At 42.5% G+C, this 140842-nt stretch overlaps 11 protein-coding genes, 1 long non-coding RNA gene, 1 other non-coding gene and 1 pseudogene across 18 annotated transcripts; 5 read left to right on the forward strand and 9 right to left on the reverse strand.

Annotated features, from left to right (window-relative positions):
- Window positions 1–22701: 22701 nt before the first annotated feature.
- LOC133928933 (uncharacterized) lies at window positions 22702–26300 on the forward strand. Its single transcript, XM_062375466.1, has 5 exons — window positions 22702–23169; window positions 24169–24627; window positions 24733–25110; window positions 25506–25573; window positions 25795–26300. The coding sequence occupies exons 1-5, from the start codon at window positions 22795–22797 to the stop codon at window positions 26003–26005; spliced, it is 1491 nt and encodes a 496-aa protein (XP_062231450.1). The 5' UTR covers window positions 22702–22794; the 3' UTR covers window positions 26006–26300.
- A 3120-nt stretch (window positions 26301–29420) lies between these two features.
- Window positions 29421–36112, forward strand: LOC133928934 (protein PSK SIMULATOR 1-like). The gene is made up of 12 exons (XM_062375467.1): window positions 29421–30102; window positions 30744–31069; window positions 31217–31309; window positions 31391–31481; window positions 32118–32205; window positions 32647–32744; window positions 32921–32990; window positions 34387–34487; window positions 34790–34906; window positions 35014–35090; window positions 35187–35231; window positions 35348–36112. The coding sequence occupies exons 1-12, from the start codon at window positions 29785–29787 to the stop codon at window positions 35865–35867; spliced, it is 1944 nt and encodes a 647-aa protein (XP_062231451.1). The 5' UTR covers window positions 29421–29784; the 3' UTR covers window positions 35868–36112.
- A 247-nt stretch (window positions 36113–36359) lies between these two features.
- Window positions 36360–40097, reverse strand: LOC133928935 (DAR GTPase 3, chloroplastic-like). Of its 2 annotated transcripts, none has more exons than XM_062375468.1 (9): window positions 39914–40097; window positions 38471–38617; window positions 38236–38352; window positions 38010–38153; window positions 37816–37902; window positions 37365–37480; window positions 37068–37249; window positions 36845–36895; window positions 36360–36759 (listed from the first exon to the last, which is right to left on the reverse strand). In XM_062375468.1, the coding sequence occupies exons 1-9, from the start codon at window positions 40043–40045 to the stop codon at window positions 36617–36619; spliced, it is 1119 nt and encodes a 372-aa protein (XP_062231452.1). In that variant the 5' UTR covers window positions 40046–40097; the 3' UTR covers window positions 36360–36616. The 2 variants fall into 2 exon arrangements, with proteins under 2 accessions (XP_062231452.1, XP_062231453.1); XM_062375469.1 differs by having other exon boundaries at window positions 36838–36895.
- Window positions 40098–43910: 3813 nt separating this feature from the next.
- Window positions 43911–45786, forward strand: LOC133928936 (amidophosphoribosyltransferase, chloroplastic-like). Its single transcript, XM_062375471.1, has one exon. It carries the CDS (start codon window positions 43984–43986, stop codon window positions 45607–45609), a length of 1626 nt encoding a protein of 541 aa, XP_062231455.1. The 5' UTR covers window positions 43911–43983; the 3' UTR covers window positions 45610–45786.
- A 1634-nt stretch (window positions 45787–47420) lies between these two features.
- On the reverse strand, window positions 47421–50295 carry LOC133928938 (protein NRT1/ PTR FAMILY 5.10-like). Its single transcript, XM_062375474.1, has 3 exons — window positions 50002–50295; window positions 49706–49923; window positions 47421–49037 (listed from the first exon to the last, which is right to left on the reverse strand). Exons 1-3 carry the CDS (start codon window positions 50093–50095, stop codon window positions 47745–47747), a joined length of 1605 nt encoding a protein of 534 aa, XP_062231458.1. The 5' UTR covers window positions 50096–50295; the 3' UTR covers window positions 47421–47744.
- Window positions 50296–64680: 14385 nt separating this feature from the next.
- On the reverse strand, window positions 64681–71341 carry LOC133928937 (protein NRT1/ PTR FAMILY 5.10-like). 2 transcript variants are annotated; one of them, XM_062375473.1, is made up of 4 exons: window positions 71040–71341; window positions 70715–70932; window positions 65781–66316; window positions 64681–65691 (listed from the first exon to the last, which is right to left on the reverse strand). In XM_062375473.1, exons 1-4 carry the CDS (start codon window positions 71158–71160, stop codon window positions 64881–64883), a joined length of 1686 nt encoding a protein of 561 aa, XP_062231457.1. In that variant the 5' UTR covers window positions 71161–71341; the 3' UTR covers window positions 64681–64880. The 2 variants fall into 2 exon arrangements, with proteins under 2 accessions (XP_062231457.1, XP_062231456.1); XM_062375472.1 differs by lacking the exons at window positions 70715–70932; window positions 71040–71341 and adding exons at window positions 67276–67493; window positions 67588–67979.
- A 15756-nt stretch (window positions 71342–87097) lies between these two features.
- Window positions 87098–87237, forward strand: LOC133929964 (small nucleolar RNA Z247). Its single transcript, XR_009911685.1, has one exon. It is a non-coding gene; the product is annotated as a small nucleolar RNA Z247 (small nucleolar RNA).
- Window positions 87238–96771: 9534 nt separating this feature from the next.
- On the reverse strand, window positions 96772–100856 carry LOC133928939 (bifunctional aspartate aminotransferase and glutamate/aspartate-prephenate aminotransferase-like). 2 transcript variants are annotated; one of them, XM_062375476.1, is made up of 10 exons: window positions 100565–100856; window positions 100242–100452; window positions 99871–99964; window positions 99679–99782; window positions 98710–98958; window positions 98491–98604; window positions 98113–98196; window positions 97447–97621; window positions 97267–97376; window positions 96772–97185 (listed from the first exon to the last, which is right to left on the reverse strand). In XM_062375476.1, exons 1-10 carry the CDS (start codon window positions 100669–100671, stop codon window positions 97042–97044), a joined length of 1392 nt encoding a protein of 463 aa, XP_062231460.1. In that variant the 5' UTR covers window positions 100672–100856; the 3' UTR covers window positions 96772–97041. The 2 variants fall into 2 exon arrangements, with proteins under 2 accessions (XP_062231460.1, XP_062231459.1); XM_062375475.1 differs by having other exon boundaries at window positions 97267–97380; window positions 97451–97621; window positions 100565–100849.
- Window positions 100857–102047: 1191 nt separating this feature from the next.
- On the reverse strand, window positions 102048–105546 carry LOC133928940 (uncharacterized protein At5g49945-like). Its single transcript, XM_062375477.1, has 3 exons — window positions 104434–105546; window positions 102751–102954; window positions 102048–102672 (listed from the first exon to the last, which is right to left on the reverse strand). The coding sequence occupies exons 1-3, from the start codon at window positions 105445–105447 to the stop codon at window positions 102445–102447; spliced, it is 1446 nt and encodes a 481-aa protein (XP_062231461.1). The 5' UTR covers window positions 105448–105546; the 3' UTR covers window positions 102048–102444.
- Window positions 105547–106999: 1453 nt separating this feature from the next.
- LOC133929806 (uncharacterized) lies at window positions 107000–110371 on the reverse strand. The gene is made up of 5 exons (XM_062376574.1): window positions 109798–110371; window positions 109475–109705; window positions 109107–109397; window positions 108936–109019; window positions 107000–108833 (listed from the first exon to the last, which is right to left on the reverse strand). The coding sequence occupies exons 1-5, from the start codon at window positions 109907–109909 to the stop codon at window positions 107545–107547; spliced, it is 2007 nt and encodes a 668-aa protein (XP_062232558.1). The 5' UTR covers window positions 109910–110371; the 3' UTR covers window positions 107000–107544.
- A 926-nt stretch (window positions 110372–111297) lies between these two features.
- LOC133929934 (uncharacterized) lies at window positions 111298–115332 on the forward strand. Its single transcript, XM_062376692.1, has 4 exons — window positions 111298–111438; window positions 111561–111666; window positions 114766–114914; window positions 115028–115332. The coding sequence occupies exons 1-4, from the start codon at window positions 111298–111300 to the stop codon at window positions 115121–115123; spliced, it is 492 nt and encodes a 163-aa protein (XP_062232676.1). The 3' UTR covers window positions 115124–115332.
- A 656-nt stretch (window positions 115333–115988) lies between these two features.
- LOC133928104 (uncharacterized) lies at window positions 115989–127139 on the reverse strand (annotated as a pseudogene).
- Window positions 127140–127729: 590 nt separating this feature from the next.
- On the reverse strand, window positions 127730–131502 carry LOC133929807 (uncharacterized). Of its 2 annotated transcripts, none has more exons than XR_009911658.1 (2): window positions 131344–131502; window positions 127730–127998 (listed from the first exon to the last, which is right to left on the reverse strand). It is a non-coding gene; the product is annotated as an uncharacterized LOC133929807 (long non-coding RNA). The 2 variants fall into 2 exon arrangements; XR_009911659.1 differs by having other exon boundaries at window positions 130507–131502.
- Window positions 131503–134212: 2710 nt separating this feature from the next.
- Window positions 134213–139825, reverse strand: LOC133928941 (serine/threonine-protein kinase SAPK4-like). 2 transcript variants are annotated; one of them, XM_062375480.1, is made up of 9 exons: window positions 139558–139825; window positions 139365–139439; window positions 138600–138701; window positions 138427–138480; window positions 138187–138279; window positions 138002–138094; window positions 135082–135186; window positions 134871–134969; window positions 134213–134788 (listed from the first exon to the last, which is right to left on the reverse strand). In XM_062375480.1, the coding sequence occupies exons 1-9, from the start codon at window positions 139708–139710 to the stop codon at window positions 134450–134452; spliced, it is 1113 nt and encodes a 370-aa protein (XP_062231464.1). In that variant the 5' UTR covers window positions 139711–139825; the 3' UTR covers window positions 134213–134449. The 2 variants fall into 2 exon arrangements, with proteins under 2 accessions (XP_062231464.1, XP_062231463.1); XM_062375479.1 differs by having other exon boundaries at window positions 139549–139825.
- Window positions 139826–140842: the final 1017 nt, after the last annotated feature.

Consider the following 140842-nt stretch of genomic DNA (forward strand, 5'->3'; position numbering starts at 1 on the left):
CGCGCAAAAAATGAAATGGCTGGGTGCACATTTTTTAGCCGAAAGGCCGGATTTTTGGGCTATTCTTTTAAGTTATGTGATTTCTAGTGCAACTCACATTATGCTTTACTTCTTAATTATGTTTTATGCACTCTTAATTAATGTTTATTGCCCAAATAATGATGTTTTGACTTATGTAAATTTTTGTTTGTAAAGTTTAGGAATGCACAAATTTAGTTAATGTTGGTTGACTTTAAGTGATAATTTCTGCCTCTTATGATTAAGTTTATCTCAAATCAAAATAGAACCAACGGGAAATTTTGATTTAGGACTATAACAAAGTTTTGGGCATTAATATATACTTAGTGTTGACTTTTCATGGTTGTATTCCAACCAAAGTTATTTATAATCATGAATTGTCAGAATTTATTGTCCACTAATGAAATATTTATGTCTCTAAGCCATGCATATTTAATGGGTCCAATTTTGGGCATAAGATTTGGCTGGCCTTTTGGATAGTTCTTAGCTGGGTCATAAATAATGTTTAAGTGCATTTCAACGATAAGCTAAGATTGGATCGATTATTATGATTCTCTTGAGATATTTAATTAACTCATTTATGTTATCAAGAATTTTCTTATGCTTTAATTTTGCCCTAAAATTACGAGCTTAAGTTTTTCTCTTGTTTTAATCTTAGGATTTATTTACTACTTATTAATTATGATATTGTTTAATATTTACGATTCCGCAATTAAGTAATATTTAATGCACAGATATTTTGATCGTATGATTAAGTTTGTCTCTAATTTATATATTTTTCTTTGAGACAATGAGATTATGATTAATTTTATGACTCATGGCCATATATTGACAATGTCATTACGGTCATGTGTCATTTAATTGATTCTTAAATTAATTAAGTTATTAAATCATCTTATCTCAAGCACTTACGTGATCATGATTGTGTAACAATTAAGTTTTCTCTGATTAAGATAGAACCAATGAGAAGTCTTAATTAGAGATTTGATGATATTTGGGGATTATGTTGTGGCATACGATTACATTCTGACCAACGTTGATTATAATCATGTGTCATTCTCATAGTTTCTCTAATCAAAATGGAACCAATGAGAAGTTTTGGTCAGAGATTTCATGTTAATTTAAGGATTATGTTTTATGGCTCATGGTTACATACTGACCAATGTTGTTTGTGACCATTTTCTATATCCATTAGTGAATCCAATTATTCTTCATTTTCTGCCAAAAGGTAATGCGAAGTTGGACTGTTGATTCTTTCCTCAAGTTAGGTTCTTCTTCGATTCTGCCCAACGGTGAAGTGAATTGGAATTATTAAAGTTTGTCATCAGTGTATTATTAATCTGACCAGAGCATGGTTAATTTTATGGCAGACAATTATTCATAGCTTTTTATGGATATTAAAGCAATGATCAGTGATATGTCCCTATTATCAATTCAGGCATAAGTTCTTTGGCTGTTTCAAGTACTCTAATAAGGAATTGAGTAATTTATTAGTATATTATTCTTGAGATTATGTATATTGATTATGCACATAAACATAATGATAGTGATTAGCTCCCATTAGAGAAGCAATTAATGGTTAAGGCATTTATGTAAATTCAATAAATTTGTAGTTTGTTAAAAACTTGTGGGAGCAAGTCAAGCAAATGTCCCTTATGATCATGAAATTTAGGATATGGGGGAGCAATCCTCCGTTTAAATTATGATTATCTGGTAATAAGGAAAAGCATTATAAAGTTCGTCAAAAGTTGTTGCGAGTACACTGATTATAAGAGTTCTCAAAGAATATTGAGCTCGGACATAAAGAATTATTGGAGCCTTTCTAAGTCACTCCATTACGTCATTCTTTTCTACGACAACAACGAAGAATGAGAAGTGAAATATGATTGTGCACTGAATTAGTGCATTCATAAGGAAAGCTGGCGATATACTAAGATAAAATATTATATTAATGCTACCAACATTACCTCAAGAATATAAAATATTTTAAAGCAAAGTCTTAGAGAAGGGATATGAGGCTAATGTTTGAAGCTGTCGGAAGTGTGATTTATGTCCTCATTATGAGAAGTAATTTTCTTGCGTTTCTCAACGTTACAATCTTATGAAGTATTTAGGGAGCATTAAGTATGTTGCCAACTCTATTGACTTCACTTAGAGTTCATCAAAATTGTGGCATTGATGGTTATGCCACATTTCGAGTGGAGAATGGAACGTCTCATTAAGAAAGTAAATACTTCATTATGGATATAAACCCCACGAATAAATTTCTTACTCCATTAAGTATATAGAAGGATTAAAGATAATCACATATACGTTGGTATCCTAGAAATAAGTTACATTTCTAGTGGGATTGTCAAACTTCCTACTATTTGTAGAGTTGTCGATTCTAGTGGGAGCTTCGAGGCAGGGTAAACTATACATGAAAACAATTGGAGTTATGTTCCAATACCAAAAGTCCAAGAGACCCTAAACCCTTCGTCTCCAAAAGTTTTTCCTCCAGTTGATTCTAGAGTTTATGAATAATGTGAGCCTCATGTATAGATACTTTAAGTTTTAACCTTAACACTATATTAAGATTAGTGCTCATATAGACGATGTCTTGTTGACTATCAACAATAGGGACATTAATGTTTAAGACCCGAAGATTCCTTTTCTTCTAGGTATTAAGATTGTCTTGGTGATGCTTCTCATGTTTTGACTATTAAGATTCACCAAGATAGGTCCAATATTAAGGGAGTTTACTCCGATTATTGAGGGTAATAAAAGTTTTTCTTACGTTACCGCTGTCATGAACATTATACTTAAGTTTTTTATGTGCCCTCATTAATTGATGTAACTGGGATACTTGACAGATATTGATCCAGGACTGGACCACTGAAAAACTACTAAAGACAACTCTGCGTTAAAAGTAGGGTGCTAATGATTATATGCTCACATATGAGAAGTCTCATAATCATAAAGTTATGCGTTATTCAGAAGAAAATTGTGCAAGGTGTGTTGATATTTAAAAAATTCACATCAAGTCGAATCTTCACCCTTGCAGGAGGAGCCATATTGTGGAATGGCTCTAACCAATCTTTTAAGGTATCATTAATGTGCAAAATGACTTGTGGCATGTTATAAAGCTATTGGATAATAAGAAATCCATATTAGGATGTTGTGGTATAAGAATAAGAATTTTTTATTTTGACTTAAGTTTCTATCCCAGAACTAATGATGTTAGAGTGCAACTTTGCTTCGAGTAACAACATGTCAAGTGGTTCTACCAAACACATGACGTTGTGAAAGACGTAATCTAGAATCAAATTATTGATGTTTAGCCTATAAGAGTTAAGTATTATGCTCCGCATATAAGTGTAATGTACCATGTTTAGCCTAATGATTCCCTGTTAAAGGCTTGTCTCAAAATTAGCGCCGACATAATACTTATTGACAGCCTATACTTCTGGGACAAATTGAGATCTCAAACTTCGATTCTGGAACTGTAAGTTTGTTTTCCTTTGAATAGTGCACATAATGACAAATGAAAATAAACTGCACAAAAGGACCATAAGTGTATAAGTTATCTCCCAAATAAGTATATGTGACTATCTTATCGAGATGGAGTAGTACACTATAGATGCTAAGGTTTCAGTGGTGTCTCATTAACTATTGTAACACTGTATTTTGGTATGTTATTCTGTTAAGAGTAGACCCTATGTTATTAGCCTTTCGATCAAGTGGGAGAATATTGGATGTGATCAAGGCTAACGCCATCCTTATGAATAGGTCAGCAGTTGACCATATGGTGCCATGTCGGTAGACAAAAACTAACTCCTACTAGCTTGGTCCCAACTCATGCCACACCTATAAGAGAGGGTTCCCGACGTCCTAATTGAAGGGGTTAAGGCAACTAATGATCGGGATGATAAGGCCCTTTTACCCTTACCGATCAAGGAGGTGTGGCAGTGAGTTGAAGAGCAACGCACGCTGGACATCGCTACAAGATGACGCCGGTGGCCACACTGCCATGGAGAAGGACACACGCACAACATGTACATCGACAATACACGTCTACATCAAGCAGGCACGAGGTCTTTGCGGCCCATCGAGGCATCTTCCAATCAGGTTAGTAATTATCCAATTAGGTGTTCATGTCAATTAGGCTAGAATTTCCTACGAGATCCTTACTGTTTTAATGTTGATTAATTCTAATTAGATCTTACACACTGAACACTGTCGAGCACTGCCTAGGCAAGAGCACCAAACTGGCTAGCGAGCTAGGAGTACCACTAGCAATGTCGACTGGTTGGCACAGTAGGATGTTGCTCTCAGCTCCAGGCAGAGGAGGGGGATCTAGTGCACGTCGAATAAATGGCCCAAAACGAACCGAGACGGACAAATCAACCGGCGAGCGATATAGCTAGGTCGGCACGGCTGGTTCGCGCACGATAAATTAGCTGTTGGCGACTTGGTGCTGAGTAAAGTTGCCTGATGGGTTAATGAACCGGTTTAGCTGAGGCTGGCGAAGCCCGTCGTCCCACTTGTAGCCGGTAGGTTCAAGCTCTCATCGATCATAAATATATATTATTTTAGATAAGATATAGTCTTCAATGTATAGTTGTGATCACTATTTTTTATTATAATTTGTTTAAAAAATCTGATGGATTTGTGATATTTTGAAAACATTATTCAAGACAAATATAAATATATGATTTTAAAGTTATCAAACTAAATATTTTGAAAACTATTGTTAGTCAAAGTTTTAAAATTTTAAGCGAATCTTTTCTAAAATAACATGTATTTATGACCGTATGGAGTACGTACTTTGGTGAAACAGTGTAGCTAGCTTTGATTGCTTCACTCTTAAAGGTGGCAGTGGACTGACATCGAAATCCAAATAGCAGAGTCCAACTCAAGTCCAACTAAAAGAAAGTCCCAATCCAATTCAAACTCATATGAAGTATGTGGCAACCAATCCAATCTAACTACACTTAAGTCCAAATTCATCCAGTGTATCAAATAATCATGCATTTCAATCTCAGTTACAGAGAGAAATAGGAGTTCTATGCGCGTAGCAGGCAACCAGTTGTACGCACCTCTGGCTTCTTAGCCGTGCCTCCGAGGCGCGCTTTCAGTTGTCTGGTGCGACCACTCCATCTTGTTCATTGTCCAATTCATCTCCTCCACAGCTCATTTTGTCCTCCTCCCCTACCACCACAGACAGTTGTGTCATTGCGTGTCGTGCATGGGCCTCGCTAGTCTCACTCTCACTATTGCTTCTACTGCCACCACTGAATCCGTGGGGAGCCACCATGAGCAATGGAGAGAAAGCCCGCCTATGTGAATCAATCAGTTGGGGGCTATCACACCCGGTTTTAGCAAACAAAATCAAGTGTGGCTTATGTGTACCCAAGAAGTTCATCACACATAAGGACATCATAGGTGAAGTAAAAAAACAATACTTTAACTTATAACTGTTAAACTTTTACATTAAAGACTTCACCTAAACAACTCTATTAGCTAAACGACAGCACACTAAATGACGACAGCAGGATAAAAGCATCGGTGAACAAGCACTCCACAGGCACCGACCGGAAGACACAATCCTAGAACACCAGGTCGTCGTCTTGGGAATCTTGAAAGCCCTCCACTAAGCAGCATATGTATTGAGGGAGATAACAAGGGTGAGCACATGGAATACTCAATAAGTGTGGTAAAGTAATGACATGCAGGCTTTTGATAAGAATATCCTGACACATGGTATATTTGTGTAAATGCGAGTTAAGAAAATAGTAATGTAATTGAAAATCATTAAACAGTTGTTAAGTGAATGTATCCCATATAACCAACCAACCAACATACAAGGCTCCCCACTTTATAAACCATAACCACCTAGTACTTCCTGTACTATAACCAAAACCATAACTATAATCACAACCATTCCCATACCCAAAACCAACTAATCATGTGAGGATCCAAGTCTCTCAGAACCGCGAGCATGGCTGATATATCAGATTTTACACTCTACATAGGTTGTACAACTTTTTCACGAGTCATGATATCATCACCTGCAAGCAAATGACTAAAGTCTCCATGTTGCAATACTAGCCAAGCACTATACATATGCCAGTGGTGTGTTGGCAGGAGATCACTACGAAGCCTTTACAAAGAATCCTCCCAGTATGTATCACCAACACTCCAGGTTTCACCGCCAGGTGCTGCCACCTAGAAGCCCCTTATTGTGCCATGTGGTTTCTGAGAATTAACTTCCCTCATCCACGCCTCCCATCTGGCACACACAACACTGGAAAAATCTTAATTAATCGGCTAAGCCTACCCATATCAATCTCGTGTTTGTACGGAACTTTTCGGGTTTTCGCTCCATGAACCGGTCCTTAATTAAGTCACTTGAGCAAACACTAAACCAACCACATAACCATGACCACTATCACCAACATCCCTATGCTCAAAGCCTAAGGTTCCATGTTGCTAAACCATTAACAAGTTAATCACCATTGTTGCATATGTTCATTAGTGAAGATTATGACACTTCCCAGTATCCCAAAAGCATGGCTAAGCAATTTACCCGTCAAAGATACCTAACCATAAACCATCTGGGTTCCAAGGGATGATAATGAAAAATCTAGAGGAAACCCTAACATAGGTAGCTACCCATTATATTAACAGACATTGCATGCAATTTTGTAAAACAAAACAGTTTAAATCATAGGTTCAAGATGATCAAGAACACTTGCTATCTCCTTGCTGTTGCTCAGTGTATCCTAGCTCTTGATCTTGACGTTCCTCAAATTGATCCAGGACGTTGTCGACTAATCACACAATTACCAGCAGCACACAAATAAAATACACTAAGAACAGAGAACAAAATAAAAGGACAACAAGACAAAACCTATCTACAAAGATAGAGCTCGGAGAAACGATTCTAACGGCGCAAGAATCGCTTAAAACGGAGCTATGGTGAAAAAGAAACACTAAAAACAGTTTTAGGGTTTCATTTGAAAAGGAAAAGGACTAATTTGTAATTAACAAAAACTTTTAGGGACCTTTTTGTAAAAATAAAGGGACATATATGTAATTTTGAAAAAGTTCATGGGCATAATGTAAATAGACATTGCTCTTTTTATAATTATAGAAAAGTTCAGGGGCTAAACTGCAAAATTACCAATTCCCAGGAATATTTGGAATTATTTTTTATTGAAAAAATCCTATTTATTGCGTGGCTGTTGACTGGGTATGACTGGGCTGACACATCAGCGAGATCTACTGGGGTGGCACACACGTGGCGATGACATGGCTGACTAACATGGCATGGAGGCTGACTAGGATTAGTGGACACATGGCGTGCTCTGGTTGGCTGCCAAACCGATACATTTTAGATCTAATCTAGGTCGTAGGATCTAGATCTAGTGGCGCAAGGTGAACGGCGGCCGGGGAGGAGCGGGGAAACAGCGGCATCGAGGGATCCGCAGCGGCGGACTTGCCGGAATATCGCCGGAACAGCACTCCGACGTGCGGTGAAACACGACAAGACGCATACGGGGAATGCGATGGAGGGCTTGCCGGGGGTAGAAAAACACCGAAAGGCGGTCGGTGACAAAGAGGGGCGGCAGAGCTCATAGGATCTCTTCGGCGCTGGAGCTCTGGTGGTCTTTCGACACGGCGAGCAGCGGGGAAGCCTCAGTGTGAACATGCGATCTGCTGGAGACCTTGGACGGCGGTGATAGGCTTCAAATCGGCGCGGCGGCGAGCTTCACCGATTGGCAGTGGCGGCGGCGGCGGCAAAGAGCTGTGGATCTCGGCGATTCGCTCAGAATTTGGCGAGATTGAGTTGGGGGAAAGATCGAGGGGTCACGGGCTTTATATAGGCGGGCTCAAGGAAGGCTAGGGCACAAGGTGGCGGCGGATTTCCAATTCGGACGTGGCGGCGCGACCGAATCTGGCTCAGGGACGACAAAGCTGACAGGCGGGCCTCACTGGACAGCGGCACGGCGCGAAGGCGGGGTTCGGTCGGGCGTCTTCATAGGCGGTGGGTGCGCACGGCTGCCAGCTGGCTCGGCGCGAATGCGTGGCCCGGAAGAAGGCGCGAGAGCAGGGGAAAGAGTGAGCCGGCGTGGGAGAACGGGCCAAAAATATGGGAGGGCAGCCCCGCTGGGTTTTAACCTATTCTTTTTGCTAATCCTATTCTAAAGCAAACAATTCAAACAAAACCAAACAAAAATCCTAAATGCCTAACTCCAGCATGAATATATCCAACCAATAATAATCTTAATTCAAATTTGAATTTGAATTTAGAAAATAGGCTTTTTTTTATTCTAATTATTCAATCTAGCTTCTAATCTTAAAAAAAATTAGAAAATTGAGAAAAGTGAAAATCGGGGTGTGACAGGTAGAGTCCATCGGGTCGGGGAGGTGTTGTCCAAGGCACGTGCCTCCGCTAGGTCAACCGCCGCGCGACGTCGCCGAGTTTCAGAGGTTCCGAAATCAAGGGTGTGTAGTCATAGGCTTCATCGTAGACAACTACACACGTAACGAAGAGTACCAGTGTGCCCGACTGTCACTCCCAAATTCCTAGCTCGGCAGATCCTTGACATGGCGCTGACGCATCCGGAGCAGGGCGTGCTCGGTGTGGCGCTGCGCGAGGTTCGCTACCTCATCCTGCTCTGTGTCACACACTGGGAGAGCCCCCGTTGCTCCACGCACTTCGTGGCTGGCAACCATGGCCAGTGACATGGGGAGCCACTGATCTCGAGGTCGTTGTCACGGGGCTTAACATTGACCAGTTCATGTAGGCGCCCTCGTCGGTGGCCACTGATCTCGAGGTCGTTGTCATGGACTGCCTCGGCAAGGCTTCGCACCTTGTTTTCTGGAGGCGGTGGTGGCATGCTGCGGGGATGTCTTGCAAGGCCATGCATAGTACCATAGTCACCGCCCGTCACTCCAAACTCGATTGATTTTGCTATATTATATGAGTGAGTCCAACTGATGTCAAATGATCCAAATTTTAGCGTCATGTACAATCCAATGTTCATATTAATTTGAGTGAATTGCACAAAACTATAAGTATTATATTATTTATAACATAAAACTACAAGTATTGTGAATAATAACATAAAACTACAAGTGTTATGCAGTAATTTTACATAAAACCTAATTTTAATTAGATTCACCCAAAAAATAATCTTATAAAAGGTAACTTTTATAACACCTAACTTCTTCTATGATGGAGAGATTTTTAAAATTATTTAAGCCCTAGTTTACATGGTGAAAAAGTGATTTCCTTTGTAAGTATATAAGTGGAGCATATAAATAGAGTATTATAAAGGAACTCATTTTTTCACCATATAACCTAGGGCTGGAAATAATTTAATAATTATTCCGTCATATAAGAACAATATTAGTGAATTTTTCTATATTTTTAGTATATTATTTGAGATCCTAATAATTTTTAGAGTTATAAAAGTAGCATTTTTAGAGAATTTTAGTTTAAATTCTACACATGTTTTTTTGTCAGCCTAATTAAATTGGTTGTACATGAATTATGGAATACGTACAAAAAGGTTTATGAGTTTTGGAGAAACATAAGACCCTTTTTGGGTGAATCTAATTAAAATCGGATTTTGTGTGAAATTAATATACAATACTTGTAGATTTGTGTTACTATTCATGATACTTATAGTTTTATGTTACATATGGCATAATACTTGTAATTTTGTTCTATTCACTCTATTAATTTTGGATCCTCTTATCCATATAATAAATCAAGTTAAAATGTGCCTTGATTTACTTGTACTAAGTGACTAACATTGGTATTTATTTGGTTTGATGGTCTTCTGTTTTGCATGAGTTTTGATGTGATTTATATTGATTTGGGATTTCATTTAAGCATATTGATTATGGACTAACTGGAATTGGAGTTGAAGATATGTATTTACTTGTCTCATGGTGTACAGGTGATAGATGCAACTTGGCGGTCGACGTCGGGATGATCGGAGCCAAGCGTAGTGCTAGGTGCTGGACAACCAAGGAAGTCGGGCGGAGTCATGGGTGATCTTAGCTGAACACGTGGAGGTCAAGCAAAGCATTGAAGACGGATGGAAACAGTATGTTGACAAAGTCGAGCGAAAGGATGCCGGCGCAAGTGACAAGTCGACCTGAGGGATTGGGAGTGGGATAGACTTGCTGACGGTTAGGATCGCATGACAGAGTACATATGTCAACATCGAAGTGCTTACTTAAGGTGTAAGCAAGGCGGCAAGTCACGCTTTGAGAAGCGTGCATGTAGTTTCACGGTTTTGCCTCAAAACCATGGAAGGACTGGAGGAGAATGTGGCACCATCGCGAAGCTTGCATCGAGGCGAAGCTAAGTCGTGAATACACCGCGGCCGTCCAATGAATGGAGAAGAAAATGGACCAAAATACTCTCAGTTGTAGGTACAAAAGTACTATAAGAGAGGGGTATTTTAGTAAAAAGCTAGAAAATTTAAGAGTCAAGTTTCCTAAGCCTGTAAATAGAGGGGTAGAGCTATGAGAGAGTTTGAACCAGCCACTTGAGCCCCGTTGTACCACCCATTTTAGAGCTTAGAGCTAGTATTCTAGAGGAGAGGAAGATGAGTACTTAGCCTATGTATTAGGCGACATGAGTACATCAATTTCAGGGATGATCGGAAAGGAAGCGTGAAAACCAAAGGTATAGTAAGGGTGAATGAGAGTTTTACTGTCAAAGATGCTGCTTTGGTGGAGTATTTGGGATACAATTTATTTTTTTATCTCAGTTGCTGGATGAGGATTTGTAAGTGTTTCAAACACGATACTTCTTGAGTTCTTGATTTTCAGGCGCTTTGATTTGCCGGATTTCTAGAGTTGGGAGAGTTTTTGGAACTGATTTTTCTAAGTCCCTTGATTCTTCTCGGTGTTTGATTACTCAACCTTCTTCTGAGCTTTGGATGTGGCATAGGAGACTAGGGCATATGAGCTTTGACTTGCTTACTCATTTTAGTACCCTAGGCTTGATCCAAGAATTTCTCAAGCTCAAGTTTGAGAAGAACCTCATTTGTGCTCCTTGTCGGCATGGCAATATGGTTGTCGTCTCTCACCCACCAGTCAATCTGGTGATGACTAAACGACCGATAGAACTTCTCCGTATGAACATTGTTGGTCCTTTCCGGATTCATTCGACGTGTGGAAAGTGGTATGTGCTTGTCATTGTTGATGATTTATCTCGCTACTCTTGGGTTTTGTTTCTTGTGAGCAAGGATGAAGTGTTTTCACACTTTCGAAGCTTGGCTTTGAGATTGTTCAAAGAATACCCTGGTGCATTGAAAGCAATTCATAGTGATAATAGCACCGAGTTCAAAAAACTATCTCTTTGATGCTTTCTGTCTTGAGCATGGCATTGAGTATCAATTTTTTGCCCCACGCGTTCCTCAGTGGAATGACGTGATTGAAAGAAAGAATCGCACTTTGGTGGAGATGGCTAGGACGATGCTCGATGAGCATAGGACTCCTATGAAGTTTTGGGCTGAGACCATTAGCATGGCGTGCTACATCTCCAATCGAATTTTCTTGCGCACGATCTTGAATTTGACTTCGTATGAGTTGCGTTTTGGGAGGAAGCCAAAGGTTTCGTATTTGAGAGTTTTTTGGGTGCTGGTGCTTCATCCTAAAGCGTGGCAATCTTGACAAGTTCGAGTTGTGCTCTTCCGATGATATTTTCTTAGGGTATTCTCTTCATGGTCATTCTTACAAGGTCTTCAATTTTGACACCAACACCATCATAGAGTCCTATGATGTGACCTTTAATGAATTAACCCCTTTGTGCTAGCCTTGTCTTTGAGTGTGCAGGTGATCAGGAGATGAGCGAAAGTATTTTTGTAGACAGTGACCTTCCAGCTTTCGGGGATGACGAGGATGATCCACTACTTTCTATTACTACACTCACTTCCGACCTAGTTCCTACCTCCTCGACACCGACAGAGTGTCCTGTAGCCTCTACTTCTACTTCAGCTGCTTTCGAGCATGCACCAGTAGTGTTTGAGGGGGAGGTCATCTTGCAACGCGAAGCCCCTCAACACATTCAGCGATGACATCCCCTACAGCTAATGATCGGCGACCTTGGTGAGAGGGTAACGAGGTCTAAATCTGTTTCTCATGCTCATTTCACTGATTCTGCATTTGTTGCTTCTTTTGAATCCCATGATGCTGGACATGCTTTATTGATTCGAGTTAGGTCAATGCCATGTATGAAGAGCTTGAAAATTTTGAGAGAAACTGAGTCTGGGTCCTAGTAGAGTTACCCCAAAATGTTCACACCATAGACACCAAATGGGTTTTTAAAAACAAATAGGGGGATGGGTCTATAGTAAGAAGCAAGGCTAGACTAGTAGCTCAGGGTTTCACTCAAGTAGAGAGGATAGACTTTGGAGAGACATTTGTACAAGTAACTAAGCTAGAAGCTCTTAGGATCCTCCTTGGATTTGTAGCATCCTAAGGTTTAAAGTTATATTAAATGGATGTCAAGAGTGCTTTCCTAAATGGTTTCATAGATGAAAAGGTCTATATCAAGCAACCCCCAAGCATTGAGCATCCCAAATACCCTCATAAAGTATACAAGCTTTAGAAAGCGTTGTATGGACTTAAGGAGACACCTAGAGTTTGGTATGATAGGCTTAGGTCTTTCTTGCTATGGTATGGGTGTGTGATGGGGTCAGCTAATAAAACTTTGTTCACTCTCAAGCATGGCAATGATTTATTACTTGTTCAGATTTACGTGGATGATATCATTTATTGTGGCTCTTCTCACGCACTTGTGGCCAAGTTTGCAGAAACTATCAGCAGGGAGTTCGAGATATCGATGATGGGTGAGCTCAACTTCTTTCTTGGGCTGCAAATCAAGTAATACAAGCAAGGTACATTCATCCACCAAACGAAGTACACCAAGGATTTACTGAAGAAGTTCGACATGAGCGATGCAAAGCCATTGGAGACACATATGGCTACCTCAACCATGCTTGATCCGGATAAAGATGGCAAGAAGGTGGACCAGTGGGAGTACAGGAGCATGATCGGCTCCCTCCTATACCTGACGGCGATAAGACCCGACATCCACTTTACTGTCTGCTTGCTCGCTTCCAGGCTTCACTGAGGACGTCTCACCGCCAAGCGGTGAAACGCATTCTGAGGTATCTCAAGTACACTCTCGAGTATGGCTTTTGGTTTTCTGCATCCTCTTCGCTTTCTCTTTGTGGCTTTTTAGATGCGGATTTTGTTGGTTGTAGAATTGGCTGGAAGAGTACCTCTGATACTTGTCATTTCTTGGGTACTTCTCTTATGTGTTGGTCTTCTCACAAGCAGTCTAGCATTGCATAGTCTACTGCTGAAACTGAATATGTAGCTGCTGCTAGCTGTTGCTCATAGATTTTGTGGATAGTTGCTACTTTGAGGGATTTTGGATTAGATTTCAGGAGTGTGCCACTTTTGTGTGACAACACCAGCGCCATAAGCTTAGTCAATAACCCAGTTTAACACTTAAGAGCCAAACACATAGGTGTGAGATTCCACTTTCTGAGAGACCACGATGAGAAGGGAGACATTGAGTTGAGCTACATAGATACCTAACCAGCTAGCCGATATTTTTACCAAACCTATAGATGCAACAAGGTTTACCTTTCTAAGAAAAGATCTTGGTGTATGCCATCCCTATGACATTGTATGAGAGGGAGTTATCTTTTTACATACTCTATCTTATTTTATTGCATTTGCATTGTATATCATTTTTTAAGATAATCATGTTAACAAGCTTCACTTATATGTTTTTTGTACTTTCTTGTATTAGTTATGAATTCGTACTGAGTGTAATGGATATATAACAATTTGTGCAAGCTTTTACTCTTATTGAAATATGGCATAAAATATGTTCAGAAAGCTTGTCTTTTCTATGAATGAACTTAAAATATGAACACAATCTCTTATCACCTTTGTATTTGCTTTAGCTTGATCAGTGCTTAAATTAGGGTTAGTTTTGTGAAAAGCTTGTGCTAGGCTGTTTTGTTCAGTTCAGTGGATTGGAGGTCTTTAACCTTTGTCTATGTAAATATTTAGCCCATGATTAACCTTTGGGAGAGCATGTGCTCTTTTGTGTTGTAAAGGCGTAACTTTTTTTGGCTTTGTAAAAAATTGCATATCTTGAATCCTATGTTGAGTTAATAAAATGAATGATCAAATTTTGAGCTAAAATTGAATCCAATACGATAGCTTAAGGCTTCATGTGGTTTGCCAAAGAAGTGAACCCATAGTTACTTAAAACTCACTTAATGATAGTTAAATAATCAAATGAGAAAGTTAACTTGTGTTTTTTTAATGTGCTAAGAATTTTCTTTTTCATGTTATGAAACTAAGGCTTGGATTGATATGTGGGTGTATTCAGGTTAAACTTGATTGCTTAGTTTGAACTTGACATAGCACTAATTTCTCTAATCTTTGCACTGATAATGAAATTGTTGATGCTTTTATAGTGACATCTTTTGGATAATTAAACAACATGATCAAAACTTGCTTTACTCCCGGTGCTTGTGATATGAACTCACTTTGAGACTTTGTGTAACTTTGAGTTATATTGTTTACTCCTCATAGTGCTTTGACATCTCTATTTCTTACAAGTGCTTTGCGATCTATATGTGAAACTTTGTAGGCTTGTATTTCATTTGCATATATTTTGTATAGTCTTGTATCCTTGATGTTTGTATTGTCAAAGGGGGAAAAAATATGCACAAAGATATTATGCACAAATATTCAACAAGAGGGAATTCATTTATCTAGAAATGAAAGGGGAAAATGGAAAATATGCAATCATCAAGGAGGAGCATGTGTTTTTTGGGGGTTTTGAGCTTTTGTTACTCTTTTGAGGTTTTTGACTCATCTTTTCCTCTCTTAGGGCTTTTGCAATTTTTCTTATGCCAAATGACATATTTTGCTCTTATTCGAGTTTTTAGTCACTTGGATGAGTTTATCTTATTTTAATTTCTTCAAAATAAAATCTTTGTGGTTTGAGGGTTATCAATGCACTTATCAAGGGGGAGATTAATAAACCAATTTGAAATGTACCTTGGTTTACCTGTGATGAGTGATTAACCTTGGTATTTATTTGGCATGATGATCTTTGATTTTGCATGAGCTTTGATGTGATTTGAATTGATTTGGGATTTTATTTGAGCATATTGATTATGCACTAATTGGCATTGGAGTTAGAGATATGTGTTTACTTGTGTCATGGTGTGTAGGTGATGGATGCAATTTGGCGGTCGACGGCGGATGATCGGGGCCAAGCGGAGTGTTTGGTGCCGAATGATCAAGGAGGCCAGACAGAGTCAAGGGTGATCTTAGCTGAACACGTGGAGGTCAAGCAAAACATGAAAGGCGGATGAAAGACGGCGTGTTGCCAAAGTCGAGCGAAGGAGATAAGGATGCAAGTGACGAGGCGACCTGAGGGATCAGGAGCAGGAGAGACTTGCCTGTGGATCGCATGATGGAGTACACGTGTCAACATCGAAACGCTTGCTTAAGATGTAAGCAACGTGGAGAGTCACGTTTTGAGAAGCGTGCAGGCAGTTTCACGGTTTAGCCTCAAAACTATGGGAGGATTGGAGGAGTACGTGGCACAATCGTGAAGCTTGCGTCGAGATGAAGCTAAGTCGTGAAGGCTTCACGGTCGTCCGATGAATAGAGAATAGACCAAAATACCTTCGATGGTAGATAGAAGTGTACTATAAGATAGGGGTATTTTAGAAAAAAGTTAAGAAACTTATGGGACAAGTTTACTAGGCTTATAATAGAGAGGTAGTGTTATGAGAGAGTTTGAACCAGCCACTTGAACCATTTTGTACCACCCATTTGAGAGCTTAAAGTTAGGGTTTTAGATGAGAAAAAAAATGCTTAGTCTATTTATTAGATGAGAGTTTTATGAGAAAAATTTTTGTAATCTGTATAAAATAGAGCTGACATCTACTGCAATAAAGTTTATTTTTCTTCATGTTATTGTGCTCATCTCCTTTTAGTTTCCCTCTATTGATTCCCTTACAAGTTTGCAAGTTTTTTTTTCTAGATTTAATTTTCTTTTTAGTTTTTTGGTTAAAATTTCAGCACATTGTGAGGTCATTCTTCTTGTTGCTAGAGGCATAAAATTCACATACACATGCTTATATAATATGGTCTTGAATTTTCTTGCCTCTAGACAATCAATTTATAGAGTTTCGTTACTCGATGTTTATTTTTCTTATTTCTTTGCAAATTATGATCTTTTGAGTGCTAAGACACATGTATTGATCTTAAATTAAATATACAGTTTAATATATTATCCGTAAAGTCGTGTTACCTCAATTTTCTCTCGTTAAAACTTATCTCTATTTTACTTTCGTTTGAGTTTTAAGTTACATTAGTGATCCAAATATAAAAGACGATTAATTTCGTAAGAAATTTACTGAGACGACTATTCATCCTACCTCTGGTCGCCGTTTTCGGTCCTACACCGTATATATCTAAAGTCCAAATAGATCCAATCCAATAAAGTCAAGGAGGAAATATCCGATTAGACTTCGGACATTTCAAATCCAATTCCACCTATAGTCACCCTGGCCTCCTGTGTACGTATTCTCGAAAAACTAAAATAAAACGGAGAGCGGGCAAGAGGGATTCGAGCTCGGGGTCGTTGAGAAACGTCGTAGGGACTTTGTAGCAAGTGACAAACTGACATGCAATTAATTAGTTGTGATTGCACATTGCATCCATTTGTCATAACCATACGTGTGTCAGTCGGTATCTGCTACAAGCAACAATTACGGGAGAGCTGAAGGACGGCGAGTGCGTACGTAGACGCGCGTACAGTGCGATGTCCAGGCGTACCAACCGTGGTAGGTAAGTAGCTCGCGGCAGCAATATACTGTTGGAATGTGGTGTATGAGTACCAGGCCTATTCAGGAATTTTAGGGCCTATTTGGTTTGAAACCCTAGCTGTCCAAATATTGATCATAGTTAAAGTTAGAGTTATATCAAATTGGAGTTGAAAGGATGATCTTTGATTTGTGATTAAACTAAATTTAAGGTAGTGCCAAAATTAGAGGGGGAAATAGTGTTAGGATTGTAGCCATGCCAAAGTCCCACAAAACTCTTACTATGTGATTTGTAGGTCCCACTTGTCAATAAAATTTTCTTTCACCAAAATATAGTCATTTGAGATCTTGTTTTGTAGATCTAATTATAAGAAATATTATGGTGTAAAAATATCATATATGGTTTAGAAGATAAAATTGTTTGAAATTTGTTAATCCTAAAATTTTGGAACCCATGTGACCTATGAAGAGCTAACGCCTAGCCCAATTACTGTTTAGGCTACCAAGCCAATTCGTGGGCGAGCAATTCGGCCGCCCTTTGCTCGGCCAACAATTTGGTTCGGTGGACAACTGAGCAAGGCCAAATTCATTTCGGCCGGCTAACTTTGGGCTCTAAAACAAACGGCTGCCAAATCATCCTGGCAAAGCCAAAAATTGGCTTGGCACGTTGGGTACAGATCCAAACAGCCCCCTAAAGCAAAAAGTGCCGATGGTTTTGTTTAGTCGTGCTCAGGGTTCCATTTACCGACCGGAGCTCGGTTACCGAGCTCCGGCGGTAACCGAAAATGCGCGATAACCGTGGTTACCGGTTAAAATTCAAAAAAATTCGGAGAAAATTCATTTGGCAAATTTTAAATTTTTGCGAAAAAATCATGTTTTTGCCCTCTCGGTAACCGAGCGGTTTGGGTCGGTTACCAAGCGGTTTGGGGCGATTACCGAGCGATTTTCTCGCATTTTTTGTTCGGTCGGTTACCGAGCGGTTTGGGTCAGTAACCGCTCGGTTTTCTCGATTTATCGAGCGGTTTTATCGAATTTCAGCGCAGTTCAACAAAAAACCTAAAAAAAGGTTTAATCTTGTAAAATCAATAACTAATTCATCCGAGCTTCAAATCAAGTGAAACAAATTTTGTTGGCTTCCTTGTAACATGATCTACATGATAAAAGTATTTATACTCATAAAAAAGTTCAAAAGTTTCTGTGAGAAATTTTATTTGTTAAACCAAGGTAAATGCATAGTTTACTCTTTGCTAATCCAAAAATCATGAAACTAATTTTGTTAGTCTTCTTACATGATCCTATATCTTTTAAAAATATGTGAACTCATGAATTAGTTATTGTAACATGCATGATTGTGTAAATATGTTGTGACTAGATTAATTTATAACTGACCCATCACACCTTAAAAATTAGTGAAACCACTTTCATTAGCTTATTTATATTATGATTTACGTAGAAAAAATAATAGTAGACATGAAAAAATTAATTACAGTGATGTTTCTTAACATATTCACTTTATGCTTGTGAACTTTGTAAAAATCATAGAGAATTTAATAAAACTCTAAATAAAGTGAAATCAATTTTAAAGATTCTCTTAAAATACGTTTTATACAAGAAAAATATGTGTTTGCATGTTACACTTTTCCTTAACGTGAGTTAATAATTGAGCCGCACGCTTCAATTTTTTTCATTTTTTTCAAACTTTCTCCCTATAGAATATGATGCAAACGATATTATTTTTGAAAAAAAAAATTCACAGAAGTTCTTAGAATTATGTCTAGTTTTTTTTAAGATTTTTTTTGAATTTTTTTTGAATTTTTTTTTGAATTTTTTTATTTTTTCGAATTTTTTGAATTCAAATTTCGGTTACCGAGCGGTTTTTGAAACCGGACCGGACCGGGAAGGTCGGTAACCGCGATTTTTGAGCGGTTACCGACGGTTTTTTGAACCCTGGTCGTGCTACATGCGCTTAGTAAGATACACCACTATAAATAGTGGAGTTCCCTCTATTGTCATAAGTAAACAAGAGAGAGAGAGAGAGAGTATTTTCACATGTAAAATAATTTGTGACCGTGGCTTGACTCTAAGTTCACAATATTACTACAAGATAGCCATGAAATTGTGAGTTATTTATAAGTAAGGAAATAAATTGACAAAAGTAGTCATGTTACCAAAACATAAGAAATAACTGATTTGTAATTCTTTCAGACAAAAAAGATATTACTAAGTACAGAGCCAGACGAGATAATTATGCATTTCAATTTTCTTACACAGATTTTATTTTATTGCGCCCTAAAAATTATGAAAAAGTTGTGCATGAACCATTTCTAAAGGTATACGTGTTGCACATGATTAATGGAGCACATAAACTAAAAGTATGACTTGGAGTGAATCTTCTACTTCATCGTCATTCGACCCGACCACCACGCAGCGGCGGCAACAACCAAGCAAGTTAGTCTTTGCTCTTCATCATTGTGGCATCGCAGCCAGGAGCCTAGGAGCTTCTTTGCACAAGGAGGCGCGAGAGCAGAAGGGGATCTTGACAGAGATGCCTAGTGAAGAGTAGCCATAGTTGGGGGAGAAAGCAGCTAGAGTGGGGGCAAATTTGTCTTTCCACATCCAAATTCACCGAATAAATTGTCAAAAGTAGTCATGTTACCAAACCATAAGAAATAACTTATGTGTAATTCTTTCAAACAAAAAAGATATTATTAAGTACAGATCCACACGATATGACTATGCATTTCAGTTTTCTTACACAGATTTTATTTTGTTGCGCCCAAAAAATTATGAAAAGGTTGTGCATGAACCATTCCTAAAGGGATACGTGGTTGCACATGATTGATGGAGCACATAAACTAAAAGGATGACTTGGAGTGAATCTTCTACTTCATTGTCATTCGGCCCGACCACCACATAGCGACGGCAGCAAGAAGCAAGCTAGTATCTGCTCTTCATCATCGTGACATCGCAGTCAGGAGCCTAGGAGCTCCTTTGCATGAGGAGGAGTGACAGTAGAAGGGGATCTTGACATAGGCGCCTAGTGAAGAGTAGCCACAGTTGGGAGAGAAAGCAGCCAGAGGGGGGCAAATTTGTCTTTGCACACCCCGAATTCACGGAATAAATTGACAAAAGTAGTCATGTTACCAAACCATAAGAAATAACTGATGTGTAATTCTTTCAGACAAAAAAAGATATTACTAAGTACAGAGCCAGACGAGATGATTATGCATGTCAGTTTTCTTACACAAATTTTATTTTATTGCGCCCCAAAAATTATGAAAAAGTTATTCATGAACCATTTCTAAAGGGATACGTGGGTGCACATGATTGATGGAGCACATAAACTAAAAGGATGATTTGGAATGAATCTTCTACTTCATCGTCATTCGGCCCGACCATCATTGTCGGAGGGTAAACTCCTAAAGCAGGGATCCGGAGGGACCTCCTTTGAGATTTGGCCGGAGGATGATTCTGAATCTATTTGCGGGAGAAATAAATGGGCGTAAATGTGATGGCAGGTGGGATGGAATGATCGGATGCAGAATGCAGTAAATGCACTGGAGGTTTTTAGACAGGTTCAGGCCGCAATGAGCGTAATACCCTACTCCTGTGTGGATGCTATAAATGCATTGAGAATGTCTCTCAGGGATGTAGCTGGTTACAAGAATGTCTGTCTATCCTAGAGCTTCGGACTCCTTGTTCTTCGGTGATCTCAACTTCCGTGCTTGTACTGAACCTTTTTCTTGGATCTTCCTCCGAAAATCCGAGAGTGTGTCCTCCTTTCTGTGTCCATCGGCTTCTCTTAAATACCCGCTGGCGGTAGCGTACCCCGAAAGGGATGGAACAAGTTCCAAGGTTTCATAAATGGAAAAGCAACCATCATTGGCTGCTGCGCGAAGTGACGGGGGGTTGAAAACACGCCCCCCGCCCGGTCTCAATCGTCATAATGGCGTTCTGCAATGGGCGCCGCGAAGAGGGCCCACCGGGCAGCCACAGAGCAGCCCGACGTGCCCGCCCGGTCTTGTACGCCTGACACAGCAGGGCGGCAGGCGGGGTGTTTTGGGCCTCGCGATGCTATCCCGAGGCGCGTCGGATGACGCGGGATGGGACCCGTGCATTAAATGTCCCCACGCCCTCCTGCCAGGATGTGGCAGGGACTGACACCGAGCGTGGCTGGAGTAGTTGGAAGTGACAGGCCACGCGCCCTCTTAAATGGGGCATCGGGCCTTTCACTAGCTGACACCTCACCGCTGGACCTCTGTGGGGGCTATCGGCGAAGGACTTCTTATGCCGTCGGGGAACCGAGTGCTCGGGGGTCACTGTTCACATCCCCGAGTACTCTCTCCCGGAAACACCCTTTCTTGGTCCTCGGGGAACTGAGTACTCATGGCCGGCCCCGAGCACTCTCTCCCGGGATTGACTGTTCAGATTCTCGGGGAACCGAGTGCTCGGGGGCCACTGTTCGCAGCCCCGAGCACTCTCTCCCAGAACTACCTTCCTTGGGTCCTCGGGGTACTCGGGTGCTCGAGGGCCACTGTTCGCAGCCCCGAACACACCCTTCCCGATACTCGGCTTTTCTGGTCGTCGGGGGACTTGGGTGCTTGGGGGCCACTGTTCATGACCCCGAGCACCCCCTCTCGGGACTTAGTCTTCTCATACCTCGTGGAGATGATCCCCACGAGAGAGCGCCACGTGGTAAATTGCTGATCTGACCTCGAGATTCGAGAACCCCTGATTCCTGATTCACCGATAACTATGCAGTGGCGGCAACAACCAAGCAAGCTAGTCTTTGCAATGACATCCTCCAACTCCACTTCTTTGGAATGGTATTTTCCAATTCCTCTGTCTTTGTGATGGCACTCGGCAAATTGACTCGTAAAAATATCCCTTTATTCCAAAGGAGCATATGGGAAAATTCCTGCGGGATTGCAATCCTACAGGATTCTTTTGGTTTTCCTACGTTCCAAATTGAAATTTAAGAATTTTTTGTGAAACCCAGTAATTTCAGCCTGTTTGGAACACCTGAACTCCAAAAGAGCTTCCCAGTAAACATGCAATACTCACAGAAGAAATCTTCACGCGTATAGGCGACTGAGCCAGGATCAGCCGGCCCATGTAAATGAGGCCTTGAGCCCAGGAGGTACTGTGCAAGCGTCCATGCGACGATTCCACAGTAAGGTCCCGAAACCGAACGTTTTTATTTTTTACTCTTACTTGCACATACTTCGCACTAACTCGGATACACGACCGCGTGCGGAAAGTAGGCTCACGCAGAGCATGCGCAGCAGGCGGGTTCATGCGGGAGCAAGCGCGAGAACGTGTGCGGCAAGTGGGCCTACATAAGAGCATGCGGTAGCGCGCGGGAGTGGGACGTGAACCCACGTGGGAAGTTGAGGGAAACACAGCACCAGAAATACGGAAAGCGAAACACATACAAGTAAAATAGAAACCACTATATATTTTTAAATAGTAAATATATTTTTACTTAAATCAAAATATGGTAAAAATATATGTCCGTTTTAAAAAATCATATATTTTTCAAAACAGATACATATTTTTATAATTTAAGAAAAATAAAAAAATAAAAAAATTCCCCGAAACGAGGGCGGCGAAACAGCGACAAGCCCATCGCTCCCGTATAAAGAAAGTGTAAACAATTCGATTGCCCATTTGCCTGTGCCCCACTGCCGCGTGGTACACGGGGGCCCACTGCCCAGCCACCCGTGCACGGCTCTCCGCAGACCACAGGCCTCCTCGGGCCTCCTCCGCTCCCGCTTCCCGCTTCCCAACGACACAGCTCACGAGGGATAACACCAAACCAAACCAAACCAAACCAAAAACCCAAACCCTAGCCCGGTATCCCCGCTGATGACCTCCGCCGTCGTCGCCGTAGATGCACAGGCTCTCCCTCGTCCCCGCCATCATGCCCGCGCTCCGCCTCGGCTCCCCCGCGCTCCTCCTCGCGGCGCGCCGCCGGGGCCCCCGCCCCCCGCCCTGGCTGCGCTGCGGTGGCGGGGGTGGTGCGCGGAGGGGGCTGCTCTGCTCCGCCGAGGCCGCGGCTCGGGGTGGCGACGATGAGGCGGAGGAGGAGAGGCGGAGCGGAGGCGGGAGCCGCGCGGCGGCGGAGAGGAGGCTGAGAGGCGGGAATGCGGCGGCGGGGAGCGTCGAGCTCCTCGCCATTCCCGGTGTCGGGCCGCAAAACCTGAGGAAGCTCGTGGACAACGGGTTCGGGGGCGTCGGGCAGCTTAAGCAGCTCTATAGGGATAAGGTTTGCGTGCTTGTGTATCCCTATCTACTGTCTTGTGAGTCAGATGTAGGATTTTGTTCTTGCCATTCCTATCAGTACGTCAGATATGGGAGTATCACTATTGGATGGCGGCATTTCTGCGCAAATTTTTATTAATAAAAGCACACATCTTAACTCCCTAATGCTAGCATACTGCCATTTGTTCATCCACATTGAACCAATTAGTTATCAACCAGCTTAAGATGGTCACATTTCGTTCATGTCCCTACCTTGGCTGTCAATAACTCCCATGCAAGGCTTATTGTCCATGCTATGGCTTACATTGAACCTATGCGGCTATGCTTTGTGTCTATAAGCCAAAAAGTTTAATATCATGTTGTGCATATATACATACACAGTATGCTGAACTGTTGATGGGTGTTATGGTGAAAGATACACTTCCTTTCTGCACTAAACTAATAGTGGGAAAATATTCAAGCAATACATGTTTAGTGTTACACAGGGGGTCTAGCTTTTGAGTAACTGAAGCATATGTGAAACTTAAAAGCACATTAAAGGAATGCGGTATGATAATTGGAAAATGTTCTTATCTACAGTTTTAGATTTGTTGTCCTTTTCGGAACTTAAGTAAGGCCATGGTATCCCTTTGTGCTTCAACTATCTTAAGAAACCAGATTGATTTTGAATATTTCAAACAGGATCAGCCAAAATTATGACTGTTTAATGTCCATTGTGCTGGAAGTAATCAATCATGATGCTCTTTTGCTCTATCATCTATGCTTGATAGTTGATACATCTCATGCTATTAAGATTGCAATTTTGGATAGGCCTTTCAGCGCCCACTTGGTGTGCGAGGTTAACAAATGATATGGTGGTACTTTGACTTTCTGCTACTTTGTTCTTTTGTTTGCTGTTGCTTGTATTACTGTGTAAATTTTACGGACTTCTCCATTTGAATATGCTGTTCTTTCAATCTAACACCATTGCATCATTTCTTAACAATTTTGCATGCACGTGCAGTTCTTTGGCAAGTCTAGTGGGCAGATGGTTGAGTTCTTACAGAGTTCTGTTGGCATTGTACATAAGAACCATGCTCAGAGTATAACTTCATTCATTAAAGAGAGTGTCGATGATGATCTGAAGGATATAGATTCATCTAAGCCCTCTCAGAAGAAGAGGCTGACCTTTTGTGTGGAAGGGAATATTAGCGTTGGGAAGAGCACCTTCCTCCAAAGAATAGCTAATGAGACTATTGAACTGCGTGATCTTGTAGAGATAGTTCCTGAGCCTATCAATAAGTGGCAGGATATTGGCCCTGATCACTTCAATATATTGGATGCATTCTACGCTGAGCCACATAGGTATGCATACACTTTTCAAAACTATGTTTTTGTGACGAGGGTCATGCAAGAAAGGGAATCGCAAGGTGGAATAAAACCTCTCAGACTGATGGAAAGAAGTGTATTCAGTGATAGGATGGTAGGTCAATCTTTCTTGCAAATGCTAGTTCAGTCACGCTTCAGTTTCATTCTGATACAATTGTTGACTGTTAAGTAAACTAATTGTTCTATTCACATTCACCAGGTATTTGTCCGTGCTGTTCATGAAGCTAACTGGATGAATGAGATGGAGATCAGCATCTACGATTCCTGGTTTGATCCGGTTGTGTCTTCACTCCCAGGTCTCATCCCTGATGGTTTTATCTATCTAAGAGCTAGTCCAGATACTTGCCACAAAAGAATGATGCACCGGAAAAGATCAGAGGAAGGTGGTGTTACGCTTGACTACTTGCAAGGTTTGCATGAGAAACATGAGAGCTGGTTGCTTCCTTTGAAAGGAACAGGTCCTGGTGTATTATCAGTCAGTCAGCTGCCCATACATATGGAGGGCTCCTTGCCTCCAGAAATACGGGATCGTGTATTTTACCTGGAAGGAAATCACATGCATTCTGGTATCCAGAAGGTACTTGCTCCAAGGGCTCCAAATTTGGGATTTGGAAAAAAAAAACACCAGACCTCCGGTGACTGGTATTTCTGGGATAGTTAGGGTTATCCAATTTTTTGAATAAAAATGGTTAAACCCTAATTCATTTCTCACAAGTTGTATATCTATTGTTGCAGTTTTTTGTTAGTGCACACCTTATCCGATATTCTGAATTTAAACGCAAATTCATTTGAGAAATACAAATTTGAATTTAAATATTCGTTCAGTATATATTCTCACCACTAGGAATGGGAAACCAATTCCTGGCGGTAACCAGCCGATTACCACTGAGATTTCCTCAGTGCTTACTCCTCCCTTGCTCTCAAAGCTTTAGTACTAGCGTTTCAGTTGAATTGAGGCCTTTTTCTGTGTAGGTCCCAGCTCTCATCTTGGATTGTGAACCTGACATTGATTTCAACAAAGACATAGAAGCTAAACGACAGTAAGTTTGCAGATCTTCCTTTTATTAACTGTATTACTATTTGTTCATAGTGTTTATTTTTAGCTGTTAATGACTGTGAGTTTTAGCTCTAGTTTTGCTCTCTAGTCACTGTTTGCTGAACTTTAACAGAAAAAAAAAGCACCTGTGAGGACCTTGACATACTTGTAACTTATTATAAATTCCGCATTCTCATTTAAGGGTTAAATCTTTTGCCTGTATAGATATGCTCGCCAAGTTGCAGAATTCTTTGAATTCGTGAAGAAAAAGAAGGAAGCTCCATCTGAGCAAACAGGCACAGGCAAGGACCGCATGAACCCACAGATTATGCTTCCTAACAGAGGCAGTTTGTGTGTCCCTGAAGGCAACCCTTTCTCAGGTTCCCCTATGAATCTGGATTTCATAAGAGCCATGTCCTCGTGTCCCTCAACTTAGGATTTCAGCTGCAGAAAGAATCTAGGGTCGCAATTGACGTCCTCGCTCACTGACCTCACAAAATGCTTATTCCTTAAGTTAAACCTAGGTTGCCAGATGCTAGCCACTGATGTAAAATAGCCCGGCTGTATCTCCGTCTTGTAAATGATGATCGTAGAGCTAGTTCCAGGTTTTGCAGCACTAGCATCAGCTTCAGTTTATCTGAATTAGTCTGATGACGGAACCAATCTGTACTTTACGTTTGCTTGCTGGAAGCTTTCTGTTGAAAAGATTTGGAACGAGCACATGTGCTGCCTGTACCTGTGTACCGTGTCATGCGTTTGTTCTCCTGTGTACGGCCCAATGCCTGTACCTGTTTATCACCTGGAAAGTTCCTGGGCGTCATGCGTTTGTTTTCCTGCTGTTACCAAACGCATGGTTCATTGGCACGTTTCAGAAAGACGGCATTGGGCCGCCCTTGAGGATTGACTGGCGAAGCCTGTCGTTGAAAAGCTGGCGTTAGTCCATGGAAAACAAAACGTTCACTGGCAGTTCAACCTCCAACCTTTGTGGTCCGTGGCATCTGATGCCTGTTCCATGGGGCAGAGCAGAACCTCCTGAACGCGTCCAACAATTTAGTCAAGGCAGTCCGCAGGGCGAGGGGCACAGCGTGTCAGGCAGGGAGGGTTAGCTATGGAGTTCCCGAAACAAAGTGGTAGTCAGACTGGCCATTACTGCACATACATCCTCCAGAGAAAGGATACTGGTCTGTCTCACGCGCTTAGAATGGCTTGGTTGTTGCACACATTATTTCCTGCAGAACTTTAGTCCCAGTCTGCGGAATTTATTGAATCAGCGCCATTTCCTCCAAAATCCATACGGAATTCGTCCATTCCTCAAAACATGGACGGTCCAGCTCCCGGGTCCAGATGGTGCTAGGTTCATGTAATCCTTACTATTACCTCCGTTCTCTTTTACTTATCGTTTAGAATATCGACACGCTCTCCAATAAACACGTTTAACCATTACTTTTAGCAAGTATCTTTTAGTAAAAATTGATAAAAAAAAATTAGATGATATTAAAATATTTTTCATGACAAATTCACTACTATCATTTTCATATGTCAAATCTTAATAGTTTTGTGTATATTAGTAGTCAGAGTTTTTAAATTTTAATTATACGCATTCTAGGACGACATCTATTTAAGAACGGAGGTAGTACGAAGGTAAGGACACCTTAGCCCGATGGTATTGTCGAGGGAGAAATGAAATGTTGATCATGGTACGTAACACGGTCCTTTCAGGCATTTAGATTTAGAAACATCATGTGGACCGCTCAACATCGTGAGCCACACCACATGCCTTCGGCCAGGCACGCAACGCAAATGATGTGCTGGCGCCTATAGCGGCCGAAGCAGAAAGCAGTCAGGGAAAACGACCGATCGTGAGGTGGCAATTGCCAGCGACGGATGCAAACCGGTCGATAGAAGCTCTTTTTTCTTCCTACTCCACCTCCACCTCCTCTTTCTCTTTTTCTCCTCCTTTATCCTCTTCCTTCACCTTTAATCTTCAATGGAGTTTCAACCGGTAAACGGCCTGAGCCCTCCAGCCCCCTGTAGATCTGCCCTGGCAACGGCAACGGCAATATGCCCGCGGGTAGGAGCTAGGAGCCAAGGGGGGTGTGGGCAGCAACGCGGCACCAAGGCTAGGGTTAGGGTTAAGTGAGATAGGCTGGGACGTTGGTCGATGGGTTGGGCTGGGTACCTGAGCCGCCGACTATGCAATTCTTTTCAAATGCCTATGAATGCCCATAGATGAATATCTACCCACTTCCAATCCAAACATAAATTGGATCCCAACCCATAAATCCCACATAGCAAAATTTACTTCTACCCCTGCCAGATGTAAAACCTGTGGGACTCAACCCGTCCCGGTACCAGCCCTACCAGCTAAGCTAGCATTGCAGAATTGTTCCCATCTGTCAAGGGGCAAAAAGGTAAAAAAGAAAAGTGAAGGAAAGAAAAGATTGATGAAAGACGGGAGTGGAGTCACTCACCATGTGACGTGTTCAGATCACGGGAGGACGCGTCGTGACAAGAAGGGTAGTGTTTTCTACCCTTTTCACCTTGAAAGGTGAATATCCATCTACGATGTTGCTGCTTTCTACGGACACAAAAAGTAGCCACTAGCCGGTCTGTGTCCAGATCTCCACCTGCAAAGCGTTTGCTGTTCTGCACTACCCTGAGGAGTGATGTGCATTCTCTTCTTCACAATGTTATCCCCCCCCCCCCCCCCTGGAAAACTCTCTTCTTCACAGTGTTGGCACATTCTAAAGTCACGTGGTTTCTGGAAGAGAGAGCATCTAATCCAAATGTTAGGGTGAGGAATCATTTGAGTTAAGAGGCGAGAGCCACGGTGGCTTTGGGGACGAGAGAAAGTGTGGCATATATTGGAAGCAGGTAGTCCTTGCCAATGTTAGAGCATTTTAACTATATTTTCTTCGTTTTGTTTTTTTTTTCTATTCTCATTCATTTTATTTATTCTTATTTACAATAAATTTGTTTGAAAAGATTTATAGAGTGAAAGAGAGAGAATTCTATCTTACAGGTAATTGTTTTAAGAATCTCTTCACGGTTCAACTGTTGGAGCACTGAAAGAAACGAAAATCTTTTTTAAGTAATTCTCATTCGCAAAAGGAATCCCTCAAAGATGCTCTTAGAACGCTGGTTTGCAACATAAGTAGGATTGCTGTGATTAGAATGCCTGTATGTTCTGAAAGGTATGGACTTAGGCTCTCATACGATTTTGTCACGAATTTGAGTGATGTCTCTCTCTCTCTCTTTCATAAGAGTGTTGTAAAGACACCGAATAAAAAAAGGAAACTCTTCTTTCCTGTATATCTTTCCAATTTTCACTCATCAACACCGTAAGTTAGTTGGACGTAGAATTTCTTAATAACACGTTTGGGCAAGGGAATTTCTAATTCGTAAAATGGTCCGAACCGTCAACCATGATGACATACTTGGGTATGCTTGCATGCGCTCGTTGACATCGTCAATCTATTAAACATTACAATTGAAGTAGTAACGTCAACCTTGTGGCTACAGTGATGACATCAGAAGTTGAATGAATCCTTAGCGGCATTAGTGTATCTGCCCATTGCGTTTGTGATGTCTTATTGTGGTGAGGGTTTGAAAATACGATGGTAACCACGAGCGATTACCGGCCAATTCGATCTGCACCGTATTTAGAAACTAAATGGTTATCGATCAAACTCAAATTTAAAATTAAAAAAAATTAAAAAATTGATCTATTTCTATCGAATTTTATCAAATTACTGTACAGTAGAAATTGCCACCGTAAAGACCTTGTTTGGATCTAGGGAAATTTCTTACGATATTGCTGGAAGCCCTTTGTCAAATAGTCAATTTTCTCTCCCAAATTCACCTCACCGGCATCCGTGGCGTCGCAGCCTCCTCCGCCCTCCCGCCATCGTTAGAAAAAGAGGGGGAGAAAAATTCACTTCGCTTGACCGTAGTCGCCGCGCCGCCGACGCATCTCTAGCCTCTTCCACCGAAGCACGCCACCTCGAATTCTTCTCGCACAGCCGTCGCCGCCCCCCCCCCCTCCTCCCTTCTACTGGTATTGGAAGCGCAGATCCATCCGGGCTTGGACCGATTCCTCTTTTTCTTGCCAAAGAAGCCCTACCTTGCTTGGATGGATCCCGTCCCTGGGTGCGTTGGAGGCCAGTGATCGGATTAGGACAAGGTGGGGATCAAGGTTTCTGTCTAGGAAAGGGGATGGGAGGTCTCTGCTCGAAGGTTTCAGCCGTAGGCAAGTCGCCGAGCGACACCACGCTTGGCCGGAACCAGGTTGTCGATCATGAGCCCGGGGCGCTCGAGGGGGAGAAGCCGCCAGCGTCCGGAGAAGCTGCGGCGGCGAAGCGGCTGGAAGAGCAACAGCAGTATTCTTTCTCGTTCCTGGAGAGTGTCGTGCCTGGGCTTGCCTTTCATGGTGGGGCTAGCGCCGGCGACGCGGTGTCTAGGACCTCGCCGCAGCTTGCCCGTTCGCTGTCACAGAAGGCTAACTTGGGCAAGGCGAAAGCTGGCGCTGCCAAGGTTGGATGAATTCTTGCTCCCCTAGTTTGTTCCACAATGAATTAGACTGCAGTATGGCATGTTCATTAACTACCATTTGTTCTAGTTATTTCTCTAGCCCTTTGTTAGATTGCAGTGATATACAATGTTCCTGTGCTACATAACCACCGAATAATTCTAATCATGATATTGGTATACGAAGACATGTCACTATTTCTGCAGTCTCTATATTCTTCTTTAATTGGATTTGGAGATACTAGTTTGAGAAATTCTTTTAGCAGGAGATTATGCCATTCTGGATATTATCTATAATATGCTTATATAATATATATTGGCATCCTGACAAAAGGTTTTGAGTCATTAATGTTCTCCAAAAGTCCCATTATTAAACGCTTCACACTTATTTAGTGCTTGTGTCCTAAAAAAAAAGATTTGTGCTAGTCATTGAACGTAATTACTTATACTCCATTAACGTTTTGCACCCAAGTCCACAGTAGCGTATTTTGGCAGTTGCATTCACTTCAATTATCCTTGTATTTTTACACCTATGATTCTATACATCTAATTCTAGCTTAGACGTTGTGTTTATGGGAAAGATTGTCATTTAGACTTCTTTATGTCATTTGATTCATTCCCAATATTTCCTTTTTGTACTGAAACAGGTTTCGGAAGTGAGCTCAATTTTTGGTAGAGCTAGCACTGTTGGGCTTGAGAAAGCAGTGGAGGTTCTAGACACACTAGGCAGTAGCATGACAAGTTTAAATGCTAGTAGCGCTTTTGTGTCAAGTGCTACAGCAAAGGAAAACAAAATATCTATGTTGGCTTTTGAGGTGGCAAATACCATAGTTAAAGGCTCCAATCTGATGCGTTCTCTTTCGAAGACAAGCATAAAGCATTTGAAAGAAGTGGTGCTTCATTCAGAAGGTGTTCAACACCTTATATCCAAAGATATGGATGAATTACTCAAGATTGCAGCTGCTGACAAAAGGTTAGTGCTGATCTTGCACTTCATATCATGTAATCGAATCCATTCGTGCTTGCTGTACACATTTCCCTGCAAGAAATATATTGAAAGAACTTTACTGCGACTGTTTTTTATCTTCAATTCAAGTCCTTAATTGGTTAATTCCAACAGGGAAGAGTTAGAAGTATTCTCAAAAGAGGTTGTTCGCTTTGGAAATCGTTGCAAGGATCCTCAGTGGCACAACTTGGACCGCTATTTTGAAAAGTGTGTTTTTTTTCAACCCCTGCATTTATAAATGTGTATACTTTAAGCTACTAACTTGTATTTCCGTTTGAATTCCCTTAGGTTGGCATCAGAACGAACACCGCAACATCACCTGAAAGAAGATGCAGAAACAGTAATGAAGAAACTGATCACTTGCGTTCAATATACAGTTGTAAGGATGCTCATATAATTTAGCAGAATTTCTTATTTGCATGATATACATTACATTTTGTCTACCTCTGTTTTTCAGCTCTAACCAATAATTAATTTAAGACTCTATCTTGGCTAGACAATTGATAAAATATAGCTTTCTCTTTGGGCTGTTGTAGTAGTCAATACTTCGTTTTGGTGTCATTTGACCAAATTTGTTTGGTACCTCAAAATTCTGTATCAAGCTTTTATTTACTGCCAGCGGCAGCATCTATGCTATGTATTCCCTGTAATTCCAAAATTTAAGTCAACCTATAATGTAGAGTCAAACAGTAAAGTTTTTTTGGTCATCAATATACAAAGTATCTTCTTTTCCCAGATAAAGCTAGTATCATTATATTCATCATGAAAACTTTCATAATATACAGCTTTTGTGATTTGGAGCAATATATTACAACAGAAATTAGCAGTCAAAATGGTATCGTGGATATATATGCACCGGAAGGGACCAGGGAGTAGTATAGTTTTATTCATAAGGAATCCTTAGCATCCTTGATGAAGTTGATATTTTTTTGGCATTTTCCAATTTGCCCTTATTCTGGTTATTGACCTCACATTACTGACCAGTCTTCTCTTTCTACTTTTTTTTTTATCTCAGGAGTTATATCATGAATTGCATGCTTTGGATAGATTTGAACATGATTATCATCTTAAACTGAAAGAACAGGATGCCTTGAGTTCAAGAGGTCAGTTTTTGTTTGTGACCTGTAATACTGTATTAAATGTTTAGCCTGGCTGCAGTTACAAACAACTTGTGTCTTATGAAGACGTCTTCTCAATTTCCACATGCATTTAAGAAGTAGAATATAAGTGTCCCCAATTTTCTGAATATACATCAATATTTTACTTCTACAGTTCAGTCCATTCTATGAATAGAGTCATTGCATCTTTCACAAAAATGTGTCCCTATCCATATTATGTAAGGATGGATAATATGGGAGGAGCCTCCCGGGGTCAGTTGGCTAGCACCACGGGTGGTGGCCTAGCCAACCTGGGTTCAACTCCTTTCTTTAAAATGTTGAATGGGACGTCTCTCCCTTCCAATCACATTTTTTATGGTGGACAAATAATACGATCTTTTGACATAGTTTTAACAAATTAGAAAACAACTTCTGATTCATTTGCAGGAGATGGTCTGCATATACTGAAGCAGGAAATCAAGGGTCAGACTAAGCATGTTAAAAGTTTGAAAAAGAGGTCACTTTGGTCCAAGAATTTGGAAGAGGTTGGTATCAGGTGCCTTTGCTACAAATATATTATATGATCAAATGCTGGCAAGGGAAGGCATTCTTTATGATATTGGTTACCACTTCAAAGATTTAGGGCACCACTCACACTACATGCATCCTTTTCTATCATCTCATTCTTCAATGTTTGAATAATATTACGTTTTCTTCCCAGGTGATGGAAAAGCTCATAGACATTGTCCACTTCTTACATTTGGAGATATATAATGCCTTTGGTCGTGCTGGTATAATCCTTATGGCTCCTGTCTTACTTGTAGCACAGTTTGAACTGCTGTTGACTGATAGTGTTTCTTGATTGTGGTGCTTTAAGGAGTAACATATTTGCTTTGTCAAGAGTAATATTTATTATGTTTACTTCGTCATAACAGACCTACTCCAGTAATCCCTCATATGTTACGACTTATGAGTATTCATTCTGATGTATTTGGTTTAGTCTATCATGCCTGCAAGTTCTTTTCTATTGACTGCCTCAGAAATCATAAAGGGTAAAAGGGGACGACTCTTTTATCTGGATAGTTCTTATTAGGGATGAAAACGGTCAGGATAAATCCCATCCCGTCCCTATCCGTTTTCTACATTTCTCCCGACCGTTTTCGGATTTTCGGGACTTAAGCGGAAACGGGACGAAAACGGGAAGAATAATTCGAAAACAGAGTCAAAAACGGTTTTGTCATTTTCCCTACTGTATTGTTGAATTCCCTTTTTTAATCGGGATCATCCCGTCGGGATTCCCGTATTTGTACCTGCAGCCATACACCGATACACGATGGTTCCAGGTGCAGCTGATGACGTGGAGGCCATGTAGTGGAGATGGGCTCTCGCTGTGCAGGGGTCTCTAGATAAGCATGCATGTGGTTGGAATATGCTAACAAATAGAGTTCAATACGTTAAAGGAAATAAACAGAATTGGTTTAAACAGCCTCGAGGGCTCTATCTCAACCAACGTTGGGGCTGCTTTGGCCTATATAAAGGACTGAATACACAAACGCAGGGAGAGATCAGAGGAGGCGGCTCGAGGCCCTGCTGCAGCTCATACACGCACACGCTAATCAGAACAACCGCCAAAGCCTTGCTGCTAGCTTTTCTCATCTGCAAACACGCACAACAGAGCAGATAAGCACACGCTCACAAAAGGCCAGGAAGGAGACCATGGTTTCTTCCTTCCGTTGAAGTCATGGTTCTACGTGTCGGTGTTCTCAGTTTGAATTATCCGTTCCCGACCGATACCGGCGTGTTTCCATCCGGATTGGTTCGTTTTCGATATCCCGATATTCCCAAGTTCGTACTTACTTGCACTTCAGGGAGGGCGAATATGCCATTATCATATATTTGTGTCGACCTTTCGTGGGTTTTGTTTGTCATCGGAATTGTAACGTTTCAACAATATGATTTACACAGTGCATTCATCATTTAACTTCATTGCTCCTATCTGTGGGGGTGGGGGGGGGGGAGGCCTTCTTGCATGCATGCAACAACCAACTTTAGTCATTTAGTCTGTTAGTATTGGTTCGTAACTGAAGTAAGAATTATTCTTGTGAAAAGACTGCATAACTATTCTTATTATGTACCACCATTTTTTGTGACAATGACGTAGAGTTTCTTGCTCCTATCTGATTGTAGACAGTGAAGAGACACAAGAACCTGCTAAACACCATAATAGATTGGGACCAGCAGGCCTTGCCTTGCATTATGCGAATATCATCAATCAGATTGATACTCTTGTAAGTTCACATACTCTACTAGACATGTTATTGAATTATTTTTTGATTAGAGGGATGAATTGAACGACCTTCCAATATCAATGATATCATGAGTTGTTCAATGCAATATGCCTTTATCAAGTCCCATTGCATGGTTCAAGATTCTGTCAGAAAGTGGGCACTATTTTTGCAAGGACCGGTAATGAATTGCAGTTTATTTGATATTAGCATTGCAACCCTCTGTGACAGCTCATCTTCATGGTATGGATGGTTCAACTTTAGTTTCTTTAACAATATCCTGATAAGGATTGATCAATTGGCAGGTTTCTCGATCAAGTGCAATCCCTCCCAACATGAGGGATACATTATACCATGGTTTGCCACCTACCATCAAATCTGGTCTCCGTTCTAAGCTACAATCTTTTGAACCCAAAGAAGAGGTATGTCATACTGGAGTCTCACATTTGGTAATTGCTATTATTATGAGTGCACATGAATCAAAATGCATTGTTATGCACCTGAACATGGTTCTGCTAAATGGATGCAGCTTACAGTTTCTCAAATCAAAGCTGAAATGGAGAAAACTTTGCGATGGCTTGTCCCTATTGCAAATAACACAACTAAGTAATCTAATCTGTCCTTATCAAACGTGTTCTGATTATTTAAAACTGTGAAAAATACTCACATCTTACTTCGAATGTGATTCCTTGTTCATACCAGGGCACATCATGGCTTCGGTTGGGTTGGAGAGTGGGCAAATACAGGGTGAGAACCTGTACAATCATTGTAAATAGAAATTAATGAAATTAAAGTTTAGCATTGATGCAAATAGAAATTGATGAAGCTATGATTTGTCAGTGACAACCTTTTTGCTGATGCAGATCTGAGTTTAATTGCAAGTTATCAGGGCAGATGGAATTGACCCAAATCGAGACATTATATCATGCTGAGAAGGAAGAGACTGAAGCAGTTATCTTTGATCTTGTTGTGTGGCTTCATCATCTTATCAGTAAATCAAGAAATGCCAATGGAGGTGTAAGGTCTCCCATAAAATCTCCCGTCAGTTCACCAACACAAAAGGGTATCGCAGTTACATTGTTGCCATGCAAAATGAACAATTCATCACCAATTCTCACACAAGAGGATCATGATATGCTAAGGGATGTTAAATACAGGAAATTTAGCCCTGGAATAAGCAAAAGCCAAGAGTTTGACACAAAGTCAAGGCACAACAAACAGAGTAGGTTGAGCAAGAGCAATAGTCATTCTCCAGCCAGTGGCAACAGGAAAGACTTGCTCTTTGTTAGGAGGTCTTCCATGCTTCCTGTTATTGACTTCGAGATTGATAGGACCAAAGCTTTGGATCTAATCGACAGGCTTGACGACCTAAAATTACAGTGAGCAATGAAACTAACTGGACATAAACCTGATGTTTATGCAGTCGTCTGCAATCTTGAAATCCATAGCCCCAGCAGTGATGTAAAAAAAATTAGCATTTATCTGCAGCAAGGCCGCCCGTCAGAGATTCTGAGGTGAGGAACTAGCAGTATGTCAAAATGGAGCTGAGAGAAACTGGTGGTAGCTAAGATTGTATCATATATCCTGTACCGAACAGAATAGGAATAAAGATGTACAAATTATCTGCTGTTTCTACCTGTACAAGAAATGAAAAAAAAAAATGCAAGTTTTGAAAAAAGAGTAGGGGGAAAGGTTCTCCATATTCTAAATTTTCATGGTCAGAATGATTCCAGTGCCCATAAGGCTATAACTTACGTTGTGTGAACTGTAGAGTCTCACATTTGGAACAGAAATTTTAGCAGCGAAACTGCAGGGGGATATCTATCATCAGTTCCCATTCTAATGGGTCATCCAGAAGCTCTACACAGGAGCAACTGATAAGGCAACGTTGCAACCTCAATTCGCTTCTCAAAATTAATTCCGTCACCTAATTATACAGATAATCTCGGCTGCTCTAGACTGCCTAGTAACAACAGGAGGATTTCTGATGTATTGTGTCTATAGATGGACAGCTATTCTAAAAATTGATTCCTCATATAAGGTGTAGGCCCGGATAAATTATCCTGAAGTGTGCCACAAAGGACATTACATTGTGTTGTGCTATGAACAAATGCAGCTCTAGCATATCAGAATCATCCATATCTCCATTGCTCATGTTGGAGGTCTCTCCAGCGCCACCCAGCCAAATTTGCCTTTCCTATAGTCAGACAAGATGCGGAAAGCTGCCTGGCTCGTGTCTCCATTGAACAAGTGAAGAGAGAGCTTTGTGACAAACCTACAATTTGTTAAGTACATCATCAGATAATTGACTTCTAGTGCCATGTAGAAAGAATTAGAGAGGATCAAAGCATACATTTTACCACAATCGCTATCTACATCAATCTTATATCGCCTTCGAAATGCCTCAGAACCTGTTCGGCACGAGCCCATAAGCAACAATTGAAGACACAAAAATAAAAGCTTCAATGCTTCATGAAGTCACAGTGCACAAATCTTTGATTCTAGAAAGCAGACTATCTTTGGGATGTATTACTACCGGCTTCAAATATAATATGGCAATCATTAGCTTATCAGAAAACTGACCTACTGCAGGATGTCTTATCAACATCTGCACTAGAATGGCTGCCACATCAGCAAAATCGTACGACCTTTCTCCAATATCATCACATATAGCCAGCTTAATTGCAGCTGTCTGGTCACTAATTCGCATAGGCAAAATTCCAGGTGAATCTAACAACTCTAGATCTGTTCCAAAACGAACCCACCTGTTCACTCTCAAATGTTAGAAGCCAAATAGTGCAAATACCGGATTATTTGAAAGGGTACAAAATACATATATGTAGCAATGTGAAATCACATGTACGCAACTGAATAACTTACCTCAGTTCTCTTGTGACTCCTGGTCTCGGTGCTGCTGGACACATTCTTCGTTTTAGCAAGCGATTAATCAAGGAAGATTTGCCAACATTTGGATATCCAACTATTCCAGCTCGAACCTTAAGGCACAATAGAAACAATAAGCAAATTAAACATATCATGGTTGATCACTAAATTTTGAACAACCATGAAATTATTGAACTTCACGCAAGTTACAAAAAAACTAGGATGACTAGTGTACAAAAGAGTATGTTACTGTAACAAGAAGAAAATGGTATAGAAACTGCTTAGTTTAAACCAAAACCTATCACAGTGTTATATTAACCATTTGGGAAGAACACATGCAAATTCTATGATTTCACAAGCAAGTCCTATGACATACTAATTTGCACATACTGAGTAATTAAATGAACAAAAGAACACAAGAAGGCCAACAAGATATCGATTGGATTACCGGACGAGGAAGGAGCCCCTTTTCCCTTCGCTTTGTGTTCACAACAGATGCTACTGATTTTGCCATCCTACCTAATTTCATCGTACCCTGTAACACCAGCACAGGAAATGGTGGCAGGCGAATGATATATGCATAAGGGAAGCAACCAGATAGACCTGATCAGTTAACTGCCATACGACACAAGGCTATCTTACCATGCCCAGCTGCCCATTGGAGAAAACTACTTTGGTGCCCTGAATAGCAAAGTAAGAAGCCCATGCATTCCTGTCTTCAGTTGAGATCATGTCCTCGCGGTTCAAGACTATGATCCTTCTCCGGTTGCCTAGCCAGGAATCCATCTGATCATAACATAACATGACTCAGTACCATCAGAAATTGGTTTTTGTACAGACAAATATGAGCAATCACCAAAAGCATAACCTTAGGATGGCTGGTGGACAAGGGAATCCTAGCATCACGGATCTCTATGACAACATCCATGAGCCTTAACTGTTCCTTCAATTCTTTCTCTGTTTTTGCAATGTGACCAGGATACCACTGCAAAGCGCCAATAGAATGAGAAAAACGAACCTATTGAATAGAAGCTAATTTTACAATGTATATGATGCTGAGCACATATGGCTGTTAATTCTACTAACGCACACCTTATATATACCTGCACTGGGCGCAGGGATCTGGTCCAGTAGCGCAAATCAGCATCCAAGATTTCCCAGAATCTCTCTTCATTAGACTCCTCATCTGCATATTGTGAGAGGCCTAACCTCTCTTTCTCATACAAACCAAGCAATGTGTCACCAGCAACCTAACAATGCACCATACCATGAGCAGAGCAAACAACATAATTGTAACATCAGACTGGTACTTATGAGTGTACCTAATGCAACTTATAATTGCAGTGAACAATACTCTTGACACTTGCCCTTAATTCTTTCCCAGATGGAGCTGTTATATGAATTATATGATGACCATGATGCTTCCAAGTTCAAGGCAGTTCACAAGCTGTTACAGACTGACGTTGAAGACTTCTTGTCTCGACCGTTTTGGGTGTTTTTGCCCCCAGAACCAGTCAAGAGTTTTTAATTTCGAATTTATTTCCTTTTTTCCAAAACTGATGTTCGTCAGTTACTTATTTGACTGAGATGAACATGTTGATACAGAAGTTGTCAAAAGTTGGGTTTAGGGGGAAACGTTGAACTGACCAGATTCCCATTTGGCCAGGAACCAACTGTTTTTCAGTGCTTCGGTTTTTTGGAACCCTTTACACAAATGTATAGTTTTATTAGAATATAAATTGCGATAGAATAATTAAACAGAAGCAACAGAGTGCAGGGTTTCTCCTTAAACCATATAACTTCCATGTAAAATTATAGTGCTATTCTTTTTGATACACTAGTAGAATTCTGGAAATCTACAGCTAAATCTTCTACTATTACTCACCAGTTAACATAAAAAATAAAAACAATTCGCAGTCTCAGGTAGCAAAGACCCTAATTCTGGAACCAATATTACGACAAATCATACATACACAATCTTTTTAACTGGAACCACACATGCAATCATGATTGTGCCCAAAGAGAAGTATTTCTAGGGGAGGTTGTTCGGTTCGCAACTCAGCAGCATACATCGCAAGGGTTATATCTTTTCAACACGCAAGAGAGCTGCACATCGAATAGAAAAGCAGCATGCTCAAAAGAGCTGCCGAAATCAAGTAGTAACAACGACCAGAGACAGAGGTCACCAACCAAATAGTGCCCCTACTGTTCCTAACTGTACTCTAGGGCAGAGGTGACAGCGGCTTTCTGCCGCTGGCTAGCGATTTCTACTAGAGCAATCGCTCAGCATTGGCGGCGCTTGCTGCGGGCATGTCTGCACACGCTGCGGCGGCCGTGCTCGCCTGCTCGGCTCTCGCACCAAGGAGGGGCCGAGGCAGGAAATTGCAGGGGGTGGGCTTAAAGCGAGGGCGGCAAGGCAAACGTCCCAATCCATGGAATAGAGGGGGGGGAAAATCAAGAAGCGGTGGGAGTGGATAAATCAAGCAATACTTTTTTTTTTTGCGAAGATAAATCAAGCAATACTGAGCTAGAAATGGCCCACGAACCATGGCGGATTCGCTTGACGCCCTGAGAAGGACTCGGCAGGGACGCGTCTTGACGGGTAAAGGACCTGCCTTGAGCCTCCCCGGCGCCGGCGCGAAGGAGGCGGTGGGAGCAGGCCAGGAAGCGGTAGCCATGGTGAGGGGACCGGGGAGACGAAACGGGTGGCTTTAGAGCTCGCTATCACGAGAGTAAAAGGCTGTTTGTTAGATTTAAATTCTTAATTGAAGTGATTCTGCGGTTAAAAATAATTTTATAGTAATTTTGAATGAAGTGATTTTATATGGAAAATGAATCAAGAAAAAACTGTTTTTTTTTTCAGCTCTTCAACTTTTAGTTCATTTCAAAGAATCATTTTCACGAATTTCACTCAAGAAACTAAAAACTGAAAGTTACTGTTTGACAGAGCTCTTATAATTTTAAACAAAATGCTACTTTGAAAAATCCGCCAAACAAATCCTAGTTCTAATCGAAAGTGATTCTCTACCTAAAAAAGTGATTTTGTGAGCTCATATGATGCATTCAGTAGGTACTCTATATATTTTTTTTTTCAAATGTTGTGTTATATGTTTCCTATTCAGTTCATTAAGAATGTTCCCTATGGAGTGAGCACTTGCAATAAAAGAAAAGATAATTACACTTAAAGAAAGTAAGCAAAAAATGATAGGTTTTAACTACATTATTGTAAATGATTACACTACAAGAACTACGACTCTACATATAGTTGTCATCTTGATGGTTCACGAACAATAGTAAAACGAGCATGTAGAACTTTAAATGCTCGTTCGACATCCTTCCTAGCAGCTTCTTGTTCTTGCGAGAAAAGTTTTTTCTTATTCCCTTGAGGAGATGATACTGTCTTCACAAATATTGCCCACAGTGGATATATGTCATCTGTTAGGTAATAGCCTATTGTATAATTGTGATAATTGATGGTGTAATTCACTTCTGGAGCTTGTCATTCAGCTAGCTTTGCAAATAAAGGAGAAAGGTGAAGAACATTAATATCATTGTGAGACCCTAGTAAATCAAAGAAAACACGTCAAATCTAAAGATCTTGCGAAGCAACAGCTTTCAGAATAATTACGGGCTCATGCATATAGCTGGTATACATTCCTTGCCATGCTGCAGGGTAATATTTTCCATTTTCAATGTATGCAATCTATACTCTCTAGCATACGCAAAAACCTCTTGCCTCTCCCATTTCAAATAACCTAGCAGTATCAAGATTATTTGAAGATCTTAGTTACTCATATCCAAAGACTTCTATAATAGCTTGTACAAATCTCAGGTACTCTGTATACCAGTACTTTCATCAATTCAAATAAATTCATCTATAGCATCCATCGGTACTTCATAAGCTAGCATTTAAAATGCAGCAGCAATCTTCTACAAAAGAGATAATCCAAAAACTCTAGCACTATTTGTTTGCTGCATAAAATAGTTATCATACTCTACTCAGATTATACTATACGAAGAAACAAAGAAAATTCATTCTAAATCTGCGCAGAAATAATAATAAAATGATATAGGAGGATAAAAAATAAAAATGAATAAAAATATATTCACTTATTACAAACCTACGCCAAATTTGAGTATTAGCCCATCATTCATATGAGGCCTTGGCCTGCTAAACTAACAACAACCGACGAATGATAGCCCGTAATCCAGTATGGTATGGTCCATAGGCCTGTATTTAGGTCTCATATGCCTATGCCGTCGGCCCAACTTGAATCAACATGGAATTCCATGGACCACACGCGCCAGCGCATCGCATCCTGGTCCAGTCCACACTTCAGAGCTCTTCAAGCCGGCCGAGTGTTGGGCCCATAGGTCAGTGATGGCACCCACCTCGAGCGCAAGACAGACAGGCGACCGAGTACGACACATCGCGTCCTGTCCTGATCCTACGGTAGACAGGCGCCCACCAAGCAAACTTCTTTAAATCCCGCCCTTGACCCGCACCCGGAAAGGGGCATCGCCCGCTCCCCAAAGCCCTCACCCTGTTCCAATCCCCTCCTCTCCTGGCTAGGAATGGTCACCGCTGCCGCCGCCGCCACACCCACTTCTCGCCTCCTGTTGCACCACCACGCCGCCGCTGGCTCCGAGCACCACCGTCAGCAGCAGTTCAGATACTCCGTGAGCCCGTTTTCTCTCTCGCTGCGCTGCAGTTTCGGCCGGCTGGAGGCGGTGGCCGGGGCGCTTCTGCCCGACCGCGTCACCCCGTTCTCCTGTGGTGTTGATGAAGATGCGGATGATCACCCACGCGAGGAGTGCGGCCTGGTCGGGGTCGTCGGCGACCTAGATGCGGCGTCGCTGTGCTACCTGGGCCTACAGAAGCTGCAGCACCGTGGGGAGGAGGGCGCCGGGATCGTCACCGTTGGCGGGGACGGGAGCTGGTCCCGACATTTACCGGGTCTGATTCATCTTCCACTGCCTCACTTGGTCTCGCTACTGCTTCCGCAAAGTTTACTTCTGTTTGATCTTTCTGGTACGCCTCAGCTAACAAGATATATCTATATACTGCCTCTAAGTTAATGTGGCTTCGATCGGGACAAGCTCGCCAAAGTATCCCTGACTAGCACGGCTGAGGACAACTTTCAGCTTTAGATCATGTTGCTGTGGATCCAGTTGGAAAAACCATATCAGCCACTTGCACACACCCGCAATGGTCCTCTCATTGGCTTTACTAAGACCCTTCATGACATGACGAAACCCAGACAGATCTACACCGTTAGGACCATACCTAATTTCATTCTCACCATAATATATCTGAAAAATTAATTTATCTGTCATCCCTAGAAACATCCGCAAATATAACCAATGTTAAGACCAACGAACTATATTTCTGAGTATCGAAACTAAAAAAATTACCGACACCGATTCATACCTAACAATAGGTTCTTCAATAATACCTCTAACCAAACTAACCTACAATTATTACTCTATAAAATCTACATTTAATAGCTATCCTACCATGTCGAAATTAATATTAAAAATATACTAGCATTTTCTAAACCCTAAACCCTGGGTCATACAATTAAACTCTAGGTCATACAGTGCTAAACCCTATGTCACATAATGCTACCCTACAATTATTACTCTGTACAATCTACATATTCGAAAACTACTATAGTACAAATAATATTATGTATTTAATTGCTATCCTACCATGTCGTAATTAATATTGACAATATTCTACTAAATACAGCATTTTCTAAACCTAGGTCATACATGTCTAAACCCTGTATCATACATTGCTACTTTACTTATTAACAATAATAAAAATATAAAAGAAATTACCGGAAAGTGCTCTTCAAATCCGCGGATCAAATGCAGCAGACTTTCGCCGCGCTCTCTTCCTCTCCTCTCCTCTCTTCTTCAAGGTTTTTTTTGATTAAAATGAGGATTTCTCCTCAATTTTCAGGCTTTTATAGACAAGGGGGGAGGGGGGCATGCACGGGGCAACCTCCTTACCGCCCCCTGACCTAACCGCCCTCTCAAGGGTCTGTAAGGGTGGCGCGCAGGTGGGAAGCCCCTACCCGTCCTTTGAGAGGGCGGTTAGGGCCTTTACCGTCTTTCCAAGGGGCGGTTAGGCCACCCGTTCTCTCAAAGGGCGATAAAGCTTCCTAATCGCTCTCTGAAAGAGCTGCATGCGTCTATTTTTTAATCTTTACGACAAAAAATCTATTTATTTAAATTTTTAATAAAAAATATAAAAATAAAAAACTCTGTATTTAGGTCTCATCTGGCTATGCCATCGGCCCAATTTGAATCAACATGGAATTCCATGGACCACACGCGTCAGCGCATCGCACCCTGGTCCAGTCCACACTTCAGAGCTCTTCAAGCCGGCCGAGTGTTGGGCCCACAGGTCAGTGATGGCGCCCACCCCGAGCTCAAGACAGACAGGCGACCGAGTACGGCACATCGCGTCCTGTCCTGATCCTACGGCAGACAGGCGCCCACCAAGCAAACTTCTTTAAATCCCGCCCTTGACCCGCACCCGGAAAGGGACATTGCCCGAGCCCCAAAGCCCTCACCCTGTTCCAATCCCCTCCTCTCCTGGCTGGGAATGGCCGCCGCCGCCGCCGCCACACCCACTTCTCGCCTCCTGTTGCACCACCACGCCGCCGCTGGCTCCGAGCACCACCGTCAGAAGCAGTTCAGATACTCCGTGAGCTCGTTTTCTCTCTCGCTGCGCTGCGGTTTCGGCCGGCGGGAGGCGGTGGCCGGGGCGCTTCTGCCCGACCGCGTCACCCCGTTCTCCTGTGGTGTTGATGAAGATGCGGATGATCACCCACGCGAGGAGTGCGGCCTGGTCGGGGTCGTCGGCGACCCAGACGCGGCGTCGCTGTGCTACCTGGGCCTGCAGAAGCTGCAGCACCGTGGGGAGGAGGGCGCTGGGATCGTCGCCGTTGGCGGGGACGGCAAACTCAAGTCGGTGACCGGGCTGGGGCTCGTGGCCGACGTGTTCGGCGATCCGTCCCGGCTCGCCTCACTCCCTGGGCCCGCCGCCATCGGACACGTGCGGTACTCCACGGCCGGTGCTGCTGCGTCGCTGCGCAACGTGCAGCCGTTCATGGCCGGGTACCGGTTCGGGCAGCTCGCCGTGGCGCACAACGGCAACCTCGTCAACTACCAGGTGCTGCGGAACAAGCTCGAGGCGCGGGGCTCCATCTTCAACACGTCATCGGACACGGAGGTCATCCTCCACCTCATCGCGACGTCGCTCTCGCGGCCGCTGCTCGCGCGCATCTGCGACGCGTGCGAGCGCCTCTCGGGGGCCTACTCGCTCCTGTTCCTCACGGCCGACAAGCTGTTCGCCGTGCGCGACCCGCACGGGTTCCGCCCACTGGTGCTCGGCCGCCGGCGCAACGGGGCCGTCGCGTTCGCATCGGAGACCTGCGCGTTGGACCTCATCGACGCGACCTACGAGCGCGAGGTGGAGCCCGGGGAGGTGGTTATGGTCGACCGCCGCGACATGTCGGTGTCCTCGGCCTGCCTCGTCCCGCACCGCCCACGCCGCGCCTGCGTCTTCGAGCACATCTACTTCTCGCTGCCCAACTCGGTCGTCTTCTCCCACGCCGTCCACGAGCGCCGCAGCGCCTTCGGACGCGCGCTGGCCGAGGAGTCCCCCGCGCCGGGCGCGGACGTGGTCATCCCGGTGCCCGACTCGGGCTTCTACGCCGCGCTCGGGTTCGCGTGCGCGTCGGGGCTGGAGTTCCAGCAGGGCCTGATCCGGTGGCACTACAGCGGCCGCAGCTTCATTCAGCCGACGCAGGCGATCCGGGACCTCGCCGTGAAGCTCAAGCTGGCCCCCGTGCGTGGCGTCATCCGCGGCAAGAGCGTGGTGGTCGTGGACGACTCGCTGGTGCGCGGCACCACCTCGAGCAAGATCGTGCGGCTGCTCCGCGACGCGGGCGCTCGCGAGGTGCACATGCGGATCGCGAGCCCGCCCGTGGTGGGCTCCTGCCTCTATGGCATCGACACGCCGAGCGAGGGCGAGCTGATCTCGAACCGGATGGACCTGGAGGGCGTGCGCCGGGAGATCGGCAGCGACTCGCTCGCTTTCCTCTCGCTCGGCAAGCTGCACGGCATCTACGGCGCCGAGGCCGGGGACTACTGCGACGCTTGCTTCTCGCGGAAGTACCCCGTGCTGCCCACGCTGCCCGAGCCGGCCACCGAGCACGAGGAGTGAGGCGGTGAACAGGTGAGCTCTACTGAAGCTCCTCTGCTCTGCATCGCTTGTACTGGTAGATTCAGTTTTGGTTGGACTTGGCAATTTTGTGTGCCTGCAAGGCTGTAGCTTGATTTGATCAAGCATTCTATCATGGTACTGAAGGAATACTGATTATCATCTTAAGTAGTTCCAACCTAGGATGCACGGATACGGAAACGGCGATACTTCGATACGCCATTTTTCCAAAAACACTAATACGGGGATACGGCTATATATATAAAAATGAAAATACAGATTTACATATTCACAAGGGCAGCACACATGCCAAAATATGTTGTAGAATTCAGCAAACCATAGATATTGCATAACAAGGCTCTAAACTTCCAATACATTGCAGAAATTTACTAGGCAGAATATGAGAATAACAAGGTTCCAATACATTACAAATAATAAATATTATGTAGCTAGGTTAAATACATGACATTGATAAAACATGGACGGCACTTGGCAAGTCTAATTGTTGCTTTCATGCACGGTCTTTGATCCAACATCATCTAGATCAAGTGCAATTGTTTTATTCTTCCCCTTCTCTCTGGAGAAACATACCAGACGGGAGTTAGATGAACTAATATATGGCATTCATTGAGACCATTAACTTAGAGAATGGCCAAATACAATAATAAGAAAATAGTGAGGGGGAAATAAGCCATGTTTCATTTACCCAAGTTTCGTCAGTATCAACAAATATGCCCGAATGTTGCAAAGTGTGGACAAACTTCTAATACCTAATATTTTGTGAAGTATGACTGTCTAAGCAACCTTTGTTTTTCTTTTGAGATAGAAAGAGAGTCTAATACACATTCTGATATACAAGAACATGCAAATCTGCTTGCAAGAAACACTAACAAAATTATGAGGGGCGGCAGAGTAGCCATGACGAGGGGTGGCGGCCTGGTGAGGAGGGGTGGCGGCCTAGTGAGGAATGAGGAGCAGCGGTAGCCTGCTCACTTGGTGAGGAGGGGTGGCGGCCTAGTGACTTGGTGAGGACGGAGGGGCGGCGGTGGCCTTGTGAGGAGGGGCGACATGATAGTGGCCTTGTGAGGAGGGGCGACATGGTGGTGGCCTTGTGAGGAGGGGGCGGTGGCCTGGAATAGAGCGATGGCGGCCTTCTGAGGGGCGACAACCTGGTGAGGGTCGGAGGTGGCCTGGTGAGGAGAAGTGGCGCTGCGGGGCCTTCTGACTTTTGAGGAGGGGTGGCCGGGCGACGTCCTTGTGAGGATCGGAGGCGACGGGCGGAGGTGACGGTGGTGAGATCTGGAGGCGCAAGAGCATGTGGGGCACTATCGCACTGGGCAAGTGTGCGGGGGCGAGCAACAGAGCTGAGGTGAGGGGATTTTAGTATAGAGGTATCAGAATTATTTTATTTATTTGAAAATCGTAATAATCACCGATACGTCCCGGATAAGTATCCCTTCCAACAAAGGGCACGTATTGAGAGCATCAAAGTACTCATCTTCCGTGCCCTTACCAATGAGATCAGAACATGGAGTGCATTGCACAACTGTTCTTTTTGCAGAATTTTGTTCTTTTTGAAGCAGCTAGCAATTTTGCACCCTCAAGAATCAACTGTGAAATCGCTATTTGTTAGCGATGTAACTTCACCTGTTTATGTGCTTGACTCTTTCTGCACATCATGCTAACGGCCCACCTTTGTAGCCAGATTAGCTAGCTGTTAGTTACACACATAGCTGACTCTTTCGTCAGGTTGTACATCTATTTAAACCACACCTCATTATCAATACAAATCAGTGTTGCAAATCTCTCTCTCTCTCTCGCTCAACAGAGTCTTACATTATTGTACCCTATAATCTTACTGATACTGTCGTTGTAGTGCTTGGGCCATGAATCGATACATCATCAGGCAATTACCATTTCCCAAAGTTTTTTTTTATAATACCATTTCCCAAAGGTTGAGAGTACTTTTCCCAATAACCTGTAGAATTGTGCTAGTTGTGGGATAAATGCAGCCCGTTATGTTGTAGTAACTTATAATTTGCAAGAACACTGAAGATTAATACTATTACCATGAAATGTGATAGTGATACACGATCTGAACTCCATAGTATATGCATATGCATGCTTCTGTCCATGAATCAGTGATTATTGCCTGCCTTTGTCCTGTAAACGTAGGACGTTGAAAAATAAGTGAAAGCGAGAAGCTCCAACGCGGTGAGCGCGGCAAGTAGCAGGTAGAAGTAGTCGAGGTGCCCCCGGTTGAGGTTATCGGCGAACCAGCTCGTGCAGCCGTTCCTCCTCGTCACGCCATCGATGGCCGTGATGAGGAAGCTGCTGATGAAGCTGCCGACGCCGAGGACGCTCAGGTAGAGCGCGAGGCCGAGGCTCTTGAGTGCGCTGGGGACCTGGTCGTAGAAGAACTCCTGCATACCAACCATGGTGAACACGTCCGCCGCGCCGAGGAGCATGTACTGCGGCATGATCCACCACAGGCTCATGGGAACCGCTGTGCCAGGATGGTCCACTAGGCCGGCGTCCCTCGCTGCTCGCAGCCGCCACATCTCCACCAGCGCGGCGACCAACAGCACGACCAGCGATAGGGTGATCCCCGTGCCGATCCGCTGTAGCATGGTGATGCCAGAGGCGAGGCCCGAGACCCTGCCTGCTACGGGCACCAGGACGCGGTCGTACAGCACGATGCAGATGACGATGCTAAGGCCGAGGAAGGACTGCAATGCCGCTGGGGGCACCTGGAACGACGGCCCGACCCTCCGGTCCAGTGTCGCCGCCTGCTTAGTGAAGAGCGTGCCCGGTTGGGCAAACGCCACGCCATAGAGCAGGCACGTCGCCCATATCGGGAACAGCCTTGCCAGCCCTTTCACCTCCTCCGCGAGCGCAGCGTTCTCGGCGTGCTCACCGTGTTCCACCTCCACCAACCCAGCTTCCTGGGACTTCTTCCTCCAGGCCTCGATGGCCTTGCCGACGCGGGAGAACGTGCTGGCCCTGCTACTGCTGCAGCCCGAGGCATAGAACCGGTACGTCCTCGTGCCGAGCAAGAAGACGACGAGCGCAAGCAGCATGACCATGCACGGCACGCCGAAGCCGAGGCCCCAGCTCACGTTGTCCTGCACGTAGCTCATGAGCGCCACCGTGACCGTCCCGCTCGCGCAGATCCCGAGGTACCACCAGTTGAAGAAGGAGGCCCGGGACAAGGACTCCCCGGGGTCCGTCGCGTCGAACTGGTCGGCGCCGAAGGCCTGGACGCAGGGCTTGTGCCCGCTCTGAGCGATGGCCACCAGGTAGAGGGAAACGTAGAAGAAGGCCGTCTGGAGCGAGGAATGTGGGCACACCCTTCGGCCGTCGGAGGAGACGCTGCATTGCTGGGTTTGAGGTAATGGGAGCATAGATGATAGCGCCAGCATGCCAAGACCCTGCCGATTCGCCAAATTTGGACGAGAAAAATGGAAATTTTAGTACATAATCAAATGCAGGAATGAAGATCTCCAAAAATACATGCGGAGTTGCAGACGCAACACAATCAAGCCGAAAATGGTGCAAATTGCCACATTTTGCAAACGTAACGAGGAGGTCATGAAGTCATGTTGAATTCAGAACGTTCATCCAAAGCTGTCACTAAGGGCATCTACAATGAGTGTGCTTATATATAAAAAAAGTTCTTTTTTTGCCGTTTCAGATGGGATGACGCTTCCTAACAGCACGATGCACGGTTCAGCTGAGCTATATATGATGAACAGGTGAAGCGGAAAATATCTGAAGGTGTCCAGACAAACTGCTGAAACGCATGAGCCTCAGCATTCGTCATGCTAACCAATTCATGTTGTCTGCTTCAGCGAAATCAACCGTCACTATCGACAAAAATGCCTAATTTAATACAACGACACGGCTCCATGCACCACTCGTGCGGACTTGCTAGTTGCTAAATGGTTTTTCAGACAGGCACAGGTCAGCAAAAGCTAATGCACGCAAGTAGGGAGTGGTTTTGACGAAGGTTCGCCGAAAATTGCAGAGAGAGAAAATAGCTGCGAGATCGTGAGATCGAGGAAGAAAGAGGAGGTTTAGTGAGTTGTTGGAGGCTGACCGCGATGTAGAGCACGGAGGAGGCGACGATGGTGCGGTATCGGCCGAGCCAGGAGTCAGCTACAGCGGCGCCGAGCAGCGGCAGCATGGACGCGGCGCCGGACCACGCGTTGACGGCCGCGGCCGCGGCCGCCGTGGGCTGGCCCAGAGGGCCGGTGAGGTAGCTGATCAGGTTCGACGAGATGCCGTAGTATGCGAACCGCTCCGCCACCTCCACCCCTGCACGCAGCTCCCACCAATAAGCAAATCGAATCGAGCTCGAGTGCGCGCGATATTTTTTTGTGGGTAGTTGCTTACAGATTATGAACAGCGCGGACTTCCAGCCGCCCGAGGACGGTGCGCGACGGGGGAGGAGGGGGTCCAAGGAGCCAGGGCCCGATTCCGGCGCCATGGCTGGCTGGCGACTGAGGCGGGCGCGCGCGCGCGCGACTGAGCGAGCAGGGCAGAGCTGCTCGGTGAAGCCGTGGCCGCGTCTAGAGGAGTTGAGTATGGGCAGGGGCGGGCGGTGGTAGTTTGGTAGTGGCAGCTTGCTAAGAGAATCCACAGTATTAATAGCATATCGTCTATAGTTGGAAATAATCAATCCGTATCCCACAAATTTAGGATTCGCCATCTGTGAACAACTGTATCTTGTAAATATATATATAAAGAGAAGGTGCACAAGCCACAGAGAATCAATCTCTCTTTCTCTCTTGCCTCTTCCTCTACCAGTGTGGCGTCATCCTTTATCCTCACCAACACAAGGAACGTGAAGATCTCAAGGGACAACTATTTGTTGTGGAAAGCACAACAAGTCCTCATCCTCCGCGACATTCGTCTTCTTGGCTACGTGGATAGATTGATGGTGGCTTCACCAGAGACCATTACCACAATGAAGACCGTTGTAGAACAAGTCCCTAACACATAATACGACGCATGGCTTCTCAAAGACCAGAAAGTGTTGGGCGCACTCCTCATGTCGCTCGAACCGGAAGTGCTCGGCTAGGTCGTTGGCTTGACCTTAGCGGTAACAGTGTGGGTTGCGCTCGAGCGAACATATGCCTCGCAATCCAAGGCCCAAATCATGAAAATTCGGATGCAACTCTCCACGCCGCGAAAGAACAATATGAGCGTGATGGAGTACTTCAATTGCACGAAGTCACTTGCGGATCAAATGGCTTCCACTGGCCATCCAATAGGAGATAATGATATGTTCAGCTACATCATGACCGGCCTTGACGCCAACTACAACCCCCTCATCTCCTCCATCACGACCGTCATGGCTAGGGCTGACTCCTACACCTTGTTCAAGTTCTACTCATACTTCCTGACGTATGAGATACGCTTGGAGCAGCAAAATCAGGCCATCCAGATTGTTTTGGCCACCAACGTTGCCTCACGCCAACTAGGAGGAGACTATGGTGGAGGCTTCGGTGGACGGAAAGGGGGACATGGTGACCAAAGCGGGTACAATGGCAGCTAAGGTGGAGGACATGGCTACGACGGCGGTGGCCATGGGCTACAATAGAGGGGTCATGACAACAACAACTCCAAGGGAAAAAAGGAGGAGGAGGTTCTCGAATCACATGTCAGATGTGCGGCAAGGTGGGCCATGCTAGACTCAAATGTCGCCACCGGTTCAATCATACCTACCAAGCCAATGACAACCATGTGGCCAACTACACCAACACCTCTACCTACAATGTTGACACAACTACCTACAATGTTGACACAAATTGGTATACTGACATCGGCAACACTGATCACATTACTGGTGAGCTCAACAAACTGACAATTCATGACAAGTATCATGGGCATGATTTGGTACACACAGCGAATGGTGCAGGTATGCTTATTAGTCATATTGGTCATTCCTCAATTAAAACCCCCATTCAAGATTTATCTTTACATAATGTTCTTTATGTTCCAAATACCAAGAAAAATCTTATTTCTGTATATAGCTTAACTGCTGATAACAATATTTTTCTCAAATATCATCCTAATCATTTTCTTGTTAAGGATCATGACATGAGGAGAACGATTCTTCATAGGGAGTGTAGGGATGGCCTCTAACCCCTCATGCATAGCTCATCGCCCTTATCATCATCCAAGCTTGTCTACGCTGCCCTCACACAAGAAATATGGCATCATCGTCTTGGTCATCCATCATCTCCCATAGTATGCCATGTGTTGAATCGCAATTATCTCCCATGCTCCAGTAATTCCAATAATATGTTAGTTTGGGATTCGTGTCAACAAGTCAAAAGCCATCAATTGCCTTACACTATCTCATATGAGATCTCATCATTGTAATGGCCCAGGTAATTAGATTACTCGAAACCTTGTGTTTCACAGTACTTGTCCCATGATTAATGGCAAGCACATTACAACTTGATATTACATCCATACAATACAGTTCTTGTTTTCATTACAATACCAAGACATACATAGAGTATGTAACATGATATTTTATAGCACAAAAGCCGACTAGATAAAAGGAAAAGGGAACAACACAATGAAAAGAAAGCAATAAAGAAGATAGACATCTAGGATGCGTTTGGTTCACGGTACTAGGGGTAGATGGGATCTCCCCGTCCAACTTTTTTGCTTGCCGAGCGTTTGGTTTCATGGATCAGGCGGACATGGTCATCCGAATATTCGTTGATATCTTGGATGAGCCGATCCGGAAAAAAGACCCGAATGATTCCGTCCGGTTCCTGCTCGCTAGCAAGAGAGGCCTGTACGTGTGTGTTCACATTTTTTATTTAACTCTGGATTTTATTTAGAAGTATAAAGGTGGTCAAAAATTCTAAATATTTTCATGCGCAAACTAGAGCTCACTAGCAACCCGTTTTAATTGGTTTGATCCAAAAAGCATGAGTCAATATTTAATTAAAATTCTTCAAATAAAACCTACTTTTATAACTTCTAACAATTTTTAATACCTCAAATAAATTCCCAAAAATCTGGAAACATTCAATAATATTCTTCTTATGTGATGTATTAATTTATAAAAATATTTCCAACCCTAGGTTATTTGGTAAAAAAGTAAGTTTCATTGTAATGCTCCATTTATATGCATTTTTATGATTTCATATGATATTCTCTTTTTAATTCAATTTAAATTAAACAAATTCAAACATGCACAAATTCATTCAAATGCTTATGGAATTCATATAAATATAAATAGATCATCATATCCACTCTAATCCCACTAACCAAACAGAAAACTGGCTCATCCTATCCACTCTAATCCCACCAACCAAACAGAAAACTGGTTCATCCCATCCATCCAACCAAACAGAAAACTGGTTCATCCCATCCTGAAAAACAGGGATGATCCTATCCCATCCAACCTTGTCCTCCAACCAAACGCTACCCTAGTGGATCTGGACATCCACCCGTAGGCAGCCAATCTAGATGAAACCTAGAACAGTTCATCGATATTCCCACCAAAACCTGACACGTAGAAACCTTGATTTGGCAAATAATTGATTTCTTCCTCTGAATGAACGCAAGCAAGGGTGAGTACAATGCATACTTAGCAAGACTTTAAGTGTATGCCAAAGGTTGTATAAATGCAGGGTAAATTGAAGGAATAGGCAATTAAGATTATTTGCACAAATAGACATTGGCATTTGAAAAGTATATTGATAATGTGAAACGAATTTTAAAGAGCAAAAATTAAAAATTCAGAAATGTTATTAAAAGGACAACAACATGTCATGTCCTCCATAGGCCATGTTGTTCATATCTCCAGCAATATATTCTTTAGCCATACTAAGTGCTTACACGTGTGACCAACATCCCAAAAAACAAATATTCTAAACTTTGGAACCATCCCCAAGTTACTCATAAACTACAAACATGGTCATTCAAATGGTTTTAACTCTACATAGTATGTACACTTTACGCATGACATGAACCTCCCTACTATGGCTCACGCCAGTGCGATTTTTACCTTGCACACAACATGAAGTGTGCAACTAGGGCATCATGATAAAGCCGTTACACTGATTAGCCCTAGACCTTGCCAACCTAAAAGGTATTACCCCTCATTTACATTTCAAACTAAGTACCCCAGAGGCTAGACCTCATTTATGTTGGGTCCCACTAGTCTAGAGGATACAAATCGTTATCTCCGCGGGCTTTAGCCTCACACATATAGTAATGGGAGCCCCTTTGGATACATCCATCTCGTGGATTACCCGCATATGCAACCCTAACTTCAGGAGGCATAGTTAGAATTAACCAGGTTAATAAGCTAAGGCTGTTGTTCATACCAGCACCTGTGGTTGTACTGTATTTCTTAGTTTAGGGTACAAAGTACCGGTCCTCATGTGACACAGGCAAGTCTCCTCTTATCCACTTGTGAGACGACATTCACCACATTACAGACCTAAACTTGCCTCTGTGTATACTCATTCTTCAGATTGTGTATCAACATAAGTTTTCAACAAATTTTCCCAACCCAAGTTACAGTGCGACACCTACTTATGCTACCGATAACAACATGGCTAAGCATCTCTATTGTACAATAGACCGATTATTATCCAAGTGACATGGTTATCATATCTACCCATATCCTATGGTTACAATGGCAGTAGCAACAATATCCAAGGAGAATTTCCAGAGAATCAACTAGGTCATAACTACAATTTCCCAATCTAAGTAGTTTTTGATAACATACTCATATGCAAGATTAAACTTCATAAACAATGCACAAAACATTTTTAACACTGGGTCCAGGATGATCAAGGGGTGCTTGCCTTGTCCTTGCTCAGTCTCATACTCTACTAGAATGTCACATTCCAAATTCTTAATCACGCAATTAAGCATAATCATGCTTCTTAAGCATTATATTTCATTTTACGTAATTATAATTCGGAACACTAATGCACTTTGTTAAAAGTCAATTGGATGAGAGAAGAAAATTCAGGAGAGAAAAGAGTTGAATTCACAGTCAAAACAGACTCCTTTCTCTAACACGTGGGCCCCACACCTCATCCACTCCCTCTCTCAAGTGGGCAGCACCCCACTTGCTCTCTCTCTCTCTCTCTCTCTCTCTCTCTCTCTCTCTCTCTCTCTCTCTCTCTCCTCCCTCTCTCCCCACGCCTCCACCTTGCAGCTGCAGCTGCAGCTCACCCCTCCCTCTCACTCCCCTCTCTAGCTCTCTCACTCTCCCTTAGATTTCTCTCTCTAGGAGCAAGGCCAAGGTATGCATGTGGTACCATTGCATTCTCTAGCTCGTGAGCTGCTCATCTATCCAATTCATTTTCATTTTCCCCAAGGATTCGAGCCGATTTTGATGATTTTTGGTGATTAGGGTTGAAATGTGAAGAACACCGGAATTCTTCGTCTCTCGAGCGTTTCCTCCATTCCCCGGTGGTCACCCAACTCCACAAGCATCTTGGGTAAGTCCCTTAGGCTTCCCATGGCATGAATTCGTGATTTGGGTGGTCGATTTTGAATTGGAGCAAAGTTCATGAGTTTTGAAGTTTTGGACCAAAATAAGGATTTAGATGAGATTTGAGTTGGGAATCGAGTTGCTAGGTTGATGAGTGAATTCTAGACTACATAAATCATCTCAAACATGTTCCCCTTTGGATTGGAGATGATTGCAAATCGATTTGGCAAAGTTTTTCCCCAAAATAGAGCTTTTCTGGACAGTCCGGAAGATACGAACAATTTTCCGGAGGTTCCGTAGTCCGGAACTTCCGCAGAAATCTGTGAAACTTCTACATTTACTATTCATCAGACGGTCCAAAAGTTGTAAAATTCATAATAAATTCTCCTTAGCTCCAAAAATTATGAAACCAATTTTGTTGGTTTCATAATAACCTAATATACCTATTAAAAATGTCTCAAGCCATTAAATAGTTAATTAACGTTCTGAGATAAATTAATTAGGTTAAGGCTTCATTAATTCACCGTTGGTTCTTTGCGAGTCCAAAATTGATGAATCCAATTTTGCTAGTTTCCTTATGACTTTTTCTATCTACGAAAAATATTTTCAGCCATTATATGCATATTGTGGCATATAATTGCACTTCATTCATACTCATTGCATTGCACGTGTTGATCCTTTTTAGAGAATGCCGATCCATCGATCCCGGAGGCCGAGGGTGATCCCGACGCGCCCCACCTATTTGAGCCAGTGCATCAAGGCAAGCAACTAAGCATATTGATTCATCTTGGGTAATTGGATAAGTCTAAAATTAACAAAATATGCTTATGTATGTATGCATGTTTAGTGAGTTAGTGTCGGGTACCAATGGGTAGAACCTATGTCGATTCCATTCTTCTACTTTGAATACCTGTGTAGTTAAATTTCTTGTAGCCTTGAAATGTTGTCAATGTCTAGGTATGAGTTTGACTTATATGCTTAGCCATGTTTAGGTCATTCGGTAGAAGTCGAATGACGGTGCATCCCGTTGTTCACGAGCATAGGACCTTCTTATGATTACATACACTTGTTGAGGTTGAGATGGTTGTATGAGTGGTGAGTATGAGATGAGGTGTGGGCGGTGCTAGAAGGTGTTTTGTCTTGCCCGGATGTGGAGTTCCCCTAGATAGGTAGGTAGAGGAAACCGGACACCGTAGACTGCTTTGCGCTGGTTAAGCACTGATCATCAGTGTTGTTGGCTTTAACACTTACCTTACTCACCACATGCCAATCTAATAGTAAGACGAGTCGAATACCTTCGCAGTTGTGGCTTTTTGGGCGTGAACATCGACGGTGTGAGCGAGCGGGCTTCTAGCGGTACTAATTTGCTCCGGGAGTAGTTCTAGTACCGCCGCGTCGAGCGATGCATGATCCAAACGGTTGTGGCTGGTTGGGAAAGGATGTCACGAGTACCCCTTGTGTGTACTTTGGCTGGTGGCACAAGCCGAATGGTCGTCGTGTCATGTGGGTCCAGGAGCATCCCCTGCAGCGTCCTAAATTATTAATCACTCAATTAAGCATAATCATGCTTCTTAAGCATTATATTTAATTTTGCGTAATTGAAATTCGGAACGTTAATGCACTTCGTTAAAAGTCAATTGGATGAGAGAAGGAAATTCAGGAGAGAAAAGAGTTGAATTTGCAGTCAAAATAGACTCCTTTCTCTAACACGTAGGCCCCACACTTCACCCACTCCTTCTCTCAAGTGGGAAGCACCCCACCTGTTCTCTCTCTCCTCCCTCACTCCCCACGCCTCCACCTTGCAGCTGCAGCTCACCCCTTCCCTCTCACTCCCCTCTCTAGCTCTCTCACTCTCCCTTGGATTTCTCTCTCTAGGAGCAAGGCCAAGGTATGCATGTGGTACCATTGCATTCTCTAGCTCATGAGCTGCTCATCTATCCAATTCATTTTCGTTTTCCCCAAGGATTCAAGCCGATTTTTGATGATTTTTGGTGATTAGGGTTGAAACGTGAAGAACACCGGAATTCTTCGTCTCCCGAGCATTTCCTCCATTCCCCGGCGGTCACCCAACTCCACAACCTATGTCAATTGCATTCTTCTACTTTGAATACTTGTGTAGTTACATTCCTTGTAGCCATGAGATGTTGTCAATATCTAGGTATGAGTTCGACTTATATACTTAGCCATGCTTAGGTCATTCGGTAGAAGTCGAATGATGGTCCATTCTGTTGTTCGTGAGCATTGAACCTTCTTATGATTACATACACTTGTTGAGGTTGAGATGGTTGTATGAGTGATGAGTATGAGACGAGGTGTGGGCGGTGCTAGAAGGTGTTTTGTCCTGCCCGAATGTGGAGTTCCCCCGGGTAGGTCAGTAGAGAAAAAGGGTTATGTATGCACTTGGCATTTCTACACAGGCTCACATATGGAGCCTACTATGTTATCATCACTAATCTTAAGTCTAGTTAACTTAATTCTAACTGGGGCCTACATGCCATTGGTAGATAAATTGCCAACCAACCAACTAGTGCAACACATGAACCATCAACCTCATAGCTAAACATGGATTCCTCTTAAGTTACCAACTTAATCATCGGTGCACTTGCTTGCTTGCTACTGATCTTATGAACATATATCTACACTAGCTACCTAGTACATTGCAACATCAATTTTACAGGCCCTTCTTGATGTGTTGCTAAACCAGATACTACATGATCTACTCTCCTAATTACACAAATGTGAAAGTAAGCGGTTGCCAACTAGAACAAACTAAACATATGATTAACCTAATCCTCTTATGATCCTGCTTACACGTAGGTAGGTCTATGAGAGAGGAAAATAGAGAATGAGTAGAGCAACTCCCATACGGCATCATGCGGCAAGAAGACCACATGAAGCATGTAGGTCGTGTACTCATGTGTGGTTGTATGGGTTCTCAAATGGCTACATAAGCATGCATAGGATGCTCCTGGGGTGAACTGGACTCGAGGGACTAATGAGAAGCTCACCAACGATAGTCGAGATGGGTGGAGATGGCGATGACTAGAGCTTCATTGGTCGGCACGACCAAGCAATCAACGGCTAGCTTCCTGACACTGAGCAGTGAACTGGGATTAGATAAGCCCGATGATCATCACTGGGGTTTAGCTTGGCCGAGAATGCTTACCTGAGCGACTGTGTGAAGTGATGGGGACCGCCAACGCTGAGAAGAATGACCGCGCTCTCACCCAATGAGGTGAGCTTGCGAACTGGTGTGATTGAGTGAGGTGAGGGAGAGGGAAGAAAGGGGATGACCTACTCCACTTGGCTTTAAAGCCAGAGAAGGGAGGCGGGGCGCAATAGTGTCACCATGCTGTGCACTCCATGCAAGGCTATCAGGCATGGCGAAGAGGGAGAGAAGGTGTGAGAGCGTGGGGAGGTGAGTGGATTCGAGCGAAGGGATAAGGAGGAGCGGCGAGCGCATAGGGAACACCTCTGCGTGGGATGGGCGGCGTCCTCGGCTAACGGCGAGCATAGGGAGCGGCATGTCAAGGAGAACGACGATGTTGAGGTTGTCTGTGTCGTGGCAGTTGGGGGATCTGAACTAGGCATAAAGAGAGAAAATGGGCCAGGGAAGAGAGAATATGGCCCGCAATGCACGCTCCTATTTTTAACTAAGAAAAACTTAGATTTTTGAAACCTATTCAGATGCGCTCTAAAAATTCTACCAAAAATTACCAAAATACTATAGATCATAAAGTGTATCTAGTTAAATTTTTATAACTTTTGGCTAAGCCGAATTTTCTCAAAATTCAAAACAAGATGCTATACATATAAAAACATGATTTTCGAAATGCACAAACTTCAAATAAGGTCATAAGTACTTCATTAGGGAAATTAGAGTCATAAGTACATTTTTATACATGCCCCTAAACTTGGGATGCTACAATCATCTCAGTTGGAACTTATCTACTCTCATGTATGGGGTCCTACCATTACCTTTGCTAGGAATTTTCGATATTTTTTAAGCTTTATTGATGACTTTAGTAAGTTTGTTTGGTTTTATCCCCTAAAGAGTGAGGTTGATGTCCTTCGTATTTTCATACAATTCCAAATTATTGTTGAACCACAACTTGATAAAAAGATCCTTTGCATGCAGACCGATTGGGAAGGTGAATACCACAAATTACAATCGTTTTTTAATCAAGTCGGCATTGCTCATCGTGTATCGTGTCCTCACACACATGAACAAAATGGTGTGGAAGAATGAAAACACCGATACATTGTTGAAACCGGGCTAGCTCTCCTTGCTTTTTCGGTTGTTCCTCTTAAGTTTTGGGATTAAGCCTTTAGCACCACCAGTTATCTTATTAATTGTCTTCCCACCAAAGTCCCGAATAATCCCACACCCCTTAAGACATTATTCAACATCACACCTGATTATCCCTTCCTAAAGATTTTTGGTTGTGCTTGTTGGCCTCACCTTCGAGCCTATAATTCCTAGAAACTCCACTTTTGTTCACGTCAATGTGTTTTTCTCGGATATAGTGCCTTGCACAAATGCTATAAATGTCTCAACAAGTCATCCAGTCACGTTTATATCTCCCGAGATGTTGTCTTCAATGAGGAGGTTTTTCCCTTCATTAACTTGTCTCCAGCGGCAGGACCTCACATTCTTTCCAAAACAATTCTCCTTTTCATATCGGGTGACTCTCATGGCCATATGACTAATCAAGCTAATCCTGCTAATCTTTCATTTGTTGTGGAGCATGGTCTTGTTTTGCAACCACCTAGTGCCCCTGATGCCCCTGACGTTGCACCCACTGCAGACATGCATGGAATTATAGCCATGACGTCCGGCTCGAGTGAAAGCACAACGCCTTCTGGTGACCTCGTCGATACAACCCAATCTGGGCTTGCTGGGTTAGTTTCTTCTTTGCTCGCTCCTAATGGTGTAGTAATGCCTCAAGAAGTGGGTGCAACTACCCAGCCAATTCTACCGATTGTTGGTGCGGCTCCGGTGGTGCACCAAATCTCCTAGCTAGATCCATCATATGACCACATGACTCAAGGATAATATCCAGAAACCACACATCATCACCAACGACACAATTCGCTATGGCTACACTGCCATTCGTGAGCCTGACTCTCTCTCAACTCGGCACTCACTGATCCTCATTGGAAGGAGACCATGGATTAAGAGTTCCAAGCACTACAATGCAATGGCACATGGAGTCTTGTCTCTCCCACTCGTGGTCACAAGATATTTTACTGTAAGTGTATACAAGGTTAAATACAAGGAAGATGGCAGTATTGATCGGTACAATGCATGTCTTGTTGCCAATGGATTTCGTCAATGGTATGACATAGCATATGGAGATAATTTCATTCTAGTGGTTAAGCCTACCACATTCGGTTAATGATCTCTGTATCTGTATCACGTGGCTGGGAATAACGGCAACTTGACGTTCATAACACATTCTTGCATGGTGCTTTGGAAGAGGAGGTCATTATGCGCTAACCCCTAGATATGTTGATCCTCACAGACTAGGTCTTGTGTGCTAGCTTCACAAGACGCTCTATGGGCCAAAATAGGTGCCTCGTGCATGGTATGCTTGCTTGGGCTCTAAGCTGCTAGAGTTGGGATTTTGACCCTCTCAAGCCAACACCTCATTGTTCATCTACATCATTGATTCTATGATAGTGTATGTCCTCATCTATGTTGATGATATCATTGTCACCGGCTCTTTGTCCTTGGCATCGCAGACTCTCCTTCGAGGTCTTCAGCGTAACTTTGCCCTCTAGGATCTTGGTGAAATCCACTTCTTCCTTGGCATTGAGGTAATGAAATTTGCTGATGGCATCATTCTCTCATAATCCAAGTATGTGGTTGATGTTCTTCATCGTGTTGGCATGACACCTTGCAAAGGAGTTTCTACTCCTATATCTAATATTGAAAAGCTCTCGCTCTCCCTTAGGGAACCACTTGATCCATAAGAGGTGACCAAGTACAAAAGCATCATGGGTGCTCTTCAGTATCTCATACTCACCTAACCCAACATAGCTTACACCGTCAACAAGGTGTGTCAATTCTTGCATTCTCCTACAAGCGTGCATTGGATGATGGTGAAGAGGATACTTTGATATCTCCATCACACTGCAACAACTGGTATGATTCGCATGTCTCCTTTCACCTTGGTGAGTGCCTTCTCTGACACTTATTGAGCAGGATGTCCAGATGATAAGAAATCTATATGTGGTTTTGCTGTGTTTTTTGGATTCAACTTGATATCATGGAGTGCGCGCAAACAATCAACACTTTCTCGCTCAAGCACTGAGGTCGAGGTATAAAGCTCTTGTTAATACTACAACATAGATCGTTTGGGTGAAGTCAGTCCTTGGTGAGCTTGGCATGTTCCAATCTTAGACGACATGCTTATGGTGTGTTAACCTTGGTGCTACGTACCTCTCTGTGAATCCTATATTTCATCCAGGACTAAGCACATTGAGGTAGACATTCACTTTTTTCAATAGCACATTGCGCACAAGGTCATCGATGTTCTATTTATCCCTTCTCGAGATCAAGTGGTGGATGGTTTTACCAAACTACTGTCAGTATGAAACAAGAGGAATTTAGACCCAATCTCAATCTTCATCAGTTGTGATCAAGAACTGTTAAGATAATAACCTCTACTGTACTAGGATCCATTGTATTAATAGCATATCGTGTATAGTTAGAAACAACCAATTTATATCCCACAGGTTTAGGGATTCACCATCTTTAAACATCTGTACCTTATGAAAATAAAAATGTGTGCAGCACAATCAAATCAATCTCTCTCCCCCCTCTCTCTTGTTTCTTTTCACAGCTCCCTCAGTCTGCACGGTTTGGTGCTTTGCTTGTAGCCTTGTAGGTGTTGTGCTCAAATTTTGTGGGACCGTTTCCGTGTGTTGTGAGTCATGTGGGAGCTTACTGAAACGATGTGTTAATTTCTTTCTGGTCCGGGAGGTTGCAATTTGCAAATGAAATGGGCAAAGGTAGATGGAGCATCCAGTTTGGGGATTATCTGATCATCAATTCAATTGTGCCTGAAAGATGGGCTGGCCATGTTTTGAGGAATTGAGACTGTTAGACGATGGCTCGATGGGAAAAGCCTTTCTCTCACTACTCCCTTGAATTCTTGATTTACTTTGAGATTCACACAAAGGATGAAACTAGCACGATCCTAGTTTGTTTGGTTCTAGAATCTGGACCAATATTTATACAGGGTTTCGATCCGCAAGCACTAAGGATGATAGTTTGCCCTGTTGGCTTGAGTCCCTGCGAGTTTCAGACCTGACGAGACTAGGTTCCGGTAGAAAAACTATCTCGCGAGGCCATCAGACGGGGTCAACCAAACCAGATCCGGGTCTAGGTTTTCACCTGCGGGTGCCACCGAAACCCGAAAATCAGTTTGCCTCGCCGACCCGACTTCACAGCCCAACCTTTTTCTCCCATCCTCCGGCCCAATCAGCCCTTTCTGGAACAGTGAAGTAGCGAACCCTAGCGCCACCCCCGTAAGCGCCCAGGCATTGAACCACTCGTGACCGCCCACCCCTCACCGAGCCGCCGTCCACCGACACCAGGAGACATTAGATCTGGAGGTTGGAGCAGCCAAGCAGCAAGCGACGTGTGTGCGTGTGTGGCCTGCGACATGTGTGAGCGCTCCGCGTTAGGCGGTGCGGGTGCGCGGTGCTGTGGAGACACCTCCTCCTCTCCCCTTCGGCGGCTCGACCGCATCCAAGCTTGAATCTTCTGCTGCTCTGCACCTCCCCCAACTGACCAACCCCCAAGGCCCCAACTGGTGTAAGTGCTCCCCCATCCTCTCCTCGATTCTTTGGCTCTTTTTATTTCTGGATGCTCCCCACGTGCACGGATTTGTTAATCCCAGTGTCTTTATAGGCTTATACACAAATTGCAGTTTTTATTTGTCACTCGCACCACGGGTGTTAATGGGCTTGCTTTGAATTCCTTATCTGTCGCGATTACATGAATTCCTGTTAGCATTATGTATAGCATGGCTTGGTAGTTTCTATTTGAGCTTGATGACCAATAACAAATCTGCAAATGGGAGGGCCATAATTCTAACTCTATAGAATCATGCATACTAAACATTCTAACTTCTTTTGAAAAGGTTCCATAATATTATTTGAGCTTGGTAGAGTCGTGGCTTGGTAGTTTTTGTATAGGAATGGTCAGTGTTTCAGACTTTCAGTGGGTGTTATCCTTTGTTAGCATTCTGTATTTGGTATGTCTTTTTGGAGGTAGATATGGCTAGAGAAATGGGTATAGCACTATAGCGTGGTTAAGTGGTTTGGTAGTTTCTATTGCTGCCTGATAGGGAAATTGGTGGCTTCATTGGGCAAATTAGATAGGGAACTCGGGGATAAATAACAACACACTGTAAAGTGCAAAAGTGTATTGTGTATCGTTCTATCTAAACAAGTTTCTGAAAACTGCTATCTGCACAGAATAGCATAATCTACTTCATTGCTTTGAGATAACATGCTAGATGGAGTAAATCTCTTACTGGTCTGGTAGTAGCATCTCTTGTTGTGTTGGACTGTAAGCATAGCTTAGAGGTTAGAGCATTCTTTTCAGTTTGCAAGAATTGAGTTTTGCCTTCAGTCAGCAGCCATTTTAAAATGTCATATGAATTGTTCTGTTAGGTAGAGATTCTAGAGGTTCAACACCATTCTTTTAGCTGGTGACTTCTCACACAGCACCACTGATAATACTAATTTAGAGTGTGTGACTTTGTCTTCTTATGTTTATTCTAGTTCATACAATTTGGACCAATTGTACAATTTAGTTGATACTATATAGGATACCTAGCTCTTGCTAAAAAAATATGGCTGCATGCAGTGTTGTTCTTTAGGCAGAAACAACATTGCTTTGCAAAAAGGAATGTCCATTTATTCAATTCATTCTTGCATCACAAAAAAAGATAAAATACAACATCGAACTAGCATAAGATTGTCAACAAGTGCAAACTCAGCACTTGTTACCATGCATGTTCTTTGTCATTTATGCAAACTGTTGTTGATTATATTGCATGGAAATTTTATTTTTCAAGAACTGCATTTGTCTTTTCAGGAAATTTTATTGGCGTGGCAACTGGCAAGCAGTTGAGAGTTGACACCAAGCTGGCAAGCTGATCCATGTCTGTGTTTCTTTTGTTTCGGATTGAATTACGAGCTTTTGGATAGTGTTTTCTAATTATCTAGCTTGGTTATCGTAATTGAGACTTGTGAAGTTGTGAATTGTGAGTTTGTGACTTGTGAATTGTTATCTATTTGTGAACTCTGAGCTTATGAAAGTGTTAATTGTGCGGTTGTACCTTCTAATTTGTGAATAGTGAATCGGCAAGGACTAAGGAATAAAAGCAAATTGGTCAGGTTTTGGATCCCCTATCAGGTTTTGGGTCCCGCTGAGGTCAGGGGTGAAGGTGTATTTGGACTCGGTTTGACCTTTGGGTCCAGGTCGGGTTTCAAGTTTTAGGTTTCAGGCTGGGTACGTTCTGACTCCACCCGGTTTTGACCCGTTCTGTTGCCACTCTTAGCTAGCACACTGGCTTAAAGCATCATTGTATAGCCCTCCCAACAGATACAGATGGGAATCAATATAAGACAAGTTTAATTTGCATCATAAATCCTAGTTGAGGGAAAGCACTATTTTAGATCTGATAAACTATCGGATGACGCTCCCTCATGATAAATTTGTCGAATGAATTATGTATGTCACAACTAGTACTAGTACTAGTACATGTAGCTAAGCAGCAAGAGTTGCATGCACGGCTCCCTTGTTCTTGTACTTGTAAGTTACCGCGAAGAAGACATAGGCGAGGAGCTCCAGAGCGCTGAGCGCGGCGAGCAGCCAGTAGAAGTAGTAGAGGTGGCCGCGGTTCAGGTTGTTGGTGAACCAGCTCCGCCCCTTCGCCGTCGTCACCCTGTCGATGCCTGACACGAGCGCGCTGCTGATGAAGCTGCCGACGCCGAAGATGCTGAGGTAGAGCGCCAGCCCGAGGCTGCGCAGCTTGTCGGGCACCTGGTCGTAGAAGAACTCCTGCAGCCCGACCATGGTGAACACGTCCGCGGCGCCGAACAGCACGTACTGCGGCACCATCCACCACAGGCTCATCGGCACTGGCACCGTCGGCTTGTCCACCAGGCCTGCGTCCCGCGCGACCCTGAGCCGATGCGTCTCGACGAGCGCCGCGATCACCATGGACACGAGGGAGAGCGCCATCCCTATGCCGATGCGCTGCAGCATGGTGATGCCGGACGGCTTGCCGGTGTAACGGCGCGCCAGCGGCACGATGACGCGGTCGTAGACGGGGATCAACACCACGATGGTGATGCTGATGAAGCTCTGCAGCGCGGCCGGTGGCACCTTGAGCCGCTGGCCGACGCGCCGGTCAAGCGTCGCCGCCTGCTTGGTGAAGAACGTCGACGACTGCGAGAACGCCACGGCGTAGATCAGGCACGTCGCCCATATCGGGAACAGCCGGAGGACGTCCTTGGCCTCCTCTACGACGCCTGCTTTGCTCACCACCTCCTGCCCCTCCTCATCGACTCTGGTACTGCATCAGTCGACATCGTGTACATAAAGCACATGGATTACGTCATGTCCTAACGTCGAACACCTTGCGCAAGATCACAAGACGAATACCTGAATTCCATCGACTCTGTTGTCGCTCGATCGCGTGCCTGCGAAGCCGGTTGCATAGCGCCTTCCTTCCGCCTGCTCCGCCACGCCGCGAAAGCCTCGGCGGCACGAGCGAGCGGGCTCCGCTTGCCGGTGGAGACGTAGTAGCGGTACGTCCGTGTGCCGAGCAAGAACGCAGCGAGTGCGCAGGCCATGACGGCGCACGGGATGCCGAAACCAAGGCCCCAGCCGATGTTGTCCTGCACGTAGCTGAGGAGCACGAGCGTGACGGCGGTGCCGGCGCATATGCCGAAGTACCACCAGTTGAAGAAGGAGCTCCTGGAGACGGACTCCTTGGGGTCGCTCTGGTCGAACTGGTCCGCACCGAACGCCTGGACGCACGGCTTGTGGCCGCCCTGCGCGACGGCCACGATGTAGAGGGAGACATAGAAGAAGGCCACCTGGAGAGTGGACGGCGAGCAACTCTTCCCGCCGGCGGTGGTGCATTGGTGGCCGCTGCCGGAGGTGAGCAAGGTTGAGAAGGCCAGCATGCCTAAACCCTGCATGCATTTTCCAGCAATGCCAAGTCAGTCAGATTGTCAGAGAGTATCCATATCCTGATGGTTCTCAGGTACACGCTGCCCCGCGGTCGCGCTAGCACAACGACATGAGGTGACTTAGGTGATTAGAAAAATCAAGACCAAAGCGAGCACAATGAAGCACTGAAGCAGGGGTGCAGGAGGCCGCAGAACTAGCTTAGAGCTGAAGGCCCAACTTATAGGTTTAGTTTGTCCATCATGGTTAGGGATGTAAGTTTTAGACTTTTTTGGTCACAAGATCAATTTAAAACTCATTTAATTAACTAAAAATTCATCTCCATCTAATTAACTTAAAAAATAAACTAAGTAGTGATCTAGAATTAACTATTAGATATCCACTTACATATCTCTAATCGTGGTCCATGGGCCGGATTATTCCCGACCTTATTGCAACAGAATTCAGTTTGTGTTTCCACTCTGGCCCAGAAGCACCTGGCAAATCCGAGCCCATTACCATTGGCACAAATCCAGACAATGAAGCAGGTAAGGTAGCTAGCAAAACACCCTGAACCTCTCAAGAAAAAGAAATTCTGTCTCTCTCTCAAAGAAAAAGGCAAAAGAAATTCTGAACAATCTGAACTCCAATTCCAGTTCTATAAACGTACCAACCAAAGGAATAGATACTCTCCTCAGTTTTCCATGATCCCATCAGTCAGTGATGATATCAGCTATACCCCAACGACAAGAAGTACTCGACTACTGTTGCGCGATGTGATGTGCTAACGACAACTACTTGGGTGATCCCTGCGTATTTTATGATCAACTTCAACTTGGCACGACAATTCTGCAAATGCAGTGTACTAGTAATAGGGAATTTTATTTTCTTAGCCTTTTCTTAAGGAAAAGATGAAGGACTAATGAGTAATGACTAGACAACAAGACGAGCGGAAAATGGTTTGCCGATTTGGCGTCTTGCTTACAAGGACGTAGAGGAGCGAGGCGAGCGTGATGGTGCGGTAGCGGCCGAGCCAGTTGTCCGCGAGGGCCCCGCCCAGCAGCGGCAGCAGCTGCGCCGCCCCGTTCCACGCGTTGATGGCCGCCGCCGCCGCCGCGTTCCCCTCCCCGAGCGGCCCCGTCAGGTAGCTGATCAGGTTCGACGACACCCCGTAGAACGCGAACCGCTCCGCGATCTCCACCGCTGCACCCACCACATCCGCCCATCGGATCAGCTCGAGGAGCTCACGTGTGTTCTTCGCTACGCTAGCCACGATGAGGAAAGGACTTTCACTTGCCTATGATGAAGAGAGCCGACCTCCAGCGGCTGGTGGCGCCGCGGTCGGCGGAGTGGCCGCAGTGGTCCACCGCCGCGTCCTCCGTGCCATCGGAAGGCGCGAGCAAGGGGTCAGAGACCGAGCCGGAGCCGGAAGGCATCGTCCCCGGCGGAGGGAGCACGCGGGGGGATTTAGTACCCGTGGGCTCTACCGGAGAAGGTGGAGGCGCGCTCACAACTCAGAAACGGCAGGGCAAGCTGTCGCTCGCCGATCTCCCAGTCAAAACCGGTCGCCTCGGCGGCGGCGGCGGAAATGGAGAGCGGAGACTGGAGAAACGGCAACACGGAGTAGCGCTACTGGCTACTCCTATAAGACACACACCAGGCTGGCACAGTGCCACAGACAATCCGGATCCAATCCCGTAGTGATTGGTTGAACAGAACCTGGATATCAGGAGGCGAATGAAGGCAAAAAGGTAGAGAGACTTTGAGATCGGATCTAAGCAGTGAAGGAGCAATTAAGGTAAAGGTGATGGATTGTCTCTAAACTGATTTGGCCCAGAAATTGATGGCCCAGATTAATCGGAATCGTCTTAGCCCAGGAATAGCTCGGTCGCTCGCCCGGGTGTCATGCGCATGTAGGAATTTCTCGAGCCGGCAGCAGTGATGCTCTTCTCACATCTCAAGCTTGTACGCTAGCTGACAACTTTGACTTGGTGATCACTCAGCACTTCGGCGTCGGCTGGTGATGCTGGATTTGTGGAATGCATGGACATGGGAAAGGAGACTTTACCGTGGAGGTTTGGTTTTTCTCTCTCTTAGAGACATGATCAAGAGACAAAGCATTATATGGTTTCTAAAATTATAGGAGCAAAAGAATGAAGGTGTTTCCCCTCCATGTGTATTTCACTACTCGTAGTGGAGCCACTGATTGATTCCATTATACTTCCAGCATGGTAGCACGTAGGGTCGGTCCTGAGATTTAAGTGATTCGGGACGAAACTAAAAATAGAGCCCATTAAACATAAATATTGAAATATTTATATATCAATTACAAAAATAATATTCTGGGTAGAGTCCACGAGTATTTATGATAAATTTGAACAACCTGGAATGCGTCCGTTACGGTAAACTAGAACAAAATTATCGTAAATGCTCGTGGTAATAAAATTGTGAGGGATCAGAGTACAAGTACGTATGCTTGTGTTAATGCATACTAACTAGGTAGAGATACTCACATGCCTATGTACAACTTGCTACGTACAGCTCTAGTTACTCATTGGTACATGCAGCAGGTAGTTTGCAGCAATAGTAGCTTTTAGATCTATCTGCTCGTAGGTGCCAGCACCACAGTACAAACGCTGGACCCATTGATTGCCGGAGTGAGCGGAGACCTTTCCATATTTCAAACGTGTGATCTCAGCAAGGGTCGAATCCATTTGAGGTGGAGTAGAAACTATAGAGGGGAAAAATCAGCAACGAAAACTCATATGACAATGACTAACGCATGTTCTTGATTGAAGTTGCAGGCATACGGGACACCTTGAAGTCGTGGTCCCACGAAATGCAGAAAACTGGACTATGTGGATGGAAGAAAACACAAAATATGCAAACAACCAAATATGCTAGGCAGGCAGGCTACTTGATTTTTTATGGACCGGAGGAACCATGGCACTTGCGTCCTACCGTGCGGACTGCTAGACCTACCTACTACTTTAAACCTAGTTCTATCTGTTATCGTACTGTTAGACATGCATACTATACACAGGTACACGAAGAGTGGCCTCTCAGTTTTGGAGGCCCGGGGCGGCTGCCCCGCTTGACACCCCTCAAGGCCGGCTCTGGTAGCACGGGGAACTTGCTAAATCAACTCAGCACGAGAACAAAAGGGAAGGAGGCGAGAACCATGCCTAAGTTAGGTGGTTAGTGAAGGTGCTAGTCTACCATAGATCAAACATCATGTTTGCTCATTGTGTGTTTTAATAAGGTGAAATTTTCTTTCAATGGTTAATGATTACTCGGCGATAGTCGACAACGGGACGTTTATGATGATTTTATCAATATTGAAGCTTTGCATCTCTGATCTTTAGTATAGTTCCATTGAAGTAGGAGTTTGTTTCTAAAACATGTATAAATGTGGGGATTGTGGACGAAGGGAGGATACAAAATTAAAATTAGGCGGACAACTTAAAGAAGATGCCTTTCTCCTCTTCCCTCACATAGGTGCGGTCACCTCTTCGTTCCGAACCACCAGAGCATCAAGACTTCGTCCCAGTCTCTTCTCCAAAAGATGCAACCATGCCTCTATGCTGATATAGTGACTGTGATTTGTCACTTTTGTGTTGTTGCTCCGACTTAGGCCATCTACTTAGCATTGCTTTGGTGCTTTAGTTGTTTCTTGCTCACGTGCAGAGTGGGGAGAGAAGCAATTGAGGTGTGAGAAGTCTTATAAAAAAAATTGAGATGTGAGAAGTCTTATTAAAAAAAATTGAGATGTGAGAAGAGCATCTCTACCGGTTCGAGAAATAATCTCGATGCCGCTTGCACCGAACTATCCTTTTGTTTCGAGCATGGTTCGGTGCCACGTAGGCCTCAAATTTTGCATCTTCTATGGATGCTCTAAAGAGTGGCGAATGGCTGATATATGGTGCTCAACTCTAAATTTCATTCTTAAACTTTGTATGATTTTTATGTTGAACATTGAATCACGTCACGCCTCAACATTTATCTATGCATGTTAAAATCTTGCCCGGCTCTCCGAATTCGTTGTTTCCGCCGCTGCTCTCCTCGGTGTTCAGCGATTCCATCTGGGATGTTCACTCTACCGATAATATCGGAATTCTATCGGCAGATATATTTGAATTTTGGATAAAATTTGACTGAATTTTTTAATTTGATCAAAATTTGCTTAAACTACACACGATATCTCGGTGTTATCATTTTATCGGAGCTCGCAGATACGATTGATAATCGGCGATAGATTAAACACTGCTCTACTCTTATGATGTCAACTATGTATCATCGGCATTCCAAACAGGCAGGATTCAGCCAATTGGGAATTCTATTTTCGTTTTTTCTAAAAGAAAAGAGAAGGAAATCAAGGAATAATCAATGAAACATGTGGAAAAAGGGTTGGGCATTTTGCTTACGAGGATGTAGAGGAGGGAGGCGAACACGATGGTGCGGTAGCGGCCGAGCCACGAATCCGCGAGGGTCCCGCCCAGCAGCGGCAGCAGCTGCGCCACCCCGTTCCACGCGTTGAGGGCCGCCGCCGCCGCCGCGATCCCCTCGCCTAGCGGCCCCGTCAGGTAGGTGATCAGGTTCGCCGACACCCCGTAGAACGCGAACCGCTCCGCGATCTCCACCGCTGCATGCATCCATCCACCCATCGCGGAGCATCTCAAGAAGTCAGCACGGATGTGTTCTTCGCTTCTGAGCAGAGCTAGCTGCATATGGCACTAATTTACAACTCGCCTATGATGAAGGAAGCGGGCTTCCAGCCGCCGGTGGAGGTGCGGGAGGCGGGCCAGCCGCGGTGGTCCACCGCCGCCGCGACGGCACCGTCCGCTGTTGCGTCGGCACCACCATCCTCCATTCTTGAGCGGGGTGTCCGACGACGTCCGAGCTGGAGCCGGATGGCATCGTCGCCGGAGGCCGGACGATGCGTTATATAGGCGTGGACTCTGGTGAGATCAGGGACTGCCGGAGAAGGCGGGGATGAGCTGCTTGCTTGTGCCCTCGCGTCTACTTCTTTATTCTTTATTGCCCAGTTGACTTCATCTGCTGAGTTCGTGGTAGAGAGTGCATGAGGGACGCGGTCACCAAGTTCATCAACTTGCGTTGCTATCCACGATCGGGAAAACCCTGCCCAGATTCACTGGCCTCATGCTTGTCCGAAAAAATCAAGAAGGCATGCACGCGTTGCACATGGGTTCATACTTACTTTGCGTGCGCTCCCATATCACATCCATATTTCGTCTCTCAAAAGCGAATTCTACAGGATCGAGTTCTACGAAAGACTTTTTTTTCCTGTGATGATATGTGTTCTCTTACTTTCTCTTCTCTTTAACCTAACCGTTGGATCAGAGAATATGTGGCTAGATCAAGATCTTATGAAGGTCTTTCGTAGGAAATTTGTACAAAATTTGCTTCCTAGTCTCCCCTGCTGCCAACCCAGACCGGGTGAGTCATCGCATGACGCAATTGCACCACCCGCAGCTGAGTCATCGCGATATTTCAACCAGAGAATTCAAAGGCTTTCGATCAAATGGGATTCGAGCTTTTGAACATTAGAAGTCAAACCTAACTTCAATCAGGAGATCCTAAACATCCAATACCAAAATCCAACCTTCCAAACATGCATGGAAATTCAAAACTTTCAATTGGTAAGCTCAAACTTTTGACCAGTGATTTTAAGCTCTTCAACCTTTTGAAGACGGTGCGCGAATCGTGATTTGAAGCTCGTGCGGCCAGAAACCCATATGCAAATAAGTCCAGTTTGACAACAATTGGATCGCAGTGGACCCTCATTAACATAGCTTGACTTGGTCATGGTCTTTTCAGCCCATTTGGCCCGACCTCCGAAATCATTCTCAGGCTGATTTTTTTCTATATTTCTAAAAAAGAAAATTACAAAACTATGTGGCCGTTTTATAATTTAACACAAATAAACTCTTCCTTTCCGGTGGATAGGAAACAAAAAATGCCCACTAAACAAACAAGAAGATAAAAAAAAAATCATCCTTTAATTAGGCGATTTTTCTTCCTGCCCAATCAGAGGGCAAGATGGCACCATGGTGGCATGCCACCGTGGTGTCTTTGGCTGCCACCAAGGTGAACCAACTTCCTGTTTATTGAAAGAGCATGACGCAGATGGTGCGCAATAGTCACCTACATCCTGTTCTTCCAACAACCACCCGTTGAAAGGGCGGGAGGTAGGTGGCGCGGTGGTGCGCTTCCAACGAGCAAGAGGTTGGGCTATAAAAGGTGCCTGCGTGCTTTGTGGAGGCATCACTTAGCCATCCAACCTTTCAGTGCTGCTTAGTTTAGAAAAGAGAGGAGAGGATGGGAGGGGAAAAAAGAAAAGAAGAGGAAAGGAATTAAAAAAGAAAAAAAGGGGGAGGATAGGAGAGGAGGAGAGGGAAGAGAAAAGGGGAAGCGACATAGCCCTTCCGGAGATGAGGGAATAGGAGAGAAGGGGGATCAGTGAAGCTCTGCCAAATTGGATCTTCGTTGGCGGTAAATATCCTAATTTTGGTACTTTATTCTATAAACTAGTTAGGTTAGCTATCAAATCTAGTTTCGATATATGGTACCCATCATATCTAGGTTATGTTAGTTGTAATGTTATTAGATCTAGGTTTTTAGAGTAAGGTAGAGTAACAATTAGATCGATAATTTAATAGTTAGTATTAGTTGATGGCGGTATTTATGGTTATAATATTTGAAGTTAGTTTTTTATAAATTGTTATCAGATCTAGTTCTTAGTGCAAGTTAGAGTAACAATTAGTCTGAGAATTTGATAATTAGTATTAGTTGATGGTGGTATTTATGGTTATAATATTTTAAGTAAGTTTTTTATAGGTTGTTATCAGCATATTTTTGATATCATGTCTCCTAGAAAGTATGCATCTGGCACCGAAAAAAGGAAACAAGTAGATGAGTTGATAAAATCACTGAAAGAAGTCATTGACAAACTTTTTAAGAGTAATACGAGCAGTTAAAGGAACTCGGATGAGTTGACAATAGTAATTATGGAGGAACAACCTAATGGGAATTCAGAAGACTAGTGCCTTGTAGAAGTGCATATAGACATCAATGAGGATGATAACAATGTAAGTGGTCCTGAGAACATATTTAATTCATCTACTAGTGTTGATGAACAACCAGTTTTTACTATAGATATTTATGATCCTAGAAATTAGGATAATCTTGATAACAAAACAAGAGATATATTAGTGGAAAAGGGACCTATAAGAGAAGAAAATATTGAATTCCCTTTAGATGGTAAATCCAAATATTTTCATATGCTTATTATTCTAGAAAATTGAGCACCGGAGAGGTACATGACAAAAATGGTTAGTTTATTCGAAGCACGTTGACAAAGTGTTTTGCTTTTGTTGTAAGATTTTTCAAATCTCACAGCTGCAAGACTTCATTGGGGCATGATGAATTTAGAGATTGGAGGCATATCAATCAGAGGATAAAAGAACATAAAAATAGTGTCGATCGTATCACTAGCATGAACAGTTGGAATGAACCGAGAGTTAGACTGAGCAGGCATGAAATAATTGACAAAGATCTGCAACAGTAAATCACAAAGGAGAAATAATGCTTGAGGCAAGTTTTTATTACAGATAAATTTGCCATTATGAAATTTCTTCGTAAACACAATTTGGCTTTTAGAGGATGTAGCGAGCAGCTTTACAATGAACAAAATGGTAATTTCTTAGCTTGTGTTGAGATGATTGTAGAATTTGATTTGGTAGTGCAAGACCACCTTAGACATATTCAAAACAATGAGATTCATTATCATTACCTTAGTCATAAAATTTAGAATGAGTTGATTTCTCTTTTGGCTTCTAACATTACAAATCATATCATCAATATTGTTAAAGAGGCTAAATATTTCTCTATTATCCTTGATTATACTCTAGATATGAGTCATCAAGAACAAATGACTTTATTAGTTCAATGTGTTAATATGTCTGGTAGCAAAATAAAAATTGAGAGTACTTTCTGGGATTCTTGAAGATGGATGACACAACTGGTTTGGGGTTTTTCAATGTATTGTTTGATTCCATGAAGTCATTTGATCTTAATATTAATGATATTATGGGTCAAGGTTATGACAATGGTTCTAATATGAAAGAAAAACACCAAGAGGGTACAAAGACGGTTGCTTGTTATGAATTCAAGAGCTTTGTATATGCCATGTGCTTGCCATAGTCTTAATCTTACTCTTTGTGATCTGGCAAAATCTTATGGTAACATTGTTTATTTTTTTGGAATTGTGCAACGAATATATGCATTATTTTTAGGCTTTATCAAAAGATGGAAAGTTCTACTTGATCATGTTCCAAGTTTAACAGTGAAATCATTGTGCAATACTCATTAGAAGAGTTGGATCAAAAGTGTTAAAACAATTAGATATCATGCTCCTCAGCTAAGGTCAGCTTTGTCTCAGTTACGTCAAGCTTTTTGATACCGAACCTATGGCAAAGAGTAATGCAAAAAATTATTTGATGTGCTTGATAGCTTTGAGTTTATAGTTGGTATGGTTATTTAGCATGCCATTTTCTTCGCTATAAATGCTATGAGCAAGAAGTTGCAATCAATCTCCATGAGCATCGACTCTACCTTGCAAAAGATATAAAATATAATGATTTACTTTGACAAGTATAGAAATAAAGGGTTTGCTTCTAGTATGACTATTGCCAAAGACATTGCATCTGAAATAGGTGTAGAGCTATCATTTTTAGTAAAGTGGCGTGCTCTTAGGAAGAAACAATTTGATGAAATTGATTACAATAAAGAAATTCTACAAGCTAATAAGGCTTTTGAAGTTAATTACTTTTTTTATTATGGTTGATATGGCAAACACTTCATTGAAAAATATATTTGAAGAACTCCAATGCTTCAAACGTATATTTGGGCTTTTATTGAGCTCGACAACATTGAAATCATTGGATTGAACTGAAAGATTGCTACGCGAATTTTGCAAATACTTTCTTTGTAGATGGTTCATATGATGTTGAGTTAAATGATCTAATGTCTGAATTAAGAGTTGTGCAATTGACATTGCCAGATAGGTCAATATCTTTTATGAAGATTTTTTAGTATGTCAGAGAAACAGATTGTTATACTAATGTTACTATGGCTTATCAAATCTTATTTACTGTGTCTATGACTATGACGTCATTTGAACGAATCTTTCCAAAGTTGAAATTATTGAAGAACTATTTAAGATCCATAATATCTCAAGAAAGATTAAGTGGCCTGACAACTTTATGCACTGAGAAGAAATTGGTGGATTAGATTGATATTGATACCATCATCAATGACTTTGCATCAACAAATGTTAGAAGAAATTGTTTAAGATGATCTCTACGAAGTGTTTGAGTTGAGCATTATTATTTTATACTTTAAGTGTTTATCAAAAATAATTTTTAATGCATCCAATATTATCTTTATAAAATATATATTTATTATTTTTTGATATTTCAATTCAATGAGTCATGTTTTTAGTTTCGCGGCTACCAAAATCTTAGGACCAGCCCTGTTCACACCTGCATGAAGCAGTGGCGGTTCCAGAATCAAGAAGTAGAGGGTTTTTCCCACTTCATCTTCCTCCTTCCCCCCCCCCCCCTCTTCTTCCTCCTCTTCTTCTTCTCTCTCTTTTTTTTCTTTCATGCCCAAAAATTGTAAGGGGGCTTAGGGCTCTCAGCCAACATCATGACTGGTTAGCCCACCCCACGTGGCCATGCGTTCTCACTATAGCACAATCGGTTGCCAATTAAATTTTCTGATTCGCAAAATGGCATTATGATGGTGATTTCAAGGCGGCGGAGCATCCATGATGGTCTTGTTCTTTGTATTCGGTCAATCTCCTTCCTTTCTCTTGTGCGCGATAGGTTGTTGCCTTTGTAGTTTGCGCTCTGTTCAGTGGTGATTCCCCCCTAATGCTACCTCTGTCGTTCGATTTGTTGTCTGTGCATGTGTTATTTGGTTCATATTGGTTGATACAGCTTGTAGGGTGCTTTTTTCTTGTCAGTTGGATCCAATTTGCCATGATTGGATCTAGTTTCTTTGGATTTTGGTTGCCTAGGGTTTAGCCATTCTGTTCCCCATTTTCTTTGTGCGTTACTAGTGAATGATTAGGCTGTTTAATGTACATTATGCTTTGTGTGTTAGTAGTGAACAATGGATTATGCGCCCTGCTTTGGGAAGGTAACAGTGGTAATGGGGCTATGTTGTTGCGTTTATGTGTGTTTGAGTTTGTAGAACGTGGGTTGTGTTTACGATTAACTGATGTGTGGTTGTTTTGCCTATTTAATGAGGCATCAGTAGTGTTGTTAGTCATCACTTACATTAGACACATAATTGGTGTCCCTTCTCCTTAAATTCTGCTTCTCTGTGTTCATCATGGCTGGAAGAGGAGGTGGTGGAGGCAATATAGCGGGATTAGGATGGCATGTTGTTGGTGCTCCTGCAGTAGGATTTTCTAGAGCAAATGCTGGTGGAGGTGCTGTTGGAGGCTTTGCCAGGGTTGATAGGGAGGCACATATTTTACCCTATGTTGACGACTATCTTTTCACTTCCCCTGATCGTTGTTCTTTTGTTGTTAGAGTTAACATTCTTGGGGATGGATATGACAGGGTTTTTGTGGTGACATCCTGCATTCATTCCATAATTCAGAACATGAATGTGTTTCATGTTGCTGTTAACTTTGATGGAGTCATCTACGCTTCATTTTAGTGTACTACTCATTCTCAGATGTTGGATGGACAAGTGGTGATGTTTAGGCAATAGAGTGTGTCTTTTGCTCATATTGATGTACTAGTTCCAGCCATGAATGATCCTGCGTGCATTGGTAGCATCATATGTCTTTTTAGGTCTATGTTGTTATGTTTAGGTGAATGAAGTGTCTTTTTAATTATGTAGTCAGTGAGGTCTTGTATTTGAGTTTAGTAAGTTTAGCTAAGTTGAGTCATTCGAGTCATGTATCAATGGAGTCAATTGAGTCATATATCAGTGAAATGTTTAATGATATGTAATGAATATTTGTTGATCTGCTTTGTGCTTATAAACAAGTGTATCAGAAATATTATCTTCATTGCGGTCTGTATTTTTTATTTGAAAGAACATGTTTTGTCAGATTCCTGTACTTGTTTTATATGTTTGTCAGGTTCTAAATCATGGATGATGATAACGATAATTTTTCTGATAATGAATTTGTTCATGGCAATGAAGAAAGTGAGTTTGAGCTTAATTCTGAAGAAGATAACTTAGAGATAAGAGGCAATGGCAAGATAACTTGTATAAACTTTCTTTTTCATCTTTTTTTTTAAAAAAAATTGTTTAAAAATTCTTGCTTTGAATGTTGTTGTTTTTGTTTAGGCTGTATGTTCCTTAAAAGATGAGATTGATAACGATAAACTTTTCAAAAGTTTCAAAATTCTAAGACGGGTATGTGTATCTGTTTCTTAGCTTAATATGTAGTCAGGTCAAGATATGTTTAGCTTTAAATTTCTAGTTGTGAAAATAAACCTTTATCAAAACATAGATACAAGATTAGTTAAATTGTCTGATATGTTTTGTTTTAAATTTGTAGATGTCAAAATCAATTGAGTCTAATATTGGACATCCAAGTTTAAGATCTCGCAATAAAACTGAAACAAGGCCTTCCAAATGAATTTCTGCAGTTGGTTGCAGTAAAGCTGTCAGTAGGTGTAACCATTCATATTTTAGGGACATTATTTTGTCTCTAGATCAACATAGGAGAGATGTTGTGGATGAGTATGAGTTTGCTATTCTTCTTCAATATGAGGGTTGCCCTGTTCCTAGAAACTTTGTTCAATGGATAGCAGATCAAGTTGATGTCAACTATTTAGATATTCGTCTTGGTTATAAGGTCATTCATGTTTCTCCGTTATCTGTCCATAAGGCCCTGGCTCTCCCAATAGGTGGTCCAAATATTAGAGGAACTGGAAAATCTAGGAAAGCTGATTTTCTAACAAAAAATCAAATAAACTAACATTCCTCTGATAAAGTCATTTGGGTCCAAGATAGTATCAAAAGAGGAGATGGTTGATGATCAATTCTTTCGATATTTCATGGTTGTGGTATTGTCGACATTTTTATGTCCTAATTCGAGCACAAAACCAAGTCCAAAGTACTTTAGTCCATTGATTGATGTTGCCACTGCAAGGGAATGGGATTGGTCAAAATTTGTGTACGAAAGGTTATTCAATTCTATCAGGAAGTACATGAATAAGAAGAGGAAAACCTTGTGTGGTTGTATATACTTCTTTGTTGTATGCGTTCTGCTGACCCTTTGTATTTTAATACTTCTACATCTATCTTTGATCATTTTGTCTTCTCATACTTCAATAGACTTAATCTGCAGTAGTGCATTTCTTGTTTAGTCTTTTTGTTATTAGTAAGTTTTTATTTTTGTTATCATATCATATTATAATCAACATTGGCTGTTGTTCATTACTGGTTTCATTGCAGTTGTACTATCTTGATTTCCTTCAATTTGAGTCTCAAATGCAAGCAATTCCTCCTACTCTACCAAGAATAAGAGTTTGGAAAGGTTCAATGATCAAGAAATACAACTCTTATAATTGTGTTTCTCATAATACTTTTGGGAAGCATCTAAGTAAGTATATGACTTTGAACCATTAACTATTATTGATGTACATTAGTTTGTTATGTAGTACTATATAAAATTTCATCTATTTATAATATTTGCAAGTTAAGTCTATTGAAGATACTTGCTATGCTCCTGTTTTTATCAGCTCATCAAATTGCTTCTTTTAGGTAAAAGGGACTCGCAAAAGCAATCATAGATTCCGCTTCGGGAAAAGGGAGGGGACGGGTAAGGTAGAGAACCTGGTGCGAGAGGCAATGGGAGGGTAGTCGAAGAGCAGTGGCAACAACACCATTGGCGTTGGCCTCCGGTTTCCTCCAAAAGATCCCCATCTCATCCTCGAGTCGCTTATGCAGCGGCGTGCGAAGCGATCATATGCTAAGGACGGATCCATCCATCGGAAGGGAAGAGAAGTTGCAGGGAGACGGACTTGGAGCGACTAGAGCTCCCAGAGGAAGGCCTCGCCATCCTCTGGCTCTGGCTGTGCTACCTCTGCTGCACCGGTTGGGCGATGGCAGCGAGGTGCGCAGAGGCCGGAGTCGCTGAGCGAGCGAGTGGCTGAAGAAATTCCTCGAACTCTAATGAAATAGGTGCTATAGTACCACAAATCGGATGGTCCTAATCTGCTTGTGCTCAAATCGGACAGTTCCAAACCCAGGTGATGATGTGGACTCGCCCACCAGCTGTGAATGCGACGACATTTAGGTTATTGAGATTTGGAACGAGGAGTTTGTAGAATTCGTGCACGAATATATATATATATATATATATATATATATATATATATATATATATATATATATATATATATATATATATATATATATATATATATATATATATATATATATATATATATATATATATATATACTCTCTTAAATTCATGCAATTCTAAACGAGGTCTTGCTAGATCGTCTATTGTTGATATGCCAATGTGGGGATAATAACGATAAACATTGCTTAACGGCCCAACCTCCATAGAGAAAAAAAGGATGGTCACCCTTGATCCTTCCATATATAGATGATGTGTACAAAAGACGACGGAGTTGCGCTGCTTTTCTAGTCTCCTCTAGCCTAGTTGGGCAATGGAGCGGGAGATGGGTAGTGTATCAACGTTCTAGACAACTCCAAAGTTAGTGACAGATCCACCATGGGGCAGGGGTGTACCTGGGAGCTTCCTAAGTCATCCTTCAAATTTTTGGGGATGAAAGAGGAAGAAGAGGAGGGGGAGGAAGAGGAAGAATAAGAAAAGGAGGGAGAGCTCTCCTTTCTTGGTGATCCTGAATCCGCTATTGCCAAAGTAAGTAGTTTGTTATGCGTCTCTTTGGATCGATCGTCATCCTCCAGGCTAGGTATGGCAGTTTGCCCCATCAGGTTAAGTCCTCATGGGTTTCAGACCCGATAGAGCCGAATTTGAGTGGGAAAATGGCTTCACAGGGCCATCGGGCTAAGGCCCCGACCCGAACTAGGTTCGGGTGCGGGTGTATTTTTGCACCCGCGGGTGCCACCCGAAATCCGAAGTTCCATGGGCCACTACCTCATGAACCGGCTATTACCTCGTGTCCTCATGCTCACAACCCCATGACCCAGCAATGCAATTGCAAAATCCTCTAGTCCTTCTTGCAACAAAAGCGTGTGTTGGGTGACGCGTGTGGGCGCGGCCGCGGGAGGGCGCATGCGTAGGCGTGGACACGGGCAGTGTGTGTGGGCACGTGCGGCACGTGTGGACACGGGTGGCGCGTGTGGGCACGAGCGTCGAAGGGCGTCAACAAAGGTGTGGGAGGGCACGGGCAGCGCGTGTGGGTATGGCCATAGACGGCGTTGGCACGGGTGTGACGCGGGAGGGCCCGAGCGTCAATGCGGTGTGGGACGGCATCGACACGACGTGGGACGACGTTAGCACGGGCGTAGGATGATGCAATGCGGGAGGGCCCACATACGAGAGGATGAATCGCCATTTGGCTACCGAGAATCGCGAGCCGCAACCGGGAAGACATATTTGAATCTAGCCATCTCCTTCCCCTGTCTCGGGTACCCTATCGGGTCTCAGGTTTCCGTTGGGGCCAAGGTTAGTTTTGCATTGATAAGTATTTCGGGGCCAGGTCAGGTTTGTTTTCTCGGGTTTAGATCGAGTGCGTTCTCACTCCACCTGACCTCAACCTAAACTGTTGCCACCCTTACTCGAGGCTCGCTCTCTCCAACGCACCAAGCTCATGCATGGAAACATGCCAGACAAGTCGAAAGGTATATGAAAAGATGGGTTATGGATATCTTCATCATGATTTGTGTTAGCATGACATACGATACGAGTTCTGAATTAGTTCGAGATGATTTCCCATCTCTCTCGCCAAATAGGGGATTAAGACTAGGAAGCAAATGACCAAAACTCCTATGCCTAGTCCCACCATAATCTCCTCTCTTTTTTCCAGAAAGCCCCACCATATCACCTGATCTCTAAACTCCGATCCCATTCGTAATTGTTTGCAAAACATGTTGTAAGGAAATCGATACTCAACCGGTTAAGCTGCTTTATCACTATAAACCACACTATAAATTAAAGTAAAAAATGGAGCGATACATGTCATATTACTATATTTAATTAATAAATTGCAATCAAAACTAATAGTTGAACACACACCCTAGGCTTCAGCCGACTGAAAACGCTTGGGCTTTCAGTCGACGGTAAAAGCAGCGACTGTCAGTGAGATTAGTTCACCAAAGTGATTAGGTTTTGGGGTTTAAGGGAGCGCCAGGCTTAGAGGAATTAGAAAGGCGGGACGATAAGGCGGTGGGATGTTATTGGCAGCGGTGGTGGAAGACCGGCAGTGGACGATGTCGATAACAGCGGAGGCAAAACTCTGACAAGTTAGAGCAGCTAGGGTGACGAATTCGGATCTGGCATCTGGAGTCATCGGAGACGATGGAGGCAAGGTGACGCGACAGAAGGAGTTATGGCAACTATGACGGTCGGAGAAGAGAGAGAAATAATAAGACAACTGGCTGGAAAAAGAATGATGCATAGGAGAATCGTGGTGCTAAGAGCTGTCCAATATACATTCAATGGACAAGGTCGTCGACTGAAATTTCTGCAATTTTTTAGTTGACTGACCTATGGACATCAGAAGGAAGACCGTGCCGGTCTCCGGTTACGACGACAGTTACAACTACGAACCAAGGAGGAGCAAGGTGAACCAGGGCGAGGTGGTGTGACCGCTCGAGTCGAGTTAGTCCAAACCTAGCTAGACTAGACGACCCCCAACGCAAAGCCGGTCCACCCCCCCCCCCCCCCCCCCCCCCGCCATCACCGGCTGCCGTTCCTCTCTCGGTCTAGTGGCGCTGAGATCCATCCGGGCGTGGATTGGTTTCGCCTTTGTGCTGGTAAGAAATCCTCGATTGCTTGGATGGATTTCCCTCGTTCTGTAATATATCAATCTGCGCGTTGTTGCCCTAGCAATCCAATCCACAATCCATCCATGGTTCGATTCTGGTTGCCTCCATAGGGCTCGGCAGTAACCAATTAAGACGCCGATGCGGTTTATTTCCCAAGAATTTCAATGGGCTTTACTGAACCCAAACCCCATCCCTCCCCCCACGCCAAGTCGGAGCCCCGGTTAGATCATTTAGGAGCGTGAGCGATTGCATGTTCGCCACTTTGCCTTCATGAGAATCTGAGAGATGTTGTTATAGATGTAGATGCTTATCATATCGCTGTAATTTACGGAGGGAGCCTCTCTTTTGATACGGTGCGTCTTGGTAGGACGCATTTGGGGAATTTCGTAGCTTCAACCAAAGGATAGGGCATGTGTAGGCGCTGAAGGCCTGCCTGCCTGTCTGTCTGCTCATGTAATCAAGTACCTTTATTTACTTTCACCTGTCCTGTCTTTCATCTTGGGATAGTGAACTCGATCCTTGCTGCCTGTTCAGAAGAGAGAGATTGAGAAATTTCTAGGATTTAGTTCGAACTTAAAACTAAGTCATAACTAGTGGCAGAGCTTGAAGGAAAAGATTGAAGGGGCCAAATTGAGATAAACTTAGGTATTTTTGAAATTTTTGTTACTAATCAAGTGATGGAAATGAGTGTTAACTTAAGAAGTTTTGAGAGAAAGGAAGGGCAATGGCCACCCTTGGCCTGTGGGAAGCTCTGCCAATGGTCATAGCGATTTGGATCCTAGTCCCGCCTATCCAAACAGGGCCCGGGTTCTAATGCTAAAATTTGGATGGATTGTTGCCCTTTCTTGGACAAAGTGTCATTTTTGTGTTCATATCCATCAACGTCGATCCTTGGTAGTTTTAGTGAACTATCAAGCATTGTAAAATTGTATGTAAACGTCTTGACGATACTTAAGTCCTTGTCATTGCTAACATGAACTCTCCCTCTCTCTCTCTCATCTCTCTCTCTCTCTCTCTCTCTCTCTCTCTCTCTCTCTCTCTCTCTCTCTCTCTCTCTCTCTCTGTATATATATCCTTTTTTATTGGGTTCCCATGTTTCTATGCTAGTTGTGCTCTATGTGTTGCGCAAATTTCAGCTCTGAAGAATTATTTCCAGAAGATACTTCAGATCTTGCCATTGCTAACATGCACAGCCTAGACATGCTATTTCCTTTTTATTTGGCTTGCATATTTTTTGTGGTAGATGTGCTTCTTGGTTGTATAAATTTGAGCTCTGAACATAAATCTTTAGTGCTTGCCAGACGGTCAACTTTCGCAACCTGCCTAGCTATGATTATTCTGTTTGTCATGAACCACTGTTTTCCTACAATTCAGCATATGCATTGGGTAGTTGGGGACTGATGCTACTATGCAATGGATACCTATGATGCATTGTATCTACTATTGTTATGCCAATCATTTTATTTTAGCTAAAAAAGAATATCAAAGGTCATGTCATATGTTTTGTTATCACCAGTTATTATTGAAGCAACTATGTTGTTAAAAGTGTTTCTGCTCCGTGTTGCAAGTTCTGTTGGGATCGATCACTTGTTGCTGGTTTGGTGGTATGTCAACACCACTATTATATATGCATCAGTCACATGAAATTGCTTATATGTTCTACTAAAATATTTTCTAACATTGCGTATTTATTTGCAGTAGCAACAGGCGGTTTCCGCGATAATAATCATGAGTCTCGCTTGTCTTGTATGTCATGGGATGAACAGCCCTTCGCACTCTCTTAGAAGCTACTCAGTATCGAGTTCCGAGGAGGAAAACCGATGCGGAGCTGTTGTTGCCTGCTTAGCTCGCAGAGTAACACCAGCTGGAGCTTCTACTAGCGTTGGGACGTCAAAGGTGACCCCATTTCCACCCATGGTCGCTGGTCAAGGCACAGAGGGCACTCCTCGCCTTCAACGCAGCTGTGCTGTGTCCAGGGACCTTGTTAGGGATTGGAACTTTGACGAAGTCACTGTCACAAACTAGAGTAGCCTAGACCAGTTCTCAACTGGACTTTGCACTCTACTTATCCAGGTGGAACCTTCAATTGGTGTACATTTTTTTCCTAGTGGACATATCAAAATCCATCTTATATGGCAATACTTATTCAGTTGCCGAGAAAATGCTCAAGAGTGTTGGTGCCTTCCAGGAGCAGTCTGTCTTGGTGCGGTTCTAGATGGTTGCCGACCTCTGTAGTTAGGAAAAAAAATTAGGTTGTTTTTCTATTTTTCCCACATGGACAAGTTGCCCTGTACCTTTTATGTATATTGTGAATAATCCAATGTGCTACCAGTGTTGTCTGGAAATGGCCTGGTGTATTGCTATTGATGTTTCTTTGTCATCTGGGGTATGCATGATAATGTTGCAGCTTCTAGCTTTTTCATCAGGCATAACTTATGTCAGAGCCTAATCTCTTGCGTCACGATATCTTGCGTCACGCTATGCTTTCTCAACCGAAAGCTGGAATCCGTGAATAGTATAAATAAAGGTTTATCATGAAGTGTAAGAAAACATTCTTCTAGATTACTTGTGTTGCTAATAAACACCTCTAGTAAACAGATACTATTTGGATGTTTAACCATTTAATTAATTACACTATTAACTATCAAGAGTTGTGTCTATTAGAAAGATGTATCTCTCCAATAGATATATCATTTTATTATGTCTATTCAACATATATAAATATATAAACACCCTATGAATCAATAACAAGAGTTTTTATTCCATCTACTTTCTCTCTACAATTATTTGTAATATGTTGTCACACACTTGCTCTTATACCGCTAATCATCCATAAGGAAGAACAGAGGCTCTTCGGCCTCAAACACAAACAAGAATCGAGGCTACGTTGCTTCGACATAAAAAAGATTCACATGGTCGCTTTGGAGGATATGACATCCTTCTTCCCAGCAACTATGGCTGCGACGACGATGACGCATCTGCATCGCCCGTAGTCATGACACCGGCCACTACAACAATGCCAACGTTGACATCCACGCGGTGTACGTCGCGCACCCACGCCCACGGCACCCTCGATCCCGGCAGCTCTCCTCAGCCAAGAGAGCAACAACCATGCTCATCTCAAGGCTGACGATCCACTCCTCTGAATTTTGCAATAGAGTTTATTTCTTGCAAAATTTATATTCTAAATTCACCTTAATTAAGCCCAATGTGCTCACACATCCAAAACACTTAATTCAAGTAGAATTACATGCAAAATCATTCGTAGTGATTATCCCATTTAATATTTGCGAAACACAAGGTAGTGGAAACAAGACATCTATTACACATTTGCAGATTATGCTCACTACTGTGAGCTCTATATCATGTCATATGGACATGATGACTATTTTCAATGTGCTCTTCCAAATATTCTACTTAGCATAACACAAGGTAATAGAAACATAAGTATTTACTAAAATATGTCAGATTATGCTTCATACTACTATGAGATCTACACCAATTCTGGTGACTATCTTCAACGTGTTAGCTACATAATTGAGGTCTACACTACGTAATTCAAGGCTCATGTTGACATTACAAATTTTACATCATATTACAATATTGCTATAATAATTTTTAATGTATACATGGTAAATTAATCAAATATATGGTCAAATCCATATAGGATACAATGGTCGGCAAAGAGTTCAATGAACTCACGCTTGATGGTCATAATTATTCAACATGGGCAATGGACGGTCACATTATCATTTCACAAAAAAACACCTAGGTTTTTCAGTAATTGCTGAGTCGTCCATTTAAATAGTGCTACATGTCTAGTATATTTATTATTTAAGCCCTTAGGTTTAAGATAAATTATGATGCATAATATTTACATCATGTAAATATTCATTTCAGACCTACAGGTCCTCAAAAATTGCATCGTGATATGTACTATTGCACTAACTTGAGTTTACCTCATATAAATGTTAACAAGTAAGTTTATATTATGAAGATCGTACTCAATCATGTGCATGCATCGTGCGTATCCTGCTTGTTGCCATCTTGTATAGAAAGTATTAGTTTGTTAGAGATAGAATAGGATTCTTGTAATTCAATGTACATGGCAACAACTGGATATACATGGCATGCACATCTCTGTAATCTCCTGGCGGTTTAGCCTCTATTAATAAACAAACATGGCCTCAAGACAAGGTGAGAACGCTTCCACAAATACATCTAATACTTGTACATGGTACTAGAGCCAACCTCTAAAAAACTCATCTATGGCAAATAGCGCATCCTCCACTTCTTCCGTTGCACCGATGTTGAGCTTGTCTCTTGGTCATCCGGTGACAGAGAGGCTGACAAAGAGCAGTCACATGCTCTGGAAGGCCTAGATGCTTCCGGCTCTGCGCGGCATACAACTACTGGGGTTTTTGGATGGAACTGCCATTGCTCCTCCTGAGACGGTGGTCACCAAGTCCGACAACAAGTATGTACAAGAAGCCAATCCTAAGTACACCAAGTGGGTAGCCTTGGATCAGCAAGTTCTTGGCTATCTCTTCTCCTCCCTATCGCGAGAGGTGCTCGCCCACGTTGCCTCGATGACGAAGGCATCTCAAGTCTGGAAGGAAATAGAAGATATGTTTGCCTCACAGATCCGTGCACAAGGGGTCAATATCCGCATGGCTCTCACTACTACTCAGAAGGGAACAATGACTGCTCCTAAGTACTTCGGCAAGATGAAAGGCTATGCCAGTGAGATGGCTGCATCAGGAAAGCCACTCGACGATGAAGAACTCATCTCCTACATCCTCAACGGACTCGACATCGACTACAATCCACTCGTTTCAACCATCTTGGGACGAGTGGAACCCATCTCAGTTAGTGAATTATATGCTCAACTACTAATGTTTTGATAACCGAATGGATTTGCTTTAGGAGGGCATGCACTCTCAAAGCTTGGCCAATTCTACTGCATAAGGCCAAGGAGGCTTTCAGTGCGGTCGTGGTGGCCGTAACTGTGACAATGGTCGTGGTAGTTGCGGCAGCCGTGGTGGTTGTAGTGGCAGCAATCCAGGAAATGGCGACAATCGTCCATGTTGTCAGGTTTGTGACAAAACCGGGCCATACAGCTGTTGATTGTTGGCACCATTTTGATGAAGATTATGTTCCGGAGAAGAGGACTGCTGCCTCTGCTATCACGTCCTATGGGGTGGACACAAATTGGTATACCGATATGGGCGCTACTGATCATATTATCAGCAATCTCGAGAAGCTAGTTGTCCATAACAAGTACAACGGTGGTGATTAGATTCATACTGTTAGTGGTGTAGGTATGGGCATTAAACACATTGGTCACACTATTGTTCATACTCCACATTGTGATCTTTATCTTAACAATGTATTACATGTTCCAAAAGCCCAAAAGAATCTCGTTTCAGTACATCGCCTTGCCACTGATAATCATTCATCCAAACAATTTTTTGATTGAGGATCAGGAAACGAAGAGGGTCCTTCATCGAGGAAGATGTGAGGGTGGTTTGTACACTCTCATCCTCTCATGTCTGCTCAAATAAACAGGCATGGAGCATCATCAAGCCGCCCCTGTCAAAGTGGCATAGCCGACTAGGTCATCCAACTCTTCCACTCGTTCAACAAGTCATCAATATGAATAATCTCCCTTGTTCCTTCAAGTCCAATAAAGAAACAGTTTGTGATGCCTGTTAACAGGCAAAGAGTCATCAGTTACCTTATTCCAAGTCAACTAGTCTCATTTTCCTTTGGAATTAGTTTTCTCTGATGTATGGGGTCCTGCACCCGAGTCTATAAGGAGAAATAAATATTATGTTAGTTTCATTGACGACTATAGTAAGTTCACCTAGATCTATTTGCCTATGCACAAATATGAGGTTTTTCAAAAATTTCATGAGTTCCAAAATCTTATTGAACGACTCTTTGGTAGGAAAAATATTTCCATGCAAATCGATTGGGGAGGCGAGTATGAGAAGTTGAATTCCTTGTTTAAAAGGGTCAGCATATCACACCAAATTTCTTGTCCTCATACTCATCAACAGAACGAATCAGCTGAAAGAAAGCATCGACATATAGTCGAAGTTGGCTTAGCCCTTCTTGCTCATGCATCCATGCCATTGAAATTTTGGGATGAGGCATTTCTTGCTGCCACATATTTAATCAATCGAACACCCAGCAAGGTGATTCAGTCAAAAACTCCCTTGGAACGCTTATTTCATGTTAAGCCAAATTATTCTTCTCTCCGTACCTTTGGGTGCGCATGTTGGCTGAATATCTGTCCTTATAATACTCGCAAACTCTAATTTCGTTCCAAGCAATGTACCTTCCTCGGTTATAGTAATATGCACAAAGGATTCAAGTGTCTAGACATTCCAACTGGGAGGATTTATATCTCTTGCGATGTTGTGCTTGATGAGGAAAATTTCCCCTTCTCCAAACTTCATTCTAATGCAGGGGCGCATCTTCAGACCGAGATTCTCCTTCTGCCTCCTACCCTGCTAAATCCTATTGATCATGGGGGTGAACATATAGGTGATCAATTATTTAATGTCCATACTAATCCTGCTAATCAGCTGAAAATTTTGGCAGAAGAAATTGTTTTGCACGAAGCTAGCCCCAATGCTAAAAACGTGGTGGTTGTGCATGGTGCCATTGACGTCGTGCATGGTGCTGTTCCGCTCGGCCCAGCCAACACTACTGTCGTGCAGGAGTTCGAGGTAAATTCTCTCGCCCATGCTTTGTCTAGAAGCCCCTTTACCGAGGAGAACCCGTCCGTGCCAGCTTCTCCATCGAATGAGCTCAGTCACATGTCCCCAGGTGCTGATGTGCATCTTGAGGTACATCCAGCGACACCGACCAGTGATTATCCAACATCTCTTGTGCAGCACCGAATGGTGACTTGGCTGCAACGAGGAATTGTTAAGCCCAAGGTTTTAACTGATGGAAGAATTAGGTATGGATTTCTCACCTCGACCGATGAACCTCAAAATTTACAAGAAGCCTTGGACAATGAAAATTAGAAGAATGCAATGGATGCTGAATATTTAGCACTCATGAAAAACAAGACCTGGCATTTAGTACCTCCCAAACCAAGCATGAATTTAATTGATTGTAAATGGGCTTATAAAATTAAAAAGAGAGCTGAGGGAACAATAGATAGATATAAAGCTAGATTAGTTGCAAAGGGATTTAAACAAAGATATGTCATTGATTATAAAGATACCTTTAGTCCTACAGTGAAAGCAGCCACTATTAGACTTGTTTTATCTATTGCTCTCTTCAGAGGATGGAATCTTCACCAGTTAGATGTGCAGAACACGTTTTTACATGGTGTTCTAGAGGAAGATGTGTTCATGAGACAGCCTCTAGGATATGAAAACAAGACAATGTTGGATTATGTATGCAAGCTGGATAAATCTTTATATGGGCTTAAGCAAGCACCAAGAGGCTGGTATTCTAGACTCAGTGAAAAAATTACAAAATATTGGCTTTCGTCCTTCTAAGGCAGATACTTACTTTGTTTATTATAGTAAATGAAACATCACTGTATTCATGCTTATATATGTTGATGATATAATTATTGTGAGCTCCTCTTCAGATGCAACCGCAACTCTTCTTCAAGATGTCAAGATAGAGTTTGCACTCAAGGACCTAGGCGATCTCCACTACTTTCTGGGTATTGAAGTCCAAAGGATACAAGGAGATATTCTCTTGACATAGGAAAAATATGCCACATATATACTTAAAAGAGCAAATATGTTGAACTGCAAGCCTGTAAACACGCCTATGTCGGCATCTAAAAAAATTTCTGCGCAAGGAGAGATGCTTGGTCCTGAAGATTCTACAAGGTATAGAAGCATTGTTGGTGCTTTACAATATTTAACTTTGACAAGGTCTGGTATTTCGTTCTCAGTTAACAGGGTCTATCAATATTTACATTCTCCAACCAAGTTACATTGGACAACTGTTAAGAGAATTTTGAGATATTTAAAATATACCTTGGGTATTGGTTTACACATACGTAAGTCTTCTTCTATGCTTATCAGTGCATTTTTTGATGCAGATTGGGCAGGCTATTCTGATGACACAAGGTCAACTAGAGGTTTTGCTGTGTTCTTATGAACAAATCTAGTATCTTGGAGTGCATGAAAATAAGCTACAGTATCAAGGTCTAGTACTGAAGCAGAGTATAAATAAGAAGCTAATGCCACAGCTGAAGTGATGTGGATACAAACTTTGCTCAATGAGCTAGGGATTAAAAGTCCTCTTGCTGCCGGGTTATGGTGTGATAATATTGGTGTTACCCATCTCTCAGCAAATCCAGTCTTTCATATGCGGACTAAACATATTGAGGTAGATAATCATTTTGTCAGAGGAAGGGTAAGTCAAAAATTACTGGACATTAGATATGTACCTACATGTGAATCAAGTTGCAAATGGATTCACCAAACCTTTCTCGGTATGACAACTTGAAGAATTCAGACGCAATCTCAACTTGGTAAAGTTGTGACTGAGGGGGACTATTAGCAAGTAAGTTTAGATTATGAAGATTGTACTCAATCATGTGCATGCATCGTGCGTATCCTGGTTGTTGCCATCTTGTATAGAAAGTATTGGTTTGTTAGAGATAGAATAGGATTCTTGTAATCTGATGTACATGGCAACAACTGGATATACATGGTATGTGCATCTCTGTAATCTCCTAGAGGTTTAGCTTCTATTAATAAACAAACGCGGCCTCAAGACGAGGTGAGAACGCTTCCACAAATACATCTAATACTTGTACAATAAATTCACATTCAAGACCTTATGATTTCTAAATTCTATTGTGTTCTATGTGTATTCTTTCTTGCATTCTCAATAACATGCATTTTTATTTTTGGACCATCAGGTCATCAGGAATCAAACATATATTACCTTAGTAATACCAATGTTGTGCAATATTCTATAAATGTGCAATTTTATTACACATTTCATTTCATGATTGTAGTTAATTGCAATTCAAAACATTTTTCCTTCATGTATTCTTTAAGCCTTATTTGTTTAAATCAACAGTAGAATTAAATGCAAAAAGATTTAATATAATTTCCTCCTTTAATATTAGGATAACACAAGGAAGTGGAGACTAAGGCATTTACTGCAACTATGCCAAACTATGCCTATATTAGTGAGTCTCTCACCCACTACTGTGAGTCTGCACCATGTTCTCCCGACATGGTTTCTACCTTCAACGTGATCACCTAATATTCCTACTAGCATAACACAAAGTATATCTACTACGACTATGTCATTTTTAGACTATGCCTATAGAAACGAGTTTCTCGCCCACTACTATGAGATCTATACTATTTTGGTGTCTATCTTCAATGTGTTAACTCACTACTACATATGATAGAGACTATATCTTGGCAGTGACTATCATTCACCCTCGATATTAGCAGTGATTTTATTACCTATCCAATATGAGGTCTACATTACATGTAATTCAAGACCTATCTTGACTTTACAAAAATTTGCATATGTCAATTCAAGACTCATCTTGAATTCAAAATTGTTTAAACCTCAATTTTGCTCAAATAAATAGCAAATTTGTAACATATTTTGGTGAATATCTTCTGTCATTTATTACATGGAGCCTATGTTTTTGGTAATAATTCACACATCACCTATTCTCTTAGGAATGGAGTCCAAAAACATTAGCAGTGTTCTTTATAGAAGGGCCCATATATAATCAAGTATCACCTTGACTCCAAAATATTGCACAATCATTCTACTCAATTTACTCTCATAGTAAATTCAATGAATACATGATCACCTCATGTAGTACAAGGCTAACATTTCTGAATTTTCTGAACTTGCATTGGATGGGACTGATTATCCCACATGGAGGTTTGTGGCCTCAATGTCACCATATCCCAACCACAATCCAAATGCTCAGTCATTCCTAAAATTGACACACACACAACTTTGCATTTTTGGTGCATCTCCTTTACTCATATTTCTAAAAATTTGAGTATTCAATGGAGTAAGATCCACCTATTATTTGCAACTCCCTCAAGGAGTGATCAACAAAAATGTGTTACTGTCCAAAACATAAGCGGATGCTCATTCATTCGTTTATCCAGACTTCATGTTCATGGCAGTTTACAACTCTGCTGGTCCTATGACAAGCAGAAACCTAGTGGACCCAACAAAGGCAAAAACTATTTTGAGAATAATGATCATAATATCAAATTCTCAAACATTTGGCTGAATTATACCTCTAACCCATTGGAGGCCAGTAAATTCATGAGAATCAATTTGAAGCTCACTTCAACAAACGAGACATTTGAAAAGTCTCTATATTATTCCTAGAAATATCATTAGCCCAATATTGTACTACCACATGTAGTACATTGACAATTATTAAATAATATCATATAACTCATACATGATATTCATATTATATATGAGTTAAAATTCATACTAAATTCTCATACTCTATATAGAACTTATTCAGATTTTCAACCATATATAGAAGGATTTTTGTTTAGTGGACCATTGCATCCACTAATACAATATCAAGAGATATTGCATCCTCCCTATAGGTACTCCAATGTTCATCATGGATGCACCCACATATCCAAGTTTAACATATAACCTACTCTGTTTTCAATATATGGTTTCAATATCGAAACCCAATACTGAGACCTATGATGAAAACTTGCTCTCAACCTAGTACAACGGTATAAAAAACAAGTATGTCAGAAAACTTCTTCATTATATCTGAGATGTATTACACATACATCATTCACGTACCACATATTGTGTATAAAATAATTTTTTAATTTGGATCAAATCAAGATTTGGCATGATTACCTTCGTCATTCTACCTTAGAGATGATGAGAAAAATTATTAACAATTCTATTAGTCACAGCATCAATCCCAAAAATCCTCAAATTTGTGTGCGCCGCATGTATCACAGGAAATTTAATTTTAAGACACTCTTACCTTAAAATTCATAACACACCATCCAATTTCTTAAATATATATGTGGCTCTATTTAGTAATTTATAGACCATCTAAGTACTCTACAATACTGATTGATGTATTTACAAAATAGTCCTACATGTCCCTTATACATGAAGCACCACACTTATACCAAACTCATTGCTCAAATAATTAAAATTGGAGGAAATTATCCTAGACGCAGTATCAAATCCATTCACATGGAATAGTTTGGTTTGGGCACTACATCATTAAATATCTTATGTTCATACTCATAATGGTCTAGCTGAATCTCTTATCAAGATAATCAAATCATTTGCATGGCCAACTATAAAATTGTAATTTACCAACATCTTGTTGGTGACATGCGGCCTTACACACCGTATAATTAATCTAAATTCATTTAACTATAATCATAAGTTTCCCTCCATTGCAGTTAGTACGTGGAATTTTGGCCTCAGCCAAGTATTTTTATTTATGAATCAGTTACATTCTGTACGTACCGATATTACCACCGTACAGTATATATCAAAGGGCATTGAGGATCCATATAAGATATAATTATCTGTCAATCATATAATACATCGAGTCCCTCACAAAGGATTTATTCATTACCCGTATGCTCATAACATTTTAAGGATAATTCTCGACATTAGAGGGAGATTAATACCATAAATAATGTAAAAAATCAGAAAATAATATCACATACGTTCACATTCAGTCCTTATATCTAGGTACCAGAGATCTGAACCCTTATTCAGAACATCTTGTATTTATAACATAATGCAAATAATCTGCTAAATATGTTTACTCGTCATAAATGTGTCATTAAATCCAATTTTCGGCTATTAATGTACCATAAAGATTGAATGTACCTAACAAAACCACTCAAGTCCCAAATCAAAATAAGAGAGAGAAGTATGGTCACAAGGGATACAACTTATTGCAAGCATTCTCAGGAATAGAGAGAGAATATCCTCTAAGACAGTAAATGCAAATCAATATCAAGTTGATAGATACATTATGGATATTTACTATCTAAAACCTATGGATGTTCAACATCCAAAAGCCCAGTATAAATGTGTACATAAATTCAGACACTGGGTCATTGGAACACCGTAACTCCATTATTTTGGGAAATACACAGAGTTAAACAGAATAATAAGTCTACAAACTATATTGATTTTATGGAATTAAACAATACAAAGACTACAAATTGTCGATATATATTTCTCCTCAAAATTGTCGATATATATTTCTCCTCAAAATTATCGTACACCTTTAACTGAAACTAGACCAAAAGTCCTAGGCAGAGTGTTTTAGCACTCAAATGAGTCAAACCAAAGGTGTTAATTAAGAAAAATTGCTTTCGCTCAACAACAAAATGTCTTCCCTCCATAAGCATAATGGATTTTTATTTTATAAGTGGTAAAATAGCGATGCTTGTAGCACAATAGTTCACGCAAAGACCGGACATCAATTACGATGCTACATACCCTATGGTATGTGTGGAAATTATGTTCTTGTATTCAATATTATTGGCAGATCAAATGAATTGAATAGATTCAGACATATAAATCCCTACTGGACTTTGTATTCTGAATCTAAATATAAATCACAATATATATATTATGTAAACCTTAAGTTACTTTATGACTACAAATAGTTAAATTGATTATGGTATAATCGACTAAATGGGTTTCTTCCACAAGAGGATTACTTCAACCACGAGATTGTATATTTGTGTTCATAATAAAATCCCAATTAGATTTTATATCATCTCCAACCACATACAAGAAAGCATGTAATCATCTTAAGACATAATTTGACATGATGATTTGGGTAAAACCAAATTTCGCTTAAGTCTACAACTTGAGCATATTTCTTCAGGAATATTTATCCATCAGTCCACTAATATCCAAATGATATTGAACAATAATATCCATCAAAACACTTATGGTCATTCAATCCTTAAATATGAATCAAGATCTATTCATACCTTGGGTTGACGATATTGAACATAAAATTTTATATCTTAGTGTCATCAAAACGCTCATGTATCTTGCAAATCATAATAAGCCTGATATTACATATGCAGATAACTTGCTAGCTCAAAATAGCATAGCTCCAACAACACCATTAGGCGGTAGTCAAAGAGGATATCCTCAGATATCTTTATTGCGCTATAGATATTGGTTTATTCTATCAGAAAAATAAAGATATAACCTTAATAGGATATCCAAATACTGACTATATGATCCCCATAACATCATATCATAGACTGATTTTATGATGATATAGCCTTCTCATGGGAATTATCAAAACAAATTCTAGTGATTACTTTCACCTATTATTCTGAAACATCACATACTTATATACGGTTTCGCAGAATAATAAACTACATACAACAGTGGTATTGATTCTATTGAATCATCAATAATTATCTACAAAGATAATATTGCTTGTGTTGCTCAGATGAAAAAAAGTTACATAAAAATCAATATCACTAAACATATTACCTCAAAATTGTTTTATCTTCATGAATTACAACAAAGTGGAGAGATAAGCATCTTGCAAACTAAATCTTACGATAACCTCTCAAATTTATTCACAAAGTCCTTATCAACTTTGACATTTTAAAATTTTGTTTATGGAATTGATACACGACTTAGAGATTTGCAAATTTTAGGGAAAGACTCCTCCTGAATTATAATATATTCATACATCATATTATACTCTTTTCGCTCTATTGAGTTTTTCTCACAAGGTTTTCTCAGAAAATATTTTAATGAGGCAATATCTACATAAATAAATATATATATATATATGCCATATCTCATAATTTTCCTACTGGGGTTTTTAAAGGTGGTATTAAAGACATATTGATCTACAAATTATACTAATTATTCTCTAAACCCGCTTATAGATTTTTACTTTCAAGGTTTTCTCATAGAGTTTATGATAGACAATAATCAATATATGTTGTATCATTTTCTCCTTTTTTTTCCTACTGAATTTTAAAAGAGTTTTAATGACATATCACCATATTATATTTCTCATCAAGTTTTTCCCATAGGATTTTGAGAAATTTTACGTGATATATACGAATGACCAAATTGATCGAGCGAGTGTTGCGAATAAACATCTCTAGTAAACAGACATCCTTTGGGTGTTTAGCCATGTGATAAATTACACTATCAACTACTAAGGCTTGTGTCTATTAAAAATATGTATCTCCCCCAATAGACATGTCCTTTCATCGTATACATTTAGCATGTATAAACATGTAAACACCATATAAATCAATAACAAGAGTTTTCATTCCCTTTATTTCTTTGTCTCTATATGATTACTTGTATCATGCAAACACAAAATGGACTTGTGTTCCAATTAAGTTATCAATTATGTCCAATTTCAAGCTTTCAAAACTACAAAAAAAAAAAACCTGTTTTCCATTTCTATTTTTGCAGGTAAAAAACGTTGCCGAGTTCCGTTGTTCCGTGTCACAAGTATAGATTCCAAACGTTTCACTTACAAACAAAAGTAAAGTCAATGAAAGCAGATTCTTTGCAGTTTTTTCCAAAAGGAAAGGAAAAAAAAAAGATGAATCCCATTTTACATCAATGAAACATGTATTTAACCTGATAGAGCATTGCAAGTGAAGGTGCCTTTCGTCCACTACTGACTAGCGAGGCGTTGGTTTCATTCGACGGCAACAGGGGGCCTGAGCAGAGTCATTGCTTCATTTATCCTCCCCATTGCAGTTTGCAGTGTTGACATAGCTGCAGCGTATGAAATGCGAACACCCTTGTCATCTCCAAATGCATCCCCAGGGACAAGCGCAACCTACAAATGCAATCCACAGCTAACACTGTAAATGTTCTTATATCTCAGATTGGTGTACTCAAAACCAGAGTAATTTCTTACCTGTGCTTTTTCTAACAGGAACATGCAGAGGGACTCAGAGTCATTGATAGTGCCAAAACCTTCCACCTCAGACCCGTAATAGGAGCTGAAGTCGATAAACAAATAGAAGGCTCCCTGTAAATTCGAAAGCTTATATACTTTCCTGTTTATGTTATATATTCTCAGTAAAGTAATGTAAACTTGCCTGAGGTTCTGATATTTTGACTCCTGGCAGCTCCCTAAAACTTCTTACAAGATAATCACGGCGCTCTTGGAATGCTTTGACCATGGTTGATACTGCTTCACCACCGGCATAACCTAGGTTCAAAGCTGCAAGCCCTGCCTTCTGTGATATACTACTGGCGCCCGAGGTGTACTGAAGTAAACAAGGCACCAGCATCAGGGGCTCACGGCAATAACAAATTCAGGACTGAAAATTTCATGTCAGTTTCTACAAGATCCCAATAATTATATGGACATGGCACTGCCCACCAAGGATCAGATCCTTTCGATTAGGAGGGATGGTTGTAGTAGACCTACTTGTTGCTGCTGTTCAAATAATTTAGTGATATGACGTTGTATGTTAGTAACGGTGAACTGAACGTTAAAAGTAGTACACTCTCCTGCTGAAAATCAGGATGTAAACACAAAATCTCAGGTTCTTTGGCAAGATGAGCCTATGTTTTGCAAGATTAGCATATTAGCACAAAGAGAACGAAAGGAAGATGACTAAATATGATTACATGCTGCAACCTTCATTTCCCAGATATAGCACAGTTGTATATTTAAGGAGAGGGAGTACCAACAAGATCAGCTAATCTTGGCTTGCACATAATTTTAAGTGAAGGGCAAGAGATGAGTGCCCACCTGGCTTTGGATCTTTCCGCAGGCTGAGACAAAATGTTTAGGGGCAGCTAAGTATCCAAGTCTCCAGCCAGTCATAGCAAAAGCCTATAAACATATGGTCATTACATATTCAAAATATTAGCAGGACCATGCATATCTACAGATCTAAGTTTGATATTGAATATACCAGAATGTAATGAACATGACATCAGTCTCTTCACTTTTATCAAGTTCCATTTGACACCATACCTTAAAAATATACAAAGAAAACTCAAGCACTAAGCGAACTAAATTATTTTCTGAAAATTTCAGGCCCCATATGCAACTGCATAAGCATCCTTACAGCCTTATTGATTGACCCAGAAAAAAAAAGGAAGAAAAAAATAGCAAGGTAATTACCTTAGAAAACCCATTTACAGTTAATGTTCTTTCCCACATTCCAGGCAGTGCAGCGAAGCTTGTGTGTTTAGCAGGTTGATAGATAATATGCTCATAGATCTCATCAGATAAAACCTGGAAGGAAACATTAATAATCCGGTATATCAATAATCAAGATGAAGTGCTGATGCAAAAGGACCCGAGTAACTTGAATAAAATACAAAAGATCAAACTGCTAACCAGAAGCCTAGGATGCTTCCTGACTATACCAGCAATCTCCTCAAGCAGTTCCTTAGGATACACAGACCCTGTTGGATTAGATGGAGAGCAGAGAATCAAGATCCGTGACTTTTCATTGATCACCGAGGCAAGTGACTCTGGCCTTAACAGGTAATTGTCTGATATGCTTGTAGGAAGAATCACTGGCGTTGCACCAGCCAACGTAGCCATCTCAGGGTAGCTGACCCAATATGGTGCCGGTATCAAAACCTACAATAAGATAAAACTCAATATTTTTAATGAACATAGCACAGAGTGTTCCGGTTCTAAGAACAATAGGCACATGATATAATAGTAGCGTTTGTTTCATCCAGATTCAGCCATACCTACTTGACCTTAAACTAGAAGAATCAAGCAATCAGCTAGCTAGCCTTGTAAGGATTTATTCAAGCAATCAGCTAGGCTTGCCAGGATTTTTTCCTTAGAACATACAGCAAGATAAAAGCATTTGGTGCTGCTATTTTCATGTATATTTCAAATATTTATGTTATTACGCAAGATATAACGATATGTGCACACAGTGTTACAGGGTTTGTTTGATCCAGCCAAAGCTACACACAAACTTGGACTTAGCAGAATTCTCAAACAACAGGAACAACTTTTGCATGGAGAACAAGATCCCGAGCAAGCCGCAAGGACCCTAACAATTTTGAATATTCAGAAGAATCAAGCAATAAGCTAGGCTGTAAGGATTTTTCAAGTATAATAAAACGACTATGGAACCAACTGCTTTTGCAGTGGAGTATTTGCAATTTAACTAAGAACAACCAAGCAGATAGCTTGCTTGTAAGAGCGTTTCTGAAGAAATAATTGAATGACTGCAACAGATAAGCATCTGATGCTGCTCTTCACATGGACATTTCAAAGACTTGTATGCAAGAATGTAAGAATATTTCTACTAAAGAACTATATAGAGAGACGAAAACGTACTTCGTCACCAGGTGAGCAAACGGCAAGGACAGCTTGTGTAATGCACTGCTTGGCTCCATTACTCACAAGCACCTGATCCGGAGAGTAAGATAGACCGTTCTCCTCTGCATATCAAAAACAAACATCACGGGAGTTGTTAACCTTCTTATCCGGGTTAGCAAATATGCAAACAAGAAATCCATCTGCACAAACCCTGAAGCTTTTTGCAGATAGCCTTCCTTAGCTCCAGAGTCCCGGCATTGGGCGTGTATCTTGTCGAGCCATCCCTGATTGCATTCATCCCAGCCTGGACCGAAGCAACAACCAAAACGTTTACCTCCAACTTCCTACTACAATGTCCCTAAAAGGCTAAAATGCATTACTCTGAGCTCTATCCCGAGATTCAAAGTTGCTATGATCCAAATGAAAACATCAAGCAAACAACAGACGATTCATCTTGAAGCTATCCACGGTTATTCGGTTAAGCTGACTAGCGCATTCACCTAACAACCGGAGGAAATGCATTTCACCAAGATCCAAATTATTCCCCTTGGCAAAAGGAACCAAGAAAACGCCGCTCTCACCTCGGCGATCGCGGCCGGCGTGTCGAAGTCCGGCTCCCCGGCGGCGAGACCGATGACGGGCACCCCGGCCTGCCGCAGCGCGGTGGCCTGGTCGGTGATGGCCATGGTCTTGGACGGCCGGAGCGCGCTCACCCGCGGGCTGATGGACGCGTCCACCGCCTCCGCCCTCACCGTCACCATCCTGGTCCTGGACGTCTGCAACTCCCTCGCCCTGCAAATCAAGAGGCGAGCAGTCTTCACCGACGGGCGCACATGAGCAACGACGATGCGAGAAAAAGGAAGGTTGGCAGAGGCCGCGAAAGAGACTGGCTGCTGGCGCTCACCTGGGCAAGGAGACGGAGCTAGTACCGGGGGAGGGCTTGATGGGGAGGGTGAAGGATGGGGTTGAGGAGGAGGCGGCGTGGGTGGAGAGGGAGGAGAAGGAGGCCATTGGAGCAGCGGTTCTTGCTTTCTTGGCTGGTGGCGAGTTGGCTGGGTTATACTGCTCTGCTTGGGAAGGGGAGGGTGGGGGTGGTAGGTAGGTCGCCGCCGGAGACCGGTGGGTGTTTCGCTTGGGTTGGTGCCAAAAACTGGATGGTTTCGTTGCCTCGTCTCCATTGTCCAATTGTGTACTAGATAGAGGGGAGAAATTTGTTACAAACTAATGATCAAAGCAACCGCCAATAGCATTTGCATCCATCGGTTGAGAAGGGATGTCTCCCAACAGATGGGATGCATATTCACTTTATATATATGCACATCAAGATCAATGAATGAGAACACACATTTCACTCTCTCAATTCTCTGCTGTCTACTGTCGTTTATAATCACACCGCAGCAAAATTCACCATCTGCGAAGTTTTTGTTCTTTTGTATATGACCACTAGCAAAGTTGATCCTCACAAGCATGCTGGTCAACCTCTGTCAGATCTTCGGCCCAGTTTATGAACCAAACTGTGCTTTAATATGAACAATTGGGCGACTCAAATGGCTCCAATTGCATTGTTAGCCAGTTTAGGGACAACCTGGACACTGTCACCTTGTATTTTCTTATCATTGAAAAATTGGAAGGCTAACTAGATAGTCCAATTCTAGCTAATTTTTGCAGTCATGTGGAGTCAGCTGAGCCCTTCCCCCTTCAGCATGGATTAGGGAACACTGGTAAGCCTCGAGACCATATGAAATATGCATTGTTGTCTCTCGAGCACCTAATCACTTGGGTCTTCAATTGTTTGCTTGAAGCCGCAGTCATCATCATACAATAATGGACCCTGCATCTTTTCCTGCCGTAGAAACAAGCATTTCTCTGATATCAAGAAAGAAAGAGCAGGTAACTACCCGCATGTCAGTCGCCGGGAATATTCTGGCTAGTATTGGCGCATAGCAGGGGCGGATCCAGAACTCGTGCTGGGGCTGCTGCACGGGCTAGCCCAAGAAGATTAGGAGGAATAAAGAGGAAAATCTAGAGAAAAAAAAACTATCATATATTCATTTGATATTTTTACATACCACGAGCCCAGCTTAGGAAGCTCGAACAAGAGGCCCAGTATCCCCTTAGCATGAGCTGGATCCGCCACTGACCATAGCAGTGGTGTTCAGATGGTGCGAATCATCTTTGAACCATCTTGTAATTTTTGCAGCATCACGAAGACCCACCACAAATGAAGAGCAGTAGCAAGCTTCCAAAAAGGCACGGGGAGTCTCCAGTCTGCTCCCAACACAATGGCTCCTATTACCACTAAGGAGCCTCCTAGCACGACCAACAGGACAAGGGGAAAAAAGAATCAAACACACCGCGACCATCCTAAATGGATGCTGACCAGCAAATTTGCTAGAACGTCAAAGCATGTAATCGGAGCATAGAATTTCAGATCATAATTCTATCAACATACTACACAGCGAATCATGTAAGTTCGAGTTTTTTTACAACAAGGGCTGCATAACCAATTTTTGAGAAAGTAACTGATCTATTGTGGGCGAATCGGGCTAGAGATGTTTCTGGTACGCATCTAATAACGGGGCACAGATCAGCATTTCAAACCCCCTAACAAAGCCGAAACACCTGTGAGGATTCTTTTCTCCTCGATCCTTTTGCTCATTCTCACAATGGGGAAACATATGGCCCAAAATTATGACATAAATGAGAGTCTACCGAGCACTGAACTATATAGGCAAGTCAGCTTGTGAATAGCAAAGGCCAATCCGTGATAGATTCTTTACGTTATTAAGAACGGAGCATTTTCACTTTGGGCCCAGACTTCTTCATCTGCCGAGCCCTTTCCTTTTCCTCTTTCTTTCGGAGTGCCTCAGCGCTTAATTTGGCCTCTGCCTCCTCCATCAGTTTTTTCTTTTCAGCCTTTTTCTTCTGCAGGGCCTCCTGCCTGGCACTCTGAAGTTCCCTGAAAGCCTCCTGAGCAGCCTTTGTTCTAGCTGCTTCAGTTTTCGAGCGAGCCTGCACGGGCAGGAAACATTAGACAATACAGCTGAAAATGATTGTAAACTAAATGAAAGAGACACTGAGGATACTTACATGTGAGCTGAGCTTATAACGTCCAACCAAATCAATGTAGTATGGCACGAGGGCAACTAATCTTGTCATCTCAGACATGTTGTTTACATCAGGCAGCACAAACTTGAACGTGAGCAACTTCTTGTAGGAGCCTGCCAATTGGTCTGAAAAATGAAGCGAGATGAAATACTTTCCAAATTTTCCGAATGCTTTGTCACCAAGAACCTGAAGAAAAAGATTTGTTAGAAGCACAGTATTGGCACACTAAATAAAATACAAGATGACGATGAAACTGCCAGCGTAATGGTTTATGAGGTTTAAAAACTAACATTAGGCTTATCTTATCAGTATAGCTTGTTGGCTTGAAGTAAACAAACACAGTACTACCTCCGTTTCATAATATTTGTTCACGCCCACCATTATGTACAAACCAAGGAATACTGAAATCGAGTGAAAATGCATAGAGATGACCATGCTACCCCTAATCAATGCAAGGATGAGAGCAAATAACCCATCAACGTTCGAGTAAATGCATACATGCATTCAAGGGTATAACAGGAAAATGAACCATAAAGCATCCTTGGTTACCGCAATGGACAAACAATTTGAGACAGATACTCCCGAGGCCATAAACAAACATTGCGAAACGGAGGGAGTAACACACTAGGTCAGCATATGACAAATCCCAAGCTAAGTGGGACTTTGCCAAATCCAAATGCTCTATCCAATCTTCTCATTGGCAGCCTACATTAAATGACACGTAACTGTATCATGACATAGCATTAAAAACTGAAGCTGCCTCAATCATGGAAAATCTCTAGCATAAATGAACTTGACTATGGCAGTAAATGTTCCTAACATTCTCTCCCTCTTCAAATGAGGCTTTCATGAACGTCCAAAAGGTGGCAGAGAAAAAAAGAATCCAAGAGAAATGTACCGTACGCAAAATGTTGCTTGGAATTAAAATATTCAAGGGAAAATTGGCATGTTCAAAACCAATAAAATCTAATTAAAATCTACCAACATGCTACTGTAAATCATTTATACAATTCCATATCTAAATTAGGCTAATCCTTTCCACTACTTGATAAATCCCATCAGCTACTATAAACAAAATGCATGATTCTACCATAATTCACATGAATCCAATTGATACCGATTCTCCATATAGCAAGAAGCTGGAATCAATTTGCAAAATATCACTTTTTACACTTGAGGCAAATTCTAAAGGCAGCATTTTAGCATAGTTCAAGTGTAATGCTTTCTCAAATAGAAAATTTTGATCTTTCTCCTTTTGGGATGTATTCTTTAGAATTCAACAGCTATACTAGTTCTATTTTAAAATGGTTTATTTCTTTCATTAGAAACCGAAGTCAGCAGCACATCTCAAAATAAGTATCTAACAGCTTGTTTGGTTTGCGTCGCTAGTCCATCCGGAATCATCCGATCCAAAAACCAAGCCTAGCCATGCCTAGTTAGTCCATTCCTCAAACCAAACAAGGTACAAGATCACTCCATTCCTCAAACAAAACAAATTCAAAGGACTATCCCATCCAAGGTACGATGAATAGGGACCGACTCATCCTGGATTGAATCATTCCTCAAACTAAACAGCCCATAACCATCTTGTCCCAAGGAAACACTTCCTTAAGTGAATCTACAAAGTCAAAATTGTGAATGAAAGTAAGAAAGTTAAATCCTCACCTGATCCAGCACGGCCTCACTGATCATATCCCCAGCAACCTCCTTCGACTCAGCTACCACAGCAAGCTCATCCGCAACCCACCTTCTCCCAGCGGGTGCCGAAGTGAGAACCCCAGCAAACCTTTGCAGATCCCTCTCCTCCTTCTGCATCGTCTTGGCTGCCTTCTTCCTGGCCACGGCCACCACCACATGGTCCATGGCCTCCTCGTTCATCACCACCTCGAACGTGATTGTGTCCTTCCTGGGGAACACCAAGTCCACCAGCTTGGACAGCAGGTCGTGCCGCGCGCGCATCTCCATGGTAGCGATCAACCCCTGGCAGAAGCGCCTCCCGCTGGCGTAGAACTTGAACACGTCCCGGCCCTCCTTGAGCAGGAGCGGCGTGTCCTTGCCGTCGCCGGTGCCGAGGAGACTGAAGTTCTTGTCGAAGATGGAGTCCCTCGTGGCGAACTTGGTGGCCCATGCCAGCGCGAGCGCCTCGTTCTGCCGCTTCCCGGTGAAGTAGTTGAGCAAAAAGCATATCAGGAAGCTGACGCAGGCGATCTCGACAGAGAACGCGCGGAGGAGCTCCGCCGGCCGCCTCTTCGGGGCCGGCGCGGCCTCGGCCTCGGCCGCGGCCTCCGCGGAGGGATCTGACAAGGCGGCCTCGGCCGGCGCGGAGGAATCTTCGGAGGAGACCGCTTCCGGCACGGGGATGCCCTCAAACTCGTCCTCGTCCCAGAGATCGAGCGCGGGGGTGGGGTTCGGAGGCGTGGGCGTTGAGGGGTTAGGGTTCGGCGTGGACGTCGTGACGGGAGGCGAAGGCGTGGAGGTGGAGAGGGAGATGGGCGGAGGGGGCGGGAGGTCGAGGCCCTCCTCGTCATCGTCGGCGTCGAGGCCGGCGGCGGCGGAAGGGAGGTCGTCGGAGTCGAAGCCCTCGAAGTTGGCTGCGAGGGAGAGGGAGCGGTGGAAGGCGAGGAGCAGTAGCAGGAAGAGGGCCGCGCGCGGCCGCTGGATCCAGCTCGGCGCCGCCATGGCTGAGGATGTGGAAGGGGATGTAATTAATTAGCGCGGCGGCGCGGGGAAGGTGAGAGGTAAAAGGCAGGAGGAGCCTTCTGAGTTTGCGACTGTGGAAGCGGTTGATCGTTGGATTTGGATTGGATCTGAGATTTTTGTCTTTAGATTAGATTATTGCAAATGCAAGGGGGTAAAGTGTGAATTCTATTGGTGTGGTGTTTGCATGATAATGGACCGAATTGCGGAATTGTTATATATCATGCAAATGGTTTTCTGGGTTCTTTTCCAAAAAGGAAAAAAAGATTGGAGCAGAGAGGAAGTCATACCAATCGTTGGCCATCATATATACAACCAAATTCGTGTTTTGGTCAACTTTCTTGTCAATTCCTTTGTGTTCCAAGTCCTTGACGATTCCTATAAATTGGGATTTTGTTTCCAGATTGAGTTCACCTAATCTCAAAAGAACTAAAGGAAGCCGTCGAAAAAAGTGGAATGCTATTGGAGATAAGAAAGAAGATAATGTAGGGCATGAAGGCAAGAAGCGATAGGGATTCGGTTTGCCTTAGCATGTGGCATACGAAGTAGAGCAACGAAGGTTGGAAGTGCCAGATTAAACTTGAGGAGCCGATACCAAGAATATCTAAACGATTGTGCCTTAGTTGTGCTTAGGGATGAAAACGGAACGGAAAAATCCCGTTTCGTCCCGGTGCCGTATCCCGTTTTTTTCTGTTCGTTTTCGTTTTTTTTCCGTTCCCGTCTATCCCGTTTTCGTTTTCGTCCGACTGAGAAAATGTGAAAGTGAAAATGGTAGGGGGGTTTTCTGACCGTTTCTGTCCGTTTTCACCTCTACACTCACTTACTCCCTCCGTTCCTATATACCAGGCGTATAACTTTTGTTTGCTAATTTCTTATTAGTTGGCGCCTAAGCCTTTTGGTGACAAAACTTCCAAGGATACCCTCTACGTTAACTTCTGTGCTCCCTCAAATAGTGTACTCATTACTGCTCTCTTAATTAGCTTCCATGCATGTCCTCGTTTCTCATCTCCATGCTTCCATGCATGTACTCGCCCTCTACGCTTCCATGCATGTCATTTCTCCCTCGCGCGTATAGTTCTCCACGCATGTACTCGTTTCTCATCTCCACGCTGTCGCTTGCTCTTCTCCATTCACCGCCCAACTGTGAGAACTCCTGCATGGCGACTAGAGAGATGGCGCCCGGGTCTAACAGCCACGGTGACGGCGAGCGCAGCCATGGCGACGGTGAGCTAGGCCATGGCGACGGCGACCTAGGCCATGGCGCCGGCGACCTAGGCCATGGCGTCCAGGCTAAAAAACAGCGAGGGAAAAACAGCGAGGACGACGGCAAGATCGGCCATGGCTCGGATTGGCTGAAGAATCTCACCGAGGAGGAGTTCATGGAGTACATCTCTAATTTGTTTGATGAGGATGTCGTCGAGGACGACGATGGCCATGGGAGCGGTTACGAGGGCGATGACGAGAGTGGTGACCACGGCTCAGGCGATAGCGACGAAGGGGCCGAGGATGAAGACCTGTGCGCACCGGCGGGGCAGATTGCGGCCACGGGCAAGGCGACGAGCGCGGCCACAGGGTAGCCGGCGAAGTCGGATTTGTGCCTGACTCACTGCCGCCCGATTCAGAGAACAAGGTAATTGGTGACATGCTAAAAATTTTGGTGCCATCGTTGTATCAATGAACTAATGCAGCTTGTATCGAAGAAATGATTGTTGACAATTTATCCATGGACTAGTACTTGTATGGCTAAACAAATGAATTAGCTTGGTTAATTCATTTTCATTTGGTACATGCGTATGGATAAGAAATGTTTGTATGCATGAACTATTCTGATTGCCAGGGAGAGGCCGAGCTCGGTGCATCTCTGAATGCTTGAAGATGCTCACCGAGGAGGAGAGTTGCTTGCTTCCTGGTAACGGTGCTCTTTTGGCTATTCACGGTTATACATTGATAAACATGGTTGAACATTGATAAACGCCAGAAAAATTTCCATAGGAATTCCAGTCCTCCACAAATCCTATGCAATTCCATTGATAAAATTAAACAAGGTTAAACATTGCATGGAACAAACAATTGATAAAATTAACTGAGGAACTCTATTGCCTCGTTTACAATGGACGCATCGCATTGCAACCTAATCGGAAGATCACCATGCCTCTCTAACACTTGCTTCCTCAAGTGTGGAACCTTGTAGTGTTGCCCTCCTTTTAGCCGAATGATCTCTCTCATGCAAGATTGATGTGTGAGGAAAATGCGATTGCTCCTCTCGACCGGATACTCGTCGAACGCTTGTAATACCTTCGCGACGATGTCCTCTATACCATTTGGACATGACTTTTGGAACAAAGCTTGTAGTGCCGCAAAAAAACCAAGGTCTAGTATATTTAGGTCGGGAGAGTTCGGGGGCTGTAACATTAACCGAATGTCAAACCCATCAGATGAGGCCGCATGAACAAACGTTGGATCATCGACTGCAATGTGCGTCTTTGCATTATCCTGTTGTATGAATATGGGGGTACCATGTTCCTCCACGGGCCACTTCTCCTTGATCGCCGGCAACAACTTGTTCACGATGTAATCACGACTAACATCTTTGGTGACTGACGGCAACACCTTGGTTACCAATGTACCACGAGCCCTGTTCGCACTCGACCTCTGAGCCGGCTCCACAAAAGTGAAAGGAAATATGCCTATTTTTCCATCAAAGGTCATGTTACCATCCATGTCAAACCTAGGCCTCGCAACTGCGGCCAGAAACATAACCTTCTCTATGAAGTTCTTACTTTGTGTAGTTCTTTCTGGGTCCTCCTCGTCAAGCGCCAAATAGCATTTCTGTGTCTGCTTTGTCCGATAAAACCATTTCTCGTCTATGTAGATGATGTTATACATTGCCTGAAAAGTTGGTGCGTGCGGCAAGCTAATGGGGTCTAACATGTTTAGACAAAACCGCACCCTAGCTTTCTTGTTTTCAGCTGTAAGCGTGAATTTGATTGCATTTGTGTGCCGCCTAAACTTTCCCTCTTTCAACCGCCTAAACAATGTGGTCTTTGACATATGCATCTCACACGCCATATCTTTAAGAGTAGTCCTCTTATGCAACGGTATGTCCTTAATGGTTTCGGGCATGAAACCAATTCTCTTGCGGCCACAGTTATTTGGCTTCTTGCTCACCACTCCGAGTACCCCCCCATCCCTTCCATTCTTCCATATCCTTTGTACAGTTCTCAAAGGCACACCAGTTTCGGCAGCTACGGCCGCGGTCACTCCACGCTTCAATACGCCAAAGGAAGTTCTATGCAGGAGCAAGGCATATATAGCCCGTTTTTCTTCATCGGTGTGTTGTTTATTTCTACTGACATTACCACCTTGATCTACAAATGTACAGTAATCAACTTATGAGCATGTAATCAAACTTTTAATCTTCAGTGTATTTGAGCATGTTAAGAAAACAACTGTACAATAAACAAACTTACTCATTTCATGCCCGGCTTCACCATGTTCGACATTGACCTCGTCTATTTGAGCATGATCTTCTTCTCGATCTTCGCCCAAAGTACCTACCGTTAAACCAACAAGATCAACGACAAAATACAACCTCAAACAACATTCGAATTAGGCGGTTTTGTAAATGGAATCAAACTTACTCATTTCATGCCCGTTTGTGTGTTCCTCGGCGTCATGGTTCTCCTCGGCTTCGTTTGTGTGTTTGTCGTTTGTGGGTTCCTCGTTCAAATGACCACTGCTACTGGTGACTCCGCAGTCGCCACGTCCTCGCCCGGTGAGTCCGAGCCTGGCCCGCACACGTCCGGCGTGAACACCAACACGGGCTTGCCCGCTGCATGCGTCAAAACCTGCTCCGCGGCCGCGTCCGGCGAGTCCGAGCCTTGTGCGCACCGGTGCGGCGTGAACACCAGCAACGTCTTGCTCGTGGGCGCCTGTACACGAACAATAATCACTTTAGGGGTTCTACAAATGGAATCCAAACATCGATGGCGGGCGCGGCAGGACTTACTGCTCCTGGCGACTCCGAGACCGGCGAGGACACCATCACCGGGGTGCCCGTTGCATGCGTCAAAACCAGCGCCGCGACCGCGTCCGGCGAGTCCGAGCCGAGCGCGCACTTGGTCCGCGTGAACACCAGCACCGACTTTCCCGCGTCTTGTGACAAAACCAGCACCGGCCTCTTCTCTATGTGCATGGACGCCGTGAACCTCGCCGGCGACAGCACTTTGGGCTTGTCCATCTGTTCGTGCAAAGAAGGAGGAGAAGAGAGAACCATCGATCAAATTAAAGCAATGAACTTGAAAGTAAGCAGCTGTATGGATACAAACACACCTTCAACACTAGCATCATCGCACATCAGATCAACGTTTAAGTCGATGACTGGATGAGTAGGCTGGTCGATCTCCTCAAAGTTTATCGGATTGTTTAGATCGAAATTCGCCATTGGAAGACAGAAAGGAGGAGCGAGTGGTTCTATGGATCAAATTGCCCAACTAAATGTCTTCTCTTTATACTGCACTTTTGCGGCGCCATGGAAGAAATCAAAAAACTTTCCTGGGCGCCATGGCTACGGCCTAAATTTTCATGCCGCTGGGCGCGGAGCTGGGCGCAGAGTATTTCCATGGCGCGGAGTATTTGTATGGCGCGGAGTATTTGCATGGAGCTGGGCGCGGAGTATTTGCGCGGAGTATTTGAATGGGACTGCACGCGGCGACGGTCTGCATGCAGCAAGGAAGAAGCTACGCGTGAGTATTTGCATGCATGCAGGCGACGGTTCGGCTGCGATGGCATTTAAGCAACCAAGGAAATATTGCACGGGGAGGGTACTTTCGTCCAAAATACGATCGAGCCGGGCGTCATTGGTCTTAGCAAAAACTCTTATACGCCAGGTATATAGGAACGGAGGGAGTATGTCTTTGGTTGAGACTTATCACTTATGTTTACTATATGCTCGAGTATCGAGTTAAGGTTTATGTAGTTCTTTTTTAGAGGGGTACAAAACATGACGTACATAACCCACTTACATCACACTCACGCCTAACACGCGCACACACGTGCATGTCCTAAGCATACACGTTACAAATATATTCTCGTTAAACGGGCACGTGTGTGCATACCCCTAACTACTAAGGACAAACCCCCGATGAGGCTCGTGAGTCGATCCTAGGGATCGAACCCACGACTGGCCATCCCTGTCAATCTGCCACTGAGAGTGAACCAACCGAGCTACTGCTCGGTCCTAAAGCTTATATTGTTGTATCTTCGTATCTTGTATTGTTTGAGTGAAATATTGATAAAAAAATGATATGTCATGTGAATAAAAAAGCATATGACATTTTTTTTACTTTAATGCGACTTGCAGATTGGATTGGTTCATTAAACTTATTAATTCAGTGTTATCTGAAGATAATGTTAAACTTATACATGTTGACATGTCTTGATGGTTCTGTAGGTCGGTGTTTCCATTTTGTGTTTTCGAATCCCGACCGATACCGATATTTTCCCGATCAGGTTGGTTCGTTTTCGACCCTCCGATTATGTCCGACCGTTTTTGTTTTTTCCCGTTCCCGCCTATCCCGTTTTCTTTTTCGTCCGGTAGAGAAAATATGAAAGTGAAAACGGTTAGAGAGTTTTTCCGACCGTTTCCGTCCGTTTTCATCCCTAGTTGTGCTAAGGCGAACAATAATAAACAGAGAAATACGATAAGATTTGAGGGCTTGCCTGTAATTTGCAAAATACAACTTCAACAAGGCTACGCAGGCAAAATAACTCATATCTCTCCTTTCCCAAACACTCCCAGCTCGGTCCGCACTCCGCCGCGCACACCACCCGATGGAGGAGGTGCAGGCCGCCGTGACGGCGCACCTGGATCAGGTGTCAGGCCTCGTGCAAGCGCTATCCTCCGAGCTACGCCGCGGGATGGGCCCCGCCACCGATAACTTGGGCACCTTCGTCCACGTCGTTGACTGGACGGTACTCTTCCCAATCCCAGGAGATCGAATCCGGACCACCAAAACCTTGCCTTCTTTTCCCCTCCCTTCGGAACTAGCAAGGGCGTGCGCTGTGTTTATTTTGAACGTTTGTGGCTGTTTCAGGAGCCATGGCTGATGTGCCTGATGGCATTCCATGCGATTCTGCTGCTCACCGCCGTCGGGTTGAGGAGGAATGCCAACTTCCAGCTCTTCTTACTGTTTCTTGCTTGTGAGTTCTATTGCTTCTTTTGTTCCTACTGATCATGCCTTGTATATGCACAATCGTTGTTGAGGGAAAGAGTCTACGCGGCAGCAAGAATTTTCCAATTTTTAATAAATTCCTAGTTTCAAATTTCGTTGGGACAATATGTAATCCAGGTGTTGGTGCAGTCTGTTTTGTTTAGCTCTGACGCCTTGGTGCCATTTGATTCGGATCCTTTTGTGTGAACTGAAATCGAAGGAGGAAAATAAAAAATAGTCTTGGCATGTACTGTTTTTGACCAAATAGCCGCTAATAGGCTAGTAGAAAGCATATTTCACTAATTCAAATAAATTAGTACCTTCCACATTATAAGGCATTAACTCGTTCAAGTGGTCGAAAACAGAGGGAGCATGACACAAATTATCTGTTTATTTCAACTACTTTGGCAATTGGATTGTTGCTAGTGTGTGCTCCTTGATTCCACATCGGTTTCTTACTGTCTTCTATAGAGCCTTGAGGCTATTGTGGCATTTATTTCTTTTGGAAGAAATGATTGATGGTGTAGCTATAGCTGTTTTGGACACCAAACGCTAGGAAAAGGTTCCTCTGACGTAGCTAGTTTTACGTCAGAGGAGCACAGTAATTTGTGTCTGTTGCTACAGTTCTCTGACGTAGCTACAGTGCCAAACAGTATTGTTTAGCTACTGTTCACATGGTTACTGTATATCTTTTACTGTTTACCGTGGTACTGTAGCAGACCATCTGATCCGTCGGTTCCAGATCGGATGTCCAAAATTGATTGGACTGCTCTCTGACGTAACGTCAGGGGATCCCATTCCCCAAACGCTAAGCTATGAGCCAATGCGCTGTTGTACTAGCTACGAGCGTTGTAGCTTCGAATAGCTCTGCTATTTGTTGTAGCTTGTAGCTAGCGATAACTTCACTATCCTACATATGTGTCCATAGGACAAGATAACATACTAATTTAAATTCTAAATTTATTAGAAGTCACAAATACATTTTATAACATTAAACTATAATAAAAACATACTTCTAAGAAAATATTCAAGCCTACCCCGTGTCGCTCCTGAGGGATGGCTTAGGCGGCCCGAAAACCCTAGCACCGCTTCCCCTCTCCCATCGCTCCTCCCACCTCGTCGCCGCCCAAGTGTGCCGCTAAAAGCCCGTGCGACTACAAGGACGGTGGCAGCGAGGCTTTCCCTCCACCGGTCGCCTCCCTCGTGGCCAGATCTAGGCGTCGATTGGGTCCGGTGAGGCGCTCGCGTCGCGGCGATGGATTCTGACATGTTCCTCATCTCGTCTCTGCGGTATGATGGCTTCTTCCTCTCCCTTCACCTCCTCAACAGCGGCGGCGGCACGACCAGTGGTGGCCTTCGCTGTCAACAACACGCGTGAAGCTTTGCGATGGCGCTGTGGCTCGTACGTGGTGCTGCTCTCAACCTGCGACGAGGCGTTGGGTGCAGTGTCGCACACGACAGTGAGATCTTGCTTGACGATGGGCCACAGGCTCCATCACAACATGATGACCACTGCTGAGGGGCTCAGGAGCGGTCGGGCCGGATTCCACACGGTGCATGCGCGCCTCTCGTGGTTCCATGCCTCTCTTTATGTCTTCTGCACGACGGCATGGTGCAGTGGCCAGATCCACTCACCCGACAGCATGGGGGCATGGCCTGGGGGTGCGGGGGCCTGTTCCGTGCAACTTGCGGTGTGGGGGCTCGACTCGGCGATGCAGTGGTATGATGCGTGTGCGCCTGTTGAAGCAGGGGCTCTGCTCGGCGGCGCGGTGGTCCGGCGGTAGTTCTTCGTGCCCCTGCAAGCCGATTCGGTCTCTTTCCCCTAGATCTAGCCCGCAAGGTACGAAGTGGCCTAGTGTTGACTCAATGGGCAACTCAGGCTTGCTTTGCATTTGCTCGTGTGTGTGGGCGGCAGCCTTAGCGACTGCTCAGTTGCGTGAGTGGTTTGCGGATGCATGATGGGTGGAGCGCGGGGAGTCACAGGTGAAAGTCTAGCCTAGCTGGTTGACTGGTGCCAATAACGGTGATGCCCTTGGGCGTCGTTCTCCTTCCTGGAGGCGTGGTCGTGGCAACTCTCACTCCCTCCGCCCCTGCGGGACTCTCTGGGTGAAAACCCAGTCCGGGCTTTCGGACGGGCGATAGTGGCATTTTTGCATGTCACGTCCTCCTTAGAGGCGTCGCCTTGGAGGTCCATCTCCGAACCGAGGGCTGGGACGTTCGGTGAGGCCTCTACCCCTCGGAGCTACCTCATGCTTCGCAGTGGATGAGTGGCATGTGGGGGGGCGAGCTGCTACATAGTGGAGCGCGATGAAGCCTGGCAACGATGGCATGCAGCAAACTCTCTCTCGCAGGTGTCTTGGTGGTTGTTGTGGGTATGGGTGTGGCCTCGAGGAGATAGATGTTGAGGTCTACTGTGGGAAGTCAGAGCTATTTTGTCACTTTAGCAACAAGCTTCGCAACGATAACTCATGTCGGGCTCCGTCGTTTGTAAGTTGTAGGTGTGTGGTGGTGGGTCACCCTAGGTGGCCGTCCTGGCCATTTCCTGCTGTTTTCAGGGTTTTTGTCAGCTTTTTCTTTCAATAAATCGTACAGTTGTAAGATTTTTAGACCTATTTTCCTCATAAATTGGGTTAACTCCATTCTTCTTTAGTGAATTGCAGGAACTTCCTGCCCTTTTTTGAAGGTTCTTCGGAAAAAAACAATGTCTTGCTCTTTTTTAATACTCTCGCATTCGTATTTAATATTTTAGATTCTAAGACCATAGCTATGATCAACTTATGGATATGTATTAGTGGTTTTAGGTACTTGATTTTCCTTATTTGCTAGTTCTGACTTATCTTGAGCACGTATTTGTTATTTTCTATTATTCTAATATTAAAATGCTATAAAGCATAGCTGCTGCTATTGCTAGCTATAGCTGATGTAGCTTTTTTCTTTGCCTTGCCGCTACGCTGCTACAACCGCTATTTAGAACCTTGGATGGTATGAATATTATACCACATTATCTTGGAGCACTATGATTGGAAATCCAGAACCTGGTATTTTGATTTGCTTCCCTTTTTACTGGATTCATGGTTTACCTGCGCAGATTTAGGAGTATATCTGGCTGAAAAGATGAATAGATACCTAGGAGAACACTGGAAGAATTTTGCCAGTCAGAACTACTTCGACAGTGCTGGAGTTTTCATCTCTGTCATCTGGTCTGGCCCCCTTATCTTCATATCTATTTTCAGCATGGTTAGTGGAGACCTGCCTTGTCCTGCTGTAAAAGTTTATGTTCATTGTAATCTGCTGTCTATTTGCAATTCAGCGTAAATTGTTTATTTTTCAACTCTTTCTGGTCATTCCAGGTCATCAGTCTCATCGCATTATGTCGGCTGATGGTGAAATGGAAGAGAGCAGAACTCAGGCACCGGGCTCAACTTGCTCGTGACAAGCAGGATTGAGAACAATCCTTATTATGGTAGAACTGAATGGTTTAGGGATGTCGATCTTTACTTTGGATTGCATCTTAGAAGGATGTCCAAGAATCAGGTGTTGTAAATGATGGATGTGCTAGCATGTAATGAGCGTCTATTGCTATTATTCTTGCTAAACATGAACTCCAGTAGCACCTGGGCATACTTAATCAGAAAGAGATTTGGCTTGTAGATGCGCTATGACCAGGGGATGTAATTTTGTTTGAAAATGAATATGATGAGCTTGCAAAATCAAGTATTGACTTGTAGATAGCCATTCCATGGCACAAGAGGTTGGAAGCATTCTCGGAAAAAAAAACACAAAATACTTAGTATTATGTTTTAGCTGGATCTTTTCTTATTACGCATTGGTGCATAAATACGTGCATCACTGGTTATGACTAAGATATTTACACATTACAACTGAAACAAAATTGTGTAGGCAACGTGATCACAATTTCTTAGCTTCTTAGCTGATAGAGAATTCCTGAACTTTTTCTTAAACAAGAAAAAACCTAGGGTCCCAAGGAACGGCCAAGATGTTACAACAGCTATGTAAGCAAGCAACCAGAATGACCTCCCCTAGGATCGAGTGAGCTAGTTTATGGATCTCTTGACAAGTGCAATGGCATCACAGATTTTATTCAATAATCGTACAGTTGTAAGATTTTTAGACATGTTTTCCTCATAAATTGGGTTAACTCCATTCTTCTTTAGTGAATTGCATGAACTCCCTACCCTTTTTTGAAGGTTCTTTAGAAAAAACATAGCAAGACATCATGTCTTGCTCTTTTTTAATACTCTAGCATTCGTATTTAATATTTTGGATTCCAAGACCATAGCTATGATCAACTTATGGATATGTATTAGTGGTTTTAGGTACTTGATTTTCCTTATTTGCTAGTTCTGACTGAAACAAAATTGTGTAGGCAACGTGATCACAATTTCTTAGCTTCTTAGCTGACAGAGAATTCCTGAACTTCTTCTTAAACAAGAAAAAACCTAGGGTCCCAAGGAACGGCCAAGATGTTACAACAGCTATGTAAGCAAGCAACCAGAATGACCTCCCCTGGGATCGAGTGAGCTGGTTTATGGATCTCTTGACAAGGGCAATGGCATCACATATTTTATTCGCATATAGTTCTTCTTGATGTTTCTGAAATTCTCCATGACCTTGGACAGGCGTTGCGTTCCCTCGTGAGCTCCTTTTATTCTCCACCCCACTATCACACTCATTATGTATTCCTCTGGTGTTTTCATTCTGTTGTACAGCAATCATGCCTTCATTGAGTTCAATTTCATCAACTATGCAAGGAGTCATCATTGTCAGGACCATCATTTGCTGCTGCAGCTACTATTCTGTTTTCCATGAAGTTCACATATGGGCTCTTGTCGATCAATGATTCCAACGAAGAGTGCAAATCATGCTCATGTGCCTGCATTCCAATGTCATGTTACATCATCTTCTGGAAAGAAGTTTCAGAAGAAGATACACCTTCCGGCTCACCTGCTCTGCAGCGAGCTAGGATCTGCACTTGGTTCTTGGTGGTTCCCCTACGGGGTTTCACGTCCGCTTTAAGTCAGATAGGCATTTCCGGTTCTCGGTTTCCTCTAAGCATGTTTGTATGCTTATTTGTGCACTCAAGAGAATCACTACTAAGCACTTCGGTGTCTACTTCCATCTCTGGAGAGATGGTGTGCTGGATTGGATCCGGGAGAGTGAGCGCTGGTCAAGGGAGGAAGATAGCCAATGGATCCTGGTTTTTCGTAAGGGAAACCTAAACCACATGCCCACCTTAAATGGGTTTCCTTTGCTTCTCCCTTGTGCTTCCCACTCCCTCAAAAAACATCTTCTCCTTCTTCTATGGTTTTCTCGTTGAAGATAGGTCAGATCAGGTGCCCAATTCTCAATTCTTCCCCTGTTCTTCTAAGTCACTTCAAGAGTTCTTGTTCTTCCTCGTCTTCGAACTTGGTCCATGTCTAAAGAATATGTCCCATTTGAAATCCAGTCTATCAGCAAAAAATGTCCTTTCCAATGTCGTGCTGTCTCATCTACACTGCCCGAGAGAGGGCTAGGATAGAAGTCTAGGCCAACTACCCACTAGGGAGCTAAGAGGGCAAAATATTACAAACAACTGGAAAAGAGATCAGCAACGTCCCTTCCCAAGGCGGGAAAGTTGGTTACCCGAGGCAACATTTTGGGAATCGCTCAAAGTATTCATTACATCATCTTGCAATAGGAAATTGCACCACGCAAAGTCAATGGTTCTTCCCGTGCATCACAGCCTAGGGTTGAAGATTCATGCTCCATGCTCCAGATGCTTAGCTTTGGGGCATATCGCTAAGGATTGTTCCAATTCTCTCAGATGCAAAGGGTGCTTTCACTATGGTCACAAGAAATCCAATTGTCTCAACACAAGAGGTAGAGGCAATTGGACATGGAAGTTGAAAGGACCTATAACGTGTTAGCCCACATCCTCCAGTCATGTTGATTGTTTCAGCCCACGTTCTAGAGGTGATTCTATAGACCCATCGCTTAAACAAACCACCCTTGCTCCCAGAAAACCCCAACTCCTTCTCTCAGCTTTGAGCTCTCCAAAAACCCCTCGTCTTCCCCTGCCATTCACTGTTCCCTCACCATTGTTCTCCTAGATACTCCTCCTCCCTCCCTCCACATCGAAGGTAGTTCCCTAATGGCTAAATGTGCCATTGACCTGTTGCGCTTCATCCCACCGAAGATGGCGGTTGAAGATGAAGGACCGAACCGCATTGCAAGAACATTAATCTCCCTTTCTGGAAGCCCAATCAACACCAACGACGAGTTTGTCCTTGCGGTGGATGAGGCGGAGGTCCTGCAACCTGAAGACTTCAACTTTCTCACCTAGTAGATTCGGCAGCATCTTGAAGGCCACCTTGATTTCCAGGCCCTTTACTCTTGTTCCCATCTTTTTGGTGTTGCTCTCCTCCGGCTTAAGGATGTCTTTCAGAGGGACAAGTTGTTCAATGAAAACCCTCACATCATCCACGGCACAACGGTTAGATTCATTGAGCATGACCAAGCTATCAATTTTAGGAACTCGTTGTACTCTAGAATCAGTTGGTTTTTTATTCTTGGCTGCCCTTTGGACTACATGAACCTTGCATATCTTGATCAAGCATGTGCTTCTTTTGGAAAGTTCATCCATTGGCACTCCAATGCCAGAAGTACGGCCTATGTGATGGTCAAGTGCCTCTATGACAGTACTGAACTTATTCCCCACAGTCTTGTGATCATGCAATGTCTCAAAATGGGTGGAGTGCGTAGGTCTTGGACCTATCCAATCTACATCTTGAACAATGAGTTTGTGTATCCTTTGCATGCTGATGAGGATGATGTTCCACCAAACAACGGCAACCCTCACCCTTTTCATCCTCCGGTCTCCCCGGATTTGCTGAAACCTGAAGATGATCAGCCGCTCTAAGAGCTAGAACAACCTCAACTGGATCCAGTGTGGGACGCGGTAGTGGTTGAGCTTCAGTAGTAGCAGAATGCTTGGCCTGCTTGGCAGCAGGGCATGCAACCACTGCTGCATGTCCCCCAACATCCCAGCAACTGCAAGTGGAGTTCTCAGCTTCATTAGACAACAATTCTGCTTCTACTAGCTCCTCGTATGATAATGCTCAAGACTAATATTTGCACTTCAAGTCCGCCTGGCCAGTGTTCACTCAACATCAAGAAGATCTGCCGATAGTCAATGTTCATGGTCTCGATCAGCAGACGAACTGGATTCAGCCTTTCTTATCGAAAACCCTCTCCAAGGTTCTTTCCATGGCGTTCCCTCAAGCCCTACCATCCGCTTGGTGGAAGCATGTCTTGCCTAGTCCCAACCTTAGTAGTTGCTCGTTCCAAGTCACGATGGACTTCTCTCATATTGGCCCCAAGAAGAATGTTTGCGTCAGATTGCGTTCACTGTCTCATGAGGTTATCAGCCCGGTTGAGGATAGTCTTGGAAAGTTGGCATCTTGCATGGTTCCAGGGGACAAATATGATCTCAAGGCAAGACTACCAGTTAAGTAGATGTACTCTAGAAACAAGGTTATAAAAAGCACGGGCCTTATCTAGAAGTTGAGCTTCGAGGCTTGGAAGTGTTCCAAGAGAGATGCCCGCACGAATGAAGAATCCAATACACTGATGAGCAACCTTAGAAGAAGTAAAAGTCTGGAGTCCAAGCTTCAAGGTTCAATGGGTGACAACCTCTCAGCAGACACCCATATGAAGAAACGTAGTTAGAGGACCCCTAATACTCCAGCTCCCCTCCCCCTTTCCTGATGGTATTTCTGATCTTCTTGCTTCTTGCTTCCTTCGTTGGTCCTCCTAAGTTCCCCTCTCTTGCAGAACTTGAATCTTGTCCTGACTCATTTTTTGAAATCCCTTTGGACGCCATTTAGAAAAGGGCGATCGAGGATTACGACATTGATCCTGTGAACATGTTGACTAATTTGTTGTTGGACCCAAAGATGGTGTTTGAGGAGCGTCAGGACCAAAATGAATCCCTTTTGACTTCTCACCCTGATGGATAGCTTTCTTCTTAGGCTTTTGGAGTGGGGTTTTTGGGACTTGTTCTTTTACCTAAACATCTATTTTGTGACTATATGGTGGTCCTCCTTGCACATTCACTATCATGATACTCTTATTCCCTCCCCCTCGTTTAATTGCATCTACTATTGTATTTATCGTATGATGGTTGGCTCCTCCCCCACCTGTGTTGCCCTCCTTTCCTTTTTTGCTCCTATCTTGGTGTGGGGTCCTATTTTTGGTCCCTTCTTAGTTAATCTGGGGTCCACTTTGATTATCTTTATCTCACAGTTGGCTTGCGCTCGCTCTATGATCGGTTTAGCCGTCCATAGGTTGTTCGTAGTTTGCTCTGTTCTTTGTCTGACAATGCACGATACGACAATGAAGCATTTAACTTTTTCCACTCTTATGGGGTGAGTGACAACAAATTTGCCACTCTGGCCCACATTCAGTGACTTAGGTGGCCCCACATATCAGTGAGAGATCGAATTGGCACACAATAAGAGTGGAAAATAGTTAAATAATCCTACGACAATAGGCAACCGTATGAAAATCAGGTTGAGGGTTCCTGCAAATTACGCTGGTTTGGAGCTCTCCCTCTTTGACTCCCCGAGGAAGGAGGGCTTTGGACTTATCGGAGGCTCCTCTTTGTTGTTGATGATGCCTAGTGATGTTCTGGCTCATTGCCTGCAGCTCATTGAGAGCTCTCCTGGCGGGCCTCCTCTTTTTTCTTTTAGCCTGTGGCTAGGATGTGGTCTTCGTTACTATATAGTTGCCTAATGGCCAGGAAGAAGAAAAGCTGGAACATTCTCAATTGGAATATTAGGGGGGTTAATAGTGAAAACATTGGAGAGCGGTTAAAGCTAAGGTTGATGAATGTGCTTGTTCAATTTTGTGCTTGCAAGAAACCAAGAAAAGTTCCTTTGACAGCTCTTTTATCAGGAAGTTAGCTTCCAGGCATTTTAACAAGTTTGTTTTTGCCCCCTCTAATGGAGCTTCGGGAGGGATTCTGGTTGCTTGAGTGGGTGCGCTTTTCTCAGGCCATGTAGCGTCCATCTCTAGCTTTGAGATTACCATCAAATTTAACTCAACATTTTATGCCATGAAGTGGAAGTTAACCTCTATCTGTGGCCCTTGTCATGGAGAATCCAAGGGCATCTTCATTAATTGGCTAAGGAACCTAGAGATTCAAGATGAGGACAATTGGATTTTTCTAGGTGACTTTAACCTCTACACAAGCACCTCTGATAGGAACAAGTCAGGTGGTAATCCTAATGATATGATCTTGTTTAATGATTTAATCAATCTACTGTGGCTCCTGGAGATTCCTTTGAAGTACAAAAACTACACCTGGAGTAACATGCAAGAAGATCCTTTACTCGAGCAGTTAGACTGTTGTTTTTCAACAGTTAATTGACAACTAGCTACCCAAACACTCTGCTATTACCAATGTCAAAACCCATTTTAGATCACATCCCTTGCTATGTGCAAATAGGCACCAACATTCCAAAGACTAGTATCTTCAGATTTGAGAATTTCTGAGTGGATCAGCCAGGGTTCATGGAAGTGGTTTAGAATTCTTGGAACACAAATATCAATGCCTCCAACAGCATCAGTCAGCTAGTGGCTAAACTTAAGCTCCTAAGAAGAAACTTAAGGAAGTGGGGTAGATCAATTTCTCAGTTGAACAAAATCCTCAAAGAGAGCAATGAGTATTTGACGGTCTTGGACATAATTGAAGAAAGTAGAGCTCTGTTCATTCTGGAGAAGAATTTCAGACACATCTTGAGGAAGCATATCCTGAGGTTGCTTAAGGCCAAGAATAACTACTGAAGGAAAAAGTTCACTATAAGATGGGTCAATATTGAGGATGAAGACACCAAATTCTTCCATACATCGGCCACTAAGAGGTATAGAATTAACATAATGACAAGTCTAGAGAATGGTGAAGGGAGAAGGATCACATACCACTATGAGAAGGCTACAACTCTTTGGTAATTTTATAAAGGTAAAATGGGTACCACAGGTGAAACTACTATCTTCTTTGATCTTGATCTTTTGATTACTCCAAGAGAAGATCTTGAGCTCATTTTAGAACCTTTCTCCAAGAAAGAGATTGATGAGATGATCAAAGATATTCCTTTTGATAAGGCTCATGTCCCTGATGGCTTCAATGGGTTATTCATTAAAAAGTTATGAAACATTACCAAGAGGGACTTCTATGACTTGATTAAGGACTTTGAAGAGGGCAAAAATCCTTTGCATTCCCTAAACATCTCTTACATCACTCTTATCTCCAAGGTGAATAATTCAGTGAAAACTAGTGACTACAAGCCTATCTCTCTTCTAAATTTAGCCCTCATGATCATCACCAAGCTCCTTGCCAACAGGTTCCAGGCCAGAATTCTTGATTTGGTCCATCAAAACCAGTATGGTTTCATTAAAGGAAGAGCCATTCAAGACTATCTTAGATGGACCTTTGAGTACATTCACCAATGTCACCAATCAAAGGAGGAGATTGTTATCCTCAAGCTTGATTTTGAAAAAGCATTTGACACGGTTGATCATGATCTCATCATTCAAATGATGGATAAGATGGCTTTAACCAAAAGTGGACCTCCTAGGTTAGCTCCATCCTTGAATCAGGTTCTTCGTCAATTCTCCTCAATGGGATTCGGGCAAATTCTTTTCCTGCAAAAGAGGAGTTAGATAAGGAGATCCTCTATCCCTCCTTCTCTTTGTCATTGCGACAGAGCTTCTTCAGTACATCATTAATGAGGCGAGAGTTAGAGGTCTTCTTTCTCTACAGCTAAATCTGACGTACACAATAGACTTTATAGTCATTCAGTATGCAGACGACACCATCATTATCCTCAAAGCTCATCAGAGAGAGCTCTTCTGTCTCAAAGGCATCCTTCACACCTACATGCAGTCTTCAGGTCCCAAGATCAACTTTGCTAAGTCCTGCTTGGTCCTCATCAATCTGACTGAGGAAAAAACAAAACTTCTGGTTGGAGCTTTCAGATGTGCAGTGGCCTCTATGCCTTTACCTATCTTGGTCTTCCCTTGGGTATCACTCAACCAAAGTTTGAAGATATGACTCCCATCATGAACAGGATTGAGAGAAGAATCACTACCACCTCCTTGTTACTGGGTCTTGCCGGAAGGCTCAATTTGGTGAACTCTGCATTTTTCTCACTCCCAACATATAGACTGTGCACCTTCAAATTACCAAAGAAAACTATTGAGGTCATTGACAGAGCTAAGAGAAACTGCTTATGAAGAGAGCCTAAGTGTTCGTCAAGAGGAAAGGCCTTAATTGCTTGGAAACAAGTGTGCATTCCCAAAAACAAAGATGGTTTAGGGGTAATTAATCTGTCTTCACATAATGAAGCTCTTCTAATTAAGCACATGCACAAATTCTACAACAGTATGGATATCTCTTGGGTTCAATTGATCTGGAACACTCACTATTGTAATGACCACATTCCTCATACCTTCAAAGCCAAAAGCTCTTTTTAGTGGAGAGATATCATAAGCTTCATTGATCATTTCAGAGGAATTGCTTCAGGATGCCCAAGTGATGGTTGCACTATCCTGCTCTGGCATGATATGTGGAATGGCAACTATCTTAAGGAGACCCTCCCCCGTCTCTACTCATTTGCCAGGAACAAAAATGTATCCATTGCGGCGTACAGGGAAAGTGGTTCCCCCCTCTTGAACTTTCATACTCTTCTATCCTTTGAGGCTTTCCAAGAATTGCAAATTTTGCACCAAAAAAATAGACAACATTCAGAATCAGGGCACTCAAAAGGACATGTGGACTTATTGTTGGGGTAATGACAAGTATGCTTCTAGCAGATTCTATAATCTCCCGTACAAATCCATTACTCCGTCAGCCCCCTTGACTGGGATTTGGAAATCATCTGGCTTCTTCTCAAAGATAGAATCAACACACATAATCTGCTTTAGAGGAAAAGACAGAGAATTCAAGACAATGATTACAACTATGTTCTTTGCAATCTCAATGTTGAAGAGACAACCTTCCATCTCTTCTTTACTTGTCCCTTTAGTGTCAGGTGTTGGTCCTCCCTTGGAATTATGTGGAACCTTACCGCTAATTTCTTCGATATGATTGGTGAAGCTGCTCAGGACTTTCACCACCAGTTCTTCATGGAAGTCTTTGCCATTGTAGCCTGAAAAATCTGAAAACAAAGGAATACAAAGATCTTTCAACGGGTAAACCCTTCTTTCCACCTTTGGCACTCAAACTTTATGGTCACTGTGCGCTTGTAGCTGCACAGAATAAATAATTCTCTCCACTCTTTGGTATCCCAATGGCTTGATTTTATTTCTAATTTCTAGCTTTCTTCCTTCCTGCTCATGGCACACCTTTTTTAGGCTTTTCAATTTTGTACAAGCTCTTTTTTTAGTGCTTTTAATAATAGTTTCTCAATTAGTAGGGGATTTCCCTACTGGAGTTCTTAAAAAAAGATGATATGTGAACTAGCAATCACCTCCTTTTATCGATGCATGCATAGGCTATCATGTAGAGCACAAAGAAACTTAGAAACAACCCAGCCCACCTACCAAGCATTTAGGTAGATACATACGGAACTCAATCACTATTGACTGATCAAATAGACAGAAGTCACATCATAAGTTAAAAAGGACATGCCAGTGGAAAGCAAATTGAAGAACTGAGGCTCAAAGGCTGCAACCTCTGCCCCTGTCCCTACCCAATGGAATTTCCACACAACATAATTTAGGCACTTGCACATCCTAATAAAAGTTTGTAGGTCCCTCCCCTATGTAAGGATCCCTGCACCTACCAAATCTCTATTTACAAGTTTCTTAAGTGCGAAAACAATGCTAACATTTTGGCAAACAACTTGCCATAGTCTTCCAGCAATTAGGCCTTCAAAGAAAGTAAGATGTCCACCATTATGTGTAGTTGCCAAAACAATGCTCTTGCTTGCCCTAAATCATCAAATGTGGGCCTCATCAACACATAAACAAGAAATGTTCATAATAGTAAGCTTTCGTTAGACATAGTTTACCTGCATTCATCCCAGGGAATCGCCTCCCTTGTGGAAAGGGGGTCATCTAAAGCACTGATACAAAGTAAAGGGAACTTACATGTTACCAATATAGTTTCACTGCTGCACTTGCGGTAAAATGTGTCCACTGTCTTAAAATAGTTAGTCACTACATGGAAGCCATTGTCTAAAATTATACAATACCCAAGTTGTTACAATTGTGGTAGGATTTTTGAAATAGAACAAATTCTCATGGACCAAAATTGAATTCAAAAGATCCACAGGATTATTCTCGAGATGCTTCACATGAATAAATAGTAAGTTTTCTGACTCAAGAATTTTCTGTTGGAACCCAAACCAACTATCACTTAGTTGATTCATGTTTACGTAACCAGAATTCTATAATGTAAATACTCTACAAATACAAACTTGCATTGCTAGGACTACCTGAAATTCCTAATACATCTGTCTCATCTCCTCCATGAAGGTGAAAAGTGTTGACGTTCAGAACTAAGATATCCATTTCGATATTTTCCATGCAAAACTGCAAACCCCAAGGGCCAAGGCTCCAACCCTTGCAGTTGCTGGCGATCACCTAACAGTAAACCCTGCAACCCTTGCTATTATTGTCACTATCAGCATAGCTGAATGTGTTTCAAGCTTTCTATGTTTCATCAAGAGGTGAAACCAAGTGCATGTAGTCCATGCTACTAGTGAGGCCACAAATACCATAATCGACCTCATAAACTCAATTTCGTGGCAGCCTGCCCTGGATGTGATCAAGCAAGACGCCCAAGTGCCCAACATGGGATAGAGTAGACACCTTTATATGCTTTCTGTATGGTGCTATTTGTTTGGTAACTATGTTTTTTTTTTTGGCGAGGAAACTATGGTTTACTGTTTAAATGAGTGCCTAAATTTTGAGTCCCTTGGTCAATCTTTTCTCATTCATTTGTTGATATGACTACTCTGTGATTTTGTATTGTGATAGCATTGCCACTTCAGATTTGTTCAATTTTTGCATTTTCCATGGTTACATGTTGAGCATTTATTGTGAATAATAGGTGTTATTTGGTGCAAAATTAGATGCACGTCATACTAATTACTTTAGTCACTAAAAAGTAATGTTTTGAATTTTCAAAGTAAACAATATGTCACTTTAACAAAGATATTTTATTATCACATATTCCAAAAAGTTACAAAAGTGCAATATTGTGAAAGTATCATGAAAATTTTCCTCTTGTAATTTTTATATATATGTAAACTACATATTCTAGACAATATATTTGGTCAAAAAGAATATGGGTTGACTGGATGCACTATAGAGCGTCATTTCTTTCTAATGGAAAGAGTAGTTCACAAGCAGCTAAATTTGACAAGGATTTGGTTGTCTGCAAAATATTCGTTTTGATGCACTAGCTTATGACTACGAGCAATATGGATCCCATCCCCTAAAAAATCAAGCGCGGGGCAGGGATTCGCAATCCGTTTCTGCTTCAACTAAACATGTTGTTTTGCATTATTCCACTTAAATTCTAATGAAATCGAAAAATGTAATCATCACTGAACAGTAACAAGAGGAACAGTGAAATTGAATGTAACCCAGAATTTTAGACAGTCAAGTATGAATACTTTGCTGATTGTGGATAACCAGACAATGCAGATTCTAGCGTTAGAAAGAGTACCTCATATTTTGCAACAACACAAGTGGCATGGCAGTCGAATTCCCGGATACAGCGTGACTGATGGAAGAAAACAAAAGAAGAAAGGATAAGCATAACACTTATGTATGACCAGCTATTTTATTCAAAAGTAGTCATATTGCTGCTTAAATGAACTACAATTCGTTTGTTTTTAATGCAAATTCAAATATTCAATACCACATAACTATGATAAGGGCCGCATGAATATGACAAAATATATTAGCAGCGCTAGCTTACTGATGTAATAGCTTCCCAGTTTGCAAGTCGTGCCAAGACTGTTTGTGTCTGAAAAATAAGACAATTCAAAAACTGCTGAGTATGGAGGAAAAATTTATTCCATCTTGTTCAGTCGCATTTTTACACAAAGATCTTCTAAATGGTGGAGATCAAGAAAGGCAAAGCAACATGGGCAATCAATCAACATGAGAAGGATTTATTGAGTAATTAGTAAACATTAGTTAGCAGAAAAAGATGGGAATGTATCAATAGAAGTATGGTAGATCATATATAACGAAGATCTTGTTTAATGCTTAGTGGGAAAGGCCTAACAGGTACATACAGTTTTGCACATCCTTCGAGACCAATTACAAGAGCTCTAGATCTGTCATAACATAGCTGCACAAAGCTTGCGCGAAATAAATCTGTTGGGCACCTGCAAAATTGCAGTGATATACCAATATACCATGATACAAAGTCAGTGAAAACACAGGGGGGAGTTAGTGTGTAAGTGAATGGAAACATGAAGGTAACTATTTTTCTTCCATTTCGTTTATTTTCTGATTCTCTTTCATATTCTTTTTTTTTTCTCATCTTCAACAGCTTTCATGTTAAGAGATTCGTAAAGGGAAATGAGAGAGAATTTCGTCTTAGAGGGAATGATATTAGGAATCGTTTTATGAAAAAAATCGTGAAGAGAAATTATTAAAATACTGAAAGAAAAAAAATCCCTTCGTAAAGAAATTCTGAATAAAAAGCCGTTTCGTCGTTGAACGGGCGATCTGCTGGGCCCACGTTTTGAGAGACGAGGCTGTCCGAGAGATCGTGTTTTCCTCGTGACTAGTAGGAAACCAGGCGATAGATACTGACGCACGGGCCCGTACACCGAATTTACCTTTCTAGAAGGATTGTAGGAGGCAGACACTGACATGTGGGCCCGGATACCATGGCTAGCAGACCAGTTACCCTTTTTGTTTCTGAGAATGCTCGAGGAGGGATCTAGCAAACCAGCTCAAGAGAACAAATAAGTAATACACGCGCAGCACATCATCAAGGTTCATATGAGGACCAAACACCAATCTAGATAGCATACTTGTCTTCCATTTTATTGAAACAAACTTGTACGCATTAGTGCATTACACACTTCAGGTCAAGCCTTCAAACTGTATGGAAGCATTGGTGGTGAATCTCTTATTCTTGTACATTACCACGGATTCATCAGACCACTGCCATACTAGAACGCAGCCTTCTCAGTTATGCCTTCACAAGTACATCATTCAGTAGCAGTGCTCACAGGTTCATGGAGATGGTAAGTCTGGCTTGGCACAACCTGAAGAACGCATGGTTGCTCTGCAAACCAACAGCCAATGGCCACAGTTAAAAGAAGCCTACGTACAAGAATGCATTGGGGAGCATGTACCAAGGTACGTTTCTCTTGCTTGTGACTTCAAAAATAGGTTACAAAATATGTCCATGAATAATAAAGAACGCTTATGTGTGATGTAGTCTGTAGTCAGATAGGTTGGCGCAGTATGTATGTTAACAAAATGTATTGATATTTGATCATATGGTTTCCAGTTTCCTTTACCACCAAGTTCAACTTCTCTGCTACAACGTAACTTGTAAGACCCACCGTGAAAATGGAACTTAGCATGCATAATTCCGATGAATGAACTGATGTAAGTCCCATTTCGCAAGGAAAAAGTTCCATTCCCTAACATATTTCTATCGGAGTCCTCCAGCAACAGTTAAAATAATCACATCATTCAGTAGCAGTCGTCACTATGGGATAAGTAGGATGTTAAGTTGGTAACCACTCAAATATCCACAAGAAACAATGAGACCAAATCCGGAAGAAGCTTTTATGATAAATGCAATAGCAAACTCCATTCTGTTCAATATCCGGTGCCATCTGCTTTGGACAAGTTTGGAGAGGTAGATTATATAAGAACATGCTCCAAGCATATACTCGGGGCATTGGAGGACCTAGGTGCTTATAGCAGCTCTAAGCTACAATCCCCCAAACAGCTCTCTGTAGCTCGTGATTCATGCACCGAAATGCTCCTACTGTGAGGCAAATGTGCCTTCGCTTACAGGGGCGAAGCTAGAGCACAACTACCAGAGTACACACTTCAATATATATATGTGACGATAAAAATTTAATATATGTATAAATAACAAACGAGTAACGATAGAAATACTTATCAAAATGAAATATCTCATAACAATTGTTACGATAGCATAATAAAGGTAAATAATGCCGAAATTGCGAACAAAATACAATCGGTATTAGCAAAATACACGATTCAACCTCGATGGCCTACAAAATATGTAAAAAAACATGACTTAATATTTTTTTAATGAGAAACTAAATTAAAAAGATCAAATAAAACTAATACATTACCTTCTAGTTTTTATGTTCTTTCAACACCCTGAAGCGAAACCACAACATCATTTGTAATTTTTTGTATTTCTTATTTCTCCATATAGCAAATGAGACTATTGCTCATGTATTCATCACCAATACTTGCATAAAAATTGGAAAGTAATTATTCTGCCCCAGTGCCATGTCTCTAAAAATATCAGTTCAGTAACAAGTCAACAACTACTATAGGCTGGACAGGGAAGTTTCAAGAGAGTAGCAACCTAGCAGGTATATGCTCGGTCCGTGCACAATGATGTCAACTAATCACTTTGTTAGCCTGATCCACCATGCTCAAATGTTCCACACGAGTTTCGCAAGATTACAAGGGGGTATCTAAAAGATTTTAAAAAATTACTGATCACATTAGCTTGCACAAAGCAGCTCAGAGTTGTCCACTTCCTCTCTTGCTATGGATAAAACCAACGAGAATTTTCTAAAAGAAGGAATATTGGAACAGAGTTTGAAGTATAAACAAGAAGATCCGTGGTGGTGTAAGTAGCGGCGAGGATGCATACAAGAAGATCCGTGCTGGAGCTACTCTTGTTCAATTTTACATTTCTCTTGGCTATGGTGGTCCAGCTCTTATCCCCAGAATAAAAACTGAGCTAGCAGAATGTTTGGAAAGAGATGGTTTCAAATATATTCAGGAAGCAGTTGGGGCAAATTTCAGATTGCTGAGAAGGCCTGAATAACCATTTTGTTAAGTTCTATATAATTTTGTTGAGAAGCAAGTATAAACAAGATGCATAACACATCAAGCAAACAGAAAAAATGGAAGAAAAGCGTATATATATAAATTTATTGCATCAAACCTATTCGGAGCGTGGCCGCTGCAAAGGATGAGGAGGGCAGTGGGCAGGTGCTGATGGCTGTAGCCGAGTTTGCTGCCCGGCTCGGCGCTCGCAGTTAGCCTCGGCTGTTCGACTCCCTGATGCGCGGAGAGTCGGAGGAGGCGAGGAGAGGAGCGTTTGGGCGAGGGCGGCCGCAGGCGTCCGTATGGGCCGGACGATCAGTGGTGCCTCGCGGATGAACAGTTGGCCCAGCAGCCTAGTGCACGAGTTGTTTGGACCATGATGCACTTAAAAGTAAAAATGAGCCAATATATGTGTGTATATATATATATGTATATATATATGTGTGTGTATATGTATATATATATGTGTATATATATATATATGATGATAAAAATTTAATATATATATATAACAAATAAGTAACAATAGAAATGCTTATCAAAATGAAATATCTCATAACAATTGTTAAAATAGCATAATAAAGGTAAATAACGCCGAAATTGCGAACAAAATACAATCGGCATTAGCAAAATACACCATTCAACCTCGATGGCTTACAAAATATGTAAAAAAAACATGACTTCATATTTTTTTAATGAGAAACTAAATTAAAAAGATCAAATAAAAGTAATACATTACCTTCTAGTTTTTGTGTTCTTTCAATACCCTGAAGCGATGAACCACAACATCATTTGTAATTTTTTACATTTCTTGTTTCTCCATATAGCAAATGAGATTATTGCTCACGTATTCATCACCAATACTTGCATAAAAAATGGAAAGTAATTATTCTGCCCCAGTGCCATGTCTCTAAAAATATCTGTTCAGTAACAAGTCAACAACTACTATAGGCTGGACAGGGAAGTTTCAAGAGAGTAGCAACCTAGCAGGTATATGCTCGGTCCGTGCACAATGATGTCAACTAATCACTTTGTTAGCTTGATCCACCATGCTCAAATGTTCCACACGAGTTTCGCAAGATTACAAGGGGGTATCTAAAAGATTTTAAAAAATTACTGATCACATTAGCTTGCACAAAGCAGCTCAGAGTTGTCCACTTCCTCTCTTGCTATGGATAAAACCAACGAGAATTTTCTAAAAGAAGGAATATTGGAACAGAGTTTGAAGTATAAACAAGAAGATCCGTGATGGTGTAAGTAGCGGCGAGGATGCATACAAGAAGATCCGTGCTGGAGCTACTCTTGTTCAACTTTACATTGCTCTTGGCTATGGTGGTCCAGCTCTTATCCCCAGAATAAAAACTGAGCTAGCAGAATGTTTGGAAAGAGATGGTTTCAAATATATTCAGGAAGCAGTTGGGGCAAATTTCAGATTGCTGAGAAGGCCTGAATAACCATTTTGTTAAGTTCTATATAATTTCGTTGAGAAGCAAGTATAAACAAGATGCATAACACATCAAGCAAACAGAAAAAAAATGGAAGAAAAGCATATATATATAAATTTATTGCATCAAACCTGTTCGGAGCATGGCCGCTGCAAAGGATGAGGAGGGCAGAGGGCAGGTGCTGCAGGCTGCAGCCGGGTTTGCCGGCCGGCTCGGCGCTCGCAGTTAGCCTCGGCTATTCGACTCCCTGATGCGCGGAGCATTGGAGGAGGCGAGGAGAGGAGCGTTTGGGCGAGGGCGACACACGACAGCAGGCTGGGCGAGTGGACGAGAGGGCTGAACTGAGCAGGCCGCAGACGTCCGTATGGGCCGGACGATCGGTGGTGCCTCACGGATGAACCGTTGGCACAGTAGCCTAGTGCACGAGTTGTTTGGACCATGACGTCCTTAAAAGTAAAAATGGGCCAATATAACTTAGTAAAAAAATTTAGCTGGCGGGGGTGGACTTTCCCTATAGACGTGGTGAGACGGCCGCCCCAGCTATTGTCAGGCAGCACTACTACCCCTCCTTCAAGCCCTGCCCCTACATCAAGGTGGCCGGAGGCGGAGAAGAAAGGCTGCAGGGCGTAGGCGCGTAGCACTGTTGGGGCGAGCCATGAGCGATTGAAGGAACTGCAAAGGGGTATGGTCGTATGGGCTCAGTGGGCTGGAATAAACAAGCAAGTCAATGGGCCTAGAGACGTGCACTTTAGGTCCTAGCCCAAAATAGATTCTCTTTTATCGTTCTCTCGCAATCGCCCATCTCCGTCTGAAACTAAGCTCAATTGCTCCGCTCTTGTCTCTGGAACCCTAGGCTAGCGACCAACGCCCCCTGGTGGCCTCAAATTGGTGTTGTGCGATAGTCCCCTGTTGTCACTGGCACTTGATGGAGGGAGAGGAAGTCGGAGACGCCACACTTGTTGCTACCACTATCGGGTGCGGCCACGCTCCAGCGGCAGCTATGGCTCTGGGAACAACGACAAAGGGACTGGCAAAAAGAAGATGAGGTTGTTTGGTTAGGGGCCAAAGAAAACCAAGCCAAATTTTGATAGTGTCTTAAAAATTTAGCTTTCGTTTGGTTTGAGACCAAAATTTAGTCATGCCCTAAAAAAAATTTGGTCGGCCAAAATTTTCTATAGTTTTTCTAGATAAATCTCGGGTGATCAAATCGTTCGCTAAAGTTTTTGGCTGGCCTAATTTCAAGCTTTGCCTCAAACCAAACGTTATTTTAACGGTCAAAATTTGATACTATCCTGATTTAACCTCTGACCAAATTTTAACTTAGTCTGTTGGGGCCGAAAACTAAACAGCCTCTAAAATCACACGGTATAATTTCTATGTCCAGGACCGTGACTGTCAATGTTTGTGCAAATGTCAATTCAGTCAATATGACCTTGTTTGTTTGACTGGCTGATACATTATCTTTTGATGTACATTGAATTACACGATGCAAAAGTTGTTGTTTACTTTTTGTATGAGAGGTATAATCTTAAAAGTCCTCCTCCCCCTAAAACTTTTAGTTGGGTCCGCCGCTGAAGGAGGGTAGCACTTAGATTAGTTTGCTATCCTACAGCATTGCACGTTAGGTCCAAGCGTCCAACAATCTACAGCTTGGAGTAGCGGTCACACTACAAGATGAAAGCGATCTGGTGTTGCCGTCTCGGCCAAGTATTTTTTGCCCAAATTATGCCCAGTAATTTGGCTTATTTGGGGAAAAGGCCCTTTCTCTGCTGTCGTTTCATCCTTTCTCTTGCTGGCAAAATTGTCAGCTTAATACGAAGCGTGCAAACATCCTGTAGCTTTATTTAGTGTGAAGCAAACGTTGCTCGGAGATGACCATGCTCTAAAAGTAAACAGATTTTGTGAGTTTGTCGACGTGGATAGCTATAGCGCCACGTCAGTCACCGTGCTGGTGAAGCGATTAATGTCTAGTTCAGTTAATCGTAAGCATCGTTTCTAATTTCTAAAGCAGGAACTCGTGGGAAACAAGCATCCACTCCTGCTGAAAAGAGAACATTCAGGAGTTGCTTAGATTATGCGCAGAAAACAGAAGAGAGTGTGCTGTATCATTGTAACTGAAAAGAATTTGGAGCGCCGGTATACCTATTCACCTGGCCATTCAGATATTCTACCGCATCAAGGCTCAGGGCACAACCAAAGCCAACAGATGGGAATTTGTTTCCCGAATGGTTAATCTTTATTGGTGAGAATGCAAATATTTGCGTTGATATGTCACTGTGTCAGATATATGAGGGAAAACTGGTGACTTGCCATTGCCACACTAGCTTCTGTTCATAGGCTGCGGTAGAAATGGGATCTGCATTTTGTACCAATGGTTAAAACTGCATGGACATGTTCGTCTTGTTAAGATCCCTTTCTGAAGAAAAGATGGTTATAGGACTCAAATTCGTTACAGCTAAAAAGTTTCAGATAAACCGAGTAGTTTTTGAGGTTTATTTGTAGCTCCAAGTCAGTAAGCTGAGAATTGAAGAACATGGTCGATGAAACAAACTTGTCAAATTCGCGCAAGCCAATGCCTATTAAGATGGCCTGGCAGACTGCAGGGTCTCTCTAATAAGTTCTGTTCATTTTACAGCTGAAGTGTGAGTCCAGTTGAGATACCATATTGACTTCTGCAGCATCAACCCGTTCAATGAGCAATTAGCTATTCAACTATTCGGTTTTGACGTAAACCGGTATATAGGCATCAGAAATTTCACTGTAATATAACATAGGTGCTCTGTCAGTAGGAAAGAAATCAAGTGACAACTCATTGCGGAGATTTTGAACAGAAGGTCAATTTAGTCACTCATTGGGACAAATACACACCCAATTTCAAATTTTCACCTTGAAAATTTGAAAACTACACACCTCATTTTCACGGATTTCGCAACATTTAGCTCTTTTTTTACAGGATATGCCCCCCGCCCCCCCTAAATTCCAAAATAGTTTGCTGCACAGTGCAAACAAACGGAAATATTTCTATCTGAAAACACAACCAGATGTGCCTGTACAAAACTGAGAACCAACCTTAGTCCTTAGGCCACACATACAGTTTCAACAAAAATTATGCTACAGGATGGAAAAAGCTTAAATAGACTACTACTATGTCTGAAGCCAGAATAGCATACATCCTACAAAAAAGCCAGCAGAAAATAAAGCCAAATTATCTACATCTGGCCGCCTCACAAGCAGCATTTAGATGCGCAGTGAGGCCATATCCAGCTCTCCGCTCTCACGAACCTCCCTGACCCTCTTATCACACTCATCTTCTTCCTCCTCCTCTTTGGGTTCGTTCTCCTCTTCCTTCCCCTCCTCATCTGAGCACTCATCACTGTAGCCGTAGCCTGATCTCGATGATTTTGGCATGGTTCTTGCCTCTTTGACAATCTTCATGATTTCCTCGGTATTTTGGTCCGAGAAAGCAGGCACGATGTTGTCCCTCCTGTAGTAGATTGACTGCGCTGCTTCCGTGAGTTCCCTCGGCAAGTTCTTCAAGAACCACGGATGGCTTTTTATTTCCCTCATGGTGATTCTCTATACGAAATTCAAAGTTTCCACATCAAAGTTAAGTCACTTGATAGTAGTATTGTACAGTTGAGACAGTACAGATCATTACCCTCAATGGGTTGCTGACAAAGATACGTGAAATGAGCTGTCTGCAATCAGCAGATATGTGGATATGATCTGGGATCTTATATTGAATCGCTGCTATCCGCTGCAAATGAAGATGAGGGAATGGAATTTACAAGTGTAAACATTAGGTGGCAAAAGCATTTTTTCACTACATATCTGCGAAGAGTATCCATGACAATGGGACTAGCTGTCACCTGAATGGTTTTCCTAATATTTTTAGGGTCATCCTGGTCTTCAAATGGGTAGGCTCCCACAAGCATGATATAAAGAGTCACTCCGCAGGACCATACATCTGCAAGCTACAGTACCAAAATACACTTGTCAATTGTCACTACTCAGTTTCACCAGGTACTAACACTACTTTAAAGGAAGAAAAGAGTTCACTCGGTACTCCTAGGATATCAATACAAGCATTTCAATATTTATGATCAATAAGCTCAATAAGGATTAAGTATCATCGAAAGCACAACTGTAATGATCAAGCAATAACTACTTGTGTGGACAGCATGCTTGAATTGAATATGGAGATGGCAATGCCAAAAGCCCAATAATAGATAGCTTTCTGATAAGATCAATTAATGTCCAGATTAACTGGAGTTAGTTCAATGAGATGTTTTTTCCACCTCAGGTGTTATAAAAAAAAATCCATACCAAATCAGCGTTTATCGACTGAATCACTTAATTTCACTCACATCAGTTATGCATGGATTCATGCTATCCAAAAGTTTACTTTTGCTATGAATAAAAAACATAGAAGTAAACCACACTTAAGATTCAATTAAAAAACATAGAAGTATATTACACTAACAAGGACAGCAAAGCCTCTTTTCCCATTTGACAATTGTAGTTATGTAGATCAAAATCATTTCAAGAAAAGTAAAGCAACAATGAACTGATTGGCCAACTAGGAGATCTAGAAATGCACTAGAGATAGATCAGAAAGAGATATCGCCATTTCACCATAAATCAAAATATGTTCCTTTAGAAAAACGGTGGCTGAAAAAAACGCCCCTCTTTTTTCTAAGAAAACCAGACCCATGCTATTAAATCAAGCAACAGTGGCATCGAAATGGAAACAGCTGATTTATTTCTTACAACCCTGTACTGATTCTAACAGCTTCAAAACCTCAGTGTTCGAAAGAAGTGTCTAAATTATCTTTTTTTCTTCTTCATGGTAATTTGTAATTGTACCTAGCAATGGGTAATTTTCTTATATAAGCCTTATAAGGAAGATAACTCAATATACCTTGTATTTGACCTGGAAATCAGCATTGTTTTGAAAAAAATCGTTTACATGGAACATTATCCAAGCCAACAAGATGAATCCTGCCCTTTTGAGTTTAGCTTGTTCAAACAGTCATGTTGTAATCTTTTGATAAACCAACTGGTCTGACCATGTAAGTTAACAAGTTACAGATGTGCCGTCCTCACTTTAACCCAAAACTTCAATAGTTCTTGATGGAAACAAAGCGTTCTGTTTATTTGTATGAATCTTTTTACCAATTTCATAATTTAACCACAGAAACAACCACATGGGTGAAACTTACTGAATAAAATATGACAATCACAAAAGACTCTAGCACAATTTGTCCATTTTGGTTAGAAATTCTGATACCATGATTTAATCAACAAAAGTTAACTGCTGATTCTGGAACGCATACTGTATCAAAGTCATTGTAATGTGACAGCGTATCTTCCATATTTTCTCTTCATAGTTGAAACTACTTCTGGTGAAAGCACCGAACATACACCACCTCTTCACATCAAACTAGATTTTTCCTTCTTTTTTATTTGTATATCAATCTGGGCTGATTGGGCATCATGTCATATTACTTGAACTGCACATACGGTTAACTAAAACCTTGCACTTCTTGATAGAAGTTAATTATGTAAAATTACGGCATGTGTTGAATCAAACAAGGCCAAGACTTCATATGGCAGAAAATTCAGAAATAGCTTACAAGCCACTCATAAAGCAGATGGCAGAAATTTCAGGAATTGAGTACTGAACATATGAAATCCATTGACCTAAAAGATCTAGGTAATCTAAATTACGAAATATCTAAGTGAAAACATGTTAAAGGCCAAGGCTCCATTAACCATCCCACCAAAACTTGGGCCAAGTTATTGAAGAATAGAGGATCTGTAGGATAAGAGCCACTTTGTGGGTGGATGCTCCGCATGTGCCATGGACCAATTAGTTCATGCAACTTTACCAATGTCAACATCTGTTATGTTACATCTTACCTACACAAACCTAAGGGGCGAAGGGGAGAGATTCCAACACCATGTCTGACAATGACTACTTATCCTCTATTCACTGTTGCTACTTATTCCAATGATCAATCCATTCTCTTCTAGAAGTCACAAGCATTGATAAAGAGAATTCCTGCCTTTCTGATGGTCTAATATATGTGATTATAGTTAACCATGAAATTAAATATCAACCTAGAAAATGAATCTTGATGCTGGAGCCTACGATTGCTCACAAATATCTACTAAAAGGTAATCAAATAAAATATGTTTGCAAACATGTCCATCAACGAAATTGGTAACTGTTAATGAATAAAAATGTCGTTCACAAAGAGTACAACAACTGACCAAAATTTTCATTGAAATTGGAAAAAGCAATACATGTATCTTTCGTATCTCAAGTCTCTTTCCCACGAAACTGTGGATCATCAGATTCAACTGCCCATGAAAATTCAAGAACCAAGCACATAGTGCCACAATCTATCACAATTTCGAAAAGAAACCAGATATAGTATGCACTTTTGATGGATAGCTTCAATTAACAAAGCGTAAAAGAGTTTGGTAAAGTGGTACTTTTACACCTAAATAATCATTTTTTAAAAACCAAGACACACCTAAATAATCAAAACACTCGACCAAGCAACAATTGCGGGTTTCCTTGGCATGACAACTCCCTTTTCTAGGTACGGTGGCTAGGCAACATCATGTACTAATGTGAATGCCAACAATAGATGAAGGTAATTAAATATGTATGTACACAACGATAAGATGAAGAAATCTTAGTGATGTACTGTTGAATATAATCTGCTTAAACAAACATAAAAAAATGTCATAAATAAACAAGAGATTCTTTCCACTCACCTTTCCGTCATACTCTCGGCGAGAAAGCACCTCTGGTGCAATATATGCCGGTGTCCCCACTGCTGATTTTGGCCTTGAATGTAGTACTGAAGACTGTTACAAAATGGCGAACGGTTTTCAAGCAAACTTACAGACATGTCAAATAACTTAAAGCTACCGACTAACTGAGAAATTTGACAACCAACCTTGGAGTATCCAAAATCACATATCTTGAGCCGCGGAGCTGGGTTGCCATCCAAGAGAACATTCTCCAACTTCAAATCTCTATGGCATATTTGCTGAAAAGCAGCCAAGATTGCAACATTTAAGCATATTTTCAGGTCCCACTCGTAAATATTTGAAAAACCGCACTTGCACTTTCTACTACAAAGCGTATCTTTATATAAACTGTAATTGCTGGACACTAATTTATTGTTTCTCCATACCATGTGATGGCAATAGCTCACGCCACAGATCAACTGCTGAAAGAAATATCTGGCCTACAATGAGCAGAAGAAAATATATATATATATATTAAAATTCCGTTCTGTGGGGTAATAAGAGCAAATCAAGGATACTATAGTACTCAAAGAACAATGAAGGACAGTGTAGCGCCAACCTCATCCTCACTAAACCGCCCACGATCAACTATTCGATCAAAGAGTTCACCACCAGCCGCATACTCCATCACAATTGCAAGATGCGTTGGAGTTAGGATCACCTGCGCAAGTGTTTAATGAAATCAGATTTTGAATTAGTGCTCGTTTTATTAGACATTATCTTTCTATAAAGTAATTGAACTTAGGATCGGTTTGTTTTAACTTGCAGATTGCAGATTGTGATCATAATCTACAAGTTAAAACAAACATGCTAAATTATAAAAGTTGAATTGTATAATTTAGTTATTAGATTGTAACAATCCAACAATCCACCTTCTACTAATTTTTTCAGATTGTACAATCTAACTTTCATCATCTAACTTTTTACAATGCACAACTTTCAGATTGTACAAACTGTTTTTCACGATTCACCGCTAAAACAAACAAGTCCTTAATGTTGTTCTGTTATGCACAAGGGAAACTAAAAGCAAGAGAGATAACACACACTCAAAACCCAACCAACCGCCCCCACAAATCCTAAAAGGCAAACACGGGGATCAACTTGAATGCAATCTACAGCGGGAAGAGCAAAACAACAACAGCCAATAAATCCAATAATCAAGCAGAAAAGGCGCCCTTAGTACAAAAATTCCCCCCAAAACACAAACACCGCACGGAACTCATAAAACATGCCATTTTCCCCCAAAACAAACGACTAAACGTAACAGGACAAAAAGGAGTAATAAACAATTGATCAATTGTGCTCCTTTTCGGCGTACACGCACCTCTATGAATTGGATGATGTTCGGGTGCCGCAGCGAGCGGTGGTTGATGATCTCCCGGTACACATTCTCGTCAATCTGCGCAAAACAAGGCCCACCCGCTCAGCACAACCAAACCAACACCACCGGATCTGAACCCCCGCGGAACCAACCCAATCCCTCGAATGAAAAGGAGCAGAGAAGCTACGTTCCAGACCCGGTGGCCGCGCTCGATGAGCTTGACGGCGACGAGCCCGCGGGTCTCGCGGCTGCGCATCAGCCGCGCCACCCCGAAGTTGCCCGACCCGATGTCCCGCACCTCCTCGTACTTGTCCATGCCGGGCCCGTCTGCCAGTCGGTGCGCTCGCATGCGGGGGCGCGCGGCCGCGGGGAAGGGGAGAGGAAGGCAAGGGAGGCAGGGGAGCGAGGCGAGCCCGACGAATCGACGAGTGCAGGTGCCGGGGCGGAGGGAGGAGGCGGTGTGGACTCGGGCGCGGGTGTGGCGCCTTGCTGGAGGTGTATATATATATAGTGACGCGGCGGCGGGTGCCAGGTGGGGCCCACCGTGAGTGCCCGTGGCGTGTCCAGGAAGGAAGCGCTGGTTTTATTACGGTAATATGTTTTGGACAAATCTGCAAAACTTTTGAAATTTTGACTATCAATAAATTTTAAATAATTAATTTTTAAATATATAAATTTATTTTAAAAATATATTTATAATATTATAAATTTATTAGATTTTATAAATATACTCTAATTAAAATAGTAGTTAAATGTACGTAAACTGTTGAGTATTTTTTACACGAAGAGTAGTAGAATGGATTTGGATGCTTTGCTTATTTTGTTCAGTGTGGGATTAGCTCTTTAGGCTTTAGCATTTGTGAGGTTCGATCTTCACTTAGGCTTCTGGATCCGGCCGTGGCGGCTGTTGTCGTGTAAATATTGTAAACCATGGTTCTTTTTATGCAAAAAAATATCAGTGTATGTGTCTTATGCTAAATTGTTGTTCTGTAGTTTAATTGTACCATGTATTATATTCTTTATTTTTAGACGTCGTTTTAACTTTTGATATTTAAAATAAGGTTGTAATAAATGTTTTCATATATAATATTTTTATCCTTATCGATTTCTCTAACAATAAGCTACCAATGCACTATACTTATTGAATTAAAATACTATTTTTTTAATAGCTTTTAATATGGATACTTTAGTAAAATATCATCTTAAAAAATATCTATTTAAAAATAAAAATAAAATTTTAAAATAATATATATTTAACAATGGAGGTAGTAATCATGTCAAGCATACGAAATTCGTGCGACCTGTTTTGTTTTCTTATACATGATACTCGCTTTTTTTTTTTTGGCTTTAACCTCTTTCGGAACTCTAATTCACGGTTGCTTGTGAGTTAGTAAGTTCATGTCAAAACACTCTTCCGGCTTGCTACCCCTTTCCACCTCTTTGCTACTTCTCCTGTCAATTCATATGAAACGAACCTTCCA

The sequence above is a fragment of the Phragmites australis genome, chromosome 9, assembly GCF_958298935.1.
Source record: "Phragmites australis chromosome 9, lpPhrAust1.1, whole genome shotgun sequence".
Classification (NCBI taxonomy): Eukaryota; Viridiplantae; Streptophyta; class Magnoliopsida; order Poales; family Poaceae; genus Phragmites; species Phragmites australis.

What these genes read in the sequence shown, in the direction of transcription:
- LOC133928934 (XM_062375467.1), top strand. Translation starts at nt 29,785, where the DNA reads ATGGGAGGTCTCTGCTCGAAGGTTTCAGCCGTAGGCAAGTCGCCGAGC. An exon ending in TTGGACCGCTATTTTGAAAA is followed by an intron (nt 31,310 to 31,390) that starts GTGTGTTTTTTT and finishes GAATTCCCTTAG; the next exon opens with GTTGGCATCAGAACGAACAC. An exon ending in ATTGCAAATAACACAACTAA is followed by an intron (nt 35,091 to 35,186) that starts GTAATCTAATCT and finishes TGTTCATACCAG; the next exon opens with GGCACATCATGGCTTCGGTT.
- LOC133928941 (XM_062375479.1), bottom strand. Translation starts at nt 139,710, where the DNA reads ATGCGAGCGCACCGACTGGCAGACGGGCCCGGCATGGACAAGTACGAG. An exon ending in GGCGGTTTAGTGAGGATGAG is followed by an intron (nt 138,481 to 138,599) that starts GTTGGCGCTACA and finishes TGCTCATTGTAG; the next exon opens with GCCAGATATTTCTTTCAGCA. An exon ending in GCCGAGAGTATGACGGAAAG is followed by an intron (nt 135,187 to 138,001) that starts GTGAGTGGAAAG and finishes TTGGTACTGTAG; the next exon opens with CTTGCAGATGTATGGTCCTG.
- LOC133928936 (XM_062375471.1), top strand. Translation starts at nt 43,984, where the DNA reads ATGGCCGCCGCCGCCGCCGCCACACCCACTTCTCGCCTCCTGTTGCAC.
- LOC133929934 (XM_062376692.1), top strand. Translation starts at nt 111,298, where the DNA reads ATGGAGGAGGTGCAGGCCGCCGTGACGGCGCACCTGGATCAGGTGTCA. An exon ending in CTTCTTACTGTTTCTTGCTT is followed by an intron (nt 111,667 to 114,765) that starts GTGAGTTCTATT and finishes TTACCTGCGCAG; the next exon opens with ATTTAGGAGTATATCTGGCT. An exon ending in TCATATCTATTTTCAGCATG is followed by an intron (nt 114,915 to 115,027) that starts GTTAGTGGAGAC and finishes TGGTCATTCCAG; the next exon opens with GTCATCAGTCTCATCGCATT.
- LOC133928939 (XM_062375476.1), bottom strand. Translation starts at nt 100,671, where the DNA reads ATGGCCTCCTTCTCCTCCCTCTCCACCCACGCCGCCTCCTCCTCAACC. An exon ending in GGAAGCATCCTAGGCTTCTG is followed by an intron (nt 98,605 to 98,709) that starts GTTAGCAGTTTG and finishes GTTTCCTTCCAG; the next exon opens with GTTTTATCTGATGAGATCTA. An exon ending in AATATCAGAACCTCAGGCAA is followed by an intron (nt 97,377 to 97,446) that starts GTTTACATTACT and finishes ATTTACAGGGAG; the next exon opens with CCTTCTATTTGTTTATCGAC.
- LOC133928937 (XM_062375472.1), bottom strand. Translation starts at nt 67,726, where the DNA reads ATGCCTTCCGGCTCCGGCTCGGTCTCTGACCCCTTGCTCGCGCCTTCC. An exon ending in GTCGGCTCTCTTCATCATAG is followed by an intron (nt 67,494 to 67,587) that starts GCAAGTGAAAGT and finishes TGGTGGGTGCAG; the next exon opens with CGGTGGAGATCGCGGAGCGG. An exon ending in ACAGAGTCGATGGAATTCAG is followed by an intron (nt 65,692 to 65,780) that starts GTATTCGTCTTG and finishes CGACTGATGCAG; the next exon opens with TACCAGAGTCGATGAGGAGG.
- LOC133928940 (XM_062375477.1), bottom strand. Translation starts at nt 105,447, where the DNA reads ATGGCGGCGCCGAGCTGGATCCAGCGGCCGCGCGCGGCCCTCTTCCTG. An exon ending in GTGAGGCCGTGCTGGATCAG is followed by an intron (nt 102,955 to 104,433) that starts GTGAGGATTTAA and finishes CTTTTTCTTCAG; the next exon opens with GTTCTTGGTGACAAAGCATT. An exon ending in GTTATAAGCTCAGCTCACAT is followed by an intron (nt 102,673 to 102,750) that starts GTAAGTATCCTC and finishes CTGCCCGTGCAG; the next exon opens with GCTCGCTCGAAAACTGAAGC.
- LOC133928933 (XM_062375466.1), top strand. Translation starts at nt 22,795, where the DNA reads ATGCACAGGCTCTCCCTCGTCCCCGCCATCATGCCCGCGCTCCGCCTC. An exon ending in AGCAGCTCTATAGGGATAAG is followed by an intron (nt 23,170 to 24,168) that starts GTTTGCGTGCTT and finishes ATGCACGTGCAG; the next exon opens with TTCTTTGGCAAGTCTAGTGG. An exon ending in GTGTATTCAGTGATAGGATG is followed by an intron (nt 24,628 to 24,732) that starts GTAGGTCAATCT and finishes CACATTCACCAG; the next exon opens with GTATTTGTCCGTGCTGTTCA.
- LOC133928935 (XM_062375468.1), bottom strand. Translation starts at nt 40,045, where the DNA reads ATGGCTACCGCTTCCTGGCCTGCTCCCACCGCCTCCTTCGCGCCGGCG. An exon ending in CGTCAAGCGAATCCGCCATG is followed by an intron (nt 38,618 to 39,913) that starts GTTCGTGGGCCA and finishes GTGCATTGTTAG; the next exon opens with GTTGCTGGTGACACATTGCT. An exon ending in GGAGTCACAAGAGAACTGAG is followed by an intron (nt 37,250 to 37,364) that starts GTAAGTTATTCA and finishes GAGAGTGAACAG; the next exon opens with GTGGGTTCGTTTTGGAACAG.
- LOC133928938 (XM_062375474.1), bottom strand. Translation starts at nt 50,095, where the DNA reads ATGGCGCCGGAATCGGGCCCTGGCTCCTTGGACCCCCTCCTCCCCCGT. An exon ending in GTCCGCGCTGTTCATAATCT is followed by an intron (nt 49,924 to 50,001) that starts GTAAGCAACTAC and finishes AGCTGCGTGCAG; the next exon opens with GGGTGGAGGTGGCGGAGCGG. An exon ending in CCTCCGTGCTCTACATCGCG is followed by an intron (nt 49,038 to 49,705) that starts GTCAGCCTCCAA and finishes GCGAATCGGCAG; the next exon opens with GGTCTTGGCATGCTGGCGCT.
- LOC133929806 (XM_062376574.1), bottom strand. Translation starts at nt 109,909, where the DNA reads ATGGCGAATTTCGATCTAAACAATCCGATAAACTTTGAGGAGATCGAC. An exon ending in CGATGATGCTAGTGTTGAAG is followed by an intron (nt 109,706 to 109,797) that starts GTGTGTTTGTAT and finishes TTGCACGAACAG; the next exon opens with ATGGACAAGCCCAAAGTGCT. An exon ending in TCTCGGAGTCGCCAGGAGCA is followed by an intron (nt 109,398 to 109,474) that starts GTAAGTCCTGCC and finishes GTTCGTGTACAG; the next exon opens with GCGCCCACGAGCAAGACGTT.